We start from the raw sequence: 142,773 nt of genomic DNA on the forward strand, positions 1-142,773 counted from the left end.
TTCTCCTGAAGCCAAGATTTTTGCTTGGCAGTAGTCCCTACATGAACATTTTCATAAATCATTCTGATCTGAAGGATGGCTAATGACAATATGAACTAGAAGCCACATTGCCTCAGGGTCACAGCCATGGCCCAGCAACACCCCAGCACCAGAGAGCAAACAGGGAGTCCCTGTGCAGATATCCTGTGTAACCTGCCTCGCTGGCAGTGCTTTCACCTGCACAGGAAACCAGGCTAAACCCTACCTGTCAGGAAAGACAATTTCATTAACAGAAAAAGCATGAAGTCTTGCCAACTAAATTCAATCACTAAAAGGCTTCTCCCTGTCAGCTCAGACTGTTCTCTTTCCAGCTGGATGCTTGTCCACCCTGCAGCAGCTCAAATGAATCTTGAATCACTAGCCCATGATAATTTCTGTGAAATGCAGCCCCCTCTGTTTCTTAGCAGGGTATGCCCCCACAAAAATATCTAACTTAAGTTAGATATCCCTTTGAAATGTCCTTTAATTAATTTTTCATCTACTTGCTGACCTTATTCATTAGCTCTGCTGAGTAAATGATTGGCTGTCAGCTGCAGCAAAATAAAAGCCCCCCCATTCTTCGTGCATTTGTTTACATTCCCTCAGCCACAAACCCCATCTGTATCACTTCCTCAACTTACAAAAGTAATTTTCCTTCAGGACCTTTTTAACATCTGTGTCCCCTGCATCTGAATCAGCTGCTTTTGTTGATTTGGAAGGGACTCTGGCATATGCTACAGGGAGCATATGGTCTAAGTGTGCCTTTCTGTTGCAAAACTGAGAGTGGAATTCCTCTGCAGATTGGAAGCAGAATAAATCGCTGATATTACTCCTTTTGAGGCTACTGCTGACATTGGTTGAGGTTTTATACCAGAGAGCATGAGAGGCAGCAGAGGTAGGAAACATGGCCAGGGCCAGGCACCTGTTCTAAGTTCAGGACTTTAAGATGAGCAAAGTTTGGGATTTGTTGCTTAGAAAACAGGTGAGTCAGAAAAGGTGGTGGCAATACAGACATCTGCAAGTAAATGCTCTGGGAAAAAAATGGTCTATTTATCCATTTATAATACTTAGGACACACAACAGTGGGGACAGAAAAATGGGTCTGTGATGGAGCAGCGTGGTTCTGACAGCAAGGAACACCCAGGATGGAAGAGCTGCAGGAGTGAAGGAGCAAGAGTCAGCAATCATTTGGTTTGTCAGTGTGATAAACAAAACCCCCTGTCAAAAGATGAATGACCATCAGTGGGAAGCAGTATCAGGAGATTTTTGATCCTGCCTCGAGCAGGAGGAGATCCTGGCTGTGCTCAGGGGTGTGAAGAGGCAGGGGTCTTTTTGAAATACGAGATACTTCAGTAATAAGCCTCTGCCTCCGAGGGATTCGTACTTGGAATTCCTCTAAGCAAACAGCTTTGCAGAAGGTAACTTCTGCGTTTGAGGGACGCCGTGCATTCCCTCCTCTCCTCGGAGTAACTATCGGCAGGCATCTGTGGCTGCTCCTGTGACTGTCAGATGACTGCAAGTGGTGCAGCTGTGGAGCACAGCTACCTCCAACCAAACCCACCGAGGGCATGACGGGCTGATAGAGCACCCATGAGAAAGCCACTGGTTTAAACCTCACAGACACACTCTCTGCCTCCGGGTGGATTTCTGAGTGAAACTGAGAATTGAGGCACGCGTTTGCGAAGCGCTGAGAAAGTTCAAGCCGGTTGAATCCGACGAACAACGCCTGTCCACACCCTGGCTTGAGAAGCATTATTTTTGTTGTTTATCTGCCATAGCCTCGAATTATCAGTCACGGGGCAGGGCGTTTTGGGGAGGAGCTTTGATCTTTCGCTCGGGGCACGGGGCACTAGGTCGGAGCTGCCGTGCGAGAGCGCCGGAGGGCTGCGGGCTGCCCAGGGCGGGCAGGGACCGGCCGCAGCAGGAGCGCAGCCCCGGCTGGAGCCCTCGCCCCGCGCTGCCCGTGGCAGCCCTGCCCTCGCTGCACACACAGCCCGCGGCTCCCGGGCGTTCCCCGCCAGCCCTCCCCGGTACCCCGGGGGTCTCGCCGAGCCGCGCTGGACACAGCCAGAAGTTTCCAGCCCGCGACTCCTCCGCCGTCCCCCGCCCTCCTCCTCCGCGTCCCGCCCCTCGGCCCTCCCCCGCCGCCGCCGTTTCCAGACAGTTCCAGCCCCGCGCTCCCGCCCCCCGGCCCGCGGCGGATAAAGCGGCCGGCGCGGCCCGCGGGCTCTGCCCCGCCATGAGCGCCGCCGCGCAGAGCCCGCCGCCGCCGCAGATGGAGGGCAGCGCCGAGCCGCTGCCCCCCGGCTGGGAGATCAAGATCGACCCGCAGACCGGCTGGCCCTTCTTCGTGGATCACAACAGCCGCACCACGACCTGGAGCGACCCGCGCCTGCGGGCGGCGCCGCAGGTAGGGCGGGGTGCCCGGGCCGGGGTCTCGGCGGGGCCAGGGGGGTCGGGGCCGCGCTCCCCCCGCGCGTGGCGCTGCAGTGAGGGCAGGAGCTGCCTTTTGTCTCTGACGCACTGCAGTCCCTTTTTTGTGCATTCAATCATTTGATACCTCGGCCCTGTAATGTTTATTTAAAGTTGGTGAAGTCCGCCCGGCCTGCCAGGGGAGAGGCGAACCTGATTTATTTTTCAGCTGTGAACTGCCCGAGCGCTGGATGCCTTTAAAAACTGAGAGATCCGGCTCGGAGTCCAACTTATTTTTTCTTTCCCCGTTTTCTTTTCGCTGGTCCCAAACTCTGCCGGCAGCTGCCGCTCCGGTTCAGTTGCGGAGCACGCTCGGGGAAAAGCCGCATCTCAGTCCAAATATGTCCATGGAAGGAGCGGCGCGGAGGGGAGAGCGGCCGGGGCCCTGCGGAGCGACCCTTTCGGGTCGGGCTCGCCGGCTCCTGGGGAATACAGCCCCTGCCTTGCGGGAGCGCAGCCCTCTGACCCAGCAGCGCGCCGGCTGTGGGCAGAAAGTGCTGGAAACTTGAGCCAAGTGGGATTTGCCCGGTGGGAAGGCGATTCCCCGGGGTCTCGGTGCGGAGCGCGGAGCTCCACGGGGCTGGACCGGAGCCCGAGGGGCCGCGCCGAGGAGCGGCGGCTGCTGCGGGCCGGCCCCGGGGCACGGCAGGGTCGGGAGCCCTGGTAAGCTGGGGGCGGGAGCCCTGGTGACCCGGGGCACAGCAGGGTCGGGAGCCCTGGTGACCCGGGGCACGGCAGGGTCGGGAGCCCTGGTGAGCTGGGGGACGGAGCCCTGGTGACCCGGGGCACAGCAGGGTCGGGAGCCCTGGTGACCCGGGGCACAGCAGGGTCGGGAGCCCTGGTGACCCGGGGCACGGCAGGGTCGGGGTCCGCGCAGCAGCGGGGAAGGGGCCGCTGGATGCGGGATGCGGCGGATCTCTCTTGGAAAGTTTCTCTCCCGCACTACGTGAGGAGCGGCGCGCTCAAGAAGTGTTAATTATTTTATGAACCTGCCGTTTCTTAAAATAGTAATTGCCCGGTTTGAGAGCGCAGACCGTGACTGAAAGCTCGGTGTGAGAGCAGCTGGCCTTGGAAGGGAAGGGACGTACTTCTCTGTCGCAAATTAACCCCCTTTGCAGCTCTCGAAGTGCTAGTTCGTTTGGTCTATAAATAAATTCTAGTACTAGTACTCAGAGGTCGTAAAAATGTAATTTGAAAATACGAATATTGAGAATATCCTACTGCCATAGGAAGAATTATTTTGTCTCCTTTTTGGAGGCACCTGCTAACACTTGCTGTTGTGGTAGTAAATATAAAAATAACGTGGTTTTTATAACCATAAAATGAACTTGAGAAGAAAAGTGTGCTGTTTACTGTTACTAAAAGGGTTTTGTTCCAGGAATGCCACTTGAGACTAACCCATTTAACAGAACAGTCAGATTCAAGCTGCTTTCAGTAATTGTGTGAAGAGAGTTGGAAGCTGTCTGATGGATCAGCCCTCTGCTTGAGTGGGTGCCTGAAACAAAACAAATCTTCACCCCTGTCTCGTGTGAAATCTGTGGTGATGAGAGGTGCCTCCGTGCCTCTTCTGCCAATTGCAAGGGCAGTCACACAGGTACAAAAAGCTGTATCTGCTTTTCAGCAGCTTTTGTGGGACACACTCTTTTCCAGACAGGAAAATCTGTTACTCCTGGCTGTAAGCAGGAACGTGTGCTTTGGGTTTGTTCACTGGGAGACAGGGAAATGCCTCTAGAGATGAGCTGTTGTTTTTTGGGAGTTCCTAGCTAAAACAACGTTATGGTGGTAGAAGTTGTGTGTAAGTGCTCTCACACAGCCGTTTATCAGAGCCTCGAGTTAAATGTGATTTCTGGAATCCGTGGACAGCTGCTGAAATCATCAGTTTGTTGAGTACCAGTGTCTTTCACAAGGACAGGTACTAGTTAGCAAAAGAATCTTAGAGTCAGGCCCAAGGAAAATATGTCTTTTCCTAAGTATTCTCTTAGCTGGACGATGCCAAGGAAGGCAAATTACCCACAGACATTGAATTTCAAATCCAGCAAGAGTTTTTGAAGACACCAGACTTCTGTTAATACCTAAACAGGTAGGAAGGACATAACCACAGATGAAAGCAAAAAACCAGATGTGATGGGGAGAGCTTTCTGATTTCCTTCATTCTCAGCCTAGCTCAAATGAAAACTTGGGGCTTTTAGAACAGATCTGAGAATCACAAAAGCTGACTGCATATGTCAGACTTCTTGCACCTTTTCAAGGATGATTGTACAAAGATCAAACTTGTGCTGACTCCATCACTGCATTGTTTTCACTGAAATCTGACAGTGAAATTAGCAATTTTTTTGCCACCTTTGAGGTGGTCTTGCACTGTATCCACCAATATTCTGTCTGTGAATGTTTGTTCCCTTTCTGAAGAGGTTAAGCAATGAAATTGAGTATTACACTCTAAGTGGAGCACTGATCTAGGGCTGGCTGAGCTTTTCTAGCTAGGTAAGAATATAGCTGAGGCAGTGCCATAACAAAGTCCTGTTGTTCCCAAGAGCTTGATCTGGTCTTCTCACTTTCCCTAGCCTTAACATCAGCGTAGCCACGCTGACTGCAGTGATCTGTGCCAGATACGTAATCGGGTAAAAGTTGAAGTGGCTCTTCTGAAATTTTAACCCATGACAAAAGCATTTTAAAGCAACAAAACCAGACCTTGTTTTTTGCATTTAACTCTTTTATTTTAGGTGCATTTGTGAAATTCGGGCTCTGTTTTTCCTCATTCAGTCTGGCCTTTTTTACTGACATGAAGGATGGGTGTTCTTCTTCTGCATGTTTGTTTCTGTTACATGTAAGAAATCACTGCAGCATAAGGATGGATTGGGGAGCCCTTAATGAGAAACAAGGGAAAATCTCATGTTGTTTCAGTGAGAAATAAGAAATGACTTAGCAAATGACAGAAAAATATTTATTAATGAAGCTTCTTGGTAGACTGATGATTTTCTTTCAAGGATCTGAAAGAAAATTGTATTATGCTTTTAATAGTATTGTATTAGGTATTTATTAGTGTTACTTAAGGAGTTAGGAGTTAAGGTACAATTAATACTGTGAAGATCTATGTACATCTAGTAAAAAAAGTTTACTAGTGATGCCACTCTTCCTTTTTTTTTGATAGTATTACTCATTTCCTATGCTTATTTGTTGTAGATATTTTCTGTGCTAACTTAGGGTGTCACAGCTCTGCATACTTCCTGCGGGATTGTCTTATGACATTAAATTGTTAACTTGGTGTTCCCCAAAGTGTGGATAAAAATAGATTGCACTTAAAGAAGAAAACAAAGAAGGTTTCTATAGGTATTTATCGATACCCCTCCTATGTGTTGTTTCCACATGCAGTAAACCCCCTGGGAAGCAATCCAGCTAAAAATAAACCAAAGGAATTGACTGTGCTGAGCTTCACTAACGGATATTGGAGCGATCAATAGCTCAGTGGTGCCTTGGGTTTGAGATAAAAGCTGCAGCAGCAGCCAGGCACGAGTCAGGGAGCAGCCATAAAAGTGATCTGTGGTAAGTGTTGGCTGCAGCAATGACTGCACAGGCCTAAACAAAGGAAGAAGAAGCCATCTCACCCTGCTGCTGATGCTTCACTGGGGAACAACTGACTACACCTAAGTTTCCATCCTCTCCCTTTGTGGCTGTTGCATCTCTTTTCTCTCTGCTTCCCCAAATAAGTCTGAAGTCACTCAATTCACATCCCTTTAGCAGTGGGCTTATTTTTGAGCCCTGACTTCTTGTGGTCAAGTTGGCTGAAAAATCCTTGGTAGACCAAATTAGAAATTGCATTGAGAGGTCAGAACAGCCTCTCTGATACCTCTCACAGTGGCTCTCCTCAGGGGAAGGGAATGTGAGCTCAGCTTAGTAACATTTAAGGTCTCTTCCACCTGCAGTGTTTTTACATTCCTAATGCTGATGTGTATTCTGCCAGGCTAATAAGTTAGTTCCTGGATTAAAAAGGTACTGCACAGAAAAGGCTTAATAGGTAGGAGTGGTAAAATTATCAGTAGGGGATTTTTGGAGGGTTGTGTCCTGGCTTTGCCCAGATTCCTGCAGCTGCTTGGTGTAGTTATTTAAAGCCCCCCCTGACATGGTGAGCAGGGAGTTAACTTATGGACATATCAATTAACCTGAAAACAAGGGGTGGGGCTAATCGGAAATGAGAGACAGGAACACGAGGAAATGATACTGGAGATAATGCAAGAGGAAAAGCAGAGAAGGTGTTGCAGGGTTCTGTGCAACTCCTGGCACCGTGTGCCCCTTATCTAAAGGACAAAGGAATAATACTTGTGCCAGGTGGCACCATTCTTACCTAGGAACTGTATTTTTAACACTTGTATGCACAGGCAGAACTTTTCCATGACTACGTGGCAAAAATAGAATTGTTCCCACTTGAACCATGATAAGGCAGGTAACAATCCATTACACTTTGGGGAGTGCAGGCAGTGTCACTCTGTAGGTGAGCTGTGGTCTCCCTTCATGCCAAAGTAAATGTAAATTAGAAGAAACAGCTTGTTCACACAGATCACATTACTTAATTACAGGCAAAAAGAAAAATGCTGTATCTTAAATATGGTGCAGAAGCTGTTGGTTTGATTATTTTTATTTTTCTTTTTTGGTTTCACAGACAGGAAAGTCAGGCATGGGATGGGGAAGAGACTTGTCTGACATTACTCAGTAGGCCAGGTAGCACAAAAGTGTGTTTTTAATGGCTGATGGCAAAGCCTTATAAGTAATAAAAGGGGTGCAATGTAGCAAGTGCTTTTATAGTGTTGAAAAATTGCTCTTTAAGGAAGTGAAGTCAGAAAACTGCTGTGTACAAAATGAAATTTTAGATGAAAATTTGAAGCCTCATTGTAAACTGAAATTCACAGCCTACTCTTCAACCATTATCTGCTTATTCTCTTTTTTTTTTAACGAGGCATTGTTTTGCTAATTTTTGAGGCTTGTGCTTTCTGATGTATTTCAGATTCCTGGGTCATAACTAATAGGAAAGCAACAGTTTGACCACCTGCCTCTTAGGTAATGAGGCAGTGAACAGAAATCACTGAATAAAGTGTCATTCTCATCCCCCTTGGCAAGGATATTGGTTAGCACTCCGAAGGGCTTTTCTCTAACCCATCCACTGAAGCTGGTGGGGTTGCTCTTGGAGAGCACTCTGCTCCTCAGAGCAGTTATTGTTTCCTTCTCAGACATGTTCAGTTTGGCCCATGGGGTGATTTCAGTGCCAGCTTCCACTCATGGGCACACAGGGCAGGTGTTGTCATGTCTGCACCAAGGCATTTTAGCTGGAGAAAGAATTCTCCTAGTGATTAAAGCAGGACAGGTTTTGTTCCTGGAACAAGACTGATCTGCAAGATAGCCGACATACTTGCTCCAGTGAGGCTCTCTGTTCTGAAAAGCTTAGGATTAGTTTTCTCCTTCAGTTTTTAATGGTGTTTATTTATTTCTAATGGCATCAGTTAGGGCAAATGTTCATGTAATGCTTGTATAATACAACTCGATAATTACAAGAGAGAACAAAAGGCCTGTTTGCCTACACATGTGTATGTTGGGAAATAAAACTCAGCATTCAGCAAGTAGAACATCAAAAGCAGCCTGGCCTGTAATTGGGTTACATGATGCGACTGACACCAAGTCCTACTGAGACAGCTCATGCAGCTGAGCTTATTCATGGTTTCCTTCAGTCATTAGCTAATGATATCTTGCTCAAATGCCTATGTGCTCAGCCTATATATTTAAGCACAAATTGTGAGTAAAAGGGTGAGAATGCAAATGTCTGCAGCAGCTGAGGCAGGGCTGGCAGAAGTTTGGAGTCAGCACTGAGAGTAAATCACTGGGTACCTTGGAACCCGTGTACTTCTCTGGGAAGTGTTAGTAAAACCCAGCTCATGCTGATGCTGTGCTATTTATATGTTCAAACACACAGCAGACATGAGGAGCTTCTCAGAAATACTTGGGATATGTTGATTTCTATTGGTAGCAAAGGTAGTGTAGTACTTTTGTAGTTCATGCAACAGAGAAGGAAAGAAGGTCTGGCCAGAAGTAAAATGGATGTGGAATCTAACTCCACTGGTTAAAATTTTGCCTATGACAAAAATTGTTTTCTTTAATAAATAAATAGTTACTTCATTCGTGGATATGGAATCTAACTCCACTGGTTAAATTTTTGCCTTTCTATGACAAAAATTGTGTTTTCTTTAATAAATAAATAGTTACTTCATTCTTATTTTGAATAATGAATACCACTGGCTTTTTTAGTTATTCATGGCAGTTTCAGGTTTGAGCAAGTGTGTGAACAGAACTTGGTTGTGATATCACTCGCTTTGGTTATATTGCTGTATTTGATTGTGAAAGAACAGAATCATGCTATTCCCTTCTTCCTGAATAGAGAGGATTTGGGCTTCAAATTATGAAAGGTGTGTTCTCAAGTAAGATTTTGTCAAGTACTGGTATTTTCTCAGTCATTTGAGCAACCGTAATTGTTTGTGTGGTACTCCATAGCAGCAGCTTACAAGTTCTGAACACACTGGAGTCATGGTCTGTCTGTTTGCATACAGAGAAGTTGTTTGATCTCTTGGCAGTGTCGGTAAATTTTGTTTTCCCCTTGCTAGATAATATTTATGAACAGGTACAATTTAAATACTTGCACTGCTGCTCTGCAAGAGCTGCAGGGGTGCTACATGTGTGAATAACATGTGCTTTAGAGACTGAATTGACTGTACTGCAAAATACAGATTAAGAAAAATGCAAGAGTGCAATGGCAGCAAAGGAGGTTTTTAGACTTTATTCTGTAGATCATTTCAGTGTTGAAGGAATGACAAATGTATTATGTAAGGAGTCTCAAAAGGGAGATTCTGAATTTAACACAACTATTCAAGTAATTTAACATGAATACAGACTATTTTGACAAATATAATTTGAACAGCAGAGCTGTCTTGGAAAACTCCAGTGGCAATTTGCTGGCATCAGCAGTGACTGAATTTGCAGGTTTCTGTGTTTGGGTTTGGAATAGCACTTGGGCAGACTCAGGGCACACTAGGAGTTGTTATCCATTATCCACTCCAGACAGCACAGCTGTACTGGGAACCCTGGTGCAAGGCGGTGCTTTTGCTCTTGCTGTCACTTTTTTCATTCCAGTGGCTCATGGCTTAAAGTCACTTACAAATGGCAGCAAGTTGGAGGATTTTAGTGTCAGTTCTGACAGTGCCCTTCCCATGGGAAGCCAGCAGTAGGATGTGGGGGTATGAAGTGTTTTTTCCAGTTGCACAACTCGTGCTGGCTGCACCTTTATTTATCCTGGTGATGGCCTCACAACAGAAACGCTTGTCCCGAGAGCTGTGAGCACTGTCCCTGCTCCTGAGCAGATCTTCAGGCACAGCTCCACTGTCCCTCCTGGGCCAAACCTCTCATTTGCCTGGATGTGATGGCTTACCTCAGCACCTCCTCAAGTGCTGGATCAGGTTTGAGTTCCTGCGGGTATTTCAGGCTACCTGAAATGTCAACTAAAACTGTCGTGAACACTTCTGAGCTGCTCAAGGCAGTTTTTGCATTTTTGTGCTCCCTCCTTTTGAGGGATTCTCTCTCTTCAAGGTAAATTGAGTGTGTGGTCACAACTGAGACTGCTGATAGTCAGTCCTGGTACTTACTGAAAATTACTTGATACTCTGCTGCTTTGTAACTACTCTCAATTTTAAGGAACTTCTTAGTTTCCTTAGATGAGGGCAGGAGAAATTTGCTTCAGTTGGTTTTAATGCAGAAACCTGAGTTGGGTTCCTGGTTTTTTTAATACTTAAACCAGGAAGGATGATGGACTAAGATTTGTCATTCATTTGTTGGTCATTCTCTTTGTGCAGATTTGAATTTAATGTGAGCTCTGGACTTTCTCCAGGTAACAGGTTTGTTAATGAAAAAAGAACTGTATGTGATGGAAGGCAAATAAAACCCAAAATGGCTACTTTACGTTGTGCTGGCTGTTCTGTGGAATTAAAGCATTAGGAGGGAATCTGTGACTTTCTTTAATGTAGTGTGAAGATGAGTTTTCCATAGCTTGATTCCATTCCTCCCCATTGGCACACTGTCCCCAGGCACACCTGAGCTTTTCCTGAAGTCTTCCAGAACCTGTTTGCCCAGGCTGGAAACTCAGGCTCTCCTGCACCGGGCAGAGCTGCTTTGGCCAGAAGTTTGGAGACAGGGACAATGGGATCTGCACTTGCTGCTGTGTTAGATTCTCACTAAACACAGACCAGAACCCAGGGCCTCCTCGGTGGGGTCATTCCCCAGAGATGGGACTTTCAGAATTACCTGGATTGTTCCTATTTGTGATTGTAGCACATGGGAAGAAAAGAAACAGGGAAGAAAGAATGTTCAAGATGTGGTGATACAAACTGGCTAATGTAGGCAACTGTTTGCAGAGTTAAGTGGTAATTAAGTGTTGAAGGGGACAGTGTAGATCAGGAAGTGCAGTTGTGATGAGAGCACCTTTCCTAAACCTGATCTGTGCCTTGGGGCCACTGATGGTGGGAAAAACAAGGACGCTGCATTTGCTCTGTCACTGAGGGCTGTTCCAGTATGACTGCACAGGTGAGGCCTCTGTGGTTAAGCCTGACTACAGGGGAAAAAAGCCTGCAACAAAGGACCAGTTTGAAATATTAACTTTCCTAAGGTGCAGCACAAGATCTGAAGCTGTAAGAATACATGAGAAATCATGGGAGTATAGCCTATTAAAAAATAGGGAACAACAAAACAAAAACACCTTCAGTATTGACAGAAGCTTGACTTAATTTCTAAGCTGGATGCTTTGAAAAAGCAGTCCAACCTGATTTTTTGCCTTTGGTTTTGGGCTGCCTCTTTTGTATTTCCTAGCAGGGCTTAAGTTGCAGTGGCAGATTTCTCAGATGGCTGAAAAGGTTCAAAACAAGGGCAGCCCCACGGGTCTGAACATGAAGACAGGGGAGGGGAAGCCCATGCATGGCTGGGCTCTTTGGGGGGGGTTCATGGAGGGTGTGGGGAGTGGGACACTGCCCATGTGGAATGATTTATCAGAAAACTGGAGGTCTTATCCCCAAATGGTGCAGACCCCAAGACATCTATTCCCTTTGGGCAGTTCTGTACCCCCAGGTGGGGCAGAGCAGCTTTGGCTGAGCACCTTCTCATGCCAGAGCACCTGTAGGTGCTGCAGGCCCACCCAGCTCCTAAACCCTTCCCGCAGAGCGGCTGGAAGTGAGGGAATCTCCTTTTTATAGTGGCAGGAGCCGTGGCTGTAGGTGGGGTGGCCGCTCGGGTTACCGCGGCGGGGACGCTGGGGCAGCTGGCGCGCGCAGAATGCCCGGAGTCAGCGCGCACCAAGGTGCTGCTTCCCGCTGGGATCCATCGGCTGCCCTCCCAGCCCAGCTCTGACACACGCTTGGCTGCAGCACGGCCTCGCATTGTTGTCAGCTGAGCACACCTCGGATTTATTATTTTTTTAATTTTCCGCCCAATGCAATTTGTAGTTTGCAGTTTCCCTGCGGATCCCAGTCAAGCTGCAGGGCCAGGGTTGTGCTGGTGGAAGGTGAAGGAGCAGGTGTGTATTGGTGTGTGTGGGGTTCTGAAAGCCCCCGAGAGCCTGTGTGGCGCAGAGGAAAGTGGCTTCCTGGTAGGGTGAATTTAAAATGACTCATCTGTGGATCCCGGTGCTGCAGACGTTGGCATGAGATCATCCTCGTTCTGCAGCTGGGAAAGCCAACTTCACATTGCTTCTCTCTGCGAACTTTCTAGGCCTGGCTCTCCTCTGTGCCTCTTCTAGAATTCTTCCTTTGTGGAGGATTTTTTTTTTTTTTTTTAATGAGTAAAAGGAAATGGAACAGTGGGGCTCAGACTTTGAACTTGTTCCTTTCAATGTTTGTCTTCATTAGTTTACACAAAAAACAGCCTCAATTCTCTGCAGTTTTACTGCTAAGAATTCTCAGCTATCACTTTTTAAGATGATACTATCATATAGTAAGAACACTGATAATCTGGTTGGTAAAATAGTGAATTCCTGATGAATTAGTATGTCAGTGTGTACAGGAGCAACGTGAAATATCTTTGCAGCTTAAACACCCCTTTAAAAATAGGGTTTCCAACACTTGCACCATATGTCCCCTTATTAAATTCTCCTCTTACTGAATAATGACATTACCCTCTGAATGACAGAGGTGCTTGTTACATGATCTGACTTAGAGATACATCTGGAACTTGGCCCTCGCAGGGTCTCAAAATAGAATGACCGATGCAGGAAGAACTTACTAGAGGACTTGTGAGGGCTCTTAGCACAAACCACTTCCACCCTTGCCAGAGCTTTGACATTGTCCAGTGAGTGTACTCAGCCAACACGGGGATTTTTAAATCTTGCTTTTCAGTGTTTTCATCTTTAAGCTATCCTGTTTTCCCTTTCCCTCTCCCTCAATAGTTACTGAACCAGATCCTCCTTAGCTGGGAGTGAACACATTTTCAGTGTGCAGTGTCAGTATCTCTTCAAATGGCCAGTAGGAAGAACGGTACCATCAAAATCTGTGCTTCTGTTGGGATTAGTCTTCATTGCAAGTGTCTTTTCAGAGGTAGCACAGATGTGTTCTGACAGGTGCTGAGGAGATGTCTTTGGTCCCATTGGTACTTTTTTGAATTGGGTGAGCTCTCTCTGTAGAGGGTGGGCTTGTGGCTAAGTGCTAGTGATGATAAATAAGAAATCCAGGTGAAATTAGGCAGGTATTTCAAAGAACAAGTGAATGCTTATGAGAAGCCCCACACATAAGCAGGTTTTTTATCTTCCTCCCCTTGCCTGCAGTGTTGTCACCTGCCGCTGGCTGCCCTGCGCAGGCCTGAGAGGCCCTGAGCTCCTCACGCACACCTGACGCTGCTTTTAGGGCAGACCTTTAGGGCAGCTTTCTCTTACCCTATTTACTGAGCTACCAACAAGCTCTCTGTGCTCTTTTCCCCTGCAGGAAGGCCAGGCCTCAGCAAATGGCCCGTCTCGAGACAGCCCCAAGCAGCCGGCGGCCCGAGAAGGACACGTGGGCTACCCCAAGCTGCGCGCGGGCTACATCCCCATCCCCGTCATCCACGAGGGCATCGACGGCCGGCAGCAGCACCCCTGCTTCTCCTCCCCGCAGCCAGGCCTGCAGAGGTACAAGACAGAGGCCGTGCCGGCCCCGGGGCAGGCTCAGGCACCCCTCAGGGGGAGCTATGGTGGCCCCGAGTCGCCGGCGAGGGGCCCGGCAGAAGCTGATAAACAATGTGGACAGACACCGGCAGCTGCGGCGGCGCCGGCCACGCACGGACCCGAGGTGAGCGTCGGCTCTGCTTGCAGTGGGCTTTGCAGCATTTATGGCCTGAATGTCACACACAGGGAGCTTAGAAAGCCCAGCTCGCCACAGGATTGTGTTTTTCCCCAGCGCTCGCAGGGTACTGAAAGTGCACAGTCATGGCAGCATGAATATGGATGGGTTTTTTTTCCTGGCGTCACCCGCTTCTGTTCTGGAATGATTCTGCGGAGAGAAATGCAGAGCTGAGCAGGCCCTGTGGCAGGGGAGGGTTTTTTTTAGGGTTTGTACAGGTTCTCCTACAAGTGGAGAATGCAGACAAACCTCTTGTGTTCTACACCGTGACTCAAACTGGGTGAACAAAGTGGGAGAGACAAGTGTCCAGTCAGCTAACAACCCAGGCCACTTCAGAAGATATTTTCTTCCTAATTGCAAATTGTATGAAATGGATTTACATATATACAGATTTAAAAGTGAGTTGTAAAGTATTTTTGTCCTTCAGTGGCATGTGAAAAAAATTTCAGACTATGGACTTTGAAAAAAATGTCACCCTGCTTGTTTTATGTTTCAGAAGGTGGGATTTTTGGCCTGCTCTTTGTAGAGAATTAGCAAATTGGTATTTTTGTAATATATGGAAATAAAAGCCTCATTTTTATTCAAAGTAAGATGAGCAGGAAATTCAGCCTTCACCAAGTTGAAAACATATCAGGTCTGTAATTCAACAGTGGTGGCATCTTCTCTGAAACCCATTTGAAGAATGTAATTAAAATCCTGTTGGCAGGTTTCTCAGCTGTCTTGACTAACCACTGCCTGTCTGAGACAACAAGCTCAGCTTTTCCTTCCCCCAGCAGTGTACAGCTTTGCAGTGGCTTTTGGAATGTGTCTTCTGTACCATTTAATGGAGATAGCCAGGGAGGGAGAGCCTCAGAACTTGCTGTTACACGCTCAGGCAGTGCAGTGTGGGTGCCAAGTGACCAGAGCTGTGCTGGGGACCCTACCCTGCACATCAGTAGTGCCACTGATGGGTGCTGTAATGCAAACCATTTTTTATTTGTCCAAGGTTCCTGCTCCTGCTGAGCAGTTGATCAGCACCAGAAGAGGAGTTTTGTTCCCTTTCTCTCCTGTAATGCCTGCTCTCTCCTCTCACAGCTCCAGTCTGGCCTTTCACAGGAGAGGGGGCAAATGGGAATTGGCCACATCTGCATCACTAAATTAATGACGTTCTCTAAGAAACCCCAACAAAACATACAAAATCCGTTTGTGTGGCCAGGATCAGAATTCAGTGCTGTGTGCTCTTAGGGGTTTGGGTTTGTCTCCAGCACGTAATTTGTTTGCTTAGCTTTAGTTTATCTCAAATTTAACAGGTTTAGACAGGAACAGCTGTGCAAAAGCAGCAAACATTCTGACTGAGCATCCACTCCCTGCTCATTTCAGGGCTGGGAATGCTGTAGCTCAGGTTCCTGCTTGTTATAATGATGCTCTCACAACTTATGTGGTTTGTCTAGTGAGGCTCTTGGCCAGAAAATCAGGGAAATGGAATCCTTCCATGCCGGAAACATGAGTTCAGTTTCTATGATGATTGCCCCCTTTTCTCTTTAGAAATGGAAAGTATTGTGAACACACAATGGTTAACATTTAATAATGGATTTTTGTTTTCATAGCAGCCTCAACCTCCTGGAGCATCTGACCCTCCAACAGCTTCCCCTCAGACCTCTGGCAGACCCAACGCGGGGAGCCACGCGCTGCCTCGCGGTTACATCCCAATCCCCGTGATCCATGAAAACATGCCACGCCAGCCAGCACAAGCCTACCACCAGGCACAGAAGACCCACTACCCTGCCCAGCAGAGCGAGTTCCAAGCCCACCAGCCGGTGTTCCACAAGATCCAGCCGGAGGAGCGGGAGCCCAAGGCGGCGCGAGCGCAGTCTCCGTTCCGGGTGGCTCAGAGAGGCTCCTCCAGTCGGGAGAGCTCCCCGGCCAGAGTGAGCACCCAGGTGCAGCCCCCAGCTCCCATCCGAGTGCAGACAGTAGTAGACAGACCCCAGGTATGTAGAATGGGGAAGTGATTCACCTGCCAGGGACCTGAGCGTGGCTAGAGCTGTAAAATGAGCTTGTACTAACGCATACATGAAAGCACCTAAAGCAGTCTCCACTGCTGGATTTAAACAGGCTGGGAGATCCTGAGATAAGCAGCAAGTTGCCTTTCCACCTGTCAGGACTGTGGTGGGTCACTGAAATATGATTTAACACACGATTTAATCTTCTCTTGTCAGAGTATAATTTGGTGTAATTACACTGAGGTCACTGATGTTGCATTATGTTTATGAGACAAAAACCAGGTCTGTGGGATTTGTGACATCTATGTAAATATACTTCACTGATGTCTCAGAACCATTTAGGGGATAGCATCAAATGCACAAAGTAATCTTTGCTATGAAGAAAGAGGATAAGCAAAATCCAGAGCTTTTTATTCTTGTGACTTGAAGCATGTTCAGGTCATAGAACCTGCTGCTCATTGAACATTTTTTCCATGCCAGAATTCTTACTAAAACTACAATTAAAAGGCTACTGGGAGTTAAGAAAACTGTGAGTGTGTGGAAGGGGACATGTGCAGAAACAAGCCTTGATTTCCTCTCTGGAGATTTTTTCACATTAAAAATGACAGAAGCAGAATTAGGTTATTTGTTTTGAAAGCCCAGGCTAGGACAAAACGAGGAAGACTCAAAATTTAATGGCATATTCTAGGTAGTGGTAATTTGTTTTTGTGGGTGAGAGTTTTCACTCCCTAATCAAATTTTATGTTTAACAGGTAAAGCAGTAACAGATTTGTAGTGTAGGCCATTTACATACTTGGTTTCAATAAAATACAGATATATTACTATTTAAATCCATGAGAGCTGGATTTAGTATCTTTCAAAATCAATGTTTATGTGCCCAAGTAACTAAAGGGGGTGCCAGGGGGAGGAAAATGCAGATCTCCCAAATTTCAGTTTTCTGCTAAGACTTCAAAACTAATCTCAATTTCAAGAGATTTCTGATTTGATGATTTAAAAGTGGAGTAATCCCAAGGATAGTCTCTAATCGCTGCAGTGTAATAAGATTGACACAGTAACCTCTGCATGTAAATAGGTTAAAGACTAAAACTAAGCACTAACCAAAAAAGGAATGTCCTGGAAACAGGAATGGGATGAGAATAGCCCAAAGTGTGGTTAAAACTTAACAAAGTAGTTGTCTTTTCAAGAAAGATGACCCCTTAATTAGTGAAATGGGATGAAATGTTTCCTCAGCAAGAAATCTCACTGATTTAAGCTAGGTGAAGGCTTTGCTCAGAGGTCCTGTCTTTTAAACCTGTCTGTGGGGCTAATTTTATTGAGCATGAGCAGGATTTGGTAGGTTGAAATTTAATGTTTGAGTGAGTTGATCAGTGACTATAATAACTGTTCAGCACAGTGCTATTTTTCAGTTTAAAACAGTAAAATTCAGCAACTGCCAGGGAAGATTAAACATCTCGTGTATGTGAAATTGCACTGCTAGGAGTACAGAAAATTAGATGTTAGATTACTTGTTCTTTAGAGGGAAATCAGGAGCATTGTGTCTCAACACAAAACTTGCCTTGCTCACCAGGTTTCTCAGCAACAAGTCCCAGCTCAGGAGCCTCCAAGACCAGCCCCTCCTCCTGAAGTCAAGCCTGACAACAAGGCAGCCCCACCGCCTGAAATGGAGGCACCCTCCACATATATCCCAATCCAGGTCACCCACCAAGAGCCAGATCCTAAACCACAGCCCCAGAAGCCTCCAGCCATGGCAGAGAAAGCTGATAAAAAGGCTCCTTCCCCTGCTAAGGCTGCTCCTCCCCAGGAAAGGCCTCCTCCTGAAGAAGCGGCGCCGCCGAAGACGATGGAAACGGGAGAACCTCAAAAGCATCCTGGTGTTTTGAAAGTGGAAGCAATTCTGGAGAAAGTACAAATGCTTGAGCAGGCAGTCAACTCCTTTGAAGGCAAGAAAACTGACAAAAAGTACTTGATGATTGAAGAGTATTTGACCAAAGAGTTGCTAGCCCTAGACTCAGTGGACCCTGAGGGTCGTGCGGATGTGCGCCAGGCCAGGAGAGATGGTGTAAGGAAGGTCCAGACCATTTTGGAAAAACTTGAACAGAAAGCAGAAGATGTCCCAGAACCTGTTCAAGTTGATGGACTTCAGCCAAATTTGCCAGAGCCTAAGCCACCACAGGAAATCATGGAAATTGAACCTGTGGAAGTCAAGAGCAAGGGAGATACCAATAATAAAAATGCTCAAGAGGAAACCAAAATGGAAAGACATCAGCCTGAAACCAAGGAAGAAGTGTTTACCAATCTCGCCACCACGACAAACACATCCAGTAACCCAACTGAACCATAGCCACGTGCTGAAATCAAAACCTCTCAGACTTTATAACTTAAAGTGTGTTTAAGTGAATTTTAAGTTGCATGCATTTCCGGAGCTCTTTTCAACTGGTTTTAATCAACATAGCAGCTTGGGACACAGTAAACACTTTGTGGGGAAAGGAGGGAGCTAGAAAGAAAGTGATGCATTTATCCTTTATTCTTACACTATGTAAAAGACATGTTTCAAAAATAAACCCTGTACATTAATTGCTTTTAGATAAGCTGAATGGAAAAGAAAAATGACTTCAGGGTTAATATTGATGCGTGTTGTTTAAGGTGTATTCTTTTGCAGGTGATTTTTGTAAAATCAGTGGCCTGCATTGTCAGAATACCAGTCCTCCTACAAGTATAGCCACTCTTAACAGTAATGTTTTTACTTTTAATGTTCACAGTTGGGCACTTTAATGATGGATAGAAAGTGTGCAAGAAACTGTAGGGATATTTATATGTGTGCAGGACTTCAATGCTATATTTTAAGAGGGAAATAAAATAATATGGAAGCCTAATTTAGTCTTGTGATTTTATAATCTGGAACTGTAAAGGCAGTAATTGGTTTTAAATACACTATTCTGAACACAGACTTGTTAGTGCAGCATTATAGTTGAAGTCTGACAGCTGTTTTCTCATCAAGGCAAAAACATGCCTTTCTCTGTTCATGTCCTCCCTTCTGATGTTGTTGCTGTGTCATATCTATGGATTGAGAAAGGAACTTGGCTGAGCATTTCTGCCCCCTCGTCCTGGAAGTCACCATTTAATAGAAATGTCTTATAACCTTGAGATCTGTGGTTGTCTTACAGAAATTTCCAGATCTTAACTTCTCCTGCAAAGTCACTATTGTTTTATTAACAGTTATGACATTTTGTATGCAGAAGTACACTTTTTTTTGTATTTAGAAATACATTTTGTATTCATAGCATCAGTAGGATTCCTCTCACTTTGTGAACAGTTTTAAGCAATGCTTTGTAAAAGGAGGTTAACAATTTGCACTTAAGCAAGAGAGATAAACCATTTTTCTGCTACACCCATGTGAAATGAAAGCAGCAGAGTCAGTGCAGGGGAGGAAGGGGTCCTAACTGAAATCCAGAAGTTAACACTTGACTTGTTAATTTTAGAAATGCAAATTTTCTTTCACCTGATAGCATATTTGCAGCATAGAACCCCAAATTTATGAATGCCCAAACAAATCTGCTCAAGGCAATTGATCACTTACTGAACTACACTTAGAATCATGGGAGTGCATTTGAAATAAGGTTTAAGCCCATCTGAAAATCTCTTCTTTTCAAGAGGCAGGTTGAGAATAGTCACTGAGAACTGTCACTCTTTATTTTAAAATAACAATACAGCATGTAAATTATACTGCAATATGTGTAGCATTTGGGCTGTGAACTGTCTGCTTAGTTGTAGGTGGAAGGTTGATGCTTCTTTTTGTTTCATTTTCATAGTCAACAGCACGGTGTGAGAATACACAATGTCTTGTAACCTTCTGGCTGCTCCAGCTTTGGGAGCAGCATTTGAGGCATTCTAGAAGAAGAGGTGTGAAAGTTCAGCTGCCTGCATAATTCCTGCATGAACTCACTTCAGTGGCACATTGCTCATGCAGGGTTACATTTCAGCTGAGGACACAAATCTGACATCATGTAACAAAAATACTTAAATTGAGGAAAATCAGCTGTGGATTTTTAGAACTGAGCTCTCTAACCAAAGTCTGTGGGAGGTATAAGGCCCTATCTTTTAGTGGTTTCTCTTAGTAGACCACTAAAATAATCCAGATGAAAACCACCTCATTAACTGAGGTGGCACAGTGGAAATTAGGATTATATCTTAAAGATGTAGTATTTACAGGGAGCTAAACAGGTGCTAGATTTCTAATACATGTCATCTGCTGTTAATGGGGCCTGATTCATGTTGCATTATGCAGTGTTGGTCAGAGTAGGTGGAGTCAAACTGAATTACAGCTGATGGGGTTCTTTGAGAAGCAGAGCTGGAGGCAGAGCTGCACTCTGCCAAGTGCTGCTTTAGAAGTTGATTCTTAAAGTCGGTCCTACTACTGCAGAGTTAGGTACAACTCAAAACAAAGTGAGGTTTCGTGATGTGGCCTAATAAGGGAAAGTACATTTGGCTGCCCTGGAGCTGCCTAGCTGGAGACTGGTGCTCTGAGTCATAGGCTCCCTTTGTTTCCTCTTGCTCAAGACTAAACTGCGCCCAGTCCAGTTTATGTGTCTGGACACATCAGCATAGCTACAAATCCTGCATATGGGCTGGGAGGAGGGAGTGGCCAAGGAGGAAGCAGCTGAAGATTCCCACCCATTCCCTGTGAGCTCCTGACCTACTCTGTGCAGAGCCTGTTTGCTGCCTTGACTCGGTACCAGCGATGTGTGGAGCTGGCAGGGGAGGAAGGGGATTCCTCCTTCTCTTGCCTTTCTGCAGGATGGTGGTACCTGCTCTGTGCTTTGACCCTGGCTGTCAGCTGGAAACTTGGCTTTGAAACTCATGTTGAGAGCACTTAGGAGTTCAAAGCCATAAGAATTATGTTACATTAATTCTCAAATACAGCTGTGCACAACAAACAGCAGCTGTGCTGTTCAATGCAAGGTTTTCAAATGCACTGTGCATTTGCAGCAGCCATTTCAAAAAATTGAACAAATGTCAAGCAATGCAATTTATTCAAAAGCAAACGATCCCCTGTCAGTGAAAGGCACTGATTCAGCTCATTTGAAAGTAGCAGGAGGGATATGAAAAACCTGTACATGGAACCACAGTAAAAGCTTAGGCTATTTTCTGATTGCACTATCTTGTCCAGCTAGTGCTATTTTAAATGCCAGTAGTGGCCTGTTCTCTATATTTAAACCCTCACAGCAGCAAGGCATTGTGTTTCCTGTAAATATAGCACTTTGACTATTTATTTACAGACTGCCAAGCCATGCCATGCCCCGAGGAAGGGGCAGCAGTTCCATTGCCCCCAGGAGCAGGGTGAGACAGGAGCTGGTGTCCAATTCCTCTCCAGAGGGAGGGACAAACCCTTTATCTGGGATCTGTTTTGCTTTCAGCTTGATGTTGGCTCAGCTGTGTTTGCAGGCAAGGTGGGGAAGGAAAGGGGTACAAATGACACTCCACCCAGGAGGCAGGAAAGCAGCACAGCAATTTGTGGAGGCAGATTCTGCCCCTGCACCTCAGGTCAAGGTAAGTCAAGGAAAGCCCTGATCCAGTGTTCTCAGTGAGTGTATCTCTTTTAAAAATAATTATAATAAAAAAGTAGCTTCTGCTGGTTGGCACACAGCTGCTGAAGAGGACAAATCTCCATCAAGGTATACTTAAGAGAAAGTTTTAATTTGTTACATTTTCAGATCCCTCCTTAAATGTGCATGTCTTGATCTTTTTAAATACTCAGGTAATCAAATAGAAGGCACTATATCATGAACTCAAATAAAACGTACACAAATATGGGGGAAAATTGGCTTAGACTAAAGGCCTAGTAATAGGCAATAATTTCTGTCCTGTTGTGTCCAAGAAATAAAATGCAGATGTCCTAGAAACAAATCTTAGTGCTGTAAAAGTTGAATATCATAAAATTTTGGGTTTGTTACAAAAGCCAGCAGTAAAACAGTTTTTCTGACAGAAACAAATCCAGCCCTTCTGGGCCACTTGGGTAAAAGAGGCCTTCAGGAAAAACTGATCTGTGCTCAGCACTCACTGGGGAAGACAGATTGAAACCAGAAGTTAACCATACAAAATACCATTTCCTGGAGCCTTACTGTAGATATTAAAACTCCAAAGCCAAACTTCTCTGGGTAGATACAGTACTGCCATTAATGAAATGTGAATACAATCATTTTAGCATTTAGCAAGCAGTGGTTTTATTGGCACTTTCACCTATTTATGTGAAGTGGTGAGCCAAATGAACAAGCGTGTTTAAACTATTATTTTTTTAGATAAATCTTTTGCTTAAAGATAAATGGGTGACACTGAGATCCATTGGCCTGGCTGCACAAAGAAGCAGCCTTTAAGACTGGGTAATTTGGGTTCCTGAGCTCTGCCCAAGAACGCATCCATAGGATTGTGCAGGGATCAGTCCCTGTGCCCGTGAACAGGAGAGCCAAATGAACAAGCGTGTTTATTATTTTTTTAGATAAATCTTTTGCTTAAAGATAAATGGGTGACACTGAGATCCATTGGCCTGGCTGCACAAAGAAGCAGCCTTTAAGACTGGGTAATTTGGGTTCCTGAGCTCTGCCCAAGAACGCATCCATAGGATTGTGCAGGGATCAGTCCCTGTGCCCGTGAACCACGAGGGGACCGTGGATGGTGTGTAACACTAGAGACCAGTGTAACTGAATGCCAGCCCCTCTAATCCAGAGCAAGAGTTATTTTAAGATGGGCAAGAGGCTGCTTACAAAGCAGGGGAACACACCAATTCTCAAACACCTTTCTAGGATCTATAAATAAGTAACTTCAAAAGAATAAAGAGTCTAGTCAGTTGTTCCTGCTGATATTTCCACTCCAGAAGCTGGAAATCTGCATGAAGGAAGGAACAGGTCCAGCCAGCCTCTAGTTTCCATATGTCCCTGCACCAGCAAATTGCAGGGCAAGCAGAAGTGGAGAATCTCACATTAAATTTCAGACTGTAAGGAGAAAAGTACATTTGCCACATATATTTCAGAAAACAATTCCAAAGGGCACTGATCTGTAAGGACACACTTCATGTTTCAGAATTAAAAATGTAATCTGGATTTCTTCATCCCTGGTTCTTTACATTTGACATCTATTCAAGGACTGTGCAATGTTCTCTGACGTGTGCCACAACAAACACGGAAATCACTGACAGGGTTTGTACTAAAGGATGACATTGTTGGAAGTCTTGGGAAAAAGGCTGGAGATAGAACAGAGATGAAAATAATTAACTATTTCTAGTTAATTATTTCATTTGTAATGAAATATTGTGCCTATGTTAGGAATGAGGTGAGCAGGCAAGAAAATGTAACAAACTTTGAAATATTACTACTTATGTCTATTCAGTGGATAGATGATCTGTCTGCTGTTCATCTGACTTCACGAATATAAAATAATTTTTGAAAATGGGGGGTTACCTGATTTTTAAATCAGTAAAAGAAATACACTGAATTTAGCAACAATGGGATTATGATTTTAGCCTTTTTTTACTGCATTTCTGCAGCCCCTGACAGTGAACAGATGAGATTTGCAAAATCATCCACGTGGGTTACTTGAAGCCCTGATTTATTGCTCTTCATCATTTTGTGAACTTTGAGTTCTCATCCATTTCTGTCTTGTCAGGAAAGCTCCGCTCCTTCCATTTGCAGAAACTAGCAGTGTCTGGAATAATTCCCTTGCGCGTTTCCCACAGGGTTGGCAGGCAGATAATGTGTTTTTTTTTTCTGCAGCCCATACTGATCTGTGGCAAAGAATAGGAGTTGTCAGCACTCTGTCTTGCCACTCCAAGTGCAGAGCTCAGATTGTAAAATCTGTTAGTGAGAGCCACAATGTTTAACCCAGTGCGAGCTTTCCTATTGTATTTAAATCAGGATGAGATAGAAAGCAAGGAAAATCTAAAGCAGTTTTCCCCAGCAGCCACACATGCAGCAATTTTTACTCCCACAGGACAGATGGAATGATAACACACATCCCTAGCTGGGCATTTCAGTAGGTGTTGGTGAGTACTTGGTCCCCAGGACCTTCCCTCGTGTCACAATTAATGATGAGCTCCTGCCTCATCTCCATTCCTGCTCTCCCCAGCTGCCTTTCCACAACCTTTAAATGTTTTTTTCCCTTGACCTATTACCACATAGAAAAAAAGAGCAAGACAGAGCATGTAAAGGTTTATCTTATAAAATATAGACATTTTTGTCAAAAAAAGTGCTGGGAGTTCAACTCTAACCTCTCTCATCAATTAAAGGTGATCTTGACCTTGAGCCAATAATCTTAAAGGTTTATCAAAGTTCTGCATGACTGCATACCCAGTATAAAGCCAGCTCATAAGATGCAACATGCCTGGGAGCATGAAAACAAGGATCAAGGTAATTGTAAATCAGTCCAAATTGGACTTCTCTCCACCCAAGAGTGAAATCATCCAAGTTGCTTTAAAACTTTGGAAATTTGCACTATGGCAGATGGAAGCATCTGCTGGTGCTGAAAGTGCACTGAAGCACTACCAAATTTAAAATGGCCTTATTTGTTTCATTTGGTTCCTAAGGTTGTTAACTAGCACCCTGACAAAGATTAAATCTTGTACATCAGAGGTATCTTTTAAGTCTAAAGTGTAGTTACTTCAATATGCTACTCTGTGACAAATAAAAGTATCAGCACTGAAGTTTAGCTGTATGGATGTATTAGATTACACTGAATAAAGGATATAAGGTAGGCTTGGATAACAATATCATAAACAAATATTGCTGCCTAGAAACAGCAGGCATAGACACATTAAAATATTTAAGGTACCTTTAATATTAACTACCTAGCAACAAGTTCCTGATTACTTCAAGGAAAATAGGTGGAGAAAAAAAAACTACTGGAGAAGGCACCAATCATAGCAATTATTATTGTTATACCTTTTTTCTCCCCTCAGTAACAATTAGACACATAACTCTTGTTGTATAACACACAATTACCTGCTTAGGGAATCCTTGCCTTAAATAGTTTGTGCTTGACTACGCTAAGAAAGGGACATGGTTGTGAAATCAGAGGACGTGGATTTGACAGAGCTGAGAAGCTGCATGGCTGAGCTCTGGTTCTCCCATGCCTCGGATTTACAGTGTGAGCCCAGCAGCCCCTCTGTGTGCTCATTCCTGGTCTGGGATTGCAGTCAGAATCTGACATAGCCAGCTGTGGCACGGGAACCTGGGGCACCTCACAGGATGTCATTTGACAAGAGAACCAGGGCAGGGCAAGGGTCTTGATGCCTCAGGTTTGGCTTTTCTATTTTTCAGATTCTGTGCTGCTTTAGTGTGTGGGTCTGGGCTTCGTATGAGGGGATGGGGAGTTCTGCACAGAGCAGGGAGACAAAACAATTCCTGCTCCAGCTGGGCACCAAGGACAAATGATCCCAATCCCAGCCCAGGAGCACAAACCCCGTGGGCTGCAGAGAGAAAAACAAGCAGGGTGGGACTGCAGGGGCTGCAGTGGGATTGGACACTGAACTGCAATGTGCACATGGAGCAGAGCTGAGCCCAGGGAGAGACCCCGGCAGCGCTCGTGCATTTTGGGGCCATTTGGGTTCATCCTGGGGGCAGCCCTGGCTGGGCTCTGGTGCTGCCCAAGGTGCATCCATGGAGGAGATCCTTTGAATAAATCCCTGCTTTATTCTTTAGCTGTGTCCACCCTCTGTTCTAGGCCAGCATTCTCAAGGCATCAGTCTCTCCTCCTGGGATGCTGCTGATGTCACCTCACCCACCTGAGTGTCCCTGAGGGTCCCAGTGTGGCACAGCTGCCTCCCTGCAGCACCACCACACCTCCCAGGCACCAGAATTTCCTCCTGCCGTGCTGGAAAAGCGGAAGGACTGCCATGGAAAATGGTTTCCTGTAATAGTGAAGAGAACTTTCTCACCTTGCATGTGCCCACCGTGCTCCCCAGTGGTGTGGGCAGGCTCTGGGGGATTCTGCATTCCTTTTCAAATCCTATAAAAGGTGTCAGGTTTGCACTGGAGCCTTGGAGTCCTGCAGTTCAATTTTTAGCAAACATTGACATATCCAGCACTCTAACAGGGAATAATTTCAGATTTGGCTTCCAAGCTGGGTTTTGAGAACACTGCTTGCACATTACACTCTTGATATTCACATAAAAACAATAAATATTTCCAGTCTGGGATCTACATGAACATAATTACCTCAACACAGGCATTAGAGTTTGTTTCAATTTATAAACCCAAAAAAAGCCATTGGCTCATTTCTGCTCCTCTTTATTCCACAACCACAACTCTAAACCTCATTCCAAATCTCAAAATCACCCACAATCCTAATCCATCAATCTCAAAATAAATACAAGCCTGCAGATTCAGAAAGAACAAACCCAGAATTTTTCCAGCAGCTCTTCTGGAGTGAACACAAGCAGCAGCTCTTAATTTCCTGCAGCTTGAAACCGAGCACAACCTAACTGAGGGAAAGGATGGGAAACTGAAGTGGAAAAAGCACTGGGGGAAGGTGTGGTTTCAGATACCTTGCTCTCAGTGACACCTGCTTTTGAGATTAGTGAGCAGGTCAGCGCTGGTGTGATGGGCCTGGCTGTTCTACAGGAGAGAATGAATCAGCCAGCTGCAAAACCAGGCCCTGTATCAATGCTCACCCAGAAAGAGTTTGCAAATTTTACACACTCACTTGAATTTTTGGTTTTTATCAAATGAGGAATGTAGAATTGAGGCATATCTTTATTATTTGTGAGTGTGTATTGTACTTTCCTTTGATAAATCTGAAAAAAGTTATTTCTTTACCATTAGTGATGCTTTCTTGGTTTAATTAAAATTAAACACGCATTCTCAGATTTTTACAGAGAGGCTTCAAGCATTTATCTTTATAATTTATTCACATTTTATACCATCCAAGCTACACCACCAAGAAGGTGAAATTCTCTCAGTGTCACATGGTGATAGTTTTTCTTTTTGTCCCTCAGTTTTCCATTGGGAGCTCTGCATGAGCCTCCAGTAGTTGCTGGTGGAGCCTGATCCATTGCTGTAATCCCCTCCTGCTGCTTCTTTTCCTGTAACTCTCCTCTCAGGGGCAGGAGCTTTTTATGCTTACAGTTTCCCCTGTCCTCCCTGGTGGATTTTCTGTCTCAAGGACTGAACAGCCAAAGCTTCCTTTGCTTCCAGAAGCTGGAACAGAGCCTGAGAATATTTATATAAATGACAGAGCCAGAAAAGACTCAATTTTTGTATTAGCTCAGATGGACATTTCCAGTGTGAGTCAAGCAGGTCACCTGCAGAAGGCACATCTTGACAAAACAAAACCCCAAGAGCCTGTCAAATTCAAAATCTAAACTCCTGAAGTTCCTTGGGCTCGATCTGAGACACTTGTTCCTAACTAACGTGTTTTGTTACATGATGCTCTGCTAAAGGCCAAAATCCACTCAGCGGAAGAACCCAATTGTCAGTGACAATTAAGCATTCATCATACACATTTTGAGATGGTCTAATTAGGTCTAATATCTAATTCAGATTAGGTATTAGATGAAATTTTTTCACTTTCTGGGTTCTCAGGCACTGGGAATTGTTTTCCCACAGAGATGTGAGTCCCCACCCAAGGGCAGCCGGGTGTTGTGATTTGGGTTTTTGGGGGACAAGGGGCCTGGATGACCTTGAAGGTCTCTCCCAGCCTCCACAACTCAGCGATTCTGTGACTTAGAGCCACACCAGCAGTGACAAAGAGGTGACAAAGCCGCCCTGCCCCGGCCCCGAGGTCTGGCACCGGGCCGGCGCCATCACGGCTCCTCCGCTATGACGTCAGAGCGCCGTGACGTAGCGCGGGCGGCGGCCGGCAGGGGGCAGCAGCGCCCCGCGGGTGGCCCGAACCCGGCGGGATTGCGGGAAAAACGGCAGTGACGTCACAGCCAGGGATGGCGCTGAGCGGCGGTGTTTGTGTCGGTCCTGTGGCACATACACATCGGTTTGGGCTCAGCACATAAACATCAGTTTGGGCTCAGCACATACCAACATTTTGGGCTCAGGTGTTGCTCTCAGAGGTGCCCGAACCCTCCAAAACCTCAAACCTGAAAATAAGAGCAGGATTGAAGTAGTCTCAGTTATTTGCATCAGTTATTTTTCCTTATGCAGACTCGGAAGATGTACTGTGAGGAGCAGGAAGATGTAATGTTTCGGCCCTGCTTTTAAATGAAGTGCTGCCTCAAATGAAAGGTTAGGCTGACAATCTCCAGGGGTGCCTGCTGACCAGCGCTGGGATAGCTGCACTTTGATTTCTGAAAAACACATTTTGAGAGGGCAAGATATTAAAATCACAATCAACCTATTCAGTAAATATTTCTTTTGTTGAGGATGCTCTTGGTCAAAGCCAGGCAGGGTCAGAATTCATGTAAGCCAGTTTTTCCCTGAGGGGAGGTGATTGCATATCCCTTCAGAGTGACTTCTGTCACCAAGAAAAGCTGCCAAGGAGCCACAAACCTCTGACTCTAAGGATGGCTCCAATCTGTATGATTTGATAGCTGAGACAGCCTTCCCTTGAACAAACTGGGCTGGAAGAAGAGGGCATGTAAAGCATATATGAAAAATTGGTCTTTGCATGATGGATTAGTGTCCACATAAATTAATCCTATTGTCACAATTGTTGGGGTTTATTTTCCACCTGATTTCCATCTCAGGGAACTTTGCATGCTCCTGTGTGTACTTCTGTAGTCTTTTAATTACCTGATTCCAATGAAATACTCCATGGGCAGAGGTCATGTGCCCATTATTCCAGTTTACAAGTAGCACAGGGAATTATTTGAGTGTCAGTTATCCCAGTGGGGTTGATTCCCAGTGCTCCCCAAATCCTTTTCCTATAGGCATTATAAAACTGTGGCAGGACATATGTTTTTCATTTTATCATTCTGAAACTGAATCAAATATATTACACAAAACTGATATTTAAAATTACATCTGACTGAGAATCAATCCTGTGACCACGGCTGGTTTTGTTAGTATTAAATTGTGTTTGCATTTGGATGCTGTGTTTGATTAAGAATAGGACAGGAGCTCCTATTTTTAGGATTGTTAGCAAATTTAACTGGAGTTTGTATTTATTTTTTTCTCTGTAATTAACATTGCAGCTCAAGGCAAATCAAATCAGCCAAACAGAACAATTGCTTGTGTGCTGCACCAGCTGGTCTCAGAAAGCTCATTTCAAACTGGTTTAGTTGAGCAGGAAAGTTATTTGGGGACTTGTTCATGTTTGCTTTCTCATTTTTTGGGGTGGGTTTCTTGGCATATTCAGGGCTGCTTTTTCTGTAAAGAGGTAAATATGTCTGAGGGGGGAGAAATGCAATGTCAGCCTTCTTTTTCTCTTTTTCCCCCTTTTTCCTTCTACAGCTTACAACAGCTGCCTAGGAAAAAATAAAAAAGCATTGATAAATGCCACAGAAAGAAACAAAACTCTTATGAAGGAGGCTTTATTTTCTTAATTAAAAATGGAGAAGCTGTGGCCCAAACCTTCTGGTGAAGTATCTACAACCATAGGGAAGTGTTGGAATCCAGTGAAATGTGACAATTCTATCATTTCTCAGGTGGCTCTGGATGCCCAAGTTCAATTTGCACAATATTTCTAACGAGGCAGTGACCTCACAAGAGCTGCACACAGGACGTGACATGAAGCCCATTGTTCAGCAGGCTCAGAACCCAGCAGGAAGAGGCACAGAAAGCACAGAGGGTTGAGTAGGATGGGTGTTGCAATCTCTTGCAGCTGGCAAGTATTTGCAGTTCTGTGGGATTGCTACAGAAACTTCTACTGCTGCTTGACAGATTGGCAGAAACTTCTACTGCTGCTTGACAGATCCACGCCTGAGACAAGAAAGACAGGGAATGGGTGAAAAGAAGGTTAAAGAAATGTGGAAATGGGCAAAGAGACGGAGATTCATAAAAGTTAAGGGTGCAGCAAATCCTTGTAGGTTGTGAATAGGAAGAGATCACATTACCTCGTTCCTGTCTTGCCTAACCTGTTTTTAAACAACACCAGCAGGGGATAGTGCCCAGATAATGTCACTGAGCTGTCTATTCCCAGGCCTGTTTAGCCAAATGCTTTCTAACTCATTCCTTGTTTGTCTAACTCATTCTTCTGTGCTTATGCACAGTACTTGTAATTTCTGGAATAAGACTTAGGATTGTTTAGCCTCAGAATAAAAAGACTCACGGGGGAACCTTTTCAATGTGTGTAAATGCCTGAAGGGAGGAAGAAAAGAAGATGGGGCTCGACTCTTCTCATGAATGTCCTGTGAAGGGACAAGAGGAAATGGCTGCGAACTGAAATACAGGAAATTTCACTTAGAGTTAAGAATTTTTATTTTTCTGTGAAGGTGGTCAAACAGTGGCACAGATTGCCCAGAGTGGGGTGGAGTCACTGTTTCTGGAGATACCCAAACCCCTCTGGACATGAACCTGGACAGCCTTCTCCAGCTGATCCTGCTATGAGCAGAGGGCTTGAACCACAGGTACTTTTCAGCCTCCACCATTCTATGCTTCAGCAACACTGGGCAAAGAAACCAGTTGTTCTTGTCCTCTTTCCAGCAATTCTTGTGTGCTTCAAGACTGTTTTCCTGTTTCCAATGAGAAACTAGTCCAAAAATCGCTCTTCTTGAAATAATAAATCACAGCTTTGAAGGTTCAGATTACCCTTGATTTCCTTTGGCCTGTTTTCTATAGATAATTCTTAAAATGGTTGTACCAAAGTGAATGTGGAATTCCCACTGAGGTCTGACTCAGAGCAGAGTAAAAGGATTACTGCATAGGTCTTATGCATAATGCTCCTGTGTATTCATTGTAGTATAAATGGATTTCTTTTTCACTTTTTTGTTACTGGTTTCTCCATCAATTGATTATCTAGGATTATCCCAGAACTCCTGATTAACCAACTGTTCCTGAGCTTGTATTTACACAGATGATTATTACTCTTGAAAATTTTCCCTCTTGCCAGGCATTTCATTCATTCCAGGTAATTTATTCAGCTTGCCACAATGACCTCATGATGGAATCCTGATACACAGCAGGCTTTCTGACCCTTCTAGCCTGATGAGTTTCCTAAGCACACTTGTTATTCCATTATTTGGGCCATTGGCAAAGCTCCAGGATAGCACCAAACTAGTGTGTGAACTGTTAGTAACCACTCTCCAGGAGAAAATGCCCAAATGTTAGGACTGTGGAGGTGCCAGAAGTGGACCATATTTCCTTAGGTAGTTACAGGGAAATCACAAGGAGCAGGATCAAAAATCATATAAAGTGCAGGCACAACTATTGCCCAGGACTGCTGAACTGTCATAAGAAGAAAGGATGTTGATTCAATCAATGTTTATTATCTTAACTGTTCACACTTCATTGTCTTGCAGGTACATGCTTTAGGTTTTTTTTCTGTTCTTTTCATTTAAGAAAAGATCTAAAATTCTGTGACTCTTCCTACTTTCCCTTTGTTAGGATCAGGATGGTGGCACAGATTCCTCAATATACAGGAAGTTATAACTGCCCAGTGGTTTCACAGATGTTGGGAAACAACAGGAAATTAGAAACCTGAATACCTTTCCTACTTTCTGGGGCCTCATCCCCTGTCAGTTTTCAAAGGTCAGGTCTTACTTCTCCAAGCTGATCGTGTCTCCAGCTGGCCCTACCGGCCTGATGACCTAGTGTACCTCCTGCAACAACAACACCACATGCTTGTCATTGTCCCTTCAGTAATCACTCAGGGACAGCTCTATTTCCTCCTACATCCTATATGGTGTAATGGTGTATATGGCTTAATAAATAAAAGGGTGCCTTGCAATTCTTCGTGTATCTCTTCTCCCGAAGAGGCAATTGACCATTTATATGCAGTTTCTAGGATATTTTAAAATTTTGTTTAGGAATGCCTTTGACCTTATCTCAGAAACACCAGGTGAAGCTGAGTCATTTGTGTAGCTCCATACCTGCCAAAGTGTTACAGCCCTCTGATTTATCAGACATAGCTGGGGAGCCAGGGTAAAAACCCATTACAGAAATGCAGTATAGAAATTGTTCAGATAGATAGATGCTGTAATATAATTAAAATATCAAAGTGAAAAGCACATTGCCAAGTGTTTCTTGTGGCTCTTATTCCGCCTTTTTCCACACCAATCTTGCTTCTCACTGGCAGTCTCCCTCCACAAATACAGAACCTGACTGACTCCAACAAAAATACAGAACTTCCCTGATTTGTTTGAGGTATGACCATACATAAATCCTATTTTATTATTATTTCCATAAAAATAGAGTTTGCTTTCATTTATTGGCATATAAATACAAATATAAACTGTTGCCATGGCAATTTAAAACATTTTACACATATCAGTATAGTCAGGCTATAAGACTTTTGCATAGTAGGGAACAAATGTTACCTTTAGTCATAAATGTAAAAGTGTGGTGCAAAGAACCAGCTATGTGTTCAAGGACAAGGACTCACACTTTCTGATTTTCAATCCTCTTTTTCAGTCTCATGTCTGTCTTCTTTCCCTAGGTTTGACAATGACCTACATAGCATTGCACAAGAAAAGCAAAGCCAGCAATAAACACTTTTAGCCTGTATATAGCAATGATCATCTCTCCCAGTCACTCAAGTATAGAACATATAATCTCACAGGAAAATAAAGTTCTTTTAATCTTCTGGTTTCGTCCTTTGAGAGTCATAAGAATTCTAATTACCGGCACAGTACTTAACTGAGCATCAAGAGCTTGAGGATTGCCAGATCTGTACAGGACTTTTTTATCCACATGGCACAGATGAAGGAAAAGCTGATAAGTGTTTTTTGACCTAAATTGTTGCCTGGCAGCTAGAGATTCTGCTCTTGGGAGGAGAGAGTTGAGTGTCACTTTCTGAACTTCACACATCCCTACTCCTCTTAAACTGAGGTGTATCTGCAGTGTAAATGCAGCACCACGTAGAGGCTGAGGTTCTGAGGTTCTGTAAATATGAGTTCTCTTGGAGACCCATGGTATGTGTGTCAGTGAGGATTTTTATGGCTCCAAATCTCTGCCAGAGTAATTTCACTTACAGTGTTAAAAACAATCACCTCATCTGTGTTGGTGAATCTGTCTGAGACACAGCAAGGCATCCAGAAGAGCACTCTTACTGTTCCACCTCATGCCATTTGGGAAAGGTGATGGTCCCTGAAAAAGCTCCTTTGGATGACACTCTCTCATCCCAGGGCTCTGCTGTTCCATATGTGAGCGCATGAATTGAGTTCCTTAAGAGTTGCAACAGAAAACAGGAGATCGTCAGAACTGCCTCTGACAGGCTCCAGCTGCTGAGGGGTCTGTAGGACAAAACTAGATCTAATATTAAATAAAGAGCGTGCATAGTTCAGAAGCTGGATCCTCAGCAGCAGCTGTTCAGTTCTCCAAACCTTTTCCAATTCTATGGCACTGCCTCCTGACGTAGGCACGGTTGGCATTAACGTGTCCATACCATGGACATGATCTGATTCAGACTTGCACTGTCTGAGTGACACCAAGGTAAATCCTGACCCCACCAAATCAGGCTCCTTCTAAGGCTAGGTAAGTTTGTTCTGACTTCAGTTACTGTTTCATAAATAGTGTTTAATAGGTTATTGTGCATCTGCAAATGCAGTTGACAATATGCTGCACAAATGCTTGTGGCTATCCAGCGCAGGCATGGGACAGGAATAGAAACACACAGCTGGGAAGGAGGAAAGGATTATTTGAGCTGGCTTTAGCAGCATCCAGTATTGTTGCTGAACGTCACAGCGTGTCAGACCTTACTCTGCAAAGGTCCCTCTGGAACAACTTCTGGGGTGAGGAAAGGAGAGTTTGACCCCAAGTTAATTTGTGGCATGGGCATTTCCTGCAGCTGTACATGTGCTATTTTGAAAACATATTATTCTCAATATAGAGAATGGAGTGGTATAATATAAATATTTATGTTAAAACTTTATTAATCGAATGCAGTATAAAGTAATTTTCCATCACAACTCAGTAATGCTTAAATCCTGGAAGGCTGAGACCACTGCCTTCCAAGCTGATGAAAAATGCCTCATCATCTTATCCCTTAAACACCTCGTTCTGTTATTGACCTTGCCTTTTGTGATGGCTCCAAATGCCTGGAATCTGAGCAGACGTTGCTGGCTCTGCACACACCTCACACAGTGGGATCCTTATCAGAACTGGAGCTCCTGGGCATGACACGAATGTAAACAATGCATCATAATTCACAAATATTGTATAAATAATGAGTGCCAGGAGAACAAGGAGCAAGAGGAATGTGATTCAACCCCCACCACCACTTTTCCTGCATTTATTTCCACCACATATGACTGACAGATTTTTGCACTGAATAGCTAATACATTTCCTTTTCCTAGGGCAGCCAAACCCAGGGAAAAGTGACAAAAAGACGTGTATAACACTTCAGCACTTGGCAACTTCTGCTGTTCTTTGGGTGTCATTTGATGCTTGGCCTCCACAGTATATATATATATATATTCAATTGAATATATATATATTATATATATACACACATACATATAGTTACTTTTGCTGTTTTACTGTCTAATCTATGGGTACATCTTGTGGAAGAAGCTAGATTCAGTAGACATCAGTAACATTGCAAAGATGAGGATTTTTTTTGTTTCTATAATATCCAAATAGAAAAAAAAAAAAACCCTAGGGAAATTAAAGCAACTTCCAAGAAAGCTAATTGCAAAATTAATTCAAATTGGCTAAATGGTATCAAAACAAAAAACCTTTTAAAAATATTTTTTTCTAAAAGACTAATTCCAGTGATCCTGAAATTTTACTTTTTATCCTTTCTAAAGGCAGAATTTTCTTTTTGTAATGTGAGCTATTTTGCTCTTTAGAAAAACCCCAGCCAAAATGAAAAGTAAAGAAAGGGAGCTAAGTTATTCCAAAGGGTAATCAAACCATTAACTTCTTCAGACTGAGGAAAAGAGTGTAGAATCTGTTTTGAATGAGATGCAAATTTGATTGCAGTGGCCATGAAGAACAGCCTGCTGTTTACTTTGGAAAAATTACAAATTAAATGTGGCCTTGGTATAGCATAAACTGTATTTTAACTGAGGAAGGCAGCCCAACAACACAGTAAGGAATCTTTTTATGTGCACCGGCTTGGTAGTTGGCAAAGTGCAATTTGCAATTCTGGAATAAAACAATTGTAGGCAGTCAAAACATTCTCATTTGTTTTTGAAAATGGTCCCATTGATTTGCTCTTAAGAGCCAGTGCACCAGAGGGAAATCAATACACTGTCCACAAGCCATAGAGTATATTGCAGATATTAACCACGTACACGTTGCTTTGAAGGAAGAAGGTTGTTCTCTTCCCAGTGCTCACTGAAATAGAAATATTCCCATGGCAAGTAAGACATTTTCATGGTGAAGGAGGAAATACCAGAGTTCCTCTTCCTTTAGAGATAACTACAGCTGCCACAAAAAGCTTCTTCAGTGAAAAGAAAGCTAAAAATAAATTCAGGCAAAAATTCTTATGCAGAACTGTTTTCCCTGGGTTTTGAGAGTTTTCATTTTCTTGCCAAAAAGTTAATGTTCACGCCAGTAGTTTTGTATTTTTCTGTTATAAAACACAACACACAACTATTTTTCAGTAGTGCATTTACAGGCACCTCAGAAAATGTTCTAGTCCCAAACAAATCTCTTTTATCCACTATGTTGCCTGTCAGGAGACCCTTTTGTGTTACTCTTGTTCTGAGGAGGTTCCTTCTCAAAGCAGACTCTCCAGTCTCGGTTTGATGCATAGCAGACCATCTCTAAAAAGCACACAAAAGCTTTGTCAAAAACATATTTCAGAATATTCAGGAGGTTCTCTTAGTGGAGTTTCTTTCCTCATATTTCAGAAGAGGAAAGAAACCTCACTAACAGAACCTCCCTAAGCTCCAAAGGAACACAGAAGCACATGGAACACAAAGGGATGAATATAGAGAGGACAAAGCACAGGTGGGTTAAAAACTAGCAAGGAATATGAAGGGTAACAAGAAAGGCTTCTGAGTTACTTTGGCATCAAAAAAGATGACCCAATATTTTTCTAATGCCAGGAGCATTGAGGCCAAACAAACAAAAAAAATTGTTTCACGACTTTTTAATGGTTAACATTTAGAAATAAAGCTCCTCCCACTGTCTACAGTGCCATTTCCAAATCTGGTACCCTTTGCCTCAGGAAGAGTGATGTATTTGTCCAATCTATCCAGCCAATTGTACTTCCAAGTGTGGAGTGTTACTAAATCACATCCTTTTCCAACATTCCAATGTTAACCAACATTTAAACCTGAACTCAAGCTGCTGGCAATCAGGTAATTCTGAGAGTGCATGACTAATCGTCAGCCCACGCGTTTCCTTACCATCAGCTAGTGACAATGAATTGCAAAAAATGCAAAATTAATCTTTCAGGTTTTTTCCCCTATGCTAACTGAAGCTGAAAGGCTCATAAAAACAGCACCCAGCTGTGAATCTATGGAAAACACACTGAATGAAAACAGAAAACTACCCACGGGGGGGAAAAAAAAGGCTCAGGATCAAAGCATGAAAAAGGGCAAAACAAAAGTCTGTCCTTGAAATCCCTGCAAGCATTTTAATGGTGCCCCCATGCATTGTGCTACAGCACTGAACTACTTGGGAAACGCAAGCAGAATAGAGATGATATTGCAAGAGAGAAATATTCAGTGAATGATAGTGCAGGCTGAAGACATGGGAGCAAAAATAACATTTTGACCCACTGAGAAGAAGCTCAGTTCCTAGTCCCAAAGCAGAAAAGTTCTGAAGTACATGCTTATCTTAAAAGATGTTAATGTTCAATTAAAGCTATTTAAATTATACATCTAAAGTCATGCCTGCACTTAAATGCTTTTTTAGACTGGCTGCTCAGTACCTCCCAAAATCAGGTTCTTCCCTGGCCCTTGAATGTTCACATTTATTAATGAGATTTCTCATTTCTTAATGTCCTTTAGTCACTTAGTGTTTTGCAGCATCACTAATATATATCAATGGAGAAAAATAGCATGAGAGAAAGCGATCTTTTCAAAGAGTGGTTTGAAAGTAGTGTTTTCCTCCTACTGCAGGTGGTTTAACAATAATTGCTAAATGTTTTAATTTGCGAATTGAAGCAGCCAGCAGCCTTTCTGGGATGCCAGGTGCCCACCAGAGCTGCAGGGTCTGTAGCAGTGACAAGTTTGCAGGTACACCTTCCAGTGCTGCCTGCAGAAGATACAGAGGGAATGATTTGCCCTTTCATCAGGAGGTGCTGCCTTTTGAATAAATATTTAAAATAACGATGAGCCCTGCGCTGTGGTCCTGAGATTTCCTTTCACCACGAGTTATAATCGTGTATCATCCTCTGAGGGCTGAGGGCAGCGGAACTGAGGGGAGAGGGGATCAGGAGAGCGGGAATGAAGGGAAAGGGGCTGAGGGGAGAGGGAATGAAGGGAAAGGGGCTGAGGAGAGTGGGGATGAGGAGAGCGAATGAAGGGAAAGGGGCTGAGGGGAGAGGGGCTGGGAGGAGTGGGGATGAAGCGAGCGGACTTCGGGGAGCTAACTGAGGGGAGTCGGAGCTGAGGGAAGCTGATGTAAGGGGAAAGGGCTGAGGGGAGAGGGGCTGGGAGGAGTGGGGATGAAGCGAGCGGACTTCGGGGAGCTAACTGAGGGAAGCCGGACTGAGGGAAGCCGGACTGAGGGGAGCTGATGTAAGGGGAAAGGGCTGAGGGGGGCTGATCGAAGGGAAGCCGGGGCTGAGGGGGGCTGATCTAAGGGGAACTGATCTAAAGGAAGCCGGGGCTGAGGGGAGCTGATGTAAGGGGAGCCGAGCTGAGAAGGGGCTGAGGGACAGGGGCCGAACCACCCCGAGCACCGTCGGGCACGGTCGGGGACGCAGCCCCGCCCCTCGCAAGCCCCGCCCCCTGCTCTGCCCCTTTAAGCGCGCGCGAGGCGGGGCCGGGCGCTGTCACGTGCGGCGGCGGGAGCGGAACCCGGGCTCGCGCCCGCTCCGCCCGCTCGCGCTCCGGCTCCGGGGCAGCGCCCGCTGTTACTCTTGGCCCCTTCCTCCCGCGCCGCCCTCCGTCCCTCAGCGCCCGGCGGCTCCCCGGCGCGCCAGCATGGAGCTGTTCCAAGCCAAGGACCACTACATCCTGCAGAGCGGGGAGCGGGCGCTGTGGTGCAGCCGCAGGGACGGCAGCCTGCAGCTGCGAGCCGGTGAGACCCCCGCGGCCGCGCCCGCCCGGGGAGGGGCGGGCTGGGAGCCAGCCGAGCGCCGGGGTGGGCGCGGTGACCCCGGCGGTGCCGCCGCGGTTCGGTAGCGGAGGTCAGCGAGTGCCGGTGCCCGGTGCCGTGAAGCAGCGCTGCTCAAGCCCCGGAGAGAGCCGGAGAGGTGCCGGCGGCCGAAGGCATCGCTGGGGCTCGGGGCCGTGCCGGGCTGGCCAGCCTTACATAAGGGATGCTCCCGGGGCACGGGCGTTGCGTCCTCGGGAGGGTGGGTGCCGTGGTGGCCTCGTCCAGGGGGAACTGAGCAGGTGGCTGCACTGGGAAGGGACCGGGTGTCTGTAAGGTGCAACCCATTCCTTTGAGGTTCTGTGATTATGTGGCTTCTAAAGTGCTTCTAAATTATTCGGTGGTTACAGGCTGTGTAAGTGACAATTTCACAGAGCTCCGCTGTGTATTATTATAAGTCTGATTAATATAAGTCTGAAGGGAAGGCAGCACGAGCAAAAATTGAGCTGGAGTTGTGTCAAAAGGGGATTTTGAAACAATGGTAATCACCCTGTCCTACCTAGGTGGTTACTCAGTAAAGGTGTCTATAAAATAAAATGCCACCCCTGGGAGCTATCTTGCTTTGTGTGATGTGTGCTCCCTGCCCATGGCCGGAGGTTGGAACAAGATGGTCTTTAAGATCCCTTCCAAGCCAAACCATTCCATGAGTTTTCATCATTTTCTGTGATTCTGATAGGTAGCTTTGATGTAAAGGACCATGCTGACCCTGCTTATATGAGAAAGAAACTCTGAGTAGCTGGGTGTTTCACCAGACGTGTGGCAGGCTGCATAGATGTTACTTACAGCTTTCTGAAACTGGGATCTGTGTTATGCCAAAAAAGGTGGCTAAATGTGTATTTGACCAGGCTGGCTATCCGAGTACAGCAGACTTTATGAGCTTCTGTGAAAGGCTGGACAAACTTTAAACATAAACATTAAATACCGTTGTTATCTGTGTTTTTTCAAAGAACTGTTTTTCATGCTGCACTTTCTTGTGTTCTGTTTTCATCCTTGGGTTGTGTCTTCTCAGCGCAGTTTGTTTGCGTCTCTCAGATAAAACTGCAATCTGTGTCAAGTAAGCATGACTAATTCTTGTCCATCAACTTCACTAATCCAGCAATACCTTGATTTGCAAGTGACCTTACAAAATAGTTGGTGTTAAGCTATCAGACAGTACTGCTAGTCAGTGAAATGTGTTCTTTCACAGGGGGGAAAGCCCCTCAGGTTTAGGTTTGTGATGCTTACAGCTGTCTGCATGGGCTGAAAGCTCTTCCTTGACCCACAGTAATTAAAACACATAATGATCTGTAGTTCTGGAGATTGGAGCTTGATGACTTTAACTTTTAAAAGCATCAGTGCCTTGCTTTCACGCAGCCGTTGCTGTGTTTTATTTTTTCTTGCTGTCCCTTAACCTCCTGGGGGCTTTGCCAGTGCCCAGCAGTGTGTCTGCCTGCTGTTCCAGCAGCATTTTGTCCTTTGCCTGCCTCTGCATTTTCAGGCAGCTTCCATGTGATCCCTATTGTGTGTGACCTGCAGATTCACCAAAGGTAATGTGATATTGAAGTCCCCTGGCCTGCTTGAAACTCGCAATTGTTAGCAGTGCTTTCCCGTTCCCGTGTGTTTGTTTCTCCAGCCCTCCCTATGGATCATCTTCTTGACAGTGGACTCCGGGTCTGTGAAATGAAATACCTTAGCAGCTTGAAAGTAAGCCCAAGAAAGAAACAGTTCTCTCACAGGAAGTGTTTCTTGGATCAATAGCTCTTTCTTGTATTAAGACAAAACTGCATATCCTCAAGTTTGCAATTTTATTACATTTGACCGTTTATTATTGAGGCCAATTTCATGCCCGGAAATGAGTAAATGGATTTCTGTGTGATGAGTCACTGCTGTGTTAAAAAAAAACAACAAAGTCATAACTTGTGTTCATTGACATGTTTAATAATCTGTCAAAAGGCTGTGATCTGGCTCTGTCTCTTGCTTGGTTTCAGAGGTCTGGGTTTTCAAAATTCTGTCTCACAGAGGCTGCTCTGAATTAATCTTTGCACATTCATGGGTTGAAATAGATAATACTGGTAAACCTTGCAAATCATTACTTGAGAGGGTAGGTCTGAATCTAAAGAGCTGATGCTAAGATTTAAATACTCCCTCAACTGTAAAGGCATGTTCAGAAATTTGCCAATATTGAGAGCTGTATTTCTGACCTCTTTGAATCATGGAGATAACAGCTTGAAATAAAAAAAAGAAAAGGCAAATAATCTTGGTAAATATTTGCCATAAGCAAAGTCTGAGGTTGGCCCTCATTTGAAGGATGTCAGCCTGTGTTTACAAGATGTTTCTGGGGTTTTTTTATTCTCTAAAGTGAAAGCACTAATGAGTCACCTGCAGGAAATCCATGAATCACTTTGGCACCATAGACTTTTTTTTTGTTTTAAATAATTTGGCTGTTGAGAGTGTGCATTTTTCAATGTAGTGAAAAAACATGTGCTGTTCAGCCATGCCTTAAATACCTTACATCAGGTCTTGGTCAGGGTTTCACTCTTGGATTACTTTGTTAATGCTCTGTGTGGCTGGTTTGGACTGGAGTTCTACACAGATTAGAAATACTTTTTATTGAAGATGTTTGTATAATTGTGTTTATATTTGCATATGTATACATATATATATGTGTGTGTGTAAAGGCTAAAAAGTGTTGAAGACACTGAATTTTTCTCACCATTTTTTAACAGCACTAGAAGGAATGAGACTGTTATGGTGTAAAGCTTCTATTATCATTGTGCTGGCCTTGATAGTACTCCAGGAAGTAATGTCAAATTAGATTGGGAACAGTTTTTACTAAAGCTGTTTATTCTAATTGTGATGATTCCCATTGCTCTGGAGAAGAAAACTTCCCAAATATTTTGAGGGATACACAGATTGCAATTAATCTAACCCAGTTTTTGGGGATGTCATGCTCAAAGACTCAGTTGCCTCTGCCTGAAAGAGTAAGATGGGTTAAGCTGTGTTTTACCTCTGGAGCTCTAAACTAGAGGCAGATGAGCATTTGTTTGTTTCAAACAAACACTTTAGGAATTTATTATTACAGTATTCATTTTCATCTGTTGAAAATGGTTGTGAGTCAGCAACTGAAGCAATGCACTTGAAATACTTTCAGTGAGGGATGTGTTACCAACAGTATTTTCAGAGTAGCAGGGGACACAGTTCAGGTCAGGTGTCTTAGTCTAATAGTGTGAAATCATCTCTGAATCACAAATCACAAGGCCATGTAATATTCCAGCTGTGTGCTTGCCTTTCTCCTCCAAGGCATTGCAGGAGTCATGTAGAAATGACTTGTCAGAATTCCTGAGCTGCTCTTCATGGCTGCAGACTGGAGGAGGAAGAGCAGTTCCTTTGTGGGAGCCTGGAAGTGCTCAAGTGAAGGCTTTGAGCTAATGAATGGTGTAAGGAGTGATGCACTGCCACCAAAACGTGTATTGCTAAGTTTGGGTCTGCAGAGCAGTCCTAGACTGGCTCTGGGGGTGACAGCCTGAGTGTGAAGTCATGCTGCTGAATTATTTCATACCAAACTGCCTTCCTGAATGTCTGTAGTATGTCTTGGAAACTGCCTGTCTATTCTGGGAGATGAATTCCACAGGAGGCTGGAGCTTTAGTATTTCAAGTTACTTCAGAAGGAACCTCAAGCTGTTTTTTGACACCTTTTTAGCTGCAGTGGGTACTGCACTGTTTCTCACCCTTGCTTGCTCATTCTGTTCCTGTGTTCCCTCCTCTCTCTCGGTTGTCAGCACCACGTCCTTGTGGTGTGTGACAAACCAGATGTCAGACCTGATCTGCATTAGCTGCAGCCCAGCGAGAATGTGGGCTGAAAAAACCAGCAGCACTTGGGTCCCTGTTGCTGCTTTTACCTTGTGAAAGAGAACAGAGGGGACCAGGTATCCTTCCTCTGATTAAATATTGCATACATTACTCACTCTATGCAATATTTAGTCACTGTTGTAGCTTCTGACTCTGAGGTGAGATCTTCCTATATATTCATAAGAGAGAAATTATATTTTCTACCTTTTGTAAGTAAAATCTACTTTTTAATTCCATACATGGCTCTTTTTATAGAGCGTAGTAAACCTAAAAGTGAGACTTAAGTGGGTTGGTGGTGTGTTAAAGCCTGGCCTGGTGAGAATTAAATACACCTTGAGGTGAGGTGCTTCTTTACTTTCCTGTAGAGTGTTAGCAGGTGGTGAATTGAATATGACAAGGGTGTTCTGTAACTATGATATTTTATGAAAAATCCTCTGTTAGGATTTTTCCCCTTCTGAGGAGCTGAGGGCCTCAGGGAAGAAATGTAACCAATAACAATCTGCTGCTGTGAAATGCAAGGGGGGCAGCGGTGGTTGGTGCATGTTGGTTGTTCCTAATTAATGGCCAATCACAGATGCAGCTGCATTGGACTCTGAGAGTCACAAGATTTTGTCAGGCATTCTATTCTTGTTCTTTGTAGCCTTCTGATTATCTTCTCTCTGTTCTTTTAGTATAGTTTTAATGTAGTATTTTAATATAATATATATAATAAGATAATAAATCAGCCTTCTGAGAAACATGGAGTCAAGCTTCATGTCTCCACACATGAGGAGTTCCCAACACTGTTCCCCTCTCTTTTTTTCTCTTTTTTCTTCTATGAAGAGTTCTGGAAATGTCAAACTTGTCCCAACTCAGATGTGTAGATTTCTTGGCATTCCTGTCCATGCTGAAATGACCTGAGGTTTTAAATACAGGAAAAACTCCTAATGCTTCCTATCTTGATATTCTGGTGTTGCTGGTTCTCTTTTTTTTGCCTTCCGCTGGAATGAAAATGAATCTAATTCAAGTGGATTTCTTTGGCTTATATTTTGCTGGCAGAGATGACTCATCTTTGATTTCATGAGTTAGTATTAACTAAATATTGAGTAGGAAATTGCAGACTAACTGCAGCTAAAATATTTAGAACAGAGGACACTGATTTCAATTAAGAAAGGTCTGCATCTGCACCAAGGGTTTGAGTTTTTTTCATGAGAACACTGCTCTTCTTGTTAGGTTGTTTCACAGTTTAATGCTGGGGGTGATATTTCATCTGTATGTGTGAGGAAACATGAAAACTTTTGTGATTCCAAGTTTTGAACTCTGAACTGCAGGACAAGGCAAGGCACTTGTTTGATATGCTGCTTGTGTTCTTTCAAAACAACTGTTGCAGATTGGAATGGGATAGAAAATAAAGTAATGGGAGTGGAGTACCAAGAAGAGGAGAAATTATTGGTTGTGTATCTAGAGGAAGAACTTGGAAATAGTGCAGAAACTGTTTTTTATTAAAGCTTGGCTTTAGTAAACAGGAATATTAATACTTAATCACCAGTTGTATTTTCTTGCTCCAAACATCTTCCCCAATAAAAACTGGGAGAGGACTTTTTTCCTGAAAAGCTGAACCCAGATGAATGAAATAGCACTTGAACACTGAGGTTTTCCATTTAAGGGAGAAACCTACTTGAATAGAGCCCTGGAGCAGTGTTTGCTGAGTCTCTGAAAACTGAAAACAAGGCCTTGAACATCCTTTGAACTGGAAACCAGAATTCTGAGCCAAATTTAAAAGTAAATGACCTTGCCCAAGAGGTAATTGCAAGATGTAAATGGCAAATATCCTGCTGTCATTAATTGTTATATTTCAGTTTGTTTCCTTGTCTGTTTCTCAGTTAAGGAAAAACAGCCACTTTTGCACATGGGGTGATGGTTAAGTTTTTCCCTATATTTGCATGCCTTCCAGTAACATTTAAATAATATGTTGCTGCTTGTTAACTGAGTAGTCAAATTGTCCCCAACAATTAAAAGAAAATATAGATAAAGGGAGGAATATGAGGGGGGGTGTGAATAAAAATAAACACTGCTTTCAAATAATGTTTATTTCACCCATGAAAAACCTCTTCTCTTTTGTATGTTTTATAATACATATAAATTATTTATGTTCTACTGGACAAATAAATATACATATTTGGGATACGTGCTAATTTTGTTTTCCTTGGTGTGGCGTTTGATAAAGAAGTTTGGAGGCCACTGATGCACAGGGCCAGACTGTGTTTGGAGCAAACACTGGTGACAGCAGTTTGTTTGCACTTCCAGCACAGGGGTTCCTTGTGCAATTCCCTGTAACTCTGGACACGCTCCAGACAACTGAACATTTCCCGTATGTTTGCCAGTCTCCCAAGCAATGCCTGGTGGCTCAAGGGATTTTCTGACTGCACCAGAATACAAAGAAGTATTTCTTTATCAAGATGAGTAGTAGGGACTCATTTTTGTTAGTTGCTTTTTCCTGCTTTGGCAGCAGCACTATAAATGTATTATTGTGTGCTGCCGTCCCCACTGCTTTAAATCTGTCACTAAATTGTACTTGACTTGTTTGTGTTCTTCTCTTTTAATGCTGAGATGTTGAAGGGAAGTGTCCCAATAAAGCAGGTGATTAGCTGAAGGGATACTTGTTTAAAGTTTGGAGGAGAACATGCAAGTAAATAAAGTTAACAGTTCACAGCAATTAAGAGCTTGTAATACTGATGTCTTAATGCTTCATCTTTCTGCAAGTAGCTTAAAGACAGTTTTAGAAATCTGTGCTGAAAGGAAAACTCAATTAGCCCAAGTTTTATTTGCATAAGTAGTACTTTATTTCCTCCAGGAGAAAGAAGTTCAACTTTATATTCTTAAATCTTCCCAGTTAATTTGTAATCTCTTAATCCTGGTTAAAATTCCAGAACACTATTCAAAGATGAACTGGAACTCAGAAGCAGACTTTCTTTTGAGAAGCCACAGTAGGTCATCAAGGTCAAATAATGCTAATAATAAAGTCTTGCAGTTGTTTTTGATCTAAAGCAGACACAATTTAAAGAAAAAAGCCCCCTGAAATCTATTTTAAAATATTGAATCTCCTTCCTGAATATTAACACTTCTGGTGTTAAAATTTACATTAGCAGAGCTGTGTGATTTATTTTGGCTGTACATAGTGAGTCATTCTGCTTTTATTTTTTCTATATAAATATCTATGGCCTGTGTTGGATGGTGAAAATGATGGAGAATTAGTGCTCTGTCAGACTCCAGGAAGACTTGTTGAGAATTGCCACATGAATGTCCATGCTTATACACTAAGGTGCAACCTGAAGGAAATGCAGTGATGATGTGGATGTTTTATATTGAATTCACTGTCAGGAAACACTTCCTAGCTGAGGTTCATTCCCAAATGCCCACAACAAGGGAGATGAGAGGTGTGTGAGTGCCCTCTGAACTACAGCAGGATTGGGTGAGAAACAATTACAGCTGCTCAATGGATTGAACCAGGCAGTATGGGCTGGATTCAAATAATAACAAATTAAATCTTCTTTTCTTCCTGCCTTCTCCAGAGGAAGCTGCCAGCCTTTCCTCCAGCCATTCTGTGTTGGGCAAGTGGTTTATCCCAAAGCAGTGGTTTGCTTTCTAGTCAAGTTTGTGCCTGACCTTGGATCATCTCAGCTGGTGGTAGACTGCAGAAAGAGCCAGAAAGCAGTTTTGGGTTTTGATGCTCTTCCAAGTTGCTTTTGTATCACCTTTATCAGGGTTATGTTTGTGTAAACACAAAGAATTAAAGAAGCTTTATCTGCTGCTGCACGGCTGTGTGTGCTGCTGGTGAGCTCTGAGGGTGGTGGTGGTGGAAGTCAATCACATCAAAGCTGGTTTTGTTCTGAATTTGTGACAGAACTTCTGTTGTGCTGCAGCTGAATGCTGATACAATCACTGTGAATGGTAAATGCATTGCAGTGGTCATTTATCTCTGACAGGAATCAGCCAAAAACCCCAACATTTGTTTCCAGAGCTTGAATTTATTTAGTAGGATGAGGAAAGAATGAGCAATTTTGTACTTCAGGATGGAAGCTCGGTGAGCAAGTGTATACATCAGAGTGTTAAGGCCTGTCAAACACTGGCAGTTCTCTCAAATTTAAACACATTGAGGACAGCAGAGAATTCCTCAAGTCAGGGAAGATCTTCCACGGGACTCATCTCACTGCTCACAGTGATTCTTTCTGGACTTTCTGCTTTCATTGACAATGACTGTTTTGACACTGCTCTTTTATCATCAGCACAATACTGTAAGAAGTCTGTTTCAACATCCCTGTACTGCAGTTTAAAGTTGATAAGTCTTTATTCCTGGCTCTGTGAGATTTAAAGGAGGACTAGTATGACATTTATAAGAGGTTAAGTTTGTGTGGGGAAACAAGAGTAACTATTGATAAGTTGTATTTCACATTGTATCTCAATTATTCCTGGCTCTGAGGTTTAAAGGAGGACTAGTATGACATTTATGGGAAGCTAAGTTTCTCTGGGGAAACAAGAGTAACTATTGATAAGTTGTATTTCACATTGTATCTCAAAACATTGTCTGTTTTGTCTGTAAGGAAAGTTCAGAGTTTCCTTTTGTTAGAGCCTTGTGGTGGTTAATTCTTACTGATAGGCATTTCTTTAAAAAAGAAAAAAGAATCAAGCTTGTCATGGGCTCTTTGAGCATTCAGCAGTCAAATGTGGCCAGGTCTCTTGTATACTATCTGAAACTTTGAACATTTTCAGTTTTGTTTTGTATGCTTATTTTTATCACTTTAAAAGGATGTGGATACCTTCTGTAGCATGTATCACTGTCTACCATCTTAGGCTGCCTCTTAAATTCTGTAAAATATAATACAGTTAAATACTTATATGCTGCAGGTTTGCAGTTCACATTCTTGGATCTCTGAATCTTTGCTTATGTAATGATTTTAAATATAGAGTGGTTATAATTTTCAAAGATACAAGATAGAGACTGGAGATTGCTGCTGCCAGTTTTACCAAATGGCTGCAAGGAAAAAGTCTTGATCAATTTTAGTGTTAGACAAAAGTTGGATGCAACTTCTTCCTCTACAGAGTGAATAGGGGTGCAGTCAGCATGAAAGCCCATCTTTGGGGATGGCTGGGGAAATTATGTTTAAATCTTTATTTTGTTTGGTTCATCCATCTCTTATTTCCAGAGTGCACTTCTCAGGAGCAAGAGGTTCATATTGGTATTTACTGTAGTGATATTTATTCAGCATGATTGGGTGTTGGCTCTGAGCTATGGTTGACAGACAGGAAACTGAATTCTAACCAATAACAAACTTCTAATCAGGTTGGAACCAGATATGCTTTATTTAGTTAAAAAACCCCTGCCTTACCTCTGTGCTGTCACACATACTTTCCTATAGAAAGTTTTCTAGAAATAGCGTAAGAAAAACAAATTTAGTGATGCTGTCACCAAAAGGAAGTCAGTGTGATTCCACAAGTGGTGTTTTTTAACAGCCTACAAGCATTTTTCCTGTAAGGCTTCTTTGCATCTCAGTTTTCTTGGACACTGAAAAAAACATGGCAATCCCCTTATATATTGCTAAATATGTCTTTTTTTCCCTATGCCCTGCCTTCCCCATGGAAAATTTTCTTCATTCAGCCTTTACCATGAGTAGCTTGATAATCACAGTGACCTGAGAGCCTGTGCTGCCCAGCTGGTGGATCCACATTTGCTGCATTTAAACTCTGAAAGTGGAATATTTGCATTCCAAATATTCCAAAGTGGAATATTTGATTCCAAATACAGTCTCTTCTTTTCCAAAGCTTGTCTGTACGTAAAGTTTAGAGCCATTTCTCATTGTGTCTCTGCTGCTGGGGTAGTAGGATTCCTGTAGAAGGCTTGGATTTTTTGGTGCTGCCTCTGTCAGAGGAACCCACAAGAGTAATAAAACATCTGTGTAAGATGTTCTATTTTCTTATGTCCTTTTACAGGCAGGTCTAAAATTCTGTTTCCTTATTCCTCTAATTAAAACAAAGTCTTGTTTCCTCATTTTTTTATCTCTTGTAAACTCCTAGAGGAAGGCAAGTGAGATTTTCTTGTTAATACTTTATCACAGCAGGAAATCAGAGTTTTAGAAAGACACAGAATGTTTTCTAGATTGCCAGGCTTATGGCAGCCATGGGAAGCCTTCACTAATATGGTTCTGTAAATTCCTCCTGTGTCTGGCTTTGTTTGCTGCTTGATGTCACTGGCTGCTGGAAATATGAACATTAGGCTAATTACAAAGATGGCAATAAGTAGATGAAGTGTGAGACAATGCAGCTGTAGAAGAGTCCCAGGGTTTAGACAAAACTGGGAAAGAAGGTGGAAGGTTTGGGAGTGAGGAAAGCTCCCTGCATTCCTCTTTGCTGCCAGTGCAGATTTCCCACTCAGCACAGAATTCTCCTGTGTGTTTTTTGGAGTGAAACTGAGTTCTAGGACTTGTTTTGTACAAGCACAGATCTGCCAGGAGGATACAAGATGTGTTCAGGTGCTCCAGCAGGGATTGGGAGTGAGGAAAGCTCCCTGCATTCCTCTTTGCTGCCAGTGCAGATTTCCCACTCAGGACAGAGATTCTCCTGTGTGTTTTTTGGAGTGAACCTGAGCTCAGGCTGTTCTAGGACTTGTTTTGTACAAGCACAGATCTGCCAGGAGGATACAAGATGTGTTCAGGTGCTCCAGCAGGGATTGAGGGCACATCAAAGCTGTCACCCACTGTCACTGATTTCCTGGTGCTCAGCTGTGTTTGTCTCCCTAGGAAGTTCCTTTTATTCTGCCATGATTCACATGAGGTTCTGTGCAGCTCAAGTCACTGTCCAGAGGAAGGAGGAAACAGGAATTTGGTCCAGCATGGTTACAGGCATTAACTGCAGCCCTGCATGCTGCAGCAAACATTGCTTTAAATTCTGCTGCTGTGGGCTTTTAGTTCTTGCTTGTCTGTATCCAGGCACGTGTGATCCATCCCAATTAATAAGTTTATTCCAGACCTACCCTGACTGCAGCTGTTTCTGCTGTAGCTCATGGAAATGCTTGTGTTTAATGAGGAAAATAGCTGAATCTTGTACTATTAAATGTTATGCTGGAAGCTGGGAAAACAATGTGTGTTCTTGGACTATCAGGGCCTCAACTACAAATGTTTCGAGGAGGATTCGTGTTCTAAAACAACTGTGTAAAAAAATCATACTATCAGTTGTCACCTGCAGATCTCAGATTTACAAGAAGAAATGAAGATATTGTAGACAAAGTGTTTATGTAGATGATTTGTACTCTTTTGTGAATTTGTTCTTTCAAATGTTCATCTACTTACACCAATAGTTAAGATATTCAATTTGTCTGGATGTTAAAACTGGAGAAGCTCTTTTACCTTGGAACAAGTGTGTTTTGGTAAATAATAAAAAGCTTGTCCTTCATGATATAGAAAAACTTTTTGTCCTTTGAGATTTTTCTCTCCTACACAGATACTTGCTTTTAAGTATTTGCTTTCACTTTAAAGATTTGAGTTAGGAATTTCCTTCTTTTCCCCACTCTCAAATCCTTGAACCAGGTACTGAACTCCTTTTCTTCCTGCTTTCTCTTCTACTTCCTATGTGGTTCACTGGAATTTATTAAGAACAGGAGAACTAGAAACCTAAACCTTAACTTTGTGTGCTTTGATATTCCATGTACTTGTGGGGAATGTTTTAACAGAAGGGGAAGTGTCTCTGTGTGTGTGTGTTTATAGAAAGAGGATGTGAAAGTAATAGTAACTGGATACAAATGGGAGGGAGCTGGGGGTGAAAGTCAGCATCTGCTGGGTTTTGAAGCTGTGCTGGTGACTCAGTGACCTCTACTCAGTTTCACTACAACCATGTAAAATCTTGCTTACGTGAAAAATTCTAGTGGATATGAGAAGGATTAAGCCTCTATTAAATTTAATTATTGCTGCCTAAAGCTACTTTTCCCCCTCAAAAATATCTGTGGTAGGGCTTTTTGTTGGAAACTTAGTAATTTTTTCATAACTACTTGGCAGCGAGAAAAAATGAACGTGTACATCATCTTATTATTGCTGGAATTATTTTACATTTTCTACCTTCTAAGGTGGGGAAAGTGGAGAGGGTGACTGTTCAATTTAATTGTCCTGTTTTCTTTGCTGTTTAAAAACAGGAGCTTTGTTCTTTTTTGCAGCCACTGATCTTCTTTTGGCTTGGAATCCCATTTGTCTGGGCCTGGTAGAAGGAGTAATTGGGAAAGTCCAGCTTCATACAGGTATGTGCTTTTTTTCTCTTCTGATGGAGTTTTATTTGTTTACTGCTGAAGCTCTGTGATGTTGCAAATGATACTGCTTAGGTATCCAGTGGAACAGTGTAGTGTTCTTTGCTGTGGAGGAGCACCCCCCAAATGGACTTTCAAGGTGATTATAGCTGCACAAACAAATGCACTCTGCTCTCCAGTGAATGGATTGTGATTTGGCACTGTCTTGAAAATAGAGACTTGCATTCACAAATAGTAGAAACTTGCATTTGGAGTTCTGTCTGAATCTCCATGTGAGATTTATAAAATTCTTAAATCTTTTGGAACAATCCTTTTAAGGAGATTCCTGATGTTTTCTTATGGTACATTGCAAAAACTAAAAAGGAAGCTTTCACAACAGTATGAGGCCTGAATTCTCAATGCTGTATGAAAACCTGAAGAATAATTGCTGCCTTGGTAGATGAATCTTTGAAAGCAAGAGGAACACTTAAACTCGTTTGCAGTTAAATGACAGAGTATAAAACTCAAGCAGGTGTAGAATTCATTGTTATTTTAATGATAAGCTTGTCTCTAACTGATAGTAGTAATGTTTTCTTGTAAAATAAACTCACTACTCCTTTTGCTTTATCAGCTGCAAATTCCTGTAGCCATAATAAGTATTTATTTTGATATATACCAGCTTTGTCCAGCAAGATACCTCTGCCAGTAGAGCTCTGGCTGTCTATTTACTGTCAGGGAGGAAAGGTGGCCATAAACCCTTGCTCTGTGCCATTGTTTTTGTGAGTGCCTGCACCCTGCATTTAAAGTAGTGCCTGGCAATATGATCAATACAGGTAAAGTTTCAAGTGTGTTCCAGGAGGGCAGGATGGATTAAGTGCTGAAATGGATCAGATGTTTGTGCTCCCTTGAATAGAAACAGATTGCTCAGGGTGGCAATAATGGGATGGAGAGCAGGGACTGGGACACCCTGGCATGAGTGTAGGGCAGATAAATCCAAGGAATTATCATGGCTCCACAGGTACTGTGACCCCATGTCTGTTTCTGGGAGTAATAGTTGAGAGCCCACCTCTCCATGAAGTTCAGGATCATGTCCTCCTCCTAGTCACATCACTTCATCTTTGAGTTCACCTGATATTTCTGTCTGTGCTCATTCTCCAGGTTTATTCAACCATCCTTTTTCAGATCTCGTGCTATGAAGAGGTTCAGACTCTGCCATCTCACTTTCTCTTCATCCAGGTTGTCTGTGCTGGTCAGCATGTGCTGTCCATGATGAATGATGGCTCAACTCCAGTAATGCCCTTTTTCTGCTGTGGGAAAGTGCTCAGTGGTTGGTTTTGACACATGTTTTTGTTATGTGTGGGGTGTGGTGTTTTAAAACCAGGCCCTTGGGTACACAAAAGCCTTTCCCCCTTTCTCTCTAGGGAGTCTAGTTATAAAAGCCTTTGAAAAAGGGGACTTCAAATGCTTTCTGGAAGGTTTTTTAGTGTGTTGTGGCAACTGAAGATCTTTGCATGTGTGTTTATTGTGAGCTGCTTCCTCTGCTTATGAAATCCGAGTTGAAACTTTCCTCTGAGTGTGACACTTCAACAGGTGTCATCTTGCTGTTGTCAGGTAAATTAAGATTATCAGGTAATAAGCCTGATATCTCTTCTTTCCATGAGTCCTGTAGAGCTACTGAATCAATTAAACTCATCCAGGAATTCCACTCAGCTGCTGCTTAGGTCAGTGGAAGTGTTCCCTTTTGTCTCTGCCTTGTTCAGCTGCCATCATCACAAACTGTTCATCCTTTTTCTTGTAGATATTCTGGTATTTAGTGATGCAACTGTCCTATAAATGGTGTCTTGTTTTCTACTATTAAATGTCTAAAGAAGGACAGCCTCCAGCTGTTTATCCTTACTTTTGAGAGCTCCTTGAATTTGCTGCCATTTCCTGATGAGTGTCATCCATCAGGCTGCAGTGACAAGGAGAGGGCTGACTGAGGTGTCTCACACAGCTCTCCTCAATCCTGCTATTTTCAATTAATTCCTACTTGATCATATTCCATTGTGGCTTGATGCTATCCTCAGGCTGAATCATCTAGCAGTCTGTAACAGTAACCTGTCTTCATTACTTATTCTTGTATCAATCTTTGTCACCTGGAAACTTTATCAGCAGAAGTTGTATAAATATTTAACATTGCTGGATGGTTCTGTCCAGGCTCAGCAGGAGAACTGTGCTGCAGGAGCTGGGTGAAATGCCTGACCTGTAACAGGAGGACTTGCTGCTCTGATTTCTTCTCCCCTGCCCCCAGGTTATCAGGATCAGGAAAATTAGTTTGAAGCTCATTTGATGAATTTGGGCTTGTCCTGCTCAGGGCCTTGTTACCAGCTGTTGTTGAAAAGAGGTTTTAAATATCCTTGGCACACACAAAGACTGAGAACTTCAAATGCCTTTTTAAGTATTGCAGTTGCTACCAATGCACTCAAAGCCTGTATGCATTTGAATGTATTGGACATAGATCCTCATGTGTTCTTGGAAGATTTGATTATTGCAGGAATGCTGGAATTGTCTAAGATGACATTAAAATGTCCCTGTAATCAGTCATGTGCTGTCTGTAATTTAGCATTGGAATACCCTTGCCAATGAGCTGTAACTAGGGATGGGTTTTAATTTACTCTTAATCTTGCTGGTTTTATTGCTTGCCTCATACAGAGAATTTGTAGGAAAGCTGCTGTGACAGCATTTGTATGGAAGCTGTCTCATAGAAACCAGTTAGTCAATATTACATGGTTTATTTAATTCTTCAAAGAATTTTTGACATGAGGGGGCCAGTTGTACCTCTGAACATAATTGTACACTTATATTTGAGATTCAAATCTATTTAAAGCAATATTTTGTGATTCTCCAAATTGAATTTTCTTAAACATTCAGAGACTTTATTTCTTTGTGTGTGTAGGGAACTCAAACCCAAACAATAAAACAGTTGAACATCAGAATGTAAGAATATAATTGCTTACCATTTTCTGGCCCATCCCAAAGCAACTTGTAAGAAAATGCAGAGTAATAATGGCAGTAAAAGGAAAAGGGTTTTAGGCTGTATTGTGGAGATTTTACTGCAACAGATCCTTGCACATTTCCTTGGTAAGATGCACAGTTAAAATTGTCTTTGCATAATCTTCCCATATGGAGGCAAGCCCCTCTCTTACATTAAGGATCTCCTTTATAGAATTTAATTTTGTTGTCCTGTATATCTGACTATAACCAAAGCTGTATTTCCTAACCAGTTCCAGCAATTGTCTCTTAACACAATCATTTCTGCCACAGGTTCTTGTGTTTCTTGGTCAGAGCACACCCCTGTGCAGTGCAGTGTCTGTACTTGCATTCATTTGGAGTGTTCCAGTGCTGGTTAATTAAGGCCCAGGTTAAATGCTGCTGGCAAAAGTCCACAGACTCTGTAAACAGGAGGGAAAAGGAGTTCTTCCTTCCTTATCCACAGCTTTTTTTTTTGTTTGCCTGTCTCTGGATCTTGACAGAAACTACAGGCAGTTCTGAAATCTCCTCATTGAGATATAACTGAATTTCATACAGTCAACAACCAAAAGCATTCTTTATGCATGCAGCCAATTTTTAAGCTGTTCAAGTAACAAAAAGTATGAAATTGGTGGCGTAGAATTTCTTGGCTAAAATCAAAATCCTTGCAGAAAGCAGGATTTGTAATAAACTCATGTACAGCTTATGAAAAGTTACTGCAAAAGCATTTTGGGGAAAGTAAATGCTAGATTGTTGGGGAAGTGTTAGAGAAAAACAGCAGTGTTGTGCTGACAGTGTTGAAACAACAGAGGAGTAAATTTCCATTTTAGTGAGGAATGAGAGGTAATAGCTTCCTTTGGATGCAATACTTCAAGCTAGTTGTCACCATCTGCTCTGCCTTAGTTCATAAAACACTGAAAGTGAACATTGCAATCTGAGAGATGACTTGAAAAGTGCACTTTTCTGGGGTGGCATGCAGCTGCCCAGTTCTGCAGTGCACACCATCCCTCACACACTGAGCAGGCAGTCACTAATGTGTGGAACTGCTTTTTTCCTCCTGACTGCAGAAGCACATTCTCTATATTTAGAGATTCAGTTATTTAGGTATTGCTGGCTATTATAATGTGCTGCTTTTATGGCTATTGTTGAAGCTTTTACTTCAGGGCATGCTTTATCTGCATAATTACTTCCTGACTGTTTACTTTTGATCTGCTGGAGAATTCCTGTTCTCTTTTAATGTTCTGTGGCTCTGGCTATAATACAAAGAGTTTTGCAGTGTACACCAAGATGACATTTCAGTGCATTTTTAAAAATGACAAAAGGGTATTCAACTCACTTGTCTGTATAAAGCTCTTAAGTTCTTGTTTACAGCTAACAGGATTTGTTAATATAGGTAGGGGGAAGATTGGGCAGAGATTTTTCCTTTTCCAGTTTTTTTACTGAGGCATATCTACTCAGAAATGCCTTTACCTTGTACTGATCTTCAATAGAACCCTACTGATTAAATTCATTGGAAATCTAGATGGTTGCCTTTGTTAGGAGAGTGTCTGTTTTGTTTGTTGACATACACTGTGATCTCCTAGGATTAAATTGTGTGGCCAGCCTTCCGCAGGTGGGAATAAATGAGATTACAGCACTGCCCAGCAGGAATACCTGCCTGGACACCCTGTTGTAAAAGCTTGGATTGCCCTGGCTTTTCAGACACTGCTGGGTTTGCCTACTAGAAATCAGCATAGAAAGGGTAGACATTTTCAGATGAACTGATAGGCATCTTTATGTGCTGCTGGTGGGTTTGGCAGCATTTCAATTTCTCCTTTGCAAAAGGATTTTTTTAACCTCTTCATTGATCTTCTCTCTGTTACATAAAATCTGTCATTTTCCTCAGCTTCCCTTTGCCCTGGCTGCTGGGGCAAAGGCAGGTCCTCTCCAAGGCAATTTCTGCAGCTGCACAGAGGAGCTGCTCCAGCCCCTGCTGCCCACTGGGGCTCGCGGAGTGGCATTGCTGTCACTCTCCTCTCCTGCCCTGGTGTCCTTTGACCAGTTGTAGGAGACTGTGTCTGTGTGACAGCTTGGATTGTTCTTGTGACAGCCCTGCTGCAGCCTCGGGCTGACTCTGCTCCATCAGGGGCACCCTGAGCTCCCTCCTGACCCGAGGTGTCGGATCCTGCAGGGATTAGGATTCTGCTGCAGGGTTCAGGAGCAGCACAGGGCTCCCTTTACAGGACCATGCACATTAAAGAGGTGGTGCATGGCTTCATTCCCCTTCCCCTCCTGCCTTTTTGGGAGGCACCCTCTGGCTCTCTGTCTGTAGTTATGAAATTTTTAAAGGCTTCTTAATACCTAACACAAGCATATCTCTTTTTTAAAGGCAGTAATGCAGAATCCAAGGGAGGATGCAGTGTCACAGCACACAGTTGTCTGTTGGCAGTGACTATTCCTGTTCTTAGATAAAAGGATCTGCTGGGGTTTTCTGTGTTTTTCTTAAGCATTCAGAGGATAAAATACTGTTTAGAATTTACTGAGCAAGGAGAACAGGGTTTGCATTTGCTATAGAGCTGCTAAATAGGCTTTTCAAAGGCTGTGTGTGGTATTCAGAGGCACAATACATGACATGTTCTGCCATCACAAGTGTGGGAGCATATTTAGGTCTATCACAGCAGGCTTTTTGTGTCTTTATGTCACCTTTTCAGCTGAACTCAGTTGGCTGCTTCTCAGCTGGGAGAAGTGGTGAATGTGTATGTTTGTCTCTAGGACTTTCTCTGCCTTTTCCATCTCCCTTAACAGAACTTTTGCTTTTGACTCCTGAAGGCCCAGCACACAACTCCTGCTCTAGCCAAGGGGTTGAAATCTGGGAATGTGCAGGCACTCCTCAGCAGTCAGTGGGAATGTTTTTTGTGTTTCCCTGTCTCATTAAAGTGTGGGTGCTATGGCTGCAGGTGCTGGAGGCTGGATATGTGCATGGAATGTGCCTGTCACCAATATCTTTATTAATTTCTCCACCACTTTATGCTCTTCAGGCGCCTGTCACCAATATCTTCATTAATTTTTACCTCACTAATTTCTCCACCACTTTATGCTCTTCAGGAGTGATGTCATGAGCCTTTAAACACATGTAAACTGCTTTGTGTGGTGCAGTCCATGTTTGCTCATCAGATTTCTTCACTCATGAATCTTGTAATCAGGTGTTACCTGTGTCTGTCTTGTTGTTTGATACATGACAGGAGGTACAAAGGGAAATTCGTCATGAATCTTGTAATCAGATGTGTTACCTGAGTCTGTCTTGTTGTTTGATACATGACAGGAGGTACAAAGGGAAATTCTTACCTTGCTGTTTGAGTTCCAGCTGTCCTCAAATTGTGCTTCAGCCTAGAGATTATTAATTGCTATAGGTGAAGGAGGGGCAAGTCTGTGAAATAGTTCATCTCCTTATTATATTAGAGACTGAATAAATATTTTAAAGTCTTTTTCAAATTTTATTGCAATGCGTAATAACAAAACACAACAATAACAAATCGTGATTCACTGGGTTCTTCTAGTCAAATGGTTTCTGACACACTAATCAAAATAAATTCCTGACAAGACAAAGCATCTGCTGGTTTCTTTTTCCCCAGATTTACCATGGTGGCTGCTTTTAATTCGTCAGAAAGCATTGATTGGCAAACTTCCAGGAGATCATGAGGTGTGCAAAATAACCAAGATTGCAGTGATTCCACTTTCTGAGACAGAACCTCAGGATCTGGAACTGGAGGTATGGCCATCCTCAAGGAACCCTGCTGTCCCCCTCCTGCTTCAGTGAAATAAAAGTCAAATGCCTCTTGTCTCTTTCTCCTGGTATAAGCAAACGCCTTGAATATTTTGTGCTTTTTTTAATACTGTTTTTTGATAAAAATATATTTTTAAACAGAAATCACAAGTTCTGTTGGAGGGGGAAATTGCAACAAAATAATACCTAAATTTCACAAAGATAATTGGGAATACCAAACAAGAATAAGATTTACTGAACCAGGAGCGAGTATATTTTTTTAATGGATTCTCTTGCTTTTGTCCCATTTTGGAATCTTAATTCTATAACTTTGCTTGAAGGGAAATCCTTACTTAAAATGTTGCAATTTTTTTTCCCCAATAGAGAATGGATAAAGAAATAAAAATAAGTAGTGCTAATTTAATTTGGGTTGGAATTTGGGGTGGGTCTGGGTACTCAATCCATGTCAAATTGAGGCAGAGAGTCTCACAATGACAGGGGAAAATGCCTTTTATAGAAGAGTGAGAATTAGGCTAAAGATGGAAACCTACATGTTCCCCCTCTATTTCAGTGTCTCCCCTAGGTTTGTGGGCATCAAAACGTTGCTTTTGCAGACTTTCAAAAAAGTATTGAAATGTTCTAAAGAGTATTTAAATGTTGGCTTTAATTCAATGTCATTATTTTAGCTTTGTAAAAAGCACCATTTTGGGATAAACAAGCCAGAGAAGATAACACAGTCCCCAGATGACACAAAATTCCTGCTGAAGACTCTTACTCAAATTAAATCTAATGTGTCTGCTCCAAATAAAAAGAAGGTAAAGTTTTCTACTTTTTTCTAAAAGTTTTCTACTGTTTTCTTCTTTGTTCCAAAATGTTGAGTTTATAATTCAATAATTTTGATGGATGATCAAATGGAATACAAAGACCTTTAAAAATTACAGAACTGTCTTGATGCCCAGTTTAATTTTTTTATTATTTAGCTGTGGCTCTTCTGTGATTTTTTTTTTTCATTTTGTAATTACATAATTTTGGCAGAATTGCTAATAGAGTTCTTTTTTACTAGGATTAGCTTCTAGTGAGGCTCTAAAAGTCTAGAAATTGCTTTGCATAAGTATTTCTTATAATATAGAGTTGGACACAAAATTTGGTTCCTCAGAGAACAGCATACAATCTCATCTAACTGCTTTTAACCAATAATGACTTGGATTATGAAGTCAAAACAATGGTTATTAAAATTAGAATTATGTTTCTCAGGCTGCTGTCACTTGTGTTTATCTTTGCTGGGAGTTTTAAGGCTTGCTCATCACTGGGAAAGTGTTTGTCCTCCAAGGTTAGAAATGGAAAATATGACTGGAATCTTTTCACTCACAGAGAAAGACATGAGAGCCATTATTTTCTTTCAGATTAGAGAAAGCAAAGAGAAAGAGAGACTGGAGAAGAGGTTATTGGAGGAGTTGTTCAAAATGTTCATGGATTCAGACTCCTTTTACTACAGCCTGAGCTATGACCTGACCAATTCTGTGCAGAGGCAGAGCGCGTGTGAGAAAACCAACCTGCCCCTGTGGCGAAAAGTGAGTGCTTGTGTTTGTTTGTTTGTTTGTGATTGTTTCTTCCACCTGGGGCATGAGCTTCCAATAATGGTCATGGTCCAAACCTGGCTGGTCACATTTCACAGCAGCTGAACACCTTGTCCTGTAACCAGCTCAGGTGCAAGGAGGCAGAAGTCTGCAACAGCGTGACCTGACCTGAAGTGTTTTATTTAAAGCTCTGACTTGTCTGTTCAGGTGTGGGGAATAAACTGATGGACAACGGTGTCCTTCCCACAGATACTGCCAAACCTAACTTGTAATACTGCAAAAACTGCCCTTTTGTCTTCTGAACAGGTGGATGACAGATTCTTTTGGAACAAGCACATGATTGAAGATCTCATCAGCATTGATGTGAGTCGTGTTCCTAAGGTGTATTATGAGAACAATTCTTTAGTTGTTTTTAGCTGTTTGCTTAAGGCCTTGCAGGGGTTTGGTTACAAACCTGCTTGGCAGACAGGTCAGGATCAGGGCTGTGCCTTCTGTAGCTGAGCAGCTGGCACTGCCTTCTTCCCCAGCAGCCTGTGGTCATTGCAAAGGAGTGAACTTCAGCTGAAATAAAACATAAAAACAATAAAGCAATGTAGAACAACTTGGTGTCATGTGTTTGTGCTGATTTCTGAAGGTAAAGCTGAGTTGTGCTTTTATTTGAAATGGATTATCCCTGAAGAGAGCTGAGCTTGATAATGAGGAGGAGCCAGGAAAGAAATAACCTCTGAATCCCAGAGTTTCCCTGAGATAACATTGTGATCCTCCACAGTGGAGGGATGGTGTTTTGTCTCTTTGAGCACAGTAGCTGATCAGTGTAAAAACAGTGTAGAACAAGTTGTTCTGAACATCTGGCCAGAGTAAATAAAACATGTTCCTGGCAAATGAGCACATAAAGAAGCAGAAAACCACCACTCTTTCTTCAGTATATGACCTTCCATCATTTTAAATTAACCTCATAGACCAAGGACTAAGTTGCTAACTTCTGTATGCCAGTTTAGGCCAAGTCTAATTTTCCTTAGGGGTGACAGCAGACACCTTGCCTTCTGCCCTGCTCCTCTTTCATGGATAATTATACATAAACAAATGGCTATGGAGTCACAGCAGGGTAAATCTATGTCCTCTGTGAAAAGTTATGTGTAGTGCAGGAGTTTAATGAGTTGTATTTTTCATGTTATAAGATATAAATGGATAACCCTGAGTTAATGGGGAATTTGGATCTTGGTTCTGTTTAAGAAATCAATGTTTTAGGGTGCAGAGCCATGAACCAGGTGTCTTGAGGATTAAATTAGCCCACATGAATCTTTATACTGTGATGTGTTGCTGAAAACAGGCTAACCTCTACCTTTCTGTATAAATGTGATGCAGTATGTGTCCACACAGATTTTCAAACTGCCTTAAAGCAGAAACTAGGTCAAAAAGTTCCTTTCTTCCTTCCTCCTGATTTAAAAGCCCTGTGACTGATGGAGGAAAAATGCTGCTATCTCTTACAGAAATAAGGGTATGGCAAGAATTAAAGCATGAAAAGCATGGGTAGCAACTACTTTATTAACATGAGAAATGGCAGAAATAATTGTAGGGTAATGTTGGACCAACAGGAAAGTAAATGTTTTTTATACCCTTCAGAATGCTGAGGTGGACTTCTGGATTATCCCCATCATTCAAGGATTTGTGCAAATTGAAGAACTTGTAGTAAACTATAGTGAATCTTCCGACGATGATAAGAGCAGCCCTGAAACTCCTCCTCAGGAATCCTCTTGTGTGGATGACATCCACCCAACCTTTCTGGTGGCACTCATCTCCCGCCGGAGTCGGCACAGAGCTGGTAGGCAAACACAGCCCAGGGGGCTGGGGGCTTCTGAGCACTGCAGGGGGATGCAGCTGGTCAAAGTGGACACTGCTGAGTTGTTCAATCTTTGCTTCTTTTTTCTGCAAAGGTCAGGATTAAATGTGTGAGATGGTATTTCTTGTTGGGACTCAGATGTTTGTTAGTTCTGATCTCTGTCACAGTCTCACAAACCCTGAGTTCTACAGCACTTCACTCTAACAAACTAAGAATGGAGCCCCCTCTCTCTCTCTCTCTCCAAAGCTTTTTAAAGATAAACTGTCCAATTAAGAAATGACACCTAAATTATTTTTGCTTCTAACCCAATAACCAACCACCCCTGCCTGGAATGGAGACTTTTTTATCCAATTACACAAAACCACCCAAACCCATGGAGAAGAAGGAGAATAAGAAGGACCAGCCTCTGCCCTAAAACCTCCATCTTGTTTGTACATATTACTATATTCTAAAACATTAAACTCTTTAAGTTTTCCACCCTGTGATATTACACACTTCTATCCAAACTCCACACCCACAATCCCAGTTCTGTCATTCCATTTTGGAAGCCTTCTCCACGGCCTCAGGTCCATGCAGTGTTCTCCTGGGGGTCAGTGCCTGGCAGCACAGAAATTCTCAGCATCCAGGGCTCCAGCACGGAGTTGCTCAGCAGATGCCAGCCCCTGTCAGTCTGCACTGCAGCCTGCCCTGCTGGCAGGAGGGAGAGGAGAGGCTGCAGTGCCTCCAGCACTGCTGCTGTCACTTGGGCTGGCTGCTGAGTGAGCTTCACTGGTCTGCTCAGGAGCACTGCAGGCATTCTTGGAGGTCACATTCCTGAGGCAGGGTTCCATTTTTGCAGAGATCCCCCTGATTAGGACCTTGCTTATAACTCTGTTCTGATAAATTTTGGTGGACTTGGATGGGAGTTAAATTTTCAAAGGTCTTTGAGGGCTTTGGCAGCAGCTGGAGAGGCTTGAAAAGCCACGTGTGTGCATGCCTGTGTCCTAGGAGATGTTCATTAGGGACAAGGTGTGAAATGTGACTGGGTCTTGTACCTTATTTGCCTTAGAGTAGCAAGGCAAACAAATTATTCCCTGTCCTTAGGATCTCAGAAAGATTGAATCCCTTTAAAGCTTCATAAATCCTGTTCAACTCCAGACTTTTCAGTCTATCTGTTTTTTATGAAGACACCCTCCAAAGGAGTCTCCAACTCCTTTCTTACATAGCTGGATTTTTAACATGTCAAAAAATCCAGGAAGAAAATCCTGTTGAGCTTACCCTGCTATAGAACTGTAGCTGTTTACCAGAGTTCACTTGGATATATTTAATTCAGTTCCAAGGAAAATGGTTTCTCAGAACACCTTGGAGTAAATACTTGAGGGTTTCAGAGTAGTACCTAGTTTGTAGTCTGCCTTTTTCGTACTGAATATTTACACAGATATACAGCAACTGAATTCTAGAGAGAAAATTGCTTACTGATTCCTTCTTACTATGAATATGACTTTGCTCATCTGATTTCTAGTCCAGAGCATAAACTGTGTAGAATTTTCTCCCTGTGTGATTAAAGGCTGTAATGCTGCTTTGACAATTTCTCTATAGAGATCCCTACTGTAGGTATTTTACATTCCTTTCCCTTCCCTGTTTTTAACCTCTTCCTGTCTGTGCTGTCAAGATTCAGCTCAAAAATTTGGTTCAGTGCTACTTCCAGACATGGAAGTAAATTTCCATGACCTTGAATATTTTTCCAACTCTTCCTCCTTCCCTGTCCTTTGCTACCACCTGCATCCTTTCTGAAATAATGATGTGCTCTCCTTTGAGTCAAGGATATGCAAACACATTTCTGTTTAATGAGCAGTTCAGAGCTGGGTAGGCATAAAACTGTAGTCAGAGGAGCTTTATCTCTTCTTAATGTGCAGCATTAGTTACACAAGTTAAAAGAAGGGGAAGGCTTCTGCTTTGTGGAACATGCAAATCCTCTTGGGCTGCCTTGGGATCTCTGTGAGAAGTGGAGCCTCTGCCAGTAAAAGTGGCCTTTAGGTTCATGGAAAATATTGAGCACTAAAGTCAAGCTTTGTGCTAAACATGACAGAACAGGAAGAAATGTGTCTTTTAAGATGGACCAGAGGTATTTGCGACTTTTAACTGCCCCATCCTGTCAGTTTGCATTTGGCTCATAGTGTGTCAGTAAATAAACTTTATCCATATAGTCAAAATAACTTTTGAGGAATAAACTAGGGTAGGAGTGACTTCTGCCATTGATCATGGATTTGGGCTAGAACTGTTGTCTTGGGTTAGCATTGTCAAAGCCAGCAACATCAAATTAGCAATGTTTAAGGCAAATACTTAAGTGACTTGAGCACTCTTGTTCCCCCAGGAATGCGGTACAAGAGGAGAGGTGTTGATAAAAATGGAAACGTGGCAAATTATGTTGAGACAGAGCAGCTGATCCATGTCCATAATCACACCCTTTCCTACATCCAAACACGAGGCTCGGTGCCTGTTTTCTGGAGCCAGGTTGGATACAGATACAACCCACGGCCCCGGCTGGACAAGAGTGAGTGTTTCAGATAAAAATGTAAAAATCAGGGTCCCCTGGAACTCTTCTTTTGGAAGATGTGTTTGTGTGGGTGTGGTGCATATGTAGAAGGATGAAGCAGGCTTATTAAAAGTTAAAGTTTTGTCCCATCTCCTCTGCACAAAAAGCAAAATGCAGCAAAATTCAAGAATATGTTTGCTTATAACAGCAATGTTAAAGCTGAGCAAATTAATGAAAGACCTTTAAAAGTAATTTTGTACTATGTGTTATTATCCTTAAGCTAAGGTATCTTGTTTTTTTAGAGTACAAATTTGGGCATGATTTAATACATCAAACAGGATTTATTGCTGAACAGGCTGTTTCTGTCTAACACTGCTGTGCCTTGTAGGTGAAAATGAAACTGTGTCCTGTTTTCGTGCACACTTTGAAGAGCAGCTGAAAAATTACAAAAAGCAGGTGAGTGCTACATGGCACAATAGTAATCTCATGGAAATGCAGGGGTTGAAAGTTAATGTTTTTAGGTTATTTTTCTTGGTGATGTGTTGTGGTTTTTTTAGAAGCTTGTTGACAATTGGAAGGTTGGTACATAAATAGAATTTTACTTTAGGCTTTTCAAATATCCTTGTAAATAACCAGTATAACCCAGGAATAACTTATGGCAATGTTTAAACCCTATTTCTGTGAACCTGTCCTATGCATTCAGAGCTGCTCTGCATTTAAATTTGTATAGGCAGGGATCTGTTGGAGCTTATTTGTCTTAGGTACAATCTATCAAAGGCTGTAACTTCAGCAAGATTGCTATGAATCTTTAACTCTTGAGTTATTTGTTATAGCATGGTGTAAATCTAAACAAGTTGTGTAGCAGATGCTGAGTGTTAAATAATTAAACTTTTGAACAGGTTATTATTAACTTGGTGGATCAGACAGGCAGAGAGAAGATTATTGGAGATGCTTACCTTAAACAAGTTCTTCTCTACAACAATGCAAATCTGACTTATGTTTCATTTGACTTCCATGAGCACTGGTAAGCAACCTTTTAGAAATGTCACTTTACATCTTTTTTGTTGGCATGAAAGGCAAGTATAAATGAGAAGACTCATTATTTCTATTTCTGCATGAAACACTGTTTTTTTGGACAACAATACAGTTTTTAAACGAAAGCACTATAAAACTTAAAGCTTGGGGAAGCAAGCACTGCTGTTTGTGATGTTGTGTCCCTGACCTCTTAAATATGCAGTGGCTTACTGGGCAAAGCTTAATTGTCACATATTTTGAGAGTTTCCTTAAACATGCCACGAGTGTAAAGCTGTGGCTGACCTGCTTTTTCAAGCTATGTAGCATTTTGCTTTTAATTCTCTATTTTTGTTTTTCTTGCTTGTTTCTATAAAACCACAGTGGGTTCTTTCAGTATATTTCAGTATAAAATACATGGATTTTATCTTAATCCAGTGTGAGTAATTGCTGTTTTCATGACTGCTGTGCAGTGCTCACATGCGCAAGCATGTCATCTGTCACAGGCATGTATTTGTCCTGCTTCCCTCAAGCAGGCTGCATTTGTGTGGGGTCTCAGCTGGTTTAATCTCCACTTCCAGACCTAATCTAGGGATTGCACTGGCCTGGGAGTTGCTGGCTGACTGAGTATGGCATTAGTAGATACTGCCAGAGGGCGTGGTGGGAAAGGAAACCCCTCTCTGAGCAGTATTGGCCTTTGAGAGTTCTGTGGTACTGTTGGTAGCCTGGATTGATTTGATAATTAATCTTTTGTTTAGAGGAATTCTCATTTTCCTTCCTTCACTTTTTTCCTACAAACAGCTGTAGTGACCAGGACTGTTTCTGCACTGTGAGCAGGAGTGAATTGAGAACAATCTGAAAAATAACCAGATGGGGTAGGGGCAGGAGAGGGTGATGTGTCTGCAAGTGGTTTTCTCTGTACAATCACTGGCAAAGCAGGACTCACCATCCCAGTTCCAAATCTACAGTAGCTACTTTTCTTGAGACTAAAATGAGAACAGAATGTTGCACATGCCTGAATAGCTGCACACTTACTCTTCCTAATGGAAGCAGCATTAAAAAAATGCAAAGTCCTGAGAATTTAATGATCTTTTAACCTCTTGTCTTGGATTTGGACATTGAACTGTACTGCAAAATAGCTCTGAATCTTGGCTCCTGTTTAAAGCTCATTGCAGGAGGCAATGCTTGTCTCTCTCATTTGGCCAAAACATCATATTTGCTAACAGTACAAATAAGTTGTTAAGTAAAGTCACTGGTTTAGTTCAAACTAACTTTTGTGAAATTCTGTGTTTCAGCCGAGGAATGAAGTTTGAAAATGTTCAAACACTGACTGATGCCATTCATGATATTATTCTTGACATGAAGTGGTGCTGGTAGGTACTTAACTGTTTTGAGACTAGTAGGGAACATTTATGGAGGAAAACACCAACATAAAGTAGATATTCAGAGGGCTTAGTTTTCTCCAAACCCATATGTTTTATATTTCCCTTTTGGTGTCCAGCTTGTTTGTCAGAGTTTTTGTCTTCTGAAGTGTTGGTGTTCTACCCATGTGACAGCAGAAATTCTCAGGTGCTGTTTCCTGCCCAAGGTTTACTGCATTTCTGCATTTCACACTTTTAGGGTTGCTCACATTTAATGTGCAACACTCTGTATTTGACCCACAAGCCCTAGAATAACAGCCTTACTCTTGACAGCAAGCAGACATTAGTTTGAACTGGTTAAAGTTCATCCATTTGGGTAACACATGTGGCTGCAGCCTCAATCAGTTGTTTTGTGTTGCTGTCATTATAATTGGCTTCTCTGGTCTTGAAATTAAATGCCTTTGCTCTTGAAAGCTTGTATTATGTATGCATGAGTTGAATTCAGCATCTGATTGCATCTCAAGTTTGTGGCCTCAGTAGGATTTATGTCTGATAAATCCAGCCTAGATTAAAGAGGAGGAGAAGTTGGAACGAGAAGAGATAATTCAGTGTGGGATGTGACTGGGGTGTCGGTGCAACCATAAATAGTACTCCACGTGTAAAATGTTCTACTGTTTGTAGAAGCTGATGAATTACACTGGATTTTCAGTGTCTCAGTGTGCTTTTGTTCTCTTCCTGTTGCCAGGGTTGACCAAGCTGGGGTGATCTGTAAGCAGGAGGGGATTTTCCGGGTTAACTGCATGGACTGCCTGGATCGGACCAACGTGGTGCAGGCTGCCATTGCCAGAGTGGTCATGGAGCAGCAGGCACGTCACACTGGGGGCTCTGCCAAGTGCTGAGTGCCTCTCACCTTCATTGTTGTTCACAGAGAAATCTGTGTGTTTGAAAAATGCCAAACTGACCTCTATGAAAAAATCTTTGCAAAATACTTGAAGTGCCATGAAGCTGAGAGGAATAATATATACAAATGCAAAACTTGAAATAATTACAGAACAGTGATGCCTCCTTCAGAAAGGACTGACTGTCCACAGCTTGGAGAGGATTGTCTTGTTTGGATTTAGTAATTTCAGTTTAAGTATGTAGGAATACAGAGTTTAGAAACAAGACACCTTCTCCCCCAAGTGCCTCACTGAAATGATATTAAAAGACTAAAATCTAACAAGCTGGGTGCTATTTTAGGAGCTTCGAAGTGAAATACTGTGATGCAGCAAGTAGGGAGATGAGTTGTCCCTTCTGTGTGTAGAGAAATTAATTCATGATGTAAATAGCCCTGCTGGCTGTGACTGTTGTGCTGTGGAATAGTTCTCCTTGTACAGAGGAGGGATTTCCAAGCAGACTGAGAGTACTTTCCTTTAGTTTTCCTCTTTTCTCTGTCCCTCACTTGTTTTCTAGAAGCTCAGTGGTGACTGTTCCCTTGTGAAGACTTCCCTGACACACTACTGCTACAGACCTAATGCAGACTTAATGTCCTGTACCTGGAACATCAAAGCCCCAGTCACAGCCCAAAATGAGCAAACCTGATTATGGTTAAAGTGAAGGAGAAAGGATGAGGTGGGCCCTTCATTAGGGTGAAAAGTGATCTGGCAGTTCCTCTTTGTGATCTGCTATTATGAGCTCCTGACATAGGAGTGCTGAGGACCAGGGCAGGGATCAGCAGTCCCACAGTCATTATTTAGAACAGGGTTTGTATCCAGGGTAACTCTCGGGTTCCAAGGCAATTCTTTCAAAAACAAGGGTGTTACAGATTGTTGTGAAGAGGCTTAATCATTGCTGAAGTGTGAGCCTGTGATGTGCTGCATCATTCTCATCCTGGAGCTGAAGCACTTGGGAATCAATTAATGACTGAGAAATGCCCTGAGCACTGCAGGGTCAGTGGCATGGAGTGGAGGACTGAGGGTTACTTGTGCCTCACACTTCTCTTCCTTGGAACCACTGCTTTCTCTCATCTGGGAACTGGGGAGGGCTTTCAGAGTTAATGAGCAGCTCTGTGTTAATTTTCATCTAACTTGCAAAGAGTGCTTGAGCAGTTGTAAATGGAAGTTTTCCTATGATTTATTCCAAGTTATCCCTATCATTTAGTGACTGCATTGCAGTTGTATGTGCTGCTCTACCCACTTAGTGTGTGTACAAAGCCTGATGTTGGTGCTGTACCCAAGGCTTATCTGGGGAAAACTGGAGGACTGGGTGTTCTAAGAGGGACATATCTTACTCTAGTACCAGTGACAAACAGTAACTGTCCAAAAATGTGCAAGCACTCATAATAAACCAACATAAGAAGTTATTTTTATTTGTTTTCAGACCCTTGAGGTCATGAATGCCTTTGCAGTAGAAGACATATTAACTTGTTTGTTTTAAAATTGTGGTGTCTGTTTTGTTGATGATTCTCTATTGAAAAACTTCCTGTATCTTGAGAATCTACAGTAACTTGTTTTCCTTCAGCTAATTTTTTGATGATTGACTTAACATCCATAATTAATGTTACTGCTGCCTCCAGTGATGTGATGTTTAGCAATAAACCACCAATTCATTAATCTAATCTGACAAATCAGCACAATGGCTTCCTCCCCCCGTCACACCAAATCTAACAATTAAACACTTGGCCAGCATTTCCATTTACTTCACCGAGCTCTGACACTGAGAATGACTTTTACTTTGGGCACCAAATTAATGCATATATCCAATTCCAGCTCAAGAAACTGGGTGTGATGCCACCAGAGCAGCCTCTGCCAGTGAAATGCAACAGGATCTACCAGATCATGTGGGCCAACAACGGCGATGCCATAAGCCGGCAGTACGCGGGCACGGCAGCCTTGAAGGTAAGGGGGGAGCTCACCTGCCCCCAGGAATGCCTGGGGTACAGGGCTCATGTGCACTGGAAACCCTGGGATACTGTCTTGGTTTGGAAAGGTTTTTTGAAAAGGTTTTGCTAAGGAAGGCAAGAGCCTCCTTTGAAATAGAGAATGTAAACCCCCGCCCTCCGAATGGTTATGATTTTGAAATTAAGGAGCTGTCAGGCTCCTTATATGGGAAGGATCAGGCTCCTTATATGGGAAGGATTCCTTATATGGGAATAAGAACAACAGTTCTTTAATAGGAAAATTAAAAATACAAATGCAAGAGTATAAACAACCCACTGCCAGAGTCAGATGATGCCCTGTGAGCCCCAGGCACATCTTGCATTCCAGCCTGAGACAGATACTTAAAAGTTCATTATGTTCTCTGTGTGGTTTTGTTCTGGAGAGATGAGGCTTTGCAGTGGAAGAATGTCTTGTGTCCTGCTTGATGTGAATCAGAGAAGAGCTGAGTGCTCCCTGCACTTCACCTGCATTCTGTTCTCTGCAAAAAAAACCACAGCAGGGATAAGAGTTTGAGAGATATAAATGGATGTAATAATTAATATATTTTATCATGGTTATAGTACTTCTAAGCAGTTGCAATACTTAAAGAATACTCTAAAGTTCTGGAGATCAGGATATGGAGGTAGTAGGGTGATATTAATTAGCTGTATTTTCTAAAGACTCTTCTTAAATAGCTATAATGCCCTCTGTCTACCAAGATCAAGCATGAAACTCCTTGCTCTGTACTTCTGCTGCTCTGAAAAGTCATGGAATTTGAGGTTTTTGCTCTGTGTAATTGGGGGAACAAATTTTAGTAGTATTTGCATTTGGCATAAGAAAAATCATTATGGTGGAAATACTTAACTTTAAATCTATCTTTTAATATCTCTGCTGAGCTTTGATTAGTTGATTGCACTAATATTTAAAAAAGAATACAAAATATAGCCTGACATGCTTGTTTTCATTGTGTATGTTAAACTTTGAATCAGAAGTGCAGACCTCAATTTACAGATTAAATTTTCAGGCCTTCTGCTGGAAGATTTCTCTACTTACTATTGAGGTTCATGGATTAAATTCTTTAATTGTGATATTTCTTTTAGTTTGAGTTTGAAAGTGAAACATACTTGAAATATTCTTCATAGGAGTTGATGTTGCTTTTAGAAATGCTCTGTGCCAGTATGTTGAGGTTCATGGATTAAATTCTTTAACTTTAATTGTGATATTTCTTTTAGTTTGAAAGTGAAACATACTTGAAATATTCTTCATAGGAGTTGATGTTGCTTTTAGAAATGCTCTGTGCCAGTATGTCTCTGAAAATGGAATCCTCTAATGAAGTGTAACTACAAAAACAACTTTTTATTCAAATTCTAAGCCTTCCGTGGCCTAGAAACTTTCTTTTGTTTCTGAGATTGTGAGGATATGTGCTGCTTTCCCCCAGTATGTTATGTTTGTCTTGTTTTGGTAGCAAAAGCAGTGAGATGAAAACCATATTACAGTAAGCTTCAGTCTTCTCTACTGTTCCCGTAGTGTTCCTTTTCCATTAAAGGCCTAAAAATAAAGGAATTTTTTTCTTTTGGAGGTATTGAAGCATCACAGTGATTGATGTATTGAAAGTCCTGCTTCAGTGTCAGCTGGCTTATAAGTCCAGATTTGTCTTGTATTGGAATTTCCTACTGAAATTCTAAGTCTGTCAAAACCACAGGGTTCTCTACAGAGTCAGTGCCAGAAGCTGCTCTTTGAAACAATCACTATTTTCAACTTCTATATGAAATAGTTACTTGAAGATAATTTCTGAGTTGCCATCTATTCAGTTCTCAGTTTCAGAGTGCCAAATCCTTTGAGCTGAGCCTGCTGCTCCAAATTTTGGTGTAAAGATTTGCATGTTGTGTGTGACAGGGTGACTTCACAAGGACTGGTGAAAGAAAGCTGGCAGGGGTGATGAAGGATGGAGTGAACTCTGCAAACAGATACTACCTGAATCGTTTCAGGGATGCTTACAGGCAAGCAGTCATAGGTAAGAGCACAATTTCCACCCAGCTGAGCTGTGCTGTTTAGAAAAGATTATTAAATCATACTGGTTTTGTCTTTCTGACTGATTTTCCCCCCTCTTTCTTGAAAGCATTGTGAGTGGGTACATGTCTGAACTGGACTCCAAGGAACAATCTCGCTCACTTTGGAATTTAAGCAACACTCAATTCAGAGGGATTGCATGCAATGTGACTCATTGGAGACTTTGCCCCAGCTTCATTTTAGCATTAAATGTCTTGTAGCATCTCCTTTTTTTTAAGACAAATTTATGTAGCAAGTATCCCTTAAAACCACGAGGAACTCTTGTTTTTCACTGAAAGTAGGGTTACACCTTCTGAGTTTTCAGTTACAGGCAACATTCAGAAAGACTACCAAGAGAATCATTAAAATGAAGTATTTGGAAGGAATTTACAAATTCTTGCCATATATCACTTTTAACTATTTCTTGCTTGATATTTCCTGGGGTTTGTTTAGATTTGATGCAGGGTATCCCTGTGACAGAGGACCTGTACTCCATATTTACAAAAGAGAAGGAGCATGAAGCCCTGCACAAGGAGAACCTGAGGAGCCACCAGGAACTGATCAGCCAGCTGCTGCAGAGCTACATGAAACTGCTCTTGCCAGATGATGAAAAATTCCATGGAGGTTGGGCACTCATTGACTGTGACCCAAGGTTGGTTGAAAAAAGTTAAAATTGACGCCTCTGTTAATTAGTTCTGATGTTAAAAGGTTTTGATGGCTGATGTGTGACAGTTCTGTAGAAGGACAAGAGTGCTTGAAGGGTTTGAATACTTGTTGTAAAGGGAAAAGTCCTCTAAACATGTGCTTTTCCCAGAGTGCCATAAAAGTGGTGCATGCTGGAATGACCTTTGAGACATCATCTGGAAATGGGTGGATGTGGTTAATATTGCCAAAATGTGGCAGGCACCATGAAGAGAAATTGTGGAACTAAGGGTGGTTAAAGGGAGTGCTTGAGGAGCTGTTGTTTCTTAGTGTTTTATAGGGAAAGTGTAACTTAACTGATCAGATTGAATCCTTGGGGAATGAGTCAGCAGTTGGACAGTCTGGATTTCTGTTCATGGAAAGCAATGGGCAAACTCTGAACTTCACTCCATAGCAGGTTCAGAGTTCAGGAGCTGGCAGAAGAAAAACAGTGGTTAGATCTCCTGCAGGTTAAACTTCAGCATCTGAAAATAGCAGAGCAGGTTGTTATGACAGCTATTCAATTCAGGGCACAGGCTCATCACCCTCACTGAGTCTGAGGTATTTTTCCATTTCTCTGGTAGCATTTTTAATAGCTTCTGGGCTTTCTGTTTATTTTTGGACCTTCTGCTGACATATTTGAGCTGTTAGGTAGCTTCAGGTTTGAGAGAGACTGTTGCTTACATGGATTTTGATACACACTGTGATTGAAACTGCTTGTAACTTGTGTTCAGCTCCTGAAGAGTGTACCCAAAACACACTGGGCATGGGTTACAGCTCTGCAAATAAAACTTTCTACCCTGTATTTATTTTCCTTCCCTTCAGTCTCATCGATGCCACTCACAAGGATGTGGATGTGCTGCTTTTACTTTCAAATTCTGCCTATTATGTGGCCTAGTAAGTTACCACTTTCCCTTACTATGTGTAGTTTATTTTAGTAGCTTTGCTTTAGATTAGTAGGAGCACTAAATTCTGTTTCTTTTTTTTTAGTTACGATGATGAAATCGACAAAGTGAATCAGTACCAAAGGTTAAGTCTTGAAGCTCTGGAAAAAATAGAAATAGGTAAGAAAACAGTCACTCCATGTCTTTTTTTGAATGCTCTTAACAGTGGCTTGAGCACTTATCAAACATCCTTCAAATGTATTGAAGCAGCAGTCCTTGAAGTGTGGCTCATACCCTGGGCAGCCCACCCAGAAATGGCCCCTCTGGCTGGTAACAGATGCCAGATCTTCCTACTGCTGGAAATAGAAGCTTTGATCACTGGAAGGGTTCTAAATTTTCCCTCTTTCAAACTCCTGAAAGAGCCATGGAGTCATCCAAACAGATTTCATTATTTATCAAATGGCAGTAACAGTTTTGCCAACTTCTGCAATGAGTCACAGGTTTGTGCATTCAGGGCTCTCTTCCTTTGATCCAAACACAGCAGCTGGCTCTGAATTGTACATTAGATCTGTTTCACAGCTTTGTCTCAAAGGCTGATAACAAACATGGTATTACAAAAGCACCTTGTTATGCTGATGTAATTTATTTGCTATAGAATGTAACATCTGCAGGCTAAATCCAGCATGTTCTGCTGGAAGCATTAAAGGTGTGATGTCTTTGAATCATGAAAAAGGTGATCCAGCTGGGGAGAAGGGAGTGTGTGGCCTCCTGACGGAGTTCAATCCTCCATTACACAACACACAGTGATTTCATCATCTCCTGACTAACTTTCACTGTGTCTGTGCAATTCCTGAGCATTGAGGGGAAAGGTCTCCCTCACTTGTGTATTGTGAGGCACAGAACAGAGTCCAACATCTACATCCACACCTCATTTAATACTAGAGATTATGCAGTGCACTGAAGAGTTGAAGCACTGGTCTAAATCTTGAAATTTCAATTACATTCCCTTGATAAAAATATTAGCTTTCCCTTTAATCCTTGCAGGAGCATTCCCTAAAAAACCCACAGGATGTAAAAAGTGTAAAACTTTTTGTTTTGCCTTCTATTTGAAAGGGTGATCTGCAATAAACAATCAGGCTGGATTGTAACAGACATACAGAGAGTCTAATTGCTTTTTGTAAGTTATTGATTGTTTAGTTAATGTGAAAATCTTTCATTTAAAGTGTCAGTCCTGCTCTTATGAAAAGGTGAAGCATTTTAGGCTGAAAAAGACTGTCAGCACTTACATAGCCTTAGTTGCAGGCTCTGCAGTATCTCTTTCAGTGTTTGGTTAAAGATTTCTAAAGATTTCTCCTGGTTTCTCTCTCAGGGCCTGAGCCTACTCTCTTTGGCAAACCCAAGTTCTCTTGCATGAGGCTGCATTACAAATACAAGGAAATGAGTGGATATTTTCACACTCTCAGGGCTGTGGCCCGCAGCCCAGAAGAAGATGGAAAAGGTTTGTATCCTATGTAGAAGTTTCAGACATAGAGGTGTATCCAGTGTATTGGTGTTTCTCTAAAAAACACGTTTTCCATTGCTTTTAAAATGTAATCCTTCTTCAGAAATCACTCCAGTAAAATCCTGTTGTGTGAAGTGGGAAAGCAATTTAAAAAAACCACTCAGATATTACAGTCTTAATAGAAAGAAAAATAAGTTTCAGATACAGCTTTGAAGTAAAACATCTATCTAGAACTAGAGTCATTTCCCTGTCCAGGTCTTTACTGCTCCAAAAACTTAAATAATGATGTTAAAATTAACTCCTAAAGAGGTAAAGAAATCGATTTCTTTAGTGAAATCAGTGTCTGGAAATCTTCTTGCTTGTTGTTTAACTAGATTAAACGAACACTAACAAGGGAAAAAATATCACTTCATACCTGGAGCACTGAGTTTTGTCAGCAAGGATAAATAAAATGGCTTCTCTTCCTTCCCCAAATGAGGCAGTGTGGCAGTGATTTGCTTCATGCTGAAGGAGAGTTTATTCTTTAGGTTTGTTTTGTAAGCTTTAAATCAGAATTGCAGCTTGAAGGGCACAACTGCTCTGCAGGGTAAAAGAAAAAAAGCAATAAAACCAAATAAAATTAGACCTATTTCTTTGTAGATTGTGAAATATGGGCTTTTAAGGGTGTTTTTAAGGATCTGACAGGCTGCTGGTTGGATTTCAGACACTCTTCAGTGCATTGCAGAAATGCTGAGAATCACAAAGCAAGCAATGGGAATGGATGTGCCCATTATTGAGAAGAAGCTGGAGAGGTGAGTACCTCACTGATGTGAGCCTTCTGTATCCCACCTTTGCTCTCAACTCAGCTGCTTCTCCCGCCTGAGTAGAAAGTGTAGTGAAAAAAACCTTGTTCTTTTTACAGGTATTGCAGACCGAATATTTGCTAAATCTGGCTACAGAGTATACACAAAGTCAGGGTTAAAAAAGTGGAGAATTCAAATCCTTTTTCATCAAAAACTAAAGTGCCTGCAGAAACTGCCTGTTCCCTTTGTTTGGCTACTGTTCTGTATCAACCCTCCTTTGTTGGTTTGAGCTTGATTAGCTTATATGGGTACGATATTATTATGTAAAAAATGGGATTAAATTTATTATTCATGTAAGAAAAGGTTAACTTAGGAACTGAAATGTCCATTTCTGTTACAGAAATAGACTGGAGGACAGTGTATACTTGGTGCTTTGATTGTACATTTAAGATCTTCTCCCTCTTCTAGGAGGAGCAGCAAACCTCATGAAGACATCATTGGCATTCGGTCTCAGAACAGAGGGTCCCTGGCCCAAGGCAAGAATTATTTACTGAGCAAGTTCTCCTCCCTCAATCAAAAGGTGAAACAAACCAAATCCAACGTCAACATCAGCAACCTTCGGAAGCTGGGCAGCTTTGCCAAACCCGAAGTGAAAGTCAACTTTTTAAAGCCAAATTTGAAAGTGAATCTTTGGAAGTCAGACAGCAGCCTTGAAACTCTGGAGAATCCAGGGGTAGATCCCAAAGCCCCCAGCGAATCTGACACCGAGGCCTCGGACAACGACTCCTTCCACTCCGACGACTTCCTGAGCAACTCCAAGTCGGACGAGGAGGCGCAGCTGGCGGGGTCCCTGGAGAGCCTGGGCCCCACGGACTACGTGCTGCCCAGCTGCGGCATCATCGCCTCGGCGCCGCGCCTGGGCAGCCGCTCGCAGTCGCTCAGCAGCACCGACACGAGCCAGGACGCTGCCGTGCCTTCTGCTGACAGCACGGAGCTGCACTTTGCTAAGCCCGTGGATGTGTACTGCCAGAGGTTCGTGCAGGATGCCCAGAGCAAGGGCTGCCACGTGGTGGAGCCTGAGGCTGGTCCTCCGGAGCCCCGTCACGCGCCGACACAAACCAGCAGGAGCGCGGCCAAGAAGGCAGAACCCAAGGCTGAAGCTGTTGCAGACATTCCTTCCAGGCCATCAAAGCTGGATGTTCAGTCTTCTGAGCCAAATCCTCAGCTCTTGGCTGTCGGTGGGCCTGACTTGAGTAAATCCCACAGGAGCCCGGGCTCTGGGAGCCAGGAGCCAGGACTCCACACCACTCCTTCTGCCGACGGCAGCAGCAGCAGGGCTGTGTCTCCCTTCGCTAAAATCCGCAGCTCCATGGTCCAGGTTGCCAACATCACCCAGGCAGGATTGACTCAAGGGATTAATTTTGCTGTGGCAAAGGTCCAAAAGAGCCCTGCAGAACCAGAAGCTTTAAATGAAATCAAACAGAAAGAACTGAGAGAAATGTTTACGCAATGCCAGACACGAATAATTCAGATCTAGTTGCTCATTTGGGAAGTGTTCTTCTAGCTGTGGCTTCTAATAAAATAACACAGTGACATCAGGACTATTGTGGCATGAACTGCTACTGGATACTGGGATTGATAACATTGTTTACAAGCAGTGAGAGATGCAAATGAATTTGGTTCTGACCAAGCTTCAGAATTCCCTCAGGCAGGTGAGACAGAACCTGTATAAACCATATTTAAACAGGTAGCTTAGACACTGGGATTCAATAAGCATGCTGTCTATCTTAGATGTGTTGCACAGTTATTTTTTTGAGACTAATTTTGTAGCTCCTCTGAATTATGTAGAAAGTATTTATACTCAAAGGATGATACTGCACTTCTCTGACCTTACTTACCTTGCACTACACCAGCAAAATAAAGTACCGGTAAATTACATTTTATTTATTTTTGGACTAGTATTTTTACTTGTTTTCAATGAAGTTCTAGATGCAGCTCTCTATGAATTGTGCCTCTACAATGGGAACCGATGTGTTTTTGTTGAATTTAAGTATGTTAACCAGAAAGTAAGATTTCTTTGCTATCCTTTTCTTTCCAGACATCCTGGGACACTTTCATTATAGATAAAGCTTAGAGACCCAATCTGAAATACCCACAATCCTGCAGTGCAAATTTCTTCTGTAGATTGGTTTTTTTCCTCACTTGAGAGGAGGGGAAATGAAGCAAATGTCTTTGAATTGTCTTGCCCATGTTAAAGCAATTCCTTTTTTTTTTTTTTAATTTCCAACTCTGCTGATTTGCTCTAATTTTTTGTCTCTGTAAAGCGACACGAGCCAGATACCTGCCCATCAGGCACTGTGTCCCTCTGTGCTAGGATTTCCTTCAAGTATGAAAAATGATGCAAAATCCCAACTAACATCTAAAGCAGAAGGCCAGTGCACTGCTTTGTAAGATCAGGGTTGCATTAGAGCATAGCTGCCAGCATCCATTCAAGACCAAATTCCTGACCAGCTCCAGCTTTGCACCTCGCAGGGTGAAGCATCTGCTCATGCTGGGAACTGGATAAAAAATCCCCTTTGCTCTGTGTGTCAAAGGATTACACCTATTCAATCCTCCTTCCCAGGAATGCCTTGCCATGCCATTCCAGTCTAGGACATTGTCCAGAAGCTGCTGTGAAGCAGGACCTTCCTGTGCTGTGGTTTGTGACTGTAAGCACCCTGACAGACCCAGTGCCTCTGTCCCCGTCCCTGTCCTGTAGATAGGCTGCACGTGGTGTCCCCACAACGTCGTGTCTGGGCTAGGGTAGCTCTGTGTCTTAGGACTTGTACTGTGTCTGAAATCATTTATCACCTGAAACTTTGATAACCAGATTTGGTTTATTTATTTTATTAAAGTGATGTGGGTTTGGGTTTTTTGTTCTTTTTTTGAGTGTCTATACTTGTGGCTATATTTAAAATTAAACTACTGCTGTATTTTGATGTGACCAATATACATGAGATATTTTAATAAAAAAAGTGGAATCAAAAGATGGGTTTGATATGTGATGTTAAGGGATGTGGGAGTGCAGGGCTTTGGGTGTTTCTTTCAAAGTTACAGACACAATCCCATGGTAGTCAAGGGACACAGCCATGACTTCAGTTCTTTATCCTCTTAGACGTGCTGCTTTTCTGGGCAACTTGTGCCAGGGCCTCACCACCCTCCCAGGGAAGAACTTCTTCATATTTTATCTAAATCTATCCTCTGCTGGTTTGAAGTTATCACCCCATGTCCAGTTCAATGTCCTTCCAGCTTGGGAATTGTCCCATCCCTGGCTATGAAATATTGGAGATGGCAATGGACACAAAACCATCCCCTGGGACAATCTTAGAACCCAACCCTGCATTCCAGCCCAGCTGCCTTTTGAAAAGTGTTAATTTCCTTCCTCATTTGTTCAGTTGCTTCACTTCACAGTAATGCAGCACAAGTCAGATGAAACCATGAATATTCATTATTAGTGTTCAAAAAAGAAAAAAAAAGAAAAGAAGTAAGCTCTAGTTTGAAACAGCACCAAACTTGGCTCAAGTTTAGGATACACAAAAAATGTTTCTCATAATAAGTACTCATTATTGCTATGAAGAGACAAAATATCCAGATTGCTTGTGTACAGCAAAAGCCCTCATGGTTAGAACAGGAAAATGCCATATAAAAGGGAGTTCCTGTCCCTGTGATTTCAATCAGCAGAAAGCACTAAGTAAACCATTTAAACACCCTGCAGTACTGCCAAGGCAGAAAGTAAAGATGTGTTTTGTGTGAGCACAGGAGTATCACCCCTTGCCCAGTCAATGTGGGGTTTTTTAACAAGCTGTATCAGGATAAAGCTCATGGGAGAAATTTGAGAAGTCATGGTCAGCTCTAAGCACAAGGCAAATATTTTTCATACCTGAGTTGGTCAAATCACTGGTACCACACTGTGATATCATCACAATGATGCTGCTGCTGCTCTGAGTGTGACCTGCCCCAGCTCACAGAACAGCACAGAGAGTGAAGTCAGCACCTCCTCCAGCTGCTGGCCAGCTGAGAGCTCTGATCCTCACAATTCAGCCAAGCAGAAATTAGAGCACAAATGTCCTCCAGAACAGAGCTTACCACTGCTATGTATGAAGGGCTCTGGCTTAAATTCTCTTATTAAAGGGAGTAAGTTTACACAACCTCAGTATTAAAGTTTAATATCAAACAATTTGCTCAATGTTACCAATTTTCAATTACAAAACAGGGTCCAAAAAAATTCCATAAAATATGTTTAGGTGGCTGAACAGAGTTAAGCGTGCTCAGACCACAAGGGTAAATATCCATAACTTTTTTGGTATAAATTATCTACAAAAACTGGTATAAACAATATTCCAATCTTAGTACGGGTTCCACCTAGGATTAGAGACATCTTCAGGGTGACATCCAGCAGGTGTTAAAGTTCATTGCCATTGACACATTTCTGCTGCTGCAGCCTGGCCTTGCGCAGTGCCTCCAGCTGCTTTGCTCTCAGCCACCTCTCCCTGGACAGCGTCGTCTGCCCCGCGCTGAGCGACAGGAACCTGGGGGAGCACAAAGAGCCCGTCAGGAACAGCCCCTGCAGCTGCTGCAACCAGCACAGCTCCCAGCCAGCTGTCTTCCAGGAGTAAGAAAGCATGGGAGGAAAGTGGGGAGGGGATGCTTTGCCTAACTGAGAGGAACAAGGCAGAGGAGATTCCGTCTGGCTAGACTGACAGTTCAGCTGCAGACCAAGTGCTGGCTCACACTGTAGCTTGCTGGGAAGCCCTGAGTGGTGACAGGAGCACCACACCCACCTGGCCACCAGCAGCATTTTGTGCAGGTCATCGGCCGTGACGCTCTCGGGGTTGTTCTTGCGCATTTCCACAAAGTCTTCTTCCACTGCCTGGAAAAGCACAGCGTGGAATTATGGAACAAACCAGATCTCCACCAGGAGATAAGCTTTTGAGGAGCTAAACACTTGTAACAACCTTTAGATTTCAACATTTCAATTCACTGCTGCCCAGAAGTGAACCTGAGACAAACCAAGTTACTTCTCATCTTCGAAAAGAACCCATTTAGATTTCAACGAACCCTTTAGATTTCAAAGTTTCAACTCATTGCTATCCAGAAGTGAGCCTGAGAAAAACCAGGCTACTTCTCATCTTTGAAAAGAGCCCATTTTCAAAATGAGTGTTAGAAAGCAGGTTACATGTGCTGTTCCTTACATCTAAAAATATATATACTTTATATATTCAGTATATACTTTACAAACCCTTGAAGGCACAGTCAGGATGTGAAAACGCTTCTGTTTGGGTTTTGTAAAACTTAAAGGAGAATCACTGACAGGGCAAATACAACAACTGTCTACTAAGGTGCTTTCTATCCAAACACACCATTGAAAACATATGAGGGAAGTGTCCCTACCTTGGTCACCTCATCAGATATACTGTAGTCCAGCAGCCTCAACAAACTCAGGTAAATTCGGAATTTGTTCAGCACGGAGGGCAGCACTGCAGTGAGGAGGCTGCTCATGTACTCTTCCATGTTTGGGGGAATTATCTGTGGCTGTAAGTGGACTTGGCAATCTGACTGAAAGAGAAAATCACATTTCATCTCTTTCCACATCCCACTATTTTCTATTCCAAGACTAATTTACTCTCAAAAGCAGCAGAAGTCACTGTTTCCCAGAACTAAGGTAAGACAATTCTTGAAACATTGTCCAGCTCGCATTTTGAACAGCTCCTGATTCAAGGCTCAGCAGACAAAGCTGGCATGCCAGAGAGCAGATGTTTGCAAGCTCAGGCTACTGCAGGTGCCCATGACCTCAGAACCCCCCATGCCCAAGGGAGGCTTGGAGAGCTTTACCCATCCCTGGCTGCTTCACCACCTCACCAGCCCTGTTCAGAAAGGAGGAGGGAAGCTCCATCTCTCTGTTTTCCGGCCACGAGGGAGAAGGCAGCAGCTACTGCCAGTGTCACACCCTCCCTGGTCACAAGACACGTTTCCTGTCCCCACGTGTCCCTGGCAGGGCCTGCTGTGGCAGCAGCTGCCAGCTGCAGCTCCCCAGCAGAGCCTGGAAGCCCGTCCCATACCGGCAGCAGCGAGCGGCCCTCGGAAGTGATCAGAACATTAATGTTGCATGGGAATTCCATCCGGTGGTAACTGAAGTCATAATCCACCTTCTGCCAAGTGATCAGGTTACCCAGGGCTGTCACATTATGGACACCTGCAAGAGCAACAACAAATTCCCTGAGCACAGGGCCAAAACAAATGTCAGCCCTGATTTTTGTTTCCCATTGGTCTTTGAGGAGCAGCCAACAGAAGGATTCCTGCAATCATCCTGTTCCTTCTTGTGTTTGAGGTGTCTTCCAGACAGAGATAACTACTTCTTAATGTGAATCAAAATTAAGAATTCTTGATTTCAGGCCTAGACTTTGTCTGGCTTAGTACATTAATACATGAGTCTTCATGTACTCATGTCTTCATTGGCCCTACAAAGCCAGGTATCTATTCAGAGAGAAAAAACAAAAAAAAAAATCTCTCCCCAAAAGAAGAAAAATGCAACCAATTTAATTTTGCTAATTTTTTAAACAGTACTCACTTGCCTTACCTGGAATTAAATTATTTAAAATATAAAATGTTAAAATTGACACATTAACTGGTTGACTCTTGGAATTCTCTCTTTGAAATACCAACATGTACCTGACAAACTGAATTTCTCTTCAGCAGTTACTGCATCAAATGACAAAACTACTGTTATGGTTTTGCCTTTAAATACTTAGTAATAATTTAGTACATTGTAAATAAAGGCAAGGTTAGCAAATAAAGGGAAATTTAATATTGGGGTTGACTCCTGGGACATTTTTCCATTTGAAATTTCTAAGCTGTAGCTTCCGAGAGTTCCAAACATCTGTACTGTGCATTCTCCAGGTACTGAGCTTTTAATGCAACTCAGCTCTTTTATGTGAGTTATAATAAATTAATTCCTAAAGCTCTGCTTAAAGCATACTACACAGTGCTACATCAGCTTGTAAGATAGAATCCCCACTATTTTTAACCCAGTAATAGCAATTTTTTTCTCCAGTTTTTAGCTGTGTTCTCAGGGATGGTTTCCAGATATACAGTAAAAATATAGAGCATAAGGCATCAGCATATGCTTTGCCCACTCCATGCACTATCACAGGAAACTGAAAGGCCACTCCAATGAATCAGAGTTATTTTGGTAATAAAGAATTCTCCCAGTTTGTCTTAAGTTAGCTGAGAAGGCTGCAGGAAGCTGCTTCAAAGCAGCGAAGTAGGATGTAGAAACCACAAACAGTTTTGCAACAGACCCCTTATCAGCGGGACACGATGATCACCACTGTCTTAAAACACAGCAGCTTTCACCCTCCCAAACGAGACTGCAGACCCCAAAAGCTGTGTACCTGCTGTGTCCAGCTGTCCCTGCTCCAGCTGGGTCTCATCGATGACCAGGGAGGTGTTGCTGGCCAGCTGCAGCAGCCCGCTGACCAGGCGATTGGCCGTGTAGTCCTTGTGGGGGATGAAGCGCGAGTGGTTCATGCTCTCGATGCTCATGCGGAGGTGGTAGGACTGCAAGGACAAACAAACCATCAGCACCTGGCTCCAGCCTCCCCAGGGATGCTGGGAACCTGCACAGCAAAGCAAAACTTGTCACTGCAACACTCTATCCCAAATATCCAAACGCTGTGTGTTTCAAAATTTCCCAAAGGAATTCCTATCACTGTTCTGCACATCTAGGATAAGCTCATTAATTAATGATTTATTGCAGCAATACTGTTCAGTGTGACCCCAAATTGAATTACTGTGCCACAAACTTTATTAAACCCTAACAACACCACCATGAAATGACCCAAATGTCTAAACGTATCAATCCAGAAGGACCGCTTTTCTGCAGAGCAGTATCCACAAACTTCATTAAACCCTAACGACACCACCATGAAATGACCCAAATGTCTAAACGTATCAATCCAGAAGGACCAAATAAAGCATCTGCCTATCAGTTCAATACCCCTGAGGAGAGAATTTCATTCCATATTCATCCTAGACGATGTGGCACACATATTCATCACACATCTCTGCTGTTACCTGCTCTCTACATGGGGAGCAGGAGAGCATTTCAGCCTGCATGGCCAGGCTGGATCAGTGAGAAGAGCCCCCAGCCCTGCCCAGGCAATGCTTACTGCTGGCACCAGCTGCTGGATGAGGCGGTACAGGTGCTCCGTGAAGGCGCTGCTCCGAGGACAGCCGCTCAGGTTGACGGTGAATTTTCCCAGAGGAAGCACATCCCGTCTGCCATAGCTGCACCAAAAGCAGCACAGGTTAGGCAAACACTTGGCTAACACTGGGTAAAGGTGGCATTCAGCTGGAGCATTGTGTGGTGTCTCTGACAGCCAGCAGGATTTCAGAACACATACACACACCCACACCAAAATCAGCCAGCTCCTCTGCTTGCCTTCTGCAGTGCCCAAGGAGCTGAGCCAGGCTGAAGCTGCTCCTCACAGCACCACACAAAAACAGTAATTTGGTACCCTGCAATGGCCTTCCAGACATTGTTGTTATTCAGTGAACACATTTCATTCTTTTCCTTTCTGCTGCTCAATCTCAAGTTCCCTCCTTATCACACTTGTTCATCTCCTTTACCTGCCCTCAGCTTTCCTCTCCCTCTTCTCACTGTGTATCTTCTCCCCCATTCTTGACAACTCTCATCAACTTTTTTGTGATACCAGCTAAGAGAGAAAATACATTCTAGGCTAAGTGTTGGAACATTCATAGTCCCACTAAAAAGAATTAAAACAACTAATTTTGATTTTGAAGACTAAAATGACTAAAACTAAATTTGGACCTGACAACTACAATGTCTGAAGTTTCACATTTAAGGTTTTAATGAGTCAAAGGATGCTGCTCTTTCACCCAGAGATAGTTTAAATCAACATAAGAATAAATTTCTATCCCATGCTAAATAGGTCACTTGAACTTACCATGAAACAGGTTTACATTTAATTAAATAAATTCCCAGAATGCACCTAAGCAATAATTCCTGCAGTCAGGAAATGCTGTCTTTTGGGAAGTCAATGGTATGTTCTACTCATTAGAAGAAGCCAGAGGCAGAAAGATGTTTTCATACATCTGTTTAAAAATATCCTGGAGATTTTGTCAGCTCTCAAAGCAGCAGTGAACGTATACACTGCCATAAAGCTGGTCTTTTATCAATATTTACTGTTATTTCAGACATGAAATCTGCCTTTGTGTGTATTGTGACAGGACAACTCTACCTGCTGAAATAAATATTATTTAAGCTATTTCTGCCATTTATTTGCAGACTGGTGAAGAACCCCATAGGAGGAGATTTCTTTTAAATGATAAATACATAAATTCTCAGCACACATCTAAATACTTACACTGTAGAAATGAGATGCAGTATCAGGTATTCAGCAGCCAAACTGTCTCCCAAGAGGGCATGGGTGAGGAACCCCAGCAACTCTGCTCTCACTGGTGACAGCTCAGACATGAAATTAGAAACAACTGGCAAAAGAGCAGAGGACAAGTGTCAGAAAATGTTCTGGTTTCTCACCCTCTTCCCTCTACATAAACTCGACTTTCTGTCACAGTTTGATGAAGAAAAATGTTTATTTCAAAGCAGTCTAGGAGAAATAAACAAATGCTCATTGGTTTTTTCAACTGGCTTTAGATAACCTGAGTCACTCAACACTTCCTTGGAAATTATTTTTTAAAAAGATTAGATATTGTGTAATGCATTTGCAGAAGGGTATAAAGTGTTGAGCCAAATTTCTAAAAATCCATGGCTGCTCCATTTTATATTAAAGGCAGAAAAACCTCTTATATACTGCTCAGAACAAGCAATAAAAGGCACTCAAGGAAAAAAGTTATAAATATCAGAGGTCTGCATGCAATAATTCAGTGAAAAAAATAACAGTCAAACAAGGAATAGCACAGTTGCTTAAAGCCTTATTTCGTGCACAGTATTAGGAGTCTCTATATTATCAGTATGTTTCTTATTTCCAGTATCACACTAAATTGGAAATCTAATTTTCCAGCATTTCACAACTCCGTTTGAAAACAAATCAAATCTTATGGCTGAACAACTTGGTAAAATCCTTGGGCATGTAGAATGCAAAACCAAATTCCACATAAATCACTTTTATTTCAGCCAAATAAAAACGTAAACATCACATAAACCCAAACATCTGCATCCTGTGCAGCACTGCATGGTTTTTCCATTTAACAAGATTTAAATTCAAACCCTGCTGCTGGGTTGAGGCAGTATTTGCTCAGATGTCCTGGAAAGTGCCCAGACACTCACAGGTTTTGCTCTCCTCTTCGTTAAGGCAGGCAGGCAGCAAGGGGTTAATGTGCTGCAACTTGTGTGCCAAAATCACGTGGATCCTGGGCACCAAGGAGGCCGGGGGGCTGTGCACTCTCTGCTCCTCCGCCGTGTCCATGCACTCCATGGGATCCAGGCTGGAGCTGTCCCTGGGGAGAGGGCACAGCACAGCTGGACTCAAACATCCCAGGGGAACTCCTCTCCCTCTGAGCCACAGCAGCTGGAAGCAGGCCAAGAACAGAGGAACAAACACCATCCGCTCCCAGCTCCTGCTGACTCCTCCCACACTCAAACCACCTTCTTTAGAGCTTTATAAACACCACAAATACTGAATCACAATTACAAAGTGACATATGAACACCAAGGCAGGCTTGACACAAAATATCTGGATTGTATTATTTTCAGAAAATAATCTAGCCATGTTTTTCTTAAGAAAAAAAACCCAACCCAACAAAAACCCCTCAAAACCAAACCCCACAAACAAAATTACATTCATTATTTTGCTGCACCATTTAATAGGCTTCATGTAGCTTCAGATAAAATATTACACACTGTTCTGTCCAGCCTGTATTGAAGTCTAAACAGCAGCTTTAAAAAAAATAAGGTCATTTACTACATTTGTCTCTGTAAGCACATGTGGGATTTTCATACCCCACCAGGTTCTGGAGCCTGACAAGATCTTCTAGACAGTCACATCACATCTCTATCACTGGCTGAGTAAAAGAACTGTGAATAAATAAATAAATCCTAATGTACCTCTGCTGGAACCTGGAGGTATTACCTCTTAATTTAAGAGCTCAGATACACAAGCTTTGCTCTCCCTGAAGATGTCTTACAAAATTTCTTCCAGGTGTTCTTCATTTTTCATTTTCATTTTTAGAAAGTAAAATCCCTAAAGTGACTCTATCAGATGAAATTTGTGCTAAACTTTACTGTCATTGTCTTGTTTTAAAAACTGTCAGGCTTTATTACTTCAAAGCCACTTAAGCAGCTCATCCACACACTATCCACTCTTTCCAATAAAAGAGATTTCTTTTGTTTGTGTTCAAAATGTTGCTAAATGGCACCATTTTGTCTTCCTGTTACAGAATGACACAGGAAAAAACCCACAAGCACCTGTGACAGAGCAACTGAGCTGTCAGTCTGGGATCAGCTGTCACACAGATGATAACAAAAAGCAGCTGACCAGGCTGAGGTAATTTTTAAGAAGTTGGCACTATAAAGGATTCACATTGCACTCTGGGAATCCTACTTGCCAGACAGATGAACAAACTCATCAACAGAAATGATCCAGAGTGCAATGGTTCAAGACATTAGCAGTATTTATGTCAGATTTTTGTCAAGAGTTTTATTTTCAAAATTGACTTCTTGCATCCTAAATGATTTTGTATTTTGTCAGGTAAGGAATTGCAGAACAGCAGGTGCAATGGGAAGCTTCTGTCAGTGGGTTAAGAAGATGAAATACCTTAATTAATGAAAAATCAACCCATCTTTTACTCATTTTGGTCACTATCAGTCTACATGCACACGTGCAAACGTTTTTTTTAAGATTCTTCAGAAATGTTTACATTTCTGGTAAAAACTTCCATGGACTTCAAAATTACTTCAAAAGGACATTTATAATTTTAAAGCTTCCTTGAAAGCCTTGTTCACTATTCACTCAGTCACTGAAAGTTTAGGCATGAAAGAGTACAAAACATTTAGCTATAGAAGCATTTTCTGTTTTTTAGACTGTACAACAACCTAAAAAAAGATGCACTGGGTATCCAAGGATATGGATGTACCAGAGCACACTGGACTTCAGTTTCCAGGATGTTGGATGTAACACTTTTCTCATCAAGCTATTTTAAAGCAACAAAATTCCCTTCTTAAGCATAATTATAATGTACTTACACATTTCTTGTCTGCTCACTGCAATAAAAACCTGCATTTCAGGGCAGCCTTACCTCTCTTCACTGTTCACTATGCTCAGCACTGGGTCCACAGACAGAACACCAAACACCTCCAGCACATCATTGACTTTGAAGCTCTCCCAGCCCTCATAGACCTGCCCCAAACAGAAAATAAAACACAAAATGCTGAGGCAGATGGGCCAGATGCAGGACAGCAGAGAAACTGTCAGAAAAAGGAAACTCAGCAGACTCAATTGTGGCCTGAGAGCAGCCTGAGGGAAGAGGTCTCCCCTTGCTCTCAGAGTCAGTAAGCTTACACTGGAAAAGGGAATTGTCAGGGAGTTCACAGTAATTTTATGATTCCATGCTTTTTCTATAGGCATTCTTTGCCACATGAGTGTAAACAACTGTATTCCACTGTGATTAATCAAGATTTGCTAAATAAGAGAGAAGTCAATACAGCAACAGCAGAGAAATTTTGTGTAAAGTTTCATAGTAATACAACACAGCAGTGAATCCAGGACTATTTCAAATTCAATACACAAATGTGTAGCTTATTGGTTTTTCAGCTTGGTTTTTCACAGCTGTTTTTCAATTAGAGGAAATATCCTAAAAGAAAAATACCAGGGCTCAGTACCAGCTGCAAACTCAAGCATCTAACACTGGAATCTTTTTTAAGTAAGTGGGGTGAGAAGGTGCAAGCTCTAATAAATGCTGCTGAAGGATTCCAGCAATTCAAATGCAGCACTCAAGAAGAGAAACACTGTGTTTGTGAAGAGAAAGAATGTAATTATCTGTAGAAACAAAATTCTGGAGTTGAAACACATTTCTGTGCCTAGAAACCAGCGCAAGGCTGATTGTGTCTGGCTCACAGAGAGCCCAGCCCTTGCTCATCACCTCTCCATCTCTCACCTTTACAAGACACGCTGGTCCCTTCTCTCCTGGCAAGGGAAAATTTAGGTCAAGTGGAGGGGAGCAGTTGGGAGAAATGACATGATGACCTGCAGAAGCTTCTGTTTCTAATCTCTTTGGCTCCACACATCCATGAATATCACCTCCACTGCCTGAAAAACAGGATTTGCAGGCTTTTTAAACAGAAATGCAGAACTGAACAACTTTCTTCGGTGAGCAACACAGAATAAAACTAATTTAACCAGACATCTGAGACAAGAATATTTAAAAATGCAATATACTTGACAGAATATACTCTTAATATGAGAAGTCTCAGAAGTATGTACTTTATGTAATCAAGTGAAGTGTGACAGAGAGTACTGGCAAAGATCTATGTGTCTTGGAAACCCAAACATGGCCAGAAATCTGATTTTGAAAATGCAATGTTTAAACCAGGGGAATGAATTTTTTTTCCCCCTACAGTCCATAGAACTGCAAAAATATTTTTCTGCACTTCATGTTTAAAAAAACCAGGTCAGAATATGCATAAAACCCAGTTTATACTAAAAGTCTCTGTAGATTGTCAGCAAGACATACAACACACATATCACGCTGACTTCCACAAAGCCTCCAAATCCTAAAGGCTGCAACAACAAGAGCAATGAAAACAGCTGCCAATATTTCAGTTTTTAGCAATGAATGTTTGCCAAATCCTGGAAAGATATCAGAACAACCATTCACCAACAGCAACTCTTACCCACGTGCTGCTCCTTCTGCTTGGAGGGATGCAGATCCATGTCCTCATCCTCCTCATAGCTCCTCTTGTGGCGACTGGGGGTGTAGGAGGTGGAGGGGCTCACTCGGGCCTGGCTGGCACTGATGTAGGCGTGGGATCCAGGGTTAAGGAAGCCACACACTCAGCAGGGAAAACTCACCCACACTAAGGTTTAGCTGTTGGTTTTTTAACAAAATCCTAATCTTAACCTGCTCAGCTACATGTGTTTTATAGGAGACTCTCACTGTGTAAATGTCCTGCTGTAGAAAATGCCAGTGGCTCAACTGAAGTGTCTCTTTTCCTAAGCATTTGCAACTAGAAATTTCCAAGACTCTCCCAAGCAAAAATGTCTACTAAATCAAAACAAATGCTCCTAAATTTATTTGCATTCTCTTTGTGCATATTACACACCATCAACTATTTTTTTCTCTTTCTATACCTATCACCTCTCCAGATTCACTAAAAATGAAGTTATCTCCTTAAATCTAATTAATTAGCTGGTAACCACTGATTGTATAACAAATGCTAGCTCAGTAAAAAAAGATATTTCCTTCACCCATGCTGATTCACCAGGCACTGGAACACAGTAGAAAGTCTGTCTCTCCAAGGTGACTGTTTGTGTGGAGTTCAAATCTATTTCCTGCTGAGGCTGGAATCCCAAGGGAAATTTTGTTAAATATCTGATTACAGCTTGTTTTCTTTTTTAAACTAACCCCACAGATTCAGTTACTCAGCCAGAAGTTACCATTAACACATAAGACTACATAACTCGGGAAAAAGTGAATATATAATGTTTTGAGTCAAACTGCACTGCAGTACTAAAAGTAACTGTTTTCCATAGCAAACAGTTTCAAGGTCATGGGCACTCCCCCCTCCACTCAACCAAAACAAATTTTAAATACAACAGAAACAGCTGGAAGCCTGCTGAATTAGAATGCCAGCGAGCAGTTATGAATACTCTGCTTTCCAAACCAAAGATGAACTTTGCATTTAGAGCAGTATCTTCAGGAATCCATTGCCAAGTACCAAAGAAGCTCTGTCACACATAAAACTACAACTTTCCATTCCAATATTTCTTCTCTAAGTTAATATAATTTATGTAACTTACCCCACATTCTGCCACATCTCTGTATTTACCAAAATGCAAAACCTGTCAAGAGGGAAAAGGCAATGCAATCATTCTGTTTCTGACAGCAACCTGGACATGAATCACACCAAAATCACTGAAGCCCAAAGTCCCTCACAGACATCCTGCCAAACCTTTCATCATTTCAACATTTTCTATTCCTCAACAGAAATGTGACAGGTTATGTTTTACTGATGCCACTAGAGCTGAACACAGCTACTACCAGTGTCCAACTCCATAGGTTTAGCTCACAAACCAGAGAAACACAAGGACCAGAATGAGTAAAATGACAAGCATTTGCTAAAACAGTAACTCAGTATTTCACTTACACGTGCATTTGTGTTTGGGTCAACTGTTTCATACACTCCCATGTAAAACTCAGGATCAAACATGTCTTGAACCATGCAGCGAAATTTCACTAAGCTGTTGGGTTTTAGGTAATGTACAGGAACATCATTCAGTGATGGGACCTGTGAAAAAGGAGATTGTTCTGCACAACTGGTGTATATTGAGCAGTGCTCTGAAGTGAGCCAAAAGCAGCACAAAAACCTAATTCTCTGACCATGCAGTACATCCTCCTCCTCAAACTCCTACAGCACACTGAATATATTCTGAGTGTATCATCCATCCTAATTTAAGCAGTAACAAAGTGTATCTATCCCAACACCTTCCTGCAATGGCTGTTACACATAATTGTTACAATTCTCAGGCACTTAACAGTTCCCAAATACTGGACTATGAATGAAGTTGTTATAGGTCACTGGAACTGCATGAAAACTGTACAACATTTGAAACCAACTTTTAAATTTAGAATTATTGCAGCTGCAGGATTAAACAGAATTTATTACTTATCTTATTTCTACTTAACAGCACTTCCACCATGTGCTATATACCAGCAGTACCAGAGCAATTTGCATGCACAATTTCTTATAACAAAAGGTCCTGGAAAACCTGTATGTTAATTTCCAAGTCAACATTGGGGAAGTCTTTTTCACACAGTTTTACATGACAATGGGAAAATAGAAAGGAAAAAAACCCCAATGCCTAAGCACATGGTATAACTTCAAAGAACTTGCAATATGAATAGGGTTTTCTAAATCTGAAGAGAAAATATTTGTTGAAAAAGCCCGCATCTAACATTAAATGCAACAAAAACTAAAAGTGGCCCTACAGGAAGCAGCATTTTAACAAAAGTGTATTCCCTCCTGGTTTTTTTGAGTTTTCAACTCCTTCTGATGCTGTAAATTTTACTCAATTTTGCCATTAATGCTTTGATTTAGACAACCATTTAATACTAAATACAGAATACTTTCACAAACAGAGAAAGAAAAGTAATTTTCAGCTCTTTTCAGTAACAGGTAGAACAGATTTGACCTGAAAGTTTCTAATCCCCTTATCAGTCCCATTATGTCATTTCTGCTACAGCCTTTTAGAAAAGTATCAGCTTTTGAACTCAACTGTGCACACTTTATTTTTAAAACCTAAAGCACAGCTTCCCTGCTAAACTGCACAAACCAGGCCTGACCCAGCCCAATAAACCACAGTTTTAGTAGGAAAAGTGTTTTTTCCTTAAAACCTGAAGGTCCAGGCAACTATTTATTCAACAAGTTTGCAGCATTGTGATAAAAGCTGCTGGGAGAAGAGGTTTATAACCTGTGGTGCACAGCGAGGACTCACTTCCCCAAAAATGACAATATTTGTAATCTCCTGCCATCTACTGACTGCCTGGGAGAAGAGGTTTATAACCAGCAGCCTGTGGTGCACAGCGAGGACTCGCACTTCCCCAAAAATGACAATATTTGTAATCTCCTGCCATCTACTGACTGTGCTACAGAGTGGCAGCAGCCAGCAGCGATGGCCTGGGGGCAGGAGGGTGCTGAAGGCAAGGGGATGGACGGGCTGGGATTTCACAGCCCGGCTTTGCACTCAGGTTAAGGCAGCTGAGGTGCAAATTCCACATCCCAAAGCCTGGGACTGAAATTCAGCTGCACACTCATCGTGAAAAGGCAGGACTTATCAAAAGCAAGCCACGGCGATAAAGTGTAAAAAATAACAAAGCTTAAGAAAAAGTGAAACTCGAAAAGAATAAAACTCTCTTACCCAGTTAGTAGCATTGTTTTCTTTTAATTTCTCCTTGAAGTACTCAGTTACCTTCTTCTCCCAGTCTGAGTTTGGAGCATTTTGGGCTATAAAAAACAACATATCGATGTGGCCATTACCACCACATAAGAGACTTTGACCCAGCATTCTCCCAGCACATCAAACCCAACTTTCACTTCTATCCTAGGGAAGTAAGTGCATCTCAGACTAATTCATTCCCCTTGCAGTTCACTGACTTCCCATTTCAAACCCTTCCAGGCCAGCGAAGAAGCACAGAGCCATTCCTGGAGCGAGGGAAAGCTCCACAACACCCCAGAGGGGAAGGGCAGGAGCCGAGGCACCGCTTTCCCCCCGTGTCGGCAATTTCAATGTCGGTGTTCTTTTAGCCGAGATCGAGCCCAGCACGGGCACAGCCGCGGCTGATAGCGCTGCTAACCTCAGCAGCGCGGCAGACAGCACGCCGGAACCCAGAGACACGCCAGATACACAAAACACACGCTGTATACGAGATATACAAGATATAAGACATAGATAAGACACGGCCTCGCCGCTGCCCCGCCGCCACCCCACGAGGGAGAGCGCCGTCCGGTTCCGGGCGCCGCGGGGCGCGGGCCGCGCCTCACCGAAGATGCCCTGCACGATGCTCAGGGGGCTGTTCAGCCAGTCGCCCACGCACGGCATGGCGGGGCCGCGCCTCGCCGCGGGGCTGCCGGCACCCTGCGGCCGCCGAGTCCCGCTCGCTAGCCCAGCGCGGGGATCGCCGCCGCTTCCTCTTCCTCCTCCTCCTCTCTGCCCTCCTCCTCCTCTTCCTGCGGGAATGGCGGCCGAGCCCGCCTCCCGCCCCTCACGGCTGCGCGCGGCCGCCGCCGCCATCTTGGGTGAGGGCGGAAGGGGCCGGGGCAGGGACGTGGCCGGGGCGCGGCTATGGCGGCGGCGAAGCCCGGGGGAGGCACCGGCACCAACCTGCTCTTCTCCTCCTCCGCCACCGAGTTCAGCTTCAACGTGCCCTTCATCCCCGTCAGCCAAGCGCCGGCCGCGCCGCCCGGCCCCGCGCTGCTGCCCGCCGGTACGGAGAGAGGGAGACCGGGAGGGAGGGCAGCCGGGAGCGCAGGGGATGTGCGGAGTGCCGCCGCGGCCGGGAAGGGGCGGTGGGGCCGGGGGAGTCCCCGCAGCCGAACCGGGGCTCCAAGGGGGGCTGCGGGCCGGGGGGGCCCGGGCCGTGTGGGCTGGAGCCGGCGCTGGGGCTCCCCGAGCCCCGTGTCCCTGGCCGAGCCTCAGGAGAGACACTGCTCGGGATTACATTTTCCGCTTTCCGGCACTTAATTTCTTCTGCTTCCCCCTGCTCAGTGCTTGTGTGTCGAGGTTTTAGCGCTGTGTGTGAGGACGGGCGCTGATCGTCGCGCTTCCAGCTCAGCGACGCGTCAGTGCTTCCATTCAGTGCGCACTGAATGTTTTCGCGTTTATTAAGCCCCTATCTCCTGTTATCTTCTGGTTTCCCGGTTTGAAAATAGCACGTTAAGCAGACACCTTAAATATCCTTGCTAATTTAATCCTGGTTCTAATATCCTTTTCTCCTAACGCTTTAATGGTGTTCGCAACGCTTGCGCGTGTAACTTAAAATCTGGTGTTCAGGCAGTTTCAGATAAAGGAATGGAATTTTTTTGGGAATGTGTTCAGTCAGAGGTTAAAGCTCGAAACATTAGAAATGTATTCTAGAAGCCAGATATTTCAAATATTACTGTATTGTACATGTTGGGATTGGACTAACGACCTTTGAAGGTCCCTTTTAACCCAAACTGTTTTATGCTGAGTCTTCAAGACTTCATTTCAGCACTGCTGTATCTTAGCTAAAATAATATAGCTGGAAATCAGTGCAGTACTTTTCTGTAGATTTAATAAAATATTTGCTAAGTATGGCTTTGGAATAGTTTTTTATATCAAGTACATTTTTTGGATAGGAGGGATAAAAGCATTAAAATATAATTTCTACTTACTTGAGGTATCTAGGTAGTTGATACATTTACTGATTCCTTTGTGCAATCCTCATAGTTTTTCTTTCATGCAAATATCGATTATTTTTTCATTAAGAAAACAAAACAATTTTAAAGTGCTGATCTGGCTAGTAGCTTTACACAAATGGCTGTCCTGGCAATTTCCTGAACACTTTGAAGCCAGCTGAGGATAAAATCTGATGGGATTTGATTAATGTGGCAAATCTTATTCTCTCCATGTGACTTAAAATTTGATCATGTGAGGATTTATGGTCTTGCAGCTGGAGTAATTTTCAGTGTCAGAGGTTGTGCCCCATTCTGTGGGGCCCATGTCCTGTTAAATGTTCTGTTTCCACAGTCAAGTGCACTCACCATCTGTCCAACCTGTTGTTGCGATCTTCTTGCTGAGTGGAATATTTGGTACTGGTAATCATAATTTTGAATTGTGTAAAATGTAATAAGAATCAATCTAGGGATTTGTTTGACACCTGACAGCCACCATTAGGGAGCTGTGTGCAGTCATTCATTTGTTTATCTGCCTCCAGGAGTGATTAGTTAGTGGTTTGAGCAATGCAGTTTGACAATAAGAGGTATTTTCTGGCTCAGGTGTGGGTGATGTAGCCAATACATTTACTGTAAGGTGGGAGGAGTGTTCCCTGTGAGAATGGGGGCTGATGTCACTTGTGTTTGTCTGGTGGCAGTCTGTGAATGACAAAGCTCTGCCCCGTGTGGGGAGGGATGTACAGGAGCTTGACACAGTCACAGGTGAAGAAAGACTGTTCTGTGCGTGGGGAGAGCACACATCAAAGCTGTATGCTCATTTTTTTATATTTGTATGACGTGCTTGTTTTTACAACGTAGTTTTTTGCAAAATTAGGAAAAGTCAAGATAAACGGAACATTTTGTGTTGGAAAACTGCATGTGTGTACATATATAGCTATAGGGTTTTTTTAGGCAGAACTTTTGTCACCCTCATTTTGCAAGGAAAGCCGCACTTAGGCTTAAATCCCCAAAACTTGTTTGAAACTGGAGAATAGTAGGTGTTTTGTGAACATTCATTTGCTGAAGGCCCTGAGAACTCTTGGGCACACTGCTGCATGTTCATGGTGGCCTGACAGGATGAGGTGAAGCCTGCTCTGCTGCCAGTTGTTTGGGAAAGCTGAGAGTTCACAGTGTGGTTTGCAGTGTGCTTCTCTCTGTCCCACACGATTAATAAAATGTGAAAAGAAGGTGGATTTTATTGTTTAGAAGCTGAGACCTTTTATTTAGTAGAAATGGCTACTGCTTGTAGCCAGGAGATAATCCCAGGCCTGACTTCAGAGTGGTCATTGGGTCTGAGTGGTTTCAGCATTCTCCACACAGATTTTGGCTTTGTTCCTCAAAGTGGGATCAGGTGCTGTAAGGGAAAGCAAGAGGAATTTGAGGCAGATGATGCCTCAAATTGACACCGTCTGCATAGACTAAATAAAAGATGGTTAAAATAGTTCTTTTTAATCTTGGCAGCTGCCTCTTTTATGATTAATTAATTAGAACAGCAGCTTCCTAGGGAGTCTGCTCTGTGGATTCCCCTGTACTCCCTTGGTGCTCCCCATTACAGTTGTGTTGGCTGTGGATAAAGGCATTTGTTGTTGGCTGCTCACAGCTGCAGAGACTCTTGGTCTCTCTGCCTGGGGACTGAGCAGCAGAGATGCTCTGTGGTGTCCTCCTCACAGCCTGGGCTCATTTGATTGCCGGGCAGGTGAAACATTCCTGGTTTCTGCAGGTGGCACTGACTCCTCTTCCCTCAGGAGGCACTGCTGCTCAGGCCAGCACAGCCTGAGGTGAGCTTACTGTGAGACCTCAAATCATGACACACCTTCTCTTTTCCCACTTGTTCCTAGATCACTGCAAAGTAGAAAACTGTGATTGATCAGGACTTCTTTTATTTATTTTCTCCATGTGAAAGGGCATTCATGGCCTTGCATCTTTTTTAATCCTCTCCTGCCATTATACAGAATGGGGACTGATTTTTCTGCATCAGAGATGTGGCTTTTATGCAAGTCTAGAGTGGATTTTTACAGAGAACTGGACTGTCCTGCTCATTAAGTGGCTTGGGATCATGAGTTACAGCCAGCTTGCAAGCCAGCTGAGAAACATTGAGGGGCTCTGCTGAAGGAGCAGGCAAGAATGGATGGTTTAACCTGTAAGTTTGGCTTATTTAGGAATGTTTTAAAGCTCTAGCCTAAAAATAGGAGCATAAAGTCCTGTGCTTAGTAGAAGTTTTCATGGTGAAAGGATATGAGCCAAGGTTGTTCTTGCATTTGAGGGAATGAGAGAAGTTGGAAGGGATTTTAATGTCTGCCAGATTGCCCTGGGAAGGTCCCGACTCCAGTTATATTTTGGTTTCTAATTTAATATTTGTTGCTCTTTCTGTGTACACTGAGTGACTTTCATGGTCCATTTTAAATGTTCTTGAAGACTTGATGTCTTTTGTTTCATTTTATGATGTGCTCAATCAAGGATGTGTAAGCTTTATGAGGGTCAACAGTTTTGGCCCTAGCTGATGGTATTACAGAACATTTTGACCCCATGCAGTGATTTGAAGCGCTCACAAGATGTCTGGTGATTCATTTGTTTTTGCAGATGATTCTGCAGACGTTGGGGAAGAGGACAGCTTCTTGGGTCAGACATCAGCCAGCCCCAACCCACCACAGACTTTCAGCTACTTCTCTCAAGTTCCCAGCAGCAGTGATCCCTTTGGGAGTATTGGGCAGCCACCCTTAACAACTGTTTCAACACCTGTCGGAGCACCAGCCTTCTCCAGACCTCCCACTTCACTCGTGTCTGGATCCCAGGATGGGCAAAATGCCTTTTCACCACATATTCCCAAATCCCAGTCTTACGGTGCCCCACCCACTTCCCAGGTGGGGATGGCGCCGTACCAGCCCCCTCAGCAGAGCTGCCCCCCACCTGCCAGCACTGCCCTGCCCGTGGGCACCCCACAGCAGCAGGGCTACAACCCCTACAGGCACACCACCCTGAGCAGCAGGGCCAACCCCTACCTCACCCCTCCCCAGCTGCAGCAGAGCCACCCCCCTGCCACAGCGTCCCCTGTGCCACCCGTGCAGATGTACCAGACACCCCCGGGGCCACTGACACAGGTATGTGACTCCTTCTGCCTGCCACAGCAAAACAGGTCACTTCCCTCTTTCAAGGGTGGGTTTTATCTTTTGAAGATTTATCTTCTCTGCAAAAAACCCCAGAAGTCTTGAACCCTTTATAGCAGCAAAAGCTTTTCGCTTTTCACAGTTCCAAGTAGCTTGGAACTGTTGTTCCAGGAAAACTTCCTGATCTTTGAAGTGAGTGTACCTGAGGCTGTAGCTCTGTGGGCCTCTGGGCATCAGAAACAAAATCAGGTTGTGAAGTTCTGTTGCTCTTTTCTGTGGGTTTCTGAGTTTGCTGAGTTTCAGCTGTGCTGCTGCATTTTTTGTGCCTCAGCTTTAAATCAGGTCATTCAGCCATTTCAAAGATATGGGCTGAAATCTCTTTTTAAGCTGGTTTTGTTGGTGAAGCCAGAATTTTTTGAAATTAAGTCACATAAAATTGTCAGCAAATTCTTTGAAACAAATTGGTTCAGGATTTTGTGTGATATAAAGCAATAATCTTCATTATTTTCTACCTGCACAAAAGCATTACTAAAGTAATGCCAATGGGTTAATAAAACCTGGCACATTTGCCTTGAAAATAGGAAAAACTGTTTTTATTTTTTGAGCTATTGTTATATTTCTGTTATCATGAATAAAGAATGTGAAGGTTATATAAAACATAGCAAAGGCAATAGAACCTAAACAGTCTGGAGTTTTAGACTGTATAATTTCAGAACTTCTGTTTATTGGATTTTATATATTGTACAATATTTTGGTGCCCTTTTTCCCCCTTTAAATGTATCCTCAGCCAGGGCAGTTGCTACTGCTGACATCAGCTGCTTTTAGTTGTACTGACTGGGATTTTTGTAAAATTTGTATGAAATCATCTTTATGATCTGTAGACCCCTTCAAAATCAGTTACTTTTCTTATGCCACTGATGCTACATTTGAGTTTTGAATCTGCCTGTTCTGGTCACTTTGCAGGAAGAGAGCTATAGCTGAAGTGGCCACTTGTTAAAATCGGGAGTCTTTATGCAAAAGCATAATTATATGTAAATGAACAATGAGAAAAATGTTTTTATTTTCATGTCAAATTTTGTGGCTGTAAGAAACAAGTTCAGCTCAAGTTTTGAAAATTCAAGAGAATATTTGAAATCTCACTGATTTTAGACAATCATGATGCTAAACCATGGCAGTTTTTAACAGTGTTTGTGGTAATGAAATTCACATTCTTTCTGAGTTTGAGAAGGTGTAAGTTCTCAAACACATGATGAAGTGGACAATATTTTTAGAATGGAAGGTAATGTTCTTGGGGAGGAAAACATGTTAGAAATAAAGGTTCAGAGTATTCCCTATAGCAAACTATAGAAGAGTTCTACAAAAACCCTGTGAGACTGAGGCTGATGTGATGCTGAGCCCATCTCTTTTCAGTTTCCACCGTCCCAGTCCCAGCTCCAGCCTGCCAGGCCTGCAGGGCCCCTGGTCCCAGCCCCTCCTGTGCTGCTGCAGAACCAATATGAGCCAGTTCAGCCCCACTGGTTCTACTGTAAGGAGGTGGAGGACAAGCAGATATGGATGCCATTCAGCATTCTGGATTCTGCAAGACTAGAGGAGGTCTATAATTCTGGTAAGTCCTGTCTTATCCAGAGGTGAGCAGAGGGACTAAAGGAAGATATTGGGGTAATGCCACTTGTGTGTGGCAGTAAAAAGTAAAGTTTTGAAAATGTATTTTATGCCACTTAATTTATTTCACTGACATCATCACTGCTTGATGCTGTCAGTGTTGAGATGATTTGGATATGGGTATATACATATATATATAGATATAAAATATATATTATATATACCCAAATAGATACCAGATTTTCATATTGAACTCCTCGTTACTTGTGTCTTGGGTTGCCTTTTTGTTAAACTGTGAGTTCTGGAATAATATTCATATTTGGAAGTTTTTCCAAGCGTTTTGTTGTGTACAGAGCATATAGAAGCATTCTAGAAGCATCACGGTGTTACAAAGCTTCTCTGCCATGGTGTGACTGCCAGTCCTAATGGCCTAATACTGATCACAGGAGTGGCTGGGGCTGGGCTGAGAGAGCAAAGATGTGTTAGCACGTGTGGCTGTGTGTCCCAGTGCAGCCTGACCCTGAGAGCGTGGTGCTGAGCACAGACAGATTAGTGTCAGTGTGGTGAGCACGTGTGGCTGTGTGTCCCAGTCCAGCCTGACCCCGAGAGCGTGGTGCTGAGCACAGACACAGACAGAACAGGGATGTGTCAGTGTGGTGAGCACGCGTGGCTGTGTGTCCCAGTCCAGCCTGACCCCGAGAGCGTGGTGCTGAGCACGGACGGCGGCCGCTACGACGTGTTCCTGTACGAGCGCGTGAGGAAAGCCGTGTACTGGGACGAGGAGCCCTCGGAAGTGCGACGCTGCCTGTGGTTCTACAAGGGAGACAAGGACAGCCGCTTCATCCCTTACACTGAGGACTTCAGTGACAAGTTGGAGGTTAGTAAGTGGCAGAGACCTGGTTAGTTCATTGTGTTAATCACCTTAGAAACAGTTCTTTCTGTTTTGTGAAGATGATTTTCAGACACATAAGCAAATCCTGGAAAGAGGAGTGTCTAGAAGGCCACATTGCTCCTGTATTCAGTCCTGCACTGCTGTGATCTAAAATCTACTGGTGTAGTTCTACACGTGACATTTTTATATAAAGAAAGTTATGTGAATTTTAACTGTAGCATTACATGAGGCCACCAAATACTGAGAAGGTTGCCATGCTGATTTTGTGTAACTTGTTTTCTGTTTCAGGCAGAATATAAGAGGGCTGTAACTACCAATCAATGGCATCGGCGACTTGAATTTCCAAATGGGGAGACAATTGTTATGCATAATCCTAAGGTAATAGATTTTGGCAATTGTGTCTTGCAAGATTCATTCAGGGAGTGAGCAAATGGATGGAAGCATAAATTGAATGTGCTCTTAATCTTGCATGAAACATACCAGTTGTTTGTTCTAGGTGTGTGTGCATTAAAGATGATCAAGTTTACAGAACACTGAACTTGTGCTTGCTTCAATATGCTGTCATGTGGTTAAAAGACAGTGCTTTCTGAAACCTAAAGAGAATAAGGGTTTGCATAGTAAATATTTTGGCTAAGGATAACTGGCAGCAAATGATCAGCAATTTGAATTAGTTTAACCTCAGTCTGTACCAAATGAAATTGAAACAAAGAACTTTCATGTAGAGAAGAGCATTGATCTAGCTATAAGTAATTAGTTGCTTTAAGGCCTGAGAAGGTTTCTGCTTATTTTCAGGCCATAAGAAAGTATAGCGAGACAAGCTTTAAAAGTTATTCTAAACACTCTGTGAACAGTCTCATGTGATTAAAACATGGACTTCAGTCTTATTGATCAATACTATTAACTGTTCACTTATCACAGATGCAGTAATTAATACACAGAGCTGTCCAAGGGACAGAATCATGGTTGCTCCTACTTGAAGTGTTTAATAATCCTGATTAGGGAATTCTGTCCAGTGAAAATCTAGAGAAGGAGCATTTAAATCACTTCATGTCATAAATATGAGCTCAGACTGTAAGTCCTATACTTATTGTAGTTAAGGTTGTACTACTGAATTACTCACTTTTTAGAGTTTGTGGACTACTTCAGATGCTGTTGTCTTTCCCTGAAAAGCACTGCATTTTTTTTCCATTTTTTCCTTGTGATAGAGTTCTTGTAAATCAGGTAGCATTCAATTTCTTCACATTAGCAGTAATCTGCTAAGAGTGGATACTGGAGACTAGGAAGGAGGAGCTTGGCTGGGGGTTAAAATGGTTCAGAATCACTGAGCAGGCCCAGCTTCTTCACCTAGAGCTTACTTTGGGTCATCAGTTTGCTTTTCACACTAATGAGGATTTTGTGGAAGAAAACATTTGATTTTCAGTTGAAAGGTAAAGCAATCAAAAAGTATGTTGAACTATGCATTGCTTTCACACTTACAGTATGAGTCATGAGGGTTTTCTGTGGTTGGAATTGGACGCTGTATTTGTTACAGGTCATAGTTCAGTTCCAGCCTTCTACCACACCAGATGAATGGGGCACCACTCAAGATGGGCAGGCAAGGCCAAGGGTAGTGAAACGTGGAATTGATGATGACCACGATGAGATTCCTGATGGTAGGTGATGAGATTCCTGGTGCACTTGGGTCTGCACTGGGAGCAGTCAGTTTGGATCTGTGCAGAAGCTGGACAATGGTGGGTGGAGTGGCTGTGTGCTGTTCGTGCCTGGAGTCTAAAGATTAAAGTTATTCCTTCATCTCAGCTGTTTGCTGAGGTTATCTGGTTTTGGGGTGTTTTAATCAAAGGAGTCCTGTGAGCTCTGTTATTCTTGAACCATGTTATGTAATAGGCTTTATTCAACAAGGGTGTATTGCACTTGCTAGGCTCTGAACTTCACTCTTGCTGTACATATTGATATTCTGAATGTTTTTCTTTTTGGTTTTTTTCTACAGGAGAAATGTCCCAAATTGACCATCTGGTATTTATGGTTCATGGCATAGGTCCTGTATGTGACTTGAGGTTTAGAAGCATTGTTGAATGTGGTAAGTTTGGGCTTGTATAATGAGCAGTTGTATTCGTGCTGTTTAAATGTGGCTCTCTCTTGCTCATATTCAGATAAGAACATCTTTTCTTTTTTTAAAGAAAAGTCTCTAATATTAAGAAGTTCAATTTTTTCATTATTATTTTCCAAAGGCACAATCTGTGGTTTGTCAAAATTGAAGCTTTAGCTGTTACTACTAGTTCTCAATATCACACTTGCAGGGTGATTTGGGTTTTGGGATGTGTGGTGAAGGGGGTTTTTCAGTTGATTGCTTTTTTTGCTTTTTCTTTTTGTGGTGTGAGTGGATGTGTTTGCTTTGTGTGGCTTATGTGTGTGGTGTGGTTTTGTGTTTGCTTGTTTGTTTTTTTTTTAAATACACTCTGGTATAACTGAGTAAATTAAGAAAGCTCTGTCTGGTTATGGAGTGAACAGGCAGTCATTGTGAGATAAATAGAAGCTTGCTAAAAATCCACTTTAACAAAAATGAGTACTTTCTTATTGTTAGAATGGTAATACTTGGAAAGATTTTTCAAGTTTTCAATTTCCATCATTTGTATTCCGATTATCTGTGAAATTAAGGGGAAGGAGGGACTATTTGTGCGTTACTTGAGTACTGCAGCTGTCAGATTTTCATTATTCTTTTTCTTCACAGTTGATGATTTTAGGACTGTTTCTCTGAAGTTGTTGCAGACGCACTTTAAGAAGTGTTTGGAGGAACGCAAAGTGAGCAGGGTGGAATTCCTTCCAGTTCACTGGCACAGCTCTCTGCATGGAGATGCAACAGGTGTAGACAGGTGAGGGTGTTATTTAATGTTGAAAACATCTTAAAAGCTGCTCTTTAACACCTTATGGAAAGTGGAGAAAAAGAGCAGTTCATATGCTCTGCAGGCTGCATGAGCAAATGTATGACTGGATCAGAGAATTGCAGATTTTTTTAAATTAACTTTTTGATGAGGAGTATTTGGAAAGCTGGAATGGTGTGATGAATATTTCTCTTGTTTATTTTCTTGCACACAACTTTTCAATACTGGATTTGCATGAGAGTGGCCAATGCAGGATACTTGATGAGTGAGTGTGTAGAGATTGTGGTCACAAGGATGAGGTGGTGAGCCTGGAGATGTTCTGTCCATGAGGTGTGCACAATTTAGAGTGGAGAGTTTTCTGTTCTTTACTTTCCTGCAGTCTGATTGAGTTTCACCCTAGCAGTTATTTCTGAGGAAGGCATTGAGCCTTCTGTCCAGTCCTAGAGGAGTGCCTGAATTATCATTAGGCACTTGAGCTAAGGGGTTCTTTTTTGAAGCAAAGTATCTATATTTGGGTAAGACTGTTACAGCATTTAAAAATCTGTTTTAAAATCCCTTTTCTGTGCCTACCCCTTTGCTATGACTTCACATTTCAAGCTATTTCCCTTGCTCAAAGCTGGGAAAGTAAAAATTGTGAGTGGCAACCTGTGCCACTTAAAGCGATGCTGATGTTCTCCAGACTGTTGTAGCTCAGTCAAATCACACTGCTTTCCTCCAGCCTTGGTGTTTTATTTGCATTTGGGCACTGCATGAGGAGGGATCCTTGTTCTGTTAATTAAACCAGGCAGTCTGAAGTCTATAGCAATTCCAGTGCAGCTGTCTTGACTCCAGACAGGCAGATGGTGATGCCAAGCTTCTTCTTCAAAAAGAGAGTATTACCATTCTGTGAGTCTAATTTTATATGCAAGTTCCTTTTTCTCTTCCACTTCAATCTGCTCACCAAACTTCCCTGGTACTTTATGAGAGCAGTGTTGGAATAGAGAAGAGGTTATTTCTGGTATCCCTTCTGCCTGGAGACAAAAAAAGGAGCTGTATCTTTCTCAAATATTACAATCAGCAGGTAGCATTAATGTGTGAATATGCAATGAAGCCAGAAGGCTGTATGGCTTCTTAAAATCTCTTTAGAGACCCTCTCTGTAGCATTTACATTGCATTAATTTCAAGAGCTAACAAGGTTCTCAGGAGCGTTTCTTAAAAGCCTTTCATGCTTTTAACGATTGTGTGTTACCAGGAACATAAAGAAAATCACTTTGCCGAGCATTGGTCGCCTGAGGCACTTCACCAACGAAACGCTGCTGGACATCCTGTTCTACAACAGCCCCACCTACTGCCAGACCATCGTGGATAAAGTGGGCATGGAAATGAACCGCCTGTACGCGCTCTTCATGAGCCGCAACCCCGACTTCAAAGGGGGAGTCTCTGTGGCTGGGCACAGCTTAGGTGATTATCTGAGGAATGCTGCTTTTATCCCAAATCAGTTCCTCTTAAAAGGAAAATGGCCTCTTTGTTATGCAAAAAACTCAAATTAGCTGTTAGGGCATGGCTGTCTTTCAGGAAACAGCTGACAAGCTCCTCTCAACAGCTGAGTTTATTCAGCTTTGAGAGGAAGTTAGTACTTCCCTTCATGAAAACTTAGTGTCTAATGTGTGTTTAAAAGTTAACAGGTGATCTGGTTAGGTAGGTGATGTCTGTGTTCAGAACCCCCACTTAGTAAAAGTACAATCATTTTTTGGAATATAGAATAAGTGTTAGAGCAGAATATTGACATACTGGCTTGGACTGGAACTTTTCCTCCAGTTTATCAGTCTTAGGAGTTTAAGGAAAAATAGTTTAGTCATGGCAACTACATAAAGCATGAACAGGGAAGAAAAGGGGTTGCTTTTAGCTTTTTATGTTCAAGTTAACATATGAGTATTTTCATTCAGCCATCTCTTGATCAAACTATACTGTGACATTACTATTGCATATAAATCTTGCTCAAGATTTAGGGACAGGAAAACTTGATATTTTTCCCAGATCAACTTTTAATTCCTGTTTTTTGCAGGTTCCTTAATTCTATTTGACATATTGTCTAATCAGAAGGACTTGGCTTCATCAGTGAATTCTGGACCATTCTCTGGTGTTAATGGGAGTGTGAAGGATGTTCATGATAAACAGGTAATTTGCATGCTGCTCTTTCCAGGCCTGTAGATCTGATATTTTCAATAATTTTTTTCTTAACTTTTCAGAATTTATTAGCTGAACCAAGTTTGTGGGTTTTGATGGTACATTTAAACAGGTTAATGGAAAGATGCTGTTTTGTAAATATTGTCATTTGTCAGGACAAATCAATTAGCTCTCTCTTAAGTTTCAAGTAGGCCAGTAATGAGATTTGGTGGTGAACATCAGCTTTGACACTTGTGAACATGTAACTTGGTCTAACAGTAAATGATGGGGCAGATGTATAAAAGGGAAAGAATCTGTGTTTAGATTAGAAGTGGTGACCAGTTGTTTGAGGAATAAAAGGAAGCATTTTTGAGTGTTTTATCTCTCGCAGTAATTTTAAAATATTTATTTTGCTGCTCTATTTTAGTGGAAAATCTGTATCCTGCTTCACTAAAAATGGATATATATTTACAGAGCTTGCCTGATAATGTTTTTAAGAGAAAACAGTTAAACTTGGTTTTGCTTGCTGCTTGCTGGTTTTCCACTGTTAGAGGGTGTGATTCTGTTTGTGTGCTGTTTTGTTGAGATGACTGAAGACACCAGTTCCTTGGGCTCCTCCATTGCTACTTCTGCTGATGACCTTTGTGAGGCTGAAGCAGAGGAAGATGTTCCCACTCTGCAGAGGACTCTGGAAATGCTCAGTTTGTCAGAGTACGTGAGCACCTTCGAAAAGGAGCGCATCGACATGGAGTCTCTGGTACTGAGATCTTCACTGGGCCTCTAGGGGCTGCCCAGGGAGTGGAGGTTTATGTTTGGGTTTCTTCTTGTCTTGTTTTTCCTCTCAGTGGCCATGAGAGCAGTTGCAAAGATAAGATAATCAATGCATGGCTTGAACACTGAGTGTTCTGCAGCTTTTTTTTTTCCTTCTTGATGTGGTGCATCCACCTAGTTATGTTAGGCACTTTGTGTCATGTCTTTTTAATTTTTTGTATTTTCTGTAGCTTTATAAATTGACCTAACAAATTCATAAGTGATTGCCAGTATGAAATTATTCATTTTACTAGAAATGTTATAAGTGCTTTTTCTACTAGAAAAATGATTTTTATGTGTGTGTTTGGTGTTTGTTTCTTCAGCTCATGTGTACAATTGATGACCTGAAGGAGATGGGGATACCTCTTGGACCAAGAAAGAAAATAGCTAATTTTGTAAAAGACAGAGCAGCCAAGCAGGTAAATACATATTTCAGGATGGAAATTAAAAGTTGTTAAGCAAATGTAACTGACTTCCTTGCTGTGGACTAGCTTATATTCTTGAACACTCTTGTTAACATAGTGAATATATTAAAGGAATTTTGACAGCTGTGAAATTAACCTTTTTTCTCCCTAACTTTAAAACTTTTCTCAAAAGGAACAGAAGAAAGCAGTAGCAGAAAAGAAAGCAGTTCTGGCTGCCACGCTCCAGACTCAAGAAGACACCCAGAAATCAAAAGAGACAGTTTCCTCTGTCTCACCTTCAGAGTCTGGTCAGATGCACTCAAAGAGGAAGCTCCCAGTTGGTGCATCTGTGTCTTCTGTGAACATTGACTATGAGTATTTTGAAGTTGGAACTGGCCAGGTGAGACTGCAGATCTAAATGATTTGAACAATTTAAAGGATTTGATCAATCCTGTCTTTTCACTATAGTTTTTTTTTTAATGTTGATAACCTTTTGGTAGTTCCTTTGAAGCTGACAGTTCTGAGAGATGATGTGTCTGATTTCTGCCTGGTAGGTTTCTGTGGCTTACAGTGCACTGGACTTTGAACCAGATATTTTCTTTGCTCTTGGTTCCCCTATTGGTGTGTTCCTTACTGTGAGGGGTGTGGAGAAGATTGATGAAAACTACAGGCTCCCTACCTGCAAGGGCTTCTTCAATATCTATCACCCAGTGAGTAGCAGTGCTTTTGATATTTGCTTTTAGTTGATGTAGATGACAAAAAAGGCAGAATACTGAGTTTTACTTTCTGAGCATTGCACCTCTTGTTCCCCTGTGTACATTTCCTAAAACACTTCCAGGCATGGGTTGTTTTCATAATATTTGCCCTGTTTCTTTTCAGAATTAAGGAAGTTTTTTTTTTTTTTGGGGGGGGGGAGTTGTTTGGACTTTTTTCATTAATTTGAGGCCACTCTTGTAGATTTTTATAGAATATTTGTATTTTTACATGCAGTGTTTGCTCTCCTCTGTCTCATTTTGTTTAACAGTTTAACGTTGATAGAGATTGAGTGCAAGGAAATCTTGCTGCTGTGTTTCCTTATTAGAATCTCCTTTTGTAGGAGAACAAGACCAAAGTAGTTAATGAACCTGCTTAATATGTCATAAACTGAATTTCTATAAATTCAAATAGTGCAGAATTAAAAAATGATTGTCTATAATCCATAAATAGGGATTTTTTTTCACTGAAAAGTGATAATTTTAAAGATAATTAAATGTCAATGTGTTGTCTCTTAACAGCTTGATCCAGTAGCTTACAGGTTAGAACCAATGATCATTGAAGACCTGGATTTAAAACCAGTTCTCATTCCACATCATAAAGGCAGAAAAAGACTTCATCTGGGTAAAAAGAAAACTTACTTCATATGGATCCTATTCATTATTTTCCATTTGATGCATTAGAATATTGTAAGCTTTTAAGAGACTAATTAATATCCCCAGATATCTGACTCCATATTTGTCCAAACATCAGAGGTGATTCCACCCAGCCCCATAAGTTGAGCATTCACAATTCCATTCAAAAGTAATAATCACTTTTCCTCCAGATTTAACCTTCTCATTACCAAAGTTCCATTAAAACGTTGCTGATCATTGCTTGATCACCTTAATTTCTAAGAAGCTGTGCAACAGAAACTGAATTTGTTGGTGTCCCTAATGACCACCATGGTGTGTTCAGCCAGAGACTGTTCAGTGTTGGGAACCCTGAGGGAAAAGGAGGTTCTGTGCCCATCGGAGGGCAGGGGCTCACACTGACTTTGTTGCTCATGGGTGCGCATCAGACCAAGGTGCTCTACTTAAATTTTGCACATCTAATAAGGAAAGTCAGTTTTGCTGTCGTGCAAGTTCACAGAGCCCTCCTGAAAGCCTCTGTTCAGGCACCTGGAGAGATTCTGCAGCATCTGTCCTTTGGAATTGTCCATTAGAGTCAGTCTGCTTTGCCAGACTACACAAGATACTTGTTTCAGGTTACAACTCTCCAAAAGTGTGTATAGTAAAGGAAAAAAATATGGTCTCTTGCTCCTTATTGCTTTGACTTTGATCTAGGTGGATTCATTGATCTATTCAGTAAGAAGTCAATTGTGTATTAATTGCATTTCACCTAATCTTTTAAAATGGAATAAAGAAGCAAGAAACATGCATTTATGACATAGCAGGCTTGTTTCCCCTGATAATTGGGATGTTTATTGAACAGAACTTCATCATTCTGCGTTTTGTTGGTAATTTTAAATCCTTCTAAATTAAGTTTTTGGTGTGTTTTTTTCTTTCTCAGAGCTGAAGGACTCTCTGTCTCGTATGGGATCTGATCTGAAGCAGGGCTTTATTAGCTCTTTGAAGAGTGCGTGGCAGACCCTTAATGAGTTTGCACGTGCTCATACATCTTCAACCCAGCTGCAGGCAGAGCTGGAGAAAGTAGCTAACCAAATTAAAGAGGAGGAAGAAAAGCAAGTGGTGGAAGGTACATGGACACATTATTGGTTTTTCTTGTCTCAGATAAGTTGACACTTGAGTATCTCAGTGACTGTTTGCTATTGATTTTCCTGACCCTGTTAAGGAGGTTTCTGCTAAATGTCAGGTTCCCACCAAAGCTGCTCTGTCACTCTCCTCCTCAGTTGGGTGTGGGAGAGAAATTACAGTGAAAGCTTTGTGGGTTAGTTGGAGTTCAGGGAGAGAACACTCAGCAGTTACTCGTTAAGAAAACTGTTTAAACTGTTAGGAGAGAAGTAAGCCTGTAGTTCAATAACCTTTCTGAACCATGCTGGGCAGTCCAGGTTATTAATGTCTTATCACAAACACTTAGAAATTACAGCAGAAAAAATGGGTAGTATTTCTTAATTATAGTCAAGCAGGCTGTGCTTGAAAATAGTTTAAATGTGAAACTCTTTGATTTTAGCTGAGAAGATCACTGAAAGTCCAGACCCTCCAAAAGATGAAGATGTTTCAGTGAAGGTTGGGATGCTGAATGGAGGGCGTCGCATTGATTATGTTCTACAAGAGAAACCAATAGAGAGCTTCAATGAGTACCTGTTTGCTTTGCAGAGCCACCTGTGCTACTGGTAAGGGGAGAGATCTGTGATTCCAGAAATTCTGCAAAAGGACACAGTATATGTGATTGTCCAGGATGTCAGACTCAGGGTGTAGTGCTTGCATGTCACTATTTGATAATCCTGTTTCAAAGGAAAATTCTGTGTTAGCACACAGTGAGCAAATCTGCAATAATAATATTTGCAATAATATTGCAAATTTTCAGTATTACATGTAATAATATTTGCAATAATATTGCAAATTTTCCATAAAGACATTGAACATTCTTCTCTCAGCCTTTGAAACTCCAAACTCACATTTTTAGCTACTGTCATTTTCAAAACAAAGAGAACTCTGGAAGCATTTTCACAACTGTAACTTTCCAAATAAAACTGTTGAAGAAGGATTTTTATTAGACTACAGTTAGTGGTAAAACGTTATTGCTTTTTCTGGCAGAGCAAAGGATGTGTGAACTATATTTAACAACACATCTTGGTATGTAATAGCCAACCTTGGGTGTCAGCTGTGAGCTGTGCAAAGTGATGTTGGTGAGGGAGGAGTGACTGGTCTCTCATTTTCAGTTCAGCAGGTGCTGGACAAAGTGCTCTAGGCTCTTTCTGAAGGTTTTGATTTTCAGTAGGTAATTTTAGCAGCAGGCATTTTTTCCAGAGGTTAAAACGCAGCTCTGAAGGCGTTACCTGAAGGGTCTCATTAGAGCCATCATCACTTGCCTGATGGAGCTCAGCACCTGCCAGGGGAGGGGTCCCGGGGCTGCTGTGAGCCCTGGGCTCTGGCAGGGTGAGCCGGTGGTGGCAGTGCTGTTCCACAGGCAGCGCTGAAGGGACCGGAGTTCCTTCCACAGGATGGCAGCCGATCACTGCCAGGATTTTAAAAGCTTGGTACCTGTGGCTGTTTTTGTCATTCGGGTGAGGAAGATAAGCACAGTGATTAATGACCCAAACAGGAGAGCATTTTTTCCTGAGGAATGGTGGGAAAAGCTTTAAATGAAATGTTCTGAGTGTTGGAGAGATTGGAGCTTCTGTGTTGAACCTTCTGCTTGCTTGTTTGCTGCTCATTCAATGCAGAGACCATTGATAAATGTCTGTGCTCAATTTGGAATATACATGCATTCCCTTAGCTTGCATGTTTAATTCTGTACTGTTGTTCTTCAGATTATGTGCCTCATGTATGGAGGATCACAGTTCTGACCATCTGAATCTCTTTTACTGTGTCCCTGTATATTTTATTTTAAAAAGCACAGGAAGCTGCCCTCATCTAACAGCTCCTGCAGCTCTGGAACTTTGTTAAAATTTGCCTGTTTAACACTGGGTTTTTTAATGTTAGTGTTGTTTATCTGTGTTTAAATAGCATTTTATAGATGAAGAAGAAAATTAAGTATCTTCTCGTTAACTTTAGATTCAGACAGCTTGAAGCTTTGATTTTTGAAAGAGGAGAGGATATATCCACTTGGAAACGTGGCAGTTGAATGATACTAATCTTTAAATTATTTGAAAGCTATCTAACATTTTAGTGGTAAGCAAGAGAGGAAGACTATGGGTGGTTAACACAGTCTGTTTACAATTAAGGGCCGGCAATTAGAGAAGAATTAGAATATTGCTGCTAGAACTGGCTAATTAGTGGATTGGGACAAAATGAGTAGAATGAAGTGTGGAATATATTCAGGATAAAAAGTGATGCATTATTTGAGGAGATTAAGATGAGGAAGTAACATCAAAGAAGAGGATAGAGGAGGGAGTGTGGAGTTGCAGCATAGGAAGTTAGGGAGGACAGGAGGAGGAAATGCACTAGCAAAAAGGTAAATTCATAGGCTAGGGCTATAGCAGAACTAACTCAAAACTTGTGTAGAATTATAGCTTGAAGGAAACTGGTAGAGGTAAGGCCATGTTCATGAAAAATGAATACTGGGCCAAGAGGTTGTGCAGACTCTTTGGAGAGCTGAAATAGGATGGAATGTGATTTAGGAGAATTAGAAGATGGACCATACTGAACGAACTTTTTACTTTTTTTTTCTTCTTCCCTTTTTTCCTTTTGTTTTATTTATTTCATTCTTTGTAGGGGATCTGAAGACACTGCCTTGCTGTTTCTCAAAGAGATATACAGGACCATGAATATCAATCCTGAGCAGCCACAGCATTGATGTATAAAAACATGAATTTGTAAGTTTGCTCTAATGTAACTTCTGTGCTCATACCAAATTCAGCTGCAGCTTAGATGTCTTTACTTTCCCTTTCTCCTCTGAAGTTTAAATTATGAAGCAGACAGCCATTAAATGTCATTTTGATTGCAAAAACAATTTCTAAACTTGAATGCAGAGGAAGCCTTTTTCTTCTTCCTTTCATTTCCAGAAGATGTTAGTGCTTTTGGTACTGGATAATAATTGCCAATACAAATACAACCAAAGTATGATCTCTTTCTCATGCTTCTCCCTCAGTTCTATTGTTCAGTGAATGTTCAAGAATAGGAAAATATGGTGAAATTGGATATGATGAAACTTTATTTTCAGTGCAGTAAATTAAGGAACCCCAAAAGTGTTTCACTGGTGTAGTGTAAATACTGGATTGGTTGAACAATGGTGCACATTTGCCAGCAAAAAGCTGTTTATCTCCTAAGATGTTAAACATTGCTATTGATAATTGATGCTGTTGATAAAAAAAAAAAATACCCAAAAAAACCCCCATGCTATTGATATTGCCCTTATATAGGTCAGTATTTTATTATCTTTGTATAGATTAAAAATTTCAGTAGAACAAGTGAAATGACACAGCATGGAAATTTACTTTGAAAAGAAATTAAATACATGTTACAATTGGGTATCATAGATCTGAAATATTCTTGCAGGTATTTTTATTTTAAGATGTATGTATCCAAACTAAGGATCTGTATTGTACCAGTTTGCATCACTGGTTGTTACAGAAAAGAAAATACTTTTGAGAGGCAGGGAAGAAATAATATACACCTTGCCTTTTTGGAATCATACAAGATAGTTTCTGATGTATTTCTCCATTTTCAGAAGAGCTGATAATGTCAAGGTACATAAATACCCAGCACGAAGAGAAATGCTTGACATTTTAGAGGAATATTTTAGGTGTCTTTCATTGCTACCATACAGTTTTAGTACTCTTTTGTAACAAAATGCTTGTGATGGTCAGTTGATAGCAGCTCTTTTTTTTTTTAAATAAAATGTCAAGGCTGATCAAATGCATTTCTTTAAAGCATGGAAAAGTAAAAGGAAAAGGCACCAGCTGGCTGCACAGCTCTGACAGTGGTGTATCAGTCATCACAATGGCTTTTGCACAGTCTCAAGTCACAGTTGTAGAAATTTTCTCTATTTCTATTGCTTTATGATGGCTCTGGTTGAAATCATAGGAATCTCATTGCAAAGGGAATGCCTTTCAGCCTCATTGCAGGGGGGAATGGGCTGTGCTGATTTATCAGTGCAGAGCTCAGAGGAGTTTGTTGCTCAGCAGCAGCATAATTGTGGTTTTTGCTTTGAGAACTCCACTGCTGGGGGACAGTTTAGCAGGATGTCACACAGCAAAACACAGTCAGGGAAGTCTGTAAATCCATCAGGAATTGTTCAGAATGTCCCCCAGCACTGGCTTGACTGGACAGTGTTTGAGAATAGGATTCAGATACCAGGGGGAGGTATCTTAATGCTTAAATGGGAGGGCAGAATGCACTGAAGTGGTGTCTTGGGAAGGCTGCACACCACAAGACCACATCTTTTCCACATGACAAGAAATGTCTTTACATGTGCTGTGTTAAATATTATCACATCACGAGGAATCTGGAAGTACTGAAGTGGAAAATTCTCTCTCCCCAGTGTTAGCAGTCATGTGGGTTTTTGTCTTTTTCTCTGTTCTTTTAAGACCTTCAAATGTGAAAGGTGGCAGTGTGAAGGTAATTATTACCAGTGGTGTCTCTGACAGCAGCATCCATTTTATTTTGCATGAGTGACTTGATTTAGCTCTTATAGAAGCTGCTCTTGGTGAAATAGTAGTGTAAGGTTTCATATGAGCAATGGAAAGAATTGCACCAGCAGATTAAAACTCAGACATATAAACTGCCACCATCCTCACTAGGATAATTTATTACCAAAAGCTAAAGAATCTAACAGCTGGTTAAAATGTATAATGAATGGCACCCTATTAGCAGTTGTTGTGAGCTTTTTCTGTTTGCAGTTGTAATTGCCAATTTGTGTCCACAGAAAATAGATTTCAGAGGCTTACTGTATGAAAAGTCTGATTAAAAACACGTATGGATTTTTAGATCTTTTTGACCCCTCTTGAAATTGAATGCTGACATATTTAATTTGATCAGTACTACTGCAGGAATAGAAAACCTGGTAGATCTCCTATTTCCAACATGTCCATGTTCTGTTCTCTCTGCACAGCCATACCCATTGCTCCAGCAGACGTGGTGAAAACCCCTCTGAAGAACATCTGGTATTTTCAGAGTTGCACATGAGAGGATAAACATCAGAGGTTTTTTTCTTGCCAGTCCAGAACTTCCTTGGATTCTACCTTCTTGTGTCACTTCAAGCAAACTTAAGTTATGAGATGATCAGGACTGTCATTCAGGAGATGGATGGAATGACACAGTTTTGATCTTAAATCAGCTCAGTTGTACCATTGCCAAATATAAGATGATTGAAGAAGGTTTTTCTGGCATGCAAATCATAACTTCTCTCCTTCAGCTCTCCTGTCTCAGCTGGCTGCCAGACATGCTTTGCCTACCAAGGCAGCATGTCCTTATTAAAAAGGACTTGATGAGAAACAGCAATAATCTACTTTTCTTGACACATTTGTTCATTCCCCTTTAAGAAATGAAATGTGAACTGAAGTTATAACCATCTTTAATATAGATTACACAAACCAGTTCATATTTACTAAAAACTAGCAACCAGAATAATTTTCTTACTATTGTAAGTGTGATGGAGATTATTTTATAAAGACCTTTTTAAGCCTCTGTTAAGAGTTTTATTGTGGCTTTTTTTTAAGTAAAAATGAACTTTTGACTTTGAAAATATTAGGAATTTGTTACAGCTAGTTCAGTGTTCACATATCCTGAAATGAGTAACGATTTAAAATGACATTTTGATCTGGTAATTATAGAATCACAGACTATTCTAAGTTAATTAAGGCAATTTTAGTGAAAATAGGCTGCAGTTATGAGAACTAAAACAGTTACCTTGACCTTGCAGTTTAACATCTCAGAACTGTTACTGTAAATAGGAACCTGAAGCTTATGGGTGCTGGATAATGATCTAGATCCAGCCCTGCAATCCACTCTCCATTTTCATGTAATGAGGTTGAGGTGAGTTAGGCATTGTGAAACCCTTGGAATTAATGTCTCTGAGTACTGAGCTTCTGTAGCTTTCCTCTGGCTTCAATTTACACCCACATTGTGGCTTTCCTTAATATTAGTGGCTTATCCTTATTCCTAACTATTTGCCTCTGTTGTTGCAGTAAACAAATCTTGAAATGCAGTATGTTTTTTTTTCCTTGATATATGTAAAATACACATTATTGTGTATATAAATTGATGGCTGTAATTAAAATTCCCTTATTTCCAGTGGGTCTTTCAACAAGGTTTTGTATTTAATCACAAAAAGAGCTTGGAGGGTTGCTTAGTCCAACTTCCCTGCTTAGGGCCTTGTTCAAGGCTGGAGATTCTTTGCCTCTCTGGCCCTGCTGTAATGTTTAACTACTAGGATTGCAATTTTTTTTTCTGATACACAGTTGAAATTTTCTGGGTGGGTTTAATATCTTGTTCATTCTCTGCATCTTCAAGAATAACATCTCTGTCTTCTCTTGTACTCTCACATTTGATAGCTGAGGGCAGGAAGGAGATTTTCCTGTTTGCCTTCTCAAGACCCAGCCCTTCCCTTGTATCTCTTGCCTGCCATGAGCTGTGGCCCTCTAGTGAGTCTTGGGCTTCCCACTGAACTGGCTTTCCAAAATCCTTCTTGCTCTGGGGAGAAACTTGGCAAGTTTGGATAAAAAGCAAACTTTTTGTCCAAAACAGGCAAATAAATGTCTTTGTATCTTGATAAATTAACCTTTCAGACAGAATGTTTTAGGCTTTACAATGTCCTTTGTTAGTTAAAATACGATTTTTTAAAATATATATATATGCAACACAACCACCATAACCACTGGCCTCATTTCCATGTTAAATATCAGAGTGGAGGGTTACATACATTTGTATTTATCAGCTCTGCCACATGAGCAATCTGATGAGTTTGCTTAAATAGCATTTTTAAGAAAGTTCTGGGCTGTGACACATCCCCCTGGGAGGGGACAGCAGCACCAAGCAGCAGTCAGATTTTATGGGAGTGGGAGAGGAGTTGCTGCAGGGGCACCTGGCAGGCAAGGAGCTGCCTTGCAATGGAAGGGGGAGCAGGAGGATGCTGCAGGAATGAGGAGCATCTGGAGTGCAGCAATTGGTTGGGGAATATGGCATAAAAATGAGTTCTAGTTATAGAAACAAAAAATGGGCTGCAACTGCAGTAATGAGCCATTCTTATACCTTAAAAGCAAATGGAAGTTTAGACATAAAGGAAAGAAAAATGAGTGTAACCTATAGTTATATAAAACAAAGAAAAATAAAATAAATTGAGTTTATGGAGTGATTTTAAATCTGCTACAAATGAATACTTTGCTTCCTCAGCAGAAATCTTCCTTGTGTGCTGCAGCACACACCATACACAGGACAACTTCCAGTGTATCCAGTAAATTTTCATGGTTCTGTGTATGTATTATAATGCATAATTAAACAGATAAGGCTAATTACATTTTAATTAGTCAATCCACATACAAAAATTTAAAGTTTTCCTGCTATATTTTCATCTGTGCTGAAGTGATTGTGAGCATTAAAAAAAAAAACTGTCTAGAAGATGGAATCTAAATATCTATGGAACCAGGCATAGAAAGGAGGTGGAAATTTTTATGAATTAATTCCAAGCAAAAAAATCAGAGCCTCTGTAAGGAATCCATTCCCTTCCCAAAAAATTCCCATTTGGACAGAAGCAAATTTTTTATTGAAAACTTTTTCTTTTGGAAAGCTTCTTCTCCAGTGCTTCTCTCCCTCTGTTCCAGGACTCTCTGCTTCTGCCAGTAGGAATGTTCCTGTCCCTTGGGAACACCTCCTCTCACAGCTGTTCATAAAAGCAGCACAGTCAAATAATTCCTCCCTGTGCTGGGAGATGCCTTGCATGACACAGAAAATTTCCAGTAACTGTGCTGGAGTTGTCCTGGTCCTTTCCCAGTGAATGTTAAATTAATATTTATAACTTTGTCTCTGCAATATGACAAATGTTTTACAAACTCTAAAATGCTATTTCCATAATAATATTCTCCCTGATTCTTCCCTGTATGGGATTTTTTTTTTAACATGTGATGAATAATAACATCTAGCATTTCATATTTCCTACAAAATGATCAGTGCCAGGGTGCTGCTGGTGGAGGCTGGGTGTCCAAATGGGAGCAGGGATTGGGGCAGAGCTGTATTAATGGACTATTACTTTTAATCATCCCTTTGAATTAGGGTGTGTTCCCCAGAGCTGAAATAAAAAATCCCATTAATTTCTGTTTAATAATGGGTAATATTATTTCACATGCCTGTTCCCATTTCAGTGCTCTTGGCAAACCTGTGCTTAATCCAAATGGTGGAATCACTGGCAACTACTTGGATTTAATACGAACAGTCTGGGGTTTTTTTCCCACTCTTCTAACAGCAACTCTTGAACTCTGAGCTTGGCTCTAGACTTGATTTTCAAAACTGTAAGTCAGGATTAACTTCCCAAAGGCTGATGGAAGCACTCCAGGGTAATATGATTACAGGCAGCCTGCAGGGCGTTTGGACAGAGCCACTGAGGGGGATTCATTTCCTTCAGGTGCAGATTTACCAGGGATGTCCCCCAAAGAGTTCCCATTTTCCCTTGGGGGCAGGAATGGGGTGAAGGGAAGCGGGAGATGGGCTCTGGGTGCCACACAGCTCCTGGGGGTCTGCCAGGAGGGAAACTGAGGGAAAATGGGCCTTGGAGCAGTGAGCTGGGACCTGCTGCATCCACACGGGGCCCTTGGGGCCATCCTGCATGTGGGGTGCAAGCAGAAAACGTGGGAATATGGAACCCCTGTGTTCTTCTGCTCTGTGATGCAAACAGGGAAGTAAAGCAGGGATGTAAACGTTACCCACAGTCACCAGGACCCAGGGCTGTCCCTGCAGAGCTGCTTTCCTGTCACCTGTGTGACAGCACAACCATCACCCAGCATTTCCTTTTAGGGTCTGGACAGCCCCTGTTTCTCCAGCCTGCTGAGGTCCCCCTGACCTGTGTGACAGCACAACCATCACCCAGCATTTCCTTTTAGGGTTTATTCCTCACTGCAAAGCCACCTATGAACAGAAAACCAGAATCTGCTCTGCCCTCTGTTGCAGATCCCAAAGACCAAAGTATTTGTCTTTTTTCCACAGTGGAAATTTTCAGTGACCTGAGCAGAGGTGGCTGTGAATACAGGGTTTGCTCCTGGCACTCAGCAGAGCTGTTTGGAGAGCAGAGAACCCCACCTAATGCACCCCCTTGAAGGTAAAACGCAGCTCCACAAAGTGCAGGAGCAGTGGTGCTTTCAGCTTGATGCTTCATAAATAAAGGACTCTCAGGCTTTCTTTACATAAAGAGGCTGTAAAAGAAACATCTTTTGTGTGTCTATAAACCAGCTTCAGATCCATATAAAGCCAGGCAATCAAAAGTGAAGTGTGTCATGTAAGAGATGGTTACAGAGAACAAAGGCCTGAGAGGAGAACAAATGAAGCAGTTGACTTGTAGCTCACTTTCTGCCAAAAACCAGTTCAAATAACTTTTAATGTTATCTTGTTAAAATGGCCTCATGAATACAACCAAAGCAATGTTTGTGCTCGAGACTGCTGAGTGCATGAGAAGGGCAGGGTTTATTCAGAAACCAGGAGCTCACTTAAGTGTAGTGAGAAGCCAAGTTTTCCCAAGCTGAGGTTTGTTATGAGTGTTGTGGAACATTTGGTTCTTCATCTGCTGGTAGCTTAGGGGGTTCATGGTGTTCTCAGCATTGTTCAGGTGTGATTGCTCTGTTCCCACTTTTCTGTCTGCACAAAGGACAGAAAATACAGCTCTGATTATTTAAATAATCAGCTCTAGCTCTAGCAGCCACCAGGGATGGTCTAAGGTGGTGTGTGGAAGGGAGGAGGAGAAGGGATCTGAGGGAGAATCAGGTCTCAGATTTCTGCTCGTGTAAAGTAGCCAGGAAAAGGGGAGCTCAGCTTTGTCATGGCAAATACTTCCCCTGGTTTCCCCCCTTTGCTTCTCAGTGGAAGCTCCATGTGGAGAAAATGCTGACAGTGAAAACCAGGAGTTGTAGCTGGAAAGCAGAAATAAATCACCTCCGAAAGTCCTTCATGAAAGTGGCAGCATTTCTGCAAAATATCTTGGCTAAATGATTTGTTAAGGGACTATTCTTTCTCAGAGCTGAGCTCTGTCAATAAACAAGATTAGTTTTGCTTTTCAGGCCATCCTTTGTACAAATAAATGTGGTTTCAGCCACTGGAAACCTCTTTGTTAATAGGGTCATGATACAAGTTTATTGATTGAGATGTGGTGACATCTCATATTGAGTGATTTGTGAAATCCTCTCAGGAGATAACACTTAGAACACAGGGGTGCCTGACAACAGCATCAAAAGAGCTATTTCCAGAAACTACAAACTGAGATAGAATTAGCAATTAGGTACAAATGCTTATGTACATATTATGTGTTTATGTAATAAGGCACCTGTTTGAAAAGTCCTGAGGACAGAAAAGGGATTTCTCCTGTATCACCAATGCTGGATTTGCAAAGGGGCTGAGAGCCTCTGCCCTGTAACCTGTGAAGCAGGGCACAGAGAACTGCCTGAGCAGGAGCTGCAATAAACTGGGTTTGGCTCCCAAGTCCTCCTGAGCTCAGCCATCTGTGCAAAACTGCTCTGTGCACCCAGATGTTTTATTACTCATAAACTGAAGAGGAAATAAAGTGCCAAATACATGTGCAGAATATGGGCAGCTTCTTCAGCCTTTTGTCCTTTGCTTTGATAATAGATCCCAGGCCTAACCCTTCCTCCAAGAGAAATTATGCGAGTTATAAACCCTCAAAGGTGTATTGAACTGAAATCCACTTGAGTGATTTTATCATGTCCCCAATTTATTTTCAATATGACCTTGATGTTGTGCCTTTCTTTTAAATGGCATTAAGTTCAAAAAGCCAGCTGGAGCAGACCACTGACACAGCAGATTCAAGGCAGGGATGGAAATGTATCTGTGCTGTGCTCAAAGAGCTCGTGCCAGGCTCCTTTTACTCTAATGTGAACTTAGCAATTAATTCTGCAATCACTCAGGTGGTGTTTTGACATATTTGGAGTAGTAGCATCAGCCTACAAGGCTCTTTCCCTATTTTGATCACTGAGCTGCCTGCTTGGATGTGTCTGTGCAGCTGGGGGGCTGCTTGGTGACCTGGACTCAGGTTAAAAGTAGTTCAGAAAGAAAAAAAAAAAGCTTTTTCCTCTGGATAAACTCCTGGTTCAGGTGAACCAAAGAACTTCTCAGCCACAGCAGAGGTGACAGCTTGGGGCTGTGGAACTTAGGCCAGCAACACTGCTGGAAGCAAATGCTTGTCAAGCTGTAACTTGGGAGGTTTATGTGGCAAAGATTTTTTAAATTATTTGAGGTGAAAATATGTAACAGACTTACTGTCTGCAACAGCAGCTCCTCAGGTGCCATTTGGTATCTGTGCAGACTGGATTACTTAACAAATATCTTCTACACTCTTTAATCTCAGTCATTGTTATAATGTAGAAAGGATTTTTGCTCACTAATGTCCATGGGAGGTTTTAAGCCAGGCAGTCTCCTGTTGACTACAAGCAAATATCCTTAGCAAAAAAATCTAATGTACCATTAGCACAGGAGTAAAACCCTTTGGACAGTCTGTGTGTGCTGAACTCACACAGTGCCTAATTTGCTGATAAATGTACCTTGTTAGGTATGATTTTCTCCAGATATGCACTGACCTTTCCTTGGATTTCAGCAGGAGGTTCATAGTTAAAGTACAAGATAATTAACGGCCTAGCTAATCATATCAGATGTTGTACTGGAAGCACTGAGGGTAAAGCAATTAGGGATTAGTTCTGTGGAAGTTAATATAATCTGTAGGCTAAAAACATTGTGGGTTTGGGCTTGGCCAGCAGTGAAACTTTGGAAGTTTGTAGAAAGACAAACTCCTTCAGAACAGGCATAAATTCAATGAGCTTAACACTGGTCCTTTATCATCCACAGCCCTCAGGAAAGCTTGAGGCATCCTGTGCTTTCACTAGCAGGGGTCAGGATTTGGAAGATCACCAAATTTATTTATTTAAAATTGAAGCTGATGGTAGGATGGGGAAGGAAAGGGAAAATTTTTGCAACCTTAATTGCTGGGAATTGTTAAGAAAAACAGTGTGAAGAATGGATTTGGGAGCAAAGTAGGAAAACCTTTTGCAGGGAACGTGTCTGTGCTGGCAGCTGGACCCTCCTGTGGCTGAGTAGCTCCTGGTCTTTCCCTGGCACAGTACCTGGGATGCCCCTGATTGGGCTTCTGCTGGATTTCTTATCCCCTCACCCTTCCCAAGGAAAATGCCTTATTCCAAAACCCCTTCCTTGCCTGGAGCATCGAGTCCAAGCTCGTTTCTTCTGGCCACAGAGTCAGCTGTGAGGGCTCAGAGCCTGCAGCAGGGCTCAGCTCTGCCCACACAATGTATCTGCAGAGAAATTAAATAATATTCTCCCTTTATTGCTCTTCATTCCAGGTGTGTGTAACTCTCCAATGCACCCTTGCTAATCAAAGCAATATTCTGCAGCATGGTTTTTTTACACTGCCCACATTTATTACAATAGAATATCCACTGGGAGAGAGCAGCCAGGGCAGCAGAATGGTACCTGTAAATAATCCTGGATCTGGGTGAAGCAAGCAGGAGTCCACAATGTGGGTTTGGTGATGTGATAATATACCATATTAAATGCAAATAACAGAGCAGTAACAGAGCAAGACGTCAGTGCTAGAAGAAGAAATTCCTACCAGCAAAGGGCAATGTCAAAAATATTCATTGCCTGGCTTAAACTAGATTTGATCATTACAAACCTACAATTTACAGTCCAAATTAGGCTTTTGAGTTGAAAACATGATTTCTGCCTTAGCTTATGGATGTGGAAGCAGAGAAAACACCAGAAGTAGGGACAGATGGCTTGTCATCTTTGTAAGCAGTTCCCTTAGGAATGTACCAACTTTCAAATACAGAGAATATGTGCCACTTGCCAAGGTTTGTTACAGAGCTCCACAATCCCTTGACTCCAGAGCTGCACAGAAAAGGTCTGTGTGAAGAGCACAGCTCTCTGGATAAATTGTCTTTTTAGGTACCCAAGAGAGTGATCAGAAAATCCCACTGGAATATAGGGGGAAAGGAGTCTGTTCTAGATGCCTGACAAACCACGAAGTCACGCACAGCTCACCTGAGGACAAACAAGTGTAGTGCAATTCCTTTTGTGTCCCCTGCAGTTTTTTGGTGGTATCTGACCTTGTTTGGCTCCAAAATTTGCTGACAATATTTTAACAAGGGTTATCTGTGGATAGAAACTGCTCCTGCCCAACCTTGCCCATTATCCAGTGGTAAACTTCATGTGCCAGTGGCAACCTGCAATGCAAAGGTAATAAATGTCTCATTTCTTGCTCTCTTGAGGGCACTTTAAAATAACAATGAACTCCACAATCTTTACCTTTCCATGCTCAGTTTCAAGAAATAATTCCTTCAGGAGAGAAAGGAATTTCTTAAATTCTCTTTAGTAAGGGAATTTCAGCACAGATTGTTAAGGGTTTCACCTTCAGCACAGTGAGTTAAGGTCTTGGGGCCGAGCTTTGTGCTGATATATTTTGCAGAGCTCCAGCTCTAACAAAGGAGCTCCTGCAATGCCTGCCAGCAATAAAAGCAAACCTTGAGTTTATCTTGGCAACACTCTCACTTGTAATTTATCCAAAACTATAAAATACTACTATCAGCCCTGAATCCATTGCCTCTGAGCAACGAGCTTCAGGATTCAATTAGTGTATCATTATTCATATACACCAGAGAATGACTCTAAGTACCTTTATCAGAGATAATGACAATGCCTTTGCTCAGGCAGGGATGGTGCCCACGAGATAACCTGTGCTGCAAACCATAGACCTTGATACTCTGTGTCCATGGTGTGCTCATGTCCTGAAAAAAGAGCAGCTGATTTAAATGTGTATATGCTCAAAACCAGACCAGGCTCTCTGCCTGATATTTCCCTCTGCAGGGGAATGATTGGCTTTTAGGAGCTCTGTTAGTAGTGACCATGATATATTTATATATACACTGCTGAACTTGTTTTAATTTTATCTTTTTGAGGCTGCTTGAGCAGAACCTAACTAGCTATTTTCATGCCTGGTACCAAATGTGGGAAGTACTATATAAAATGAGGATTAATCATATCAGAAATGGAAAGCCAGTTGAAAGAGAATGGGAGTTTTTTATTGTTTCAGTGGGGTTTAGATGTGGCTTGGCATGTTTTTGGAGGGCAAGTCCTGCTGACAACCTCCTGCCCTTCCCTCCATGGCCAGTTCAGTCCACACCTCTGCAAAGGCAGCTCACAAAAATGTGCAGCACAATCAAAAGTCCTATTTGAATGTGAAAACACCCATGATGGGTCTTTCCTTTTAAGATCCAAGATGTGAAGGGGAATATAAGTGTTTATTTGCATTAAATAGTGAGATGCAGGAGTAAAGGAGGTCAAATAAAATGTTAATACCTTTATCTTGCCCTGAGACAATAATTTGTCTTGCAGCATCATTTGTGCTCACACAGACTTCTCCTGTGCATGTTTCAGAGAAGAGTCTTCATTCACATTTTTATTCAGGAACAGGGAAACAAAACCATGGAAATAAATTAAAATTTCTTCTTTGATGTGGGAAGGAAAGACCAGCAGCAAGAATTTTTCCAGAGAAAAACGTACAGGTGTGAGAGACTCCTGTTTGTGCCAGGCCCCCACAGCCAGCAGCACCCTCCTGTCCAGAAAGAGTCCTTCACAGGGAAACTTCACCTGGCCCAAGCTGGTTTTGGGAAGCAAAACCTCCCAGTGGATCTATCCTGCTTTTCCTACAGATTGCTTCCCTTATTTCTCTGATTCTTGGGAAAAAAAAAGGAAGGAGCCATGTGGAAATTCAATCCATTCATCCTTCTTGTCATCCCTGTGCAATCAAGCTCTCTCATATTTCTTGAGGAGACTCAAGGGCCATTTAATCTCTTGGAAGGAAGAGTTGATGAGCCAGAAAATGAATGAATGATCAGCAAGTGCAGACAATCCATGGGAGAACAATACAAGCAATATTGACCTTGTGTAAGAGAATTTGTGTGCAAGACATGAAACCAAACGCTGATGATTTTTTTTCTTCCTTTAGTTTTGACTCTAAGCAGTAAGGAAAGAAGTAAGGAAAGAATTAAAGGCTGAAATTCTACCAACCTGGATGGCCTGTGTTAATTTTTCTGTCTTGTAGGTCTAGAAATTCAAAAATTTTCTCTCTCAGGTACTTTAGTTGTATCTATTAATGTTGTCAGATAATCTATGTTTTGTAAAAAGGCAAAATTCATTCTGTAGGATCAAATATGATTAAATTATTTTCTCGTATTTTCATCTTGTTGAAATGAAAGGAATGGTTTTAACTACAAACCTCTCTGAGCATTTTTCATGTTACAAACCCCTGTTAAAATGTGACAATCCAGAAAGCAAAATAATGACAGATGTTTTTATTGCCCAAGACATCTTATGTGTGAGTGGTAAATTACTAAAGAGAAAATCAGATTTCAAAAAGTTCTTTCAGATTTAATAATATGGAATACTATCAGCAGCACAGGTTTGGCTTGGTTTTAATAAGATTTTTCAGCTGTCAATTTAAAAAATCCCCCAAATCAATACTTTATAGGCAGGACAGCTGCCACAAAATATGATGCCAAGAAAAACAAAGCCCTGTTTAACATGAGAATGGCTTTCCATTTTCTTCATTTCTGTGCTTAGCAGCATTTAATTCCTGGAACTATTCTGGTCCTGATTACAATTTACAACTAATCACAAAATCACTCCCTTTGGAAGCTCTGTCTTTTGGCATGTTGTGTAACTAACATTATTCATGGGGATCCTAGCTCAGTTATGTGCCCATCAATCACAGCTTCGTTTGGATTGGGGTTTTTTTAGTGTTTTTTTACCTTCTTTTTTCTCTCAATTTATTAGTTTCTTGTCAGAAATGGAATATTGCATGACAGCTCCATTTATATCTAATAGAGAACATGAAATTATGACATTTCTATTATCTCATAAGAAGTAAGCTTTACAATGTGTTCTTGGAGAAAGTATAAAACTACAACCAAAACATTTATATAAAATAGATGGAAGTGATCTAATTAACAGAGCAAACTCAACATGCATTAAAATTGAACTTCATTCAAAATGCCTCATTAGAATATAACAAAATAATTAGAATAAAATCCTTAAACTGTTTAGAAAAAAAAAATTACATTTACACTGAGACAAACACAACTTCTACTATTACCAGGCAGCATAAGACGATGTTTTCTCTCCAGTCCAGCTGAATAATAAAATTATAAACTCATCTGTACATGTGTCAGGACTAACAATCTAAACTGTTAAAGGCAATCTTTGTAGATAAGAAAGAATAAGGTTGTTTTACAGGATCCTTTATAAATAAAGCTCTGAAAAGAAGCTCAGCCAAAACTTCTCTTTGAGTTTCACTGGTTCTACAGGAGCAGCAGCTCTGCTTTCAAACAGCAACGTGGCACTTGCAGCCAGGTCAGGAGGAGCCCAGTCACTCCTGCTGACCTGATCTGCTGGGGCAGTTTTCTGTCCAAGTCCCTGTGGCTGTGCAAAAGGGGATGGAACTGTGCCAACAGCCACCATCCTCCTTCTCCACATTACTCTGCTAAAATTTGAGCTATTCTAATGCAGAATAGGATCAATTTTCCTGCAAGCTCAGTAGCCAAACAAGACAGTAAGTAAAATTGCTTGGGGTGGTCTTTGCAAAATCATTAACTATGGCTTTGCTACCAGCAGCCATTTGGTTTTATTTTATTTGCTATTAACCCCATGAAGAGGCAATGGGCAGAAAATGATGCCCAGGAAGTTCCACCTGAAGATGATGAAGAACTTCCCTCTGCAGTGACTGAGCACTGGAATAGAGACCAGAGATGTGTGGGGATGTTCCAGAACCCTCTGGGCACAATCCTGTGCCCTGTGCTCTGGGAAGGCCCTGCTTGAGCAGGGAGGTGGGACCAGGTGAGCCACTGAGCCCCCCAAGATCCTCAGATTCTGTGAAAATCATGCAGCACTGTACTGTATTTCATCAGGCTGTGGAATTTTTAGAGCTAACAAAGATTTTTTTTTCCCTTAACCTATCTTAAGAGGTAAGAAAGGGATTTCCATTTTCCTTTTCCTGGCACTGTTTATCATTATTTTCCCACATCATGAACCATTAGCAAAGCTACCATGGTGCTTCAGGGGGAACTGCATCTTATCTGGGACCTTTATAGGCTGCAGCTGTGACTCACTGATGTGAAAGCAGAAAGATAAAAAATATAGCCCAGATCAGCTCAATTTCTCTCTTTTGATTGCTCTTTCCCTTTCTGTAACATGTGGGTGCATTCCTGCTGCTCTCTGACACCTGCAGAGCCTGTCCCAGCCCCTTCTCCCTTCCCCTGCCTTTCACCTCCTGCAAGGAGCAGATGGAGGCAATGGAGGGTAATTAAAAATGCTGGAGCCTGCATCATCCTAAACAATGCTGGGGCTGGTTTGCACCACCCAAGGGCCTGGCACAGCTCTGTCACCATTCTGAGGGCACTAAAAAGCCTTGAACAGCCTCACCTGAGACCCCTGCCCCCAGCCCTGGGCTCAGGGATTCTGTTTAAACTCAGCTTAGGTGTGCAGAATGAGGTTACTGTGAATGAAACAGGAGAATTCCTAACTCAGGAACAATTTGGGCAGCTCTCTTATCCCACTGAGCTGTGACTTTCAGTTAAAATTTAAGTACTGAAGAGAACACTGCATTGCCCCAAAGCTCAGACAACATCACAGAAAATGTTCAAGTGAAGCAGTGGCAGCCCAGTGTCCTGGGTAATTAAGCTGACATACCCCTGTGTCTCTAAAGCCTGGGGGGAGACTTTTATGGAGCTGGTGGATTGCTGTGATGAATGTTTGTGACACTCAGCAGTGTACTGGCCACTTGTGAGAGCTCATTTTGGTTCAGACTCCAAAATCCTCTCTAAACTCTCACACACTGCATGTCCTGCTGCTGACATCCCCAGCAGTGCAGCCAGGCTGGGGACAGGTTTGCAGCCCTGCACTCACAGGTGCAGAGGGTTCAGGACATGGAATCCATGCCCTGCTGCTTCCCCAGCCTGCACTCACAGGTGACTTTGGCACTTGGCAGAGCAGCAGCCAGGGCGTGGGGTTCAGCTGGAGAATTATGGAGTGGTGGATCCTTTCCAAATCCATTTTGTGTTGCTGTTTTTCTGCTGCCTCCTTTGCTGCAGCTGCAGGGGTTATTAGAGGAGCAGCACTGGATTAAAGCAGGCAGGGCCAGTGTCCCACCAGGAGTGTGCCCTCAGCAAACTGACCACACACCAGCTCCTCCTTCTTAAAAAAAGAAAAATTAACTCAAATGTGCCCTCAGCGTATCCTGCTGAGGTCAGAGCAGCAAACTGACCACACACCAGCTCCTCCTTCTTAAAAAAAGAAAAATTAACTCAAAAATCTGTCTAATTAGTCTTTGCATGATTCAGATAAAAATATGTTCTAGAAGACTGGTTTAATACAGTTTTTTGTTTTATCTAGGCTCATCTTATTGTGTAATATTTCCCAGGTTCAGTGTCTTTTGTTAACATCAGTAGAACTCCACTGTGCTAAATACTGATGTGTTTGTTGTGTGGCTTTGGTCTCAGTCTGATGTAGCTCAGTGGGAATGATTGCTTTCCTCTTGTTCTCTGGAGTAAAGCAAAAGGATCACTCTCCCCTTTTTTGTTCTAAACAGATACCACATCAGTACAATTTTTGCAAATTCTGTCTTCTGAATGTACACAGAGAAAAAACTCTTCCAGGAAAAGAACTTGATGAATAGTTCCTGTTTGTTGAAATTAAAAATAATGCCAAATACAGGGATTAGAACCCCGTCACTCGCTTTATTTATTTATTTTTCAAATGTTTTTCTTGAACACGGTTTTCCTTGTACCAGCTAATGATAATAAATGAGCTGCCAGTAGCAACCCCACCACCTGTTGAGTTCCATTTCTCAAACCCTCCCACGAGCAGATCCCCACAGCTCCAGCAGGCAGCTGAGGGCAGGAAGAAAGGGAAGCAAGGCTGCCTGTGAAACCAGAGCCCGGGAGGGCAGGGGCACCAGGGAGCTCTGCACCTCCTCCAGCCACAGACCCCGACTGTTCAGGCAAGAAATGACCTTGAAATGTGACTTAGGTGAACATTTCCCAGCAGAGCACGTACATGGGACAGCACTCAGCTGTTTGATGGCAGCTTTTCATTCCAAACATCAGCATTTCCCTGCAGGAATGCAGAGAATCCACCAAAGCATCAGTGTTCACCAGGCTACTGGAGCTGGCTTTACATGTTACCCAGGAAAATGATTTCTGTTCTCAGAGTGGAAATGCTCATCTGGAGTATTTAGCTGTTAAAAGGAGGAATTGTAATTACCTGAAGCCAGCTACTACAATTTGATTTATTTTTAAATGGAAGGTACATTTCATTCACAGGAATTCCTGGTCATTGCTTTTCTAGGACACGTGACTAAGGGCCAAAAAATACAAATATGTATAAGGTCACTTTCCTATATCTGTATATTAAAAATTCAGTCTCTGAGATGGTACAGTATATGGTAGCTTATGGAAAAAAAGAGATAAAAGTAAGTGGAAAAAATGAAGCCTTGATATATATCACTGTGGCATCACTATAGCAAAAAAGGTTAGATGTTCAAGTCCTAAATACTGCCTTTAATGAGTTCACCTTGAAAAATACAGTATTTTCTTTTCTGTTTCCCTCTAAAGGATAAAAAGCCTTATTTTGTACAGTTATATAAATGCATAGTTCCAAAGCTGTATACTTTTTTATTTCAAAGCAATCAAGATTTTTTCTTTTAAGGAAATCAGTCAAAAATCCAATTTCTTTTGTTGTTTTCAAATCGCACATGAAGAACTGCAGCTTTATTATTGCTGCCTGTCACTGCTATGATTTGAGACTCTTTCAAGGCCAGAATATGAACATTTTGGAATATGGGAGTTACTGTAGGCATTAGAAGGCTCCACATCCACATTATGTGCTGAGTGTCTGGATCTGATCACAGTGCAATCATCTTTTTAAAATCAATGTCTACATCCAAAACCTGCTCCCATTTCTCTATCAAGACAATGAACCAAAATGAACAAATAATCTGCTTTTAGAGTAGGTTTAGATGGGATTTTGGGCAGGAATTCCTCCCTGGCAGGGTGGGCAGGCCCTGGCACAGGGTGCCCAGGGAAGCTGGGGCTGCCCCTGGATCCCTGGCAGTGCCCAAGGCCAGGCTGGACACTGGGGCTGGGAGCACCTGGGACAGGGGAAGGTGTCCCTGACCATGGCACTGGATGGGATATAGGGTTCCTTCTCTTTGGTTCATTGATTTGAACCTTTTCAGTTTCTGCCACATTGAAAAAACTGAAAAGTTGTTTGGTGTTGAGAACTTCATTAAGGTTTGCAGGTTTTGAAGGGAGGAAAGGAGGTTGTTATTATGTAGCACTTAATTCAGAGCCCAGTAAAGAATTCAGGAGTAAAAAAGTTCACCTGAGGGAACACAGACGGTGATTAAACTTGAGCAGAACTTTCCTGCTAAGTTAATAGATAATACAGGGATTAAACCCAGAGGATCATTACTCAGCAATGTAACTTGTACTTATTAAGGAAAAGCAGAATCAAACTGGAACTCCATTTTCTGAACCTGGTTGTTTCTTCTGGGATTTCTTCCATCACATGGATGAGATTCAGAGCCCAACAAAAGATCCTGGAATTAAGGATTTGTACTTTAGGTGGAGTTTGCTTCAATGTCCTACATCTGACACTGACTTTCAAAACAAGAGTGAATTCTGTCCTTCTCATGGATGCTGGCCTCTATAAATGTTTGACCACAGGGATGAGAGGACATGTATGGCCTCTGTATGGAAAAAGATGAAGGTTCCAATTACTGAAAAACACTGCTTTAGCTCTTCTCTTGATACCTTTTCCCTTTGGGGAAGATGGTCTGGCCTTAAACTGTGTCCTCCTGGGGCTCCTGGTTAGAACTGGATGACTGATACTGAATGGTTCCAAGCTGCCCATTAACTGTGAAAACCATCTGTTCTTTGATATGCTTTAAACAGAGAACTAATTAAAGTTCTGAAAGAGAGTGATGCCCACAGAGGCTTTGTTTCCTTTAAAAAAGCCTTTTCATAGCCTGGGCTTTTGTAAGTCCTGTTTTTTGAACCCTTCTTGTTTGCTTACATCCTTTAAGACACTGATTAAAGTGGCCTGGGAATTATTTTGAAAACTGTAAGATAATCTTTCATACTTCTGAGTGAAGAAAACTCAGCACTGCTAAATGAGGGGGAGGAAAAGAATCGAGTTCCTTCCAATCTGCACATTGACTGATTTATGTTGTACCTCTGCATTGGCAGCTTGCAATACAAATGCTTTTTAGTGCACTAGCTGGCCAGAAGTTAGAACTAATTTATACCAAATATAGCACTAATCACAGAAACAGTGCAGCCCTGAATAAATAACAAAAAGTAAAATTCCAAAAATTCTTTCTGGAATGGAAACCACTATTTTTTTTATTTGCATGTAACTGGTTTTTATTGCGTTCTTCTATCATGGGTTATACCACTACCTTCTAACTTTTGCCCTGCTACTGGACTAAGAGGAGCAAGAAAAGAAAAACTCACAGACTGGTAAAAGAAAAATACTTATGAGAAGCCCTGAAGGCAGGTGAAGGATCAGCTCACTGTGGTAGAGCCCAGGAATGGTCAGCTGGAGCAGGAAAGAAGAAAAAATTTTAAAGAGGAAAAAAAACTCTGCTCATTGCAGCCTTCTGCAGCCACTGGCCTTTCATGGTTGAGGATGACCCAGAATTAAGGGCAGCCTGTGTAAAAGTGGTTTGTATTCTGGATTCCAGCTTTTCCTGTTGCCATGGTAATATTTCACTTTTTTCCCACCCTTACTGGGCGGCTGTGAATATTAGTTTAGGATTTTAAGGAGTGATGCTCCCTTTACAGCAACAGCAGCTCTGAAATACCTGGTTGGGTAAGATAGAGAAATGGGATCATCAATTTTCAGTCTTCTGTGACAGCAATTTCTTTGAAGTCAAACAGTTCCTAAAAGCTGATGTTATCTTTTTGAGCATTCTCAGAGCTTGAGAAGCCACTACTATGATCAAAAACATTTTCTTCAACGCATTTTATCTTCTACTGAGCTAGTGCTGGCCTCCTCTTCTGGGTTAGAAATTCCAGAGTGGAAGTTCCTTGGTTTTATGGCATGGATGAGTTTAAATTATTAAAGCTTATTTCACTATCTAACTGGAAAAAGCACTTCCATATTCTTGTGTCACTTTTCTTCCAAAATAATCAGAAATGAGTGTTTCCAGTTCCACAGAAATCATTTGACACACCCAGTCAAACCCTGCTAACTCTGTGCCAGGATTTTAGAAGCCATCCAGTGCTATCCCACCAGCTTCAAATTCACTTTAGTCACCTTCTGCACGCTGAAAAACCAGAATTTTCATTCAGCTACTCAAGACTTCAAGGTTTTAATTGCTTCTGCAGTACCTGTCACTAAACTCAGCAAGCAGTGCCCCATCAGGATTGTTCTTCAGTCTTTTGGGTCTGCAAAAACATGCAGGTAAGAAATCTTTTTGATACTAAAGGAGTTAAAAGTCATACTTAAAATTTTTAAAACACAAGATTTCAAGGGATCATTTTTAGCCCATTAAAATGAATGGCAATCCACCCAAAGGGTTTGGTGAACATCAGGTCAGGCTGGTGTCTCCCAGGCACTTCCTGGCACAGTAAACAAAAACTAATGAGCTGTAATTAAAATCACATTGTTTACTATGGATTACTTGGCAGAGGTAATTTTTGCTTTCAAGTTAAAGTATGGTTCTGTTCTGGAAAGTCACTCTGAGAGTGGCAGGGGGAAATGGCACATTTATTTGTCACTTTAGTCTTCCCAGGTGAGCTTGCTCAGTTCATAAGCAAAAAAAGACATTTTTTTTGCCTTGTTGCTCCCTCTGTAAATGACATTTTGAAAGGGAATTTCAGCCACGTCCTTCACTGTTTATGATTCATCATCACTGAACATGATAAAGCCCAGAGAGATCAGAGCTGAGATAAAAAATGCAAATGAAAGATACCTGTTGTAACCCTGAATTAAAGATATATCAGTGATTTGGAACACAGATTTCTACATTAACTCCAATTACTTTTCCATCTGGTGTTTGGAAGCTAATTCTGAAAGTGTTTATACATCTACTTAGTCCTGATGCTGAAAAAAAATCACTGTCAGCAAGTAGAAGCCCCATTTAGTCTGATTATGCCAACTTTTTCATTTTTCACTGGCTGTAAACTTGAGCTGTAGAACTGATGTTGTGGGGGGGAATAAGAAAGAAAAATAAGCAAAAATAAAATATTTTTTTTTATTCTGACATTTTCTGTGTCTCAGGCCCAGGTCCTGAAGCTGCTGTGTGCACAAGCACCCACATGAACTGTCTGAGCTCCAGCCTCAGAGTTTCTGCTAAAATCTGACAAAAAGGTCAAAAAGCACGACCAGGAGCAAGGGCATGCCACCAAAATGCATTTTCATTGTGTCCTGCAGGTCTTGAATCAATAGAAATGAAAACAAAGTCAGCAGAGCCTGGCCTGGGGGCTGTGCAGGGTGAGGGGGTCACACAGAACCTCTGCTGTGGTGTTGGGTGGGGGACAGTGACCAAAGGGGTGGCAGTGGTGGAAATAAAACTGCTAATGGAAAATTGGAACCAGAACCAGGGAGTTTGTGGTGCTCAGGAGGTGCTGAGGGCCTGGGCTGTACCAGGCACCACTGCTGCCCTCCCTGGCTCCTCCGTCACCTCCTTTCACCAGAACAAAACTGGGGGGGCACTGAGGAGTGAAAAATGGGTTAATTACTACTGTGAAATAAGTTGTGCTTAAAGCAGATCCGTTCCCAGCCAGCCTCGGGGCTTCCCTGCTCTGCTGGGAGTGCTGCTGTGCCTCAGTGTCCTGCCAGGCAGGGCGGGAGGAGGAAGGAGCTGGAAATGAAGAAACCAACTCCTGGTTTGGGAGAAATTCCTGAGCCACAACAACCTGTGTGTCTGTTTTGTGAATGATTACTCTGCAGCAGAATTATTCCTGTTGGATGTGGACATGTTAAACTCTGGGGAAAACACCTTTATTGGGTATAAATTGGATTTTGCTTCACGTTCCCATCCAGATTTTATTTATGCAGTGAAATGCTGCACTCTCTTTTGCAGGGAACAGGTGTGTCTCTAAAACTTCCATTTTCCTTTTCTGAGATAGGAAAGCAAAGCAACCCCTTGGAATGGTAGCAGAGTGCTTGGGGAAGAGCTGGAGATATCTGCGGGGCATCATCTGTTCTCTGGCAATGGAAATAGGAAAAATGCAGGAGGAAAAGCTGCTCTTCAGTCGTATTTCCTGATCTGGAGGGACAAGTGGGTGTGGGAAGTAATGACAGCCTGTAATAGCCTTGGCTGGCCATCTGCTAGGGGCTTTATTTGCTCTGTAAAATAGAGTGAATTTAATACTCAGTTTAGGAAAAAAAATTGTGCTGTCTGAAAATTCAGTCAGCAAAACAGGAAGAGAAAGAATTTCTCTCATGCCAAAACCACTTGTCAGTGTGGAGGTTCTGTAAATACATACATGTATGTATATATAGATTTTTTACATGGACACACAGAGATATCTATGTAAATTCTTCACAAAATTATCAGAGATCTCTAGAGTATGTTGGACTCTAAAGAACTAGTCACAGAAAAATAGGAAAAGTTTGAATTTTACACGCTGAATAAATTGAAAGACATCGGCAGGAGCTTAAACAGTCTTCAGTCAACAGCTTTAGAATAACACTTGGAGAGCTGTGAAATCAAACAGTCAAAGTTTCAGAGATGGTGAAGAAACAAATTGGTTTCAGAGATGGTGAAGAAACAAAACTGGCATTTCTAACACAGTGAAATTTGGTTCATCTGCAACTTTGGATGTGTTTTCTGGGAGGCTGAGCTGCAGGAGGTTCATTCCTTCAGCAATACTTACTGGTTGAGGTCTCCACTAACCTGCACCTGTGTCACTGCAGCTCAAAGCCAGAATTCTTCCGGGAATCTTCATGGAGCTGCTTTCACTGGGAAGGGAAATATCCAGCACATTATGGTTCTGTGGTTTGCTGTGCAAAGCAACAACCCAAGGGCTGCCAGCTCTCACCGTATTTCATGATGCAATCTTTGAGCCAGGACTGAGAAACAGATTCTGGGGTGTCAGAGTGAGGATAGCTAATCCATAGGGTGAGACATAATTCACGGAGTGAGACAGTCAATTCATAATTGTAAATGGTTTGGCTTGGAAAGGACCTTGAAGATCATCTCGTTCCAAGCCCCTGCTGTGGGCACAGGTCAGTCTTACCCTCAAAGCCTGAGCAAAACCTCTGGTAGCAGTCACATCTTCAAAGATGAAACATAAAAAAAATGCTGTGCAAAGCAACAACCCAAGGGCTGCCAGCTCTCTCATTGTATTTCATGATGCAATCTTTGAGCCAGGACTGAGAAACAGATTCTGGGGTGTCAGAGTGAGGATAGCTAATCCATAGGGTGAGACATAATTCACGGAGTGAGACAGTCAATTCATAATTGTAAATGGTTTGGCTTGGAAAGGACCTTGAAGATCATCTCGTTCCAAGCCCCTGCTGTGGGCACAGGTCAGTCTTACCCTCAAAGCCTGAGCAAAACCTCTGGTAGCAGTCACATCTTCAAAGATGAAACATAAAAAAAACCAAAACAAAACAAAAAAAACCCCATCCCAAAAATTAAGGCAGTGCTCGGGTTTCACAGCAATTCAGTATTTACTGTCCTGATTGCAAAGCTAACCTCTGACTGTAGGGAATTTATTATTTGAAAGGAAAAATCCTCATAGGAAGAGCAGGCAGCAAAATTCCCACATGCACTGCAAATCATCTTGGCATGGTGACTGAACTAAAATATTAACTTGAGCTCAATGAGAATCCTGGTGTTGACATTAGCTGGAGGTACTGACTGCCTCCAGAAATGTGAAATACTCAAGGATACAGAGACAGGATTCATTTAGCCTGCAGGAAGCATCCACATTCCTTAATTCAGGGTTCTCATATCTCAGTGTAAATACTTTGCCAAAAGATTTTCTTATTGTATTTGGGGTTTTAAACCAATTTTTTTCAGTAATTGCTAGAAACTCAAGCAACTTTTTATTTGTTAATGTACTGCCTAAACAGTTTTCTTTATCCAGATGGAAGAGGACCAGAAAAAAAATTCTGTTTGATCTCCTTTGAATAAAAAGCAGCAGGTGACCAGTCCAAATGCAGAAAAATTACTTACAAATTTGAATTTTATATCAAAGCAGTTCTAAGTGTGTTCAGACCACAAGAAGCATCCAAGTTACTTAATAGGAGATACCATTTTCAAGACATTTTTTAATAATTTAAAACATCAATGCTAATGTTGGCCCTTTTTCTTCTGGTAACAGGGGTATTACACTAGAATCCATCTTTCTGCTCATTAACACTCCAAGAGAGTAAATAAAAACAAGCATCAAGCAAAAAATGTGCTTTCTAAGTTTTGATGTTTATGGCACAGAACCTCATAAACTCAGCCTTAAAGTGTTTTGTCAGTGTTAGACACTATAAAGATTTGGCTTTTCTACTTTATTTCACAGCCTATCATTTGCCCATTACAGGCTTGTTTTTACTGAATTCCCACTGCATTTCATTTCTTTTTAAAAACATTTGCTTATATACTCATCTGAAATGTCTTTATGTCTGCATGCTGGGAACATCCCTATCTCAGCTCTCTTTGATGGTGTTCTCTCTTTAATTTGGCTGCTTTTCATATTTGGTGCACTAATTGGCTCTTCACAGCCTGGCTTTTCAACTCTACATGATAGATCTTTGTGCATTAAACCAATTTTTACCTTTGTTTCCCATTCTCCAGCTTTCCCCCACTCCCCTTTTATTAATTCTGCATTACTGTCTTTCCTGTCAGCAATGTGTAATCACATCGATCAAAATTGCTTCAAATTAACTTTTTTCCCAACTCTTTCCTTACTCTGTGAAAGCTTATTTAAGGCAGACTGACTGAAGCTATGGGATAAAATCCGGAGTCTGAACAGGAGGTGTGGAGTTAAACAATGAATATATATATTTTAAAAACCATTTGAGCCAAATAAAAGCAGCCTTCCTGCCTCATCTTTGCTTGCAAGGGGAGAATTCCCTTGCCTCTGTTTTGCTCTTCCCATCAAATGTCTTATTTGAAATAAAAACTTTAAAAAAACCCCAAACCACTAAAACACACACTAAAATGTTTAATCTCTCATCCAAAAAGGGATAAATTCCCAAAACTAGATCACATTTACATTAACCCTTTTATGAACATTAAGGTTGATGATATCTGCTAAGGAAAAATCTCATATGTAAGTTCAGGGAATTGAAATGAAATGGTGAAAAACTGAAATAAATCCTTCCAGCCATCCCCAGAGGAATGTCAGTGGAGTGTCACCCATTCCCTGAGGGGTGTCAAAACCAAACAACGTCAATATTTTTCTTCACTTTTAAAACTTGTTCCCGTTTATGATGGTGGCTGACAGCAAAGCAGGGACTCAGGGATTGTGGATGGGACAAGAAAAAGGAAATCCCCTTGTCCATAGCTCACTGTTCCTTACTGGGGAATTTAGATATTTCTGAGACAATGCAGCAATGAAATCAATTCAGCCACATGCCATGACAAAATTACCTATATGCTCATAAAATGAGACCCTGGTGGAAATGAAGTGTTCAAAATCCTATGGCTGAATTGGAATATATTTAATCTCTCAGTATGAATGCTTATTTCTGTCCAATGCCTTACTCTCTTTTTTTCCAGTGTGCTAAAATTATTTCCAATACAAGCAGCAGAGCCTGGAATTTACAGGGGAAGAAGACTTGGCAGCCTGTATCTGTTTCCTTATAAAACATTTTGTGAAGTGCATACAGTGAATTAATTAGGAAATAGAATAGAGAAATACAAAGCTTTGCTCTTTATTAGGCTTACTAGGCAGACTAATTAATATTGCTAGATACCATATCAGCTTTGGTGACTAAGTGGCCAATTCCAGCTCATCGGGAAAAAAAAAGTAAAGCAACTGAAGCCTAAATCACCCAGATGGAATGAGGAGCCAGCTGCATTGAAATGGAAAAACTGGAGAGTGTTGGGCCATGGCATTGGATTTACTGTGTGAATATCCACATCCCAGCTCTGGAAAGGTTCCTCATGCACTGGGCACAGGAGGACCCAAATGCAGGCTCTGGACACAGCACCAGCCCTCCCTCTGGAAGCTTCATTTGGAGCTCAGAAGACAAAAATAGGCAACAGAAAGAGAAATTATTTGCAAAGCAGGCAGGATTGGTTTTATGCCTCATTTGAAAACCTCGGAAGCCTGTGGAGGAAGAACAAAGAGCTTGTTGCTGGCCTGGGAAACATCTGGGAAAATGAGGAGAAATGCTGCTCAGAGGGCTGAGGAACCTCTCCTGTGAGCAGAGGCTGGGGTGTCCAGCCTGGAGAAGAGGAGGCTCCAGGCAGAACTTAGAGATTTTCCCATTGCCTAGAGGGGCTCCAGGAGAGCTGGAGAGGGACCTGGGACAAGGGATGGAGTGATAAGACAAAGGGGATGAGTTCAAATTTAAGGAGGCAGATTGAGGTCGGGTATTAGGAAGGAATTCCTCCCTGTGAGGGTGGGCAGGGCCTGGCACAGGGTGCCCAGAGCAGCTGTGGCTGCCCCTGGATCCCAAGGCCAGGCTGGACAGTGTCACCATGATATTTTTGAAAAATCCTTTGCCAGGATTTTCTGCTGAGAAGCCTCAGAAAAGAAATGTAAGCAATAACTGTCTGAATGATTTGAATCACGTCAGGATCACCAAATGTGGTTGTGTTCGAGGGTCTGAGGACAAGGGAAGAGATGAGAATATTGACTCCATGTTTCAGAAGTCTGGTTTATTATATCATGATATTATATCAAAATGTTATACTAAAAAGAACAAAGAGAAAGGATCCATCAGAAAGCTAGAAAGGAAAGGAATGGAATGAGTAACAAAAACCTGTGACAGCCAGAGAGTCCGACACAGCTGGACCCTGACTGGCCATCAAGCAAAAACAATGCACACAATGAAAGATGCACTTGTTGGAAAACAATGTTCAGACCACATTCCACAGCCATCAGATAGTTATTGTTTACATTTCTTTTCTGAGGCTTCTCAGCAGAGAATCCTGGCAAAGGATTTTTCAGAAAATATCATGGTGATGGGACAGGGCTTGGAGCAGCCTGGGACAGTGGAAGGTGTCCCTGCCATGGCAGGGCTGGAAGGAGATGGCCTTAAGGTCCCTTCCAACCCATTCCATGTTTCCATGATCTTTCTCAGGTACCCTCACAGCTTCTCCAAACCAAGCACTGCCCTCAGCTTCCTGCTGCCCCAAACCTTCTTCCTCCTGGTCCCAAATCCCTCCTGACCCCCAGGGCACCATGCAGAGCATTCCTGCTGCTTTCAGGTGCTGGTGGCCAGCATCTCCTGGGAAAAAAAGAAAAAACTTTTTTTTTCAGCTGCTGTTCCTGAGAGCAGAGTTTTTATCTGGGGGAGAAGCCCTGGGAAGCAGTGGGGTTTGAGCCAGGAGTGAAACCCCAGCACATCCCAGGCTGAGTGCCAGCCCAGGGAGCCGCTGCCCTGGCCCTGGCTGCTTCCAGGCTGCTCCTCCAGCAGGGCTAATGGGATTAAAGTCAGTTTTCCCCACTGAGGTAAACAGAAATGACAGGCTCAATAACATGGAGCTTTTAAAGTTGCATAGATGGTTCAGCAGACAGAAGTTTTGCCCTGTTTGTGTCTCAAGTCAGAATATTTTCCACTTAAATTAAAATAACTGCTGATTTATGCAATCAAGGCAAAAGTTGGAATAAGCTACATGGTCTTTTAAGGTAATCATGTAAAAATATCTAGCATAAATGGAACTGCTGGCTTAAAATAGACAAAAATATCTTATTCAGAAAAATAACTCCTTCAGCTATAACCATCAGTATTCAAGTACAAAGCAAGCTGTGCTTTCCATCATCATCCATTTGTTCAAATGCAATATGAGATATGAAACACTTTTAGGAATGTTTTTTCCACAATGTTTATTTGGTTTTCTTTTATTTATTTATGACAGCACAGGATACAATTATTGTTGGAGACTCTTGGACACCTTTGCACCTTGCATTCTTTGTTATTTTATTCCAATATTGGAGGCAAAGGGATCTGAATGGCAAATATAAGCATTCAAAATAAGTTGGGAAACTTGTCTTTAATACTTAATAGGATTTTGCCAGGCACTGTGCCCAGCCAAGAAAACACTCAAAGTATCCCTGTCTGAAAGTGTCATAATTTTACACAGGAAAATGTCTGTGTGCCAAATGTATCACCAAATAATTGAAACACAAAACTGCCAGAATTTTCTTTTCAGTAATGACAAGAAATTAAGTAATTGTTAATATGAATTCTAGAAAAAGCCCTCAGGTCCCTTACTCACATTATATGAATAGGGTCACAGTATTAAAAGGTTACAGTAATGATCTTGGATTTCAAACCCAAATAAGTAAAAAAAAAAATCATACAAATTTTCTGGATGTCAAGGCTGATGGTTTTGTGATTTTTATTTCTTTTAATGTGTTATTCTAAGGAATTTTGTACAAAATTTTTTTTTCATCTAAAGTAATTTAAATTGTTTTTCTTCTGCTGTTCAACAAAATTGCTAAAAGTAATTTTTAAACAAGACAAGAATTATAAAGTGTTTAGTGCCAAAATTTCAGCTCAAAAAGCAATTTTTTGTTCTAAGAAGCAGGAAACGGGATCCACTTTGATCAGCTGAATAAAAAGGCAGAGCCTACTGGAAGACTTCAGCTTTTTTATTGTTTTTTCTATTACTGCAGAAGTGCTTCAAAAGCCATGATGGACCTTTTAACTGGGAATAATCCCCCCCAGGGCTGTTTGCTCCAGGACAGACTCTGCCCTCTCGTGCACCTTGGTGTGTGTGCTCTGGGCTTGCAGTGAAATTGTTTCCAATGATTCCAACTCCCAGTGATTGACTCTTGCAAAGGCTCACAGTGTGACACAAGAAATTGAAACCTAAACACCACTTTTGTTAGAAGTTTTGATTCAAGAGAGCACCATCCATTTCATGCCTGCTCCATTTTTTAACAGACTCGTTTGTGTGGTTGTCAAAACCAAATTAAAGGCACAATGTGTCTGCCATGCCAAATACAGTAACTCTTTCAAAACTTGCTTTTCCAGCAATGATGACATTCTTTCTCTTCTTTTTTTTCAGGAAATGCCTGGTTTAGAAGGCAATGATGTGTGTTAGCAAAAACTTGATGAATAGTTATTATTTTGAGCAATATTCTTCTATTTATTGGTCAAAATAGAGAAAAACATTAGAATTACATGAAGTGAAAAAGTGGTGCTGCTGCATCAGTGCTGTCACCCTTCAAACTCTATGGCATAAGAGTTTAGGAGTTTAATTTCCACTGTAAAGGCCAGTATTTCTGAGAGAAAATAGCATGGTAAATGTAATAAACTTGATTCAAACATACAGAACCTGTAATTATAAGGGATGAGGTATCTGGCTTAAGAGGACCTTCCAACCCCGAAAACAAAAGCCAAATCACATTAATACAAAAAATATGTAAACTCTGAGACAGAACACAGTCCTCTCCCAGCTGGTGCTTATCTGGTGTGCCTGATCTGCTGGCCAGGTGAAACTTAGAAATTAGGAATTGTCCCTGACCCCCAACAGCTGCTATAAAAGTCTTTTAGACAAGCATAGGGCTGGCTGCACGCTTGGAAGGAGGACTGGCTCAGCTCAGGAGAGGTCAGTGTGGATCTTATCTGCTGTTTTTATCAATTTTATGAAAAAAAACATTAATTTTGAAGTGCTTTGAGGAAGTTGGTGTGGTGTTTTCTGCCTTGTTGGTGTTGTCAGAGCATTTGCTGGGCTGCTGCTGGCCAGCCCCAGGCTGGGTGGCTGTGCCTGGGCTTGTATGTCTGTGCAATGAATTGTGTACAAATATTTTACACTTAAATTTTGTGCTGCCTTTGGAAAGTGAGATTAACTCTGCAGTTCTCTTTCTTGCTGGCAAGGCCAGGCAGGGATGGGTCTGGAGCTGAAGTTCAGGCGTAGTTTGGATCTCCATGGATTTTGCTGTGCCATTTTTTCCACTGTTTCTTTGCCTTTCTCTCACCCTGTGAAGTGAGCTCCTTTAAAAAACGTGGCCTCATTGCATGCTTCTCTTTGTGAAGGTTTTGAGAAGCAATTAACAAATCAAAAACTGAAGTAAAAAACTCATTCTTTATTTGTGGTCAGGGCAACAAACTAGGTGGAATGATGAGTTCCCAGGGGCTGGGATGCCCCATGTGCCTCAGGTACCTGGTGCCACAGGTCAGGGAGGGAGGGAACTACTTTGCAGAAGGAGCCTGATGTCTTTCTAGGAGCCTGTAATCACCTCTGAGCCCCTGATTTTTCTGCTCTTTGCTCTATTCTGTACACTGTGTTGTCCTCCAGGGGTACCTGGCACTGTGGAAGGTGTCGGTGCAGCAGGGCCCAGGGTGAGCTCCTGGGATGGGCTGGTGGATTCCAGCTGCTCCAGCTTCTGTTCCCAGCACAGGCATCTCCTAGCCTCAGCCTTTGTCCCTGGGTTACACCCTTGGAGTTAAATGTTGGATGTCTGGCAAGCTGCACAGTCCATGAGAAATATTACCTGCTTCCCCAGGCTGACAGGGCTTGAAAGGGAGCATTTGTCAAAACAATTCCTTGGATTCTCTACTTTCCTTGGTCTTCTTTGTGCATTGCATTAAGGTAAAAAGGTGGCATGAGATGGGAGGGTGATGAATTTATTTGATTGTGGAGCTCTGTATTAACGTGCCCAAGGGGCTGTCACACACACCAGGCAGATCTCCTCCAGGGTTCTATCACCAGCACTTTTGCTGGCAAAGAAACCTCTCATCTGAAGCTCTGCTGGTGCTTTGCAAACATCCCTTGCATGTCTTGATGCTCAAGAGAGATCAGTGATTATGTTATAACTTGTGCAAATGAAAATAAAGCACAGGTGTGCAGGGGCAAGGTGGTGCTGCCACAGGTGTGGGTGGTGCTGGGGCTGTGCAGCCACTGCTGCCACCAAACCAGCGGCACGAGTGTGCAGGGGCAAGGTGGTGCTGGGGCTGTGCAGCCACTGCTGCCACCAAACCAGCTTGGAAACCATCTCTTCCCTCCCATTGCTGTCCATTCCTCCCCTCTTACAGACTCACAGAATGGTTTGTGTTGGAAGGGACCTTAAAGATCAGAGCCTCTTCCCTCCCACTGCTGCCATTCCTCCCCTCTTACAGACTCATAGAATGGTTTGTGTTGGAATGGACCTTAAAGATCAGAGTTCTGGCTTGGTGCCATGTGGTTGATAAGAAAAATCTCATTCTAGGCCCTTTTTTTTGGATGTAGCAAACACTGGTCTGTTGATGAGCTCTTCATCCTTTGCACTTTTTCATTTGGTGTGCTCATGGTTTGAAGCACATTGCTCATGACAGTGCAGCTTTCTGTAGTACCCAGCACCAGCAAGCCAAGAGAAAATTCAGAAGTTATTTTTACATTGTGCACAGAAATAAGAAAATTGCATAACATGTCATGGAAATGGGTGAAAAGAGGACCCTAATACACCTGGCTTGCCCTTTTGTTTGAGCTTTTGGGAAGCTGTTTGGTGTCTTTTGCTGTGTTTTCTGTGTGGCACAGTGAGAGGTGCTGCTGCAGACCAGGAGCAGTCGGGTCAGTCTCAGTCCCTGCAGCCCTGGGTGGTTACAGGAGCTCACAAGTGCAGCTGGCTCAGCCCTGGCTGTGCTCACAGCAGAGATCAAAGTGAGATCAGAGCTTTTGGAGCTCCTGGGATGCTGCAGAGGGTGGCTGAGACAAGCTTGGAAATGAGTGAATGAGGTCTGACATTTGCCACAATGAATAAGTATGATTAAAGATTTTTAAAAAGTGATGGAAGGGGAAAAGGATTGCTGGTGAAATCAGTCTAATACAAACAGTATTTCTGGGATGTGCTTTGGCTGTGGCTCAGTGTTATGTTCCATGTTTGTGGTGGAAATGGGGTGGCTCTGAGGGAATTGGGAAGGGTTCTGTGCTCTGCAGGGGCAGCTTTAACACAAACTGGCAGCTCCTCTGCACCATGGAGCACTGCAAGACAAATCTGCCCGGTCTGGCACACCTGGAGCAACACTTCTGGCACTTTTGAACCAATATATTTTCTATTTCTGAAGAATTGCTTCTATCTCTGCTTACCTCTTTAGTTTTGCCTAAAAAATACCCCAAACAAAACTACAGTTGTGATTTCTGGAACCTAAACTACTTATAAATGGATGATGAAGATGATTGCTCAGTAATTGCTGTGTTTAAGTGCCTGTGACTATAATGTTGTGTGATTATATCTGTAGGAAGTAAAAAATACAAGTAACTTATCAGAATTGCCACAGGTTTAATCTGTTCTTCTGGAGTTCTTGGAAATACTGCCTCTGATTCAGCCTGCCACAAGATTGTGGCTTTTAGGGGTGTTCTTTAGGTTGTTTTGGTTTTGTACAAGAGTCTCAGTAGTGAGCCATGTATTTATTTTTTTCTTTTCCACTTACCTGTGAGTATTTAGGCATATTTCATAGTGTTAATTTGAAATAAAACTAACCTTGCTAGTATTTAGATCTCTGTGTGTTTCCTCAAAAAGGCCCATACAAACCCATGAGTCAGTCCAAACTATAAATTAGATTTGAGGGCAGAAATATGTTAGATTAGAAGTTTGGGTTTTTTTTCAGGCGGTCTCATAAAGGGCTGGGAGTGTTTTCCTCATTTAATTCAATCTGGAAAAAACAAACAATAGCCTGCAAGCATCCTTTTTCCTGCCCAAATGGCTCTTCTGCCTTTGCAAGGTAATGTTCTTATGGCTTCAGGGAGAATTAAGCCTGGAGTTCTGCTAGGAGAGTATCCAACACTTCACTGTGCTCTCTTCTATTGAAAACTAGATCTAATTATTTTTACTTACAGATGTTCTTCCTCCCTGTGGGAGGCACTGCAAGTTAAGTTGTGCAGTTGGTAGATTGTTTTAATTATCACACCTATCCACTACTA

At 42.2% G+C, this 142,773-nt stretch overlaps 4 protein-coding genes and 1 long non-coding RNA gene across 6 annotated transcripts in view; 4 read left to right on the top strand and 1 right to left on the bottom strand.

Moving 5' to 3' along the window:
• The first annotated feature begins 1,675 nt into the window (after window positions 1-1,675).
• On the top strand, window positions 1,676-18,729 carry BAG3 (BAG cochaperone 3). 2 transcript variants are annotated; one of them, XM_039708917.1, is made up of 4 exons: window positions 1,676-2,428; window positions 13,482-13,823; window positions 15,461-15,844; window positions 17,424-18,729. In XM_039708917.1, exons 1-4 carry the CDS (start codon window positions 2,258-2,260, stop codon window positions 18,195-18,197), a joined length of 1,671 nt encoding a protein of 556 aa, XP_039564851.1. In that variant the 5' UTR covers window positions 1,676-2,257; the 3' UTR covers window positions 18,198-18,729. The 2 variants fall into 2 exon arrangements, with proteins under 2 accessions (XP_039564851.1, XP_039564849.1); XM_039708915.1 differs by having other exon boundaries at window positions 2,199-2,428; window positions 15,464-15,844.
• Window positions 18,730-37,940: 19,211 nt separating this feature from the next.
• Window positions 37,941-78,441, top strand: INPP5F (inositol polyphosphate-5-phosphatase F). The gene is made up of 20 exons (XM_039708692.1): window positions 37,941-38,092; window positions 50,175-50,255; window positions 56,861-56,997; window positions 57,678-57,806; window positions 58,395-58,562; window positions 58,875-58,931; window positions 60,192-60,390; window positions 62,762-62,941; window positions 63,312-63,379; window positions 63,823-63,947; window positions 65,230-65,307; window positions 66,041-66,161; window positions 68,043-68,171; window positions 70,089-70,206; window positions 70,695-70,893; window positions 71,748-71,819; window positions 71,913-71,986; window positions 73,176-73,304; window positions 74,011-74,098; window positions 74,558-78,441. The coding sequence occupies exons 1-20, from the start codon at window positions 37,996-37,998 to the stop codon at window positions 75,624-75,626; spliced, it is 3,318 nt and encodes a 1,105-aa protein (XP_039564626.1). The 5' UTR covers window positions 37,941-37,995; the 3' UTR covers window positions 75,627-78,441.
• Window positions 78,442-78,530: 89 nt separating this feature from the next.
• On the bottom strand, window positions 78,531-89,131 carry LOC120502056 (minichromosome maintenance complex binding protein). The gene is made up of 12 exons (XM_039709106.1): window positions 89,125-89,131; window positions 87,999-88,157; window positions 87,263-87,414; window positions 86,405-86,505; window positions 84,438-84,607; window positions 83,515-83,638; window positions 82,297-82,414; window positions 81,520-81,685; window positions 80,188-80,321; window positions 79,520-79,684; window positions 78,910-78,998; window positions 78,531-78,657 (listed from the first exon to the last, which is right to left on the bottom strand). Exons 1-12 carry the CDS (start codon window positions 89,129-89,131, stop codon window positions 78,531-78,533), a joined length of 1,512 nt encoding a protein of 503 aa, XP_039565040.1.
• A 2,738-nt stretch (window positions 89,132-91,869) lies between these two features.
• Window positions 91,870-115,482, top strand: LOC120501916 (SEC23 interacting protein). Its single transcript, XM_039708694.1, is given in 20 exon segments — window positions 91,870-92,159; window positions 92,162-92,308; window positions 95,856-96,373; window positions 97,790-97,985; window positions 98,665-98,858; window positions 99,162-99,251; window positions 100,405-100,525; window positions 100,861-100,950; window positions 101,602-101,743; window positions 102,984-103,192; window positions 103,797-103,909; window positions 104,484-104,654; window positions 105,031-105,126; window positions 105,305-105,511; window positions 105,666-105,821; window positions 106,386-106,488; window positions 107,416-107,601; window positions 108,037-108,199; window positions 110,244-110,344; window positions 112,582-115,482. Coding segments are annotated over 19 exon segments (3,273 nt in total). The 5' UTR covers window position 91,870; the 3' UTR covers window positions 110,326-110,344; window positions 112,582-115,482.
• Window positions 115,483-139,456: 23,974 nt separating this feature from the next.
• The window catches only part of LOC120502183, a 23,610-nt gene continuing 20,293 nt past the window's right edge, over window positions 139,457-142,773 (top strand). Inside the window, exon 1 of the long non-coding RNA XR_005627473.1 lies at window positions 139,457-139,482. This is a non-coding gene — a long non-coding RNA (uncharacterized LOC120502183). The remainder of the gene's footprint in view (window positions 139,483-142,773) is intronic.

The sequence above is a fragment of the Passer montanus genome, unplaced genomic scaffold (assembly GCF_014805655.1).
Source record: "Passer montanus isolate IOZ18808 unplaced genomic scaffold, ASM1480565v1 scaffold21, whole genome shotgun sequence".
Classification (NCBI taxonomy): domain Eukaryota; kingdom Metazoa; phylum Chordata; class Aves; order Passeriformes; family Passeridae; genus Passer; species Passer montanus.

What these genes read in the sequence shown, in the direction of transcription:
- BAG3 (XM_039708917.1), top strand. Translation starts at nt 2,258, where the DNA reads ATGAGCGCCGCCGCGCAGAGCCCGCCGCCGCCGCAGATGGAGGGCAGC. An exon ending in GCCTGCGGGCGGCGCCGCAG is followed by an intron (nt 2,429 to 13,481) that starts GTAGGGCGGGGT and finishes TTTCCCCTGCAG; the next exon opens with GAAGGCCAGGCCTCAGCAAA. An exon ending in CAGTAGTAGACAGACCCCAG is followed by an intron (nt 15,845 to 17,423) that starts GTATGTAGAATG and finishes CTTGCTCACCAG; the next exon opens with GTTTCTCAGCAACAAGTCCC.
- LOC120502056 (XM_039709106.1), bottom strand. An exon ending in TATCTGATGAGGTGACCAAG is followed by an intron (nt 78,999 to 79,519) that starts GTAGGGACACTT and finishes GTGCTTTTCCAG; the next exon opens with GCAGTGGAAGAAGACTTTGT. An exon ending in AAAATGCTGCTGGTGGCCAG is followed by an intron (nt 78,658 to 78,909) that starts GTGGGTGTGGTG and finishes GTGCTCCCCCAG; the next exon opens with GTTCCTGTCGCTCAGCGCGG.
- INPP5F (XM_039708692.1), top strand. Translation starts at nt 37,996, where the DNA reads ATGGAGCTGTTCCAAGCCAAGGACCACTACATCCTGCAGAGCGGGGAG. An exon ending in TCTGGAAAAAATAGAAATAG is followed by an intron (nt 71,987 to 73,175) that starts GTAAGAAAACAG and finishes TTTCTCTCTCAG; the next exon opens with GGCCTGAGCCTACTCTCTTT. An exon ending in ATTGAGAAGAAGCTGGAGAG is followed by an intron (nt 74,099 to 74,557) that starts GTGAGTACCTCA and finishes TCCCTCTTCTAG; the next exon opens with GAGGAGCAGCAAACCTCATG.